Source organism: Neolamprologus multifasciatus, chromosome 7 (genome assembly GCF_963576455.1).
Source record: "Neolamprologus multifasciatus chromosome 7, fNeoMul1.2, whole genome shotgun sequence".
Lineage (NCBI taxonomy): Eukaryota > Metazoa > Chordata > Actinopteri > Cichliformes > Cichlidae > Neolamprologus > Neolamprologus multifasciatus.
Window position 1 is genome coordinate 30,010,141 of NC_140445.1, and position 144,179 is coordinate 30,154,319.

Sequence of the window (144,179 nt, forward strand, 5' to 3'; positions counted from 1 at the left end):
ACACACTTTAAAGAACGTCTGCTGCAACAATGAATGATGTGGGACTCAAGTGGGACTGCCGCTAAAATGCTCCAAAATGTGCAAATTTATTCTAAAGGCAAAATGTTTCAGTTTTTCTTAAAACTTGCCATGAGTACACAACAAACATGCTTCACGTTTTACTGGAATACAACCGAGCCAAAATAAATAAATAAATAAATAACAAAAATTTAAAGATTTTTTTTTAAGTTGATAAACAGGAAATGTCAAACACGGCTATCCATGCATATGTAAAGTCAGCTTTAACCAAATTTCATAAACCAAATATAAAGATGAAAAAGATATAGAAATACATATTATGCTTCAAAACGGTGAATTATCTGTGATATGAGTGAGTGGTTTCACAGTCAGACATGGCACTCCATGTCATATCCAATTTTCTGAAACGAAAACAGCAACAGTGTGAATGCTCAACCTTAGACTTCAGAAATCAGTGGGTGATGACACAGTAGCTACTTCTATACTGTGGATGTTGTACAATTGTTAAATCATGATTTAATGACCTCTTGATGAGAATCTGTTTAACTTTTTAGCAAAACTAAAGCTCAGTGTCCCAAACGCCAAATAGTTCAAGGAATCAATCACACTCAGGTCATAAAAAGTTGATCCTGTTCATCTGGATGTAACATTTCATCATTTCACCCCCAACCTTATAAACAGCACATTTGCATAATGACTGAAATTAGCACCACTGACTGACAATGATCAATAATATGCAAACTGATCACTGGCCAACTGATCAGTTGTAAATGGCCATTGATCAATGATGTTCAATGATGATCAATGATGAAGGGAGTTTTTCCTTCCCACTGTCACCAAAGTGCTTGCTCATAGGGGGTCATATGATTGTTGGGTTTTTCTCTGTATGTATTATTGTAGAGTCTACCTTACAAGCACCTTGAGGTGACTGTTGTTGTGATTTGGTGCTAAATAAATAAAATTGAATTGAAATGAATTGATGTCCAGATGAAAAGAATAAACTTTTAGGGATTTCCTTACCTGGATGATTGAGCAACACCAAGATAAATCACTCTCAGGCTGAGTAAGATTTTAGGGTGCATATTAAGAACTGAAGGACTTTTTTCATGCATAATATTAATAACCTACTGCAATGCATGGGGTAATTTCAGGTGCTGTTTTGATTAAGCTTTACTATGTTTTCAGTATCTTATTCTAGATTATCTGTATTGAGAACAATTTACCCCTCATCCTACATCTTACCTGTGTGTCTATATTACTCAAATACTGGCACTATATCTAGTGACACAGTGGCAGATCATTATGTAAATGTGACAAATCTTCACTAATCATCTATATGCCACACGTATTTAGGTCCAGGTTTATAGAAGCGTGGAATACTTCAGGCCAGGTGCCAGATTAGCTCACAGGGTGAAGAAGCAGCCAAATGCCCAAAGGCTGAAATGCAGCAGCCTGAGTTTGAGTCAAACCCAAGGCCCCTTCCTCTTTCCCCACTCTCTCACCCTCCTGTCAGTTTCCACTATCTAATAAAGGTGAAGACCCAATAATAATTAAAAATTTGAAATCAGTCAGTAGCTGGCATCTTAATCTAACTTACTACTAACTTCTAATTTTGCACAACCTTGCAAATCCTCTATCATCATCGTCTGGACACTTCTCTTTATTATAATGCCTTGTAGAACAACCACATTGATCATTTTACTGGTGCTGATTGAATCTGGGTAGTTTTAAACTGTCAGCTGTGCCTCTGCATTTTTGCTTTGGGGAATTGAAAGGGAACTTTGGATGTGGAAATGGCTATGACATCAGACTTAACAATCAGATAACAACATGTTCTCATCCCAGTATGACTAACACTCTTGTTTTATAAGAAGCCACTGCTGCCATCATAGTAATATGCACCAGGCGTCCTTTGGGTTTGGTGCCTTAGTACACTGATGGCAACAAGACTGGATGCAGAATTTTAAAATGTATGCATAGCAGTGGCATGAATCAAATGTTTGTCTACTAAAAGACTTTGCTGCTTGGATGCCTTCACGGGTCTCCAATTTTAATTGCTGATTTTCTTTCTTTATTTTCAAGTTTAAACTACCAAGTTACAATTGGGATCAAAAACCTCATATACAGCATACAGCACTATACACTGATTAACTCCCCCAAACCTAATCAAAACTTTTGTAAGTCTTGTACTTATGTGACAATAATGAACTACATATGAATGACCCTTAGTAGGTGACAAGTATAGCTGTTTTTATTATCTTCTCTCTGTATAACATCTGTCGGTAGGTATTGAAATATCCTAAAGATTATATCAGTGTTTGGGGCAAAATAATCCATCAAAAATAGAGGTGGAAAAACATCTTGTTGGACCTCATGTTTGGCACTGTGTTTTGGGGGATACTTAAGTCAATGAGCATATCCTGTGGTGTGTGTGTGTGTGTGTGTGTGTGTGTGCGTGTGTGTGTGTGTGTGTGTGTGTGTGTGTGTGTGTGTGTGTGTGTGTGTGTAAATGTGCACATGTGGCACATGAGCTTGTTTGGATGTCATCATCGAAAACAACAAAGGCTTATGTTTCTGTCATCATTAACGCCCTTAACTCTGTCAGATCACTGCCATGCGTCCCTAATGTCTCTCAGTTAATCCCTCAGTTCACACAATGTTGTACAAGGGTATTAGTGCATCGATGGTACGAGATCAGGCACAATAATAATAACAATAATAGCAAGAAAAACTGTTTTTGATGCTGAGCTTTAATATTGGGGGATCAGGACATCACAAACAATACAGATGTAAAATTGATCCATATGTGGCACTCTTGATCTCATTTAGGGGGGAGAGAAGAAGTTGTTGGTCTGTCATTAAAAAAAATGTTTTGATCGAGCCATTAAATTTTGTCATTTTTAGTGTAGTTGCATATTAGCTATATCATTAGTTGTGCTGAAATCGTCACATTGTTTTACTTTAAATACATTTTCCATTTTTACATTTTTGAAACTAAATTTTGGGACAAGTTAATTAGAAAGTTACCAAAAAGTTATTAAAATATTTGAGCCTGAATAATTTACTTTGTAATAAAGAAAGAGTTTTCAGGAAATAACAGGCTGTACATGTTATTTCTTATCTTTAAAACCCGCTGTGTGAGTTTTAATCTCTGGCTGCATGTGTACGTACAGTACGTGTGTCACATTGCCCGCCTATCTGTGTCCTGCATATGCGATTCAACTTAAGCCAACCTCTTTCACACACACACATACAGAGTGAGAGAGAGGGAGAAAGGCAGCTAATATTCATTGTTATTTAAACACCAGAGCAGATAAGCAGCTGAACAATAATTATTTTCTGGAACAATAATTATTACCATTTAATTCTGTTGTTTACCATTTTGCCCAGTGGCCCATCTTTAAAAGCCAGCCTCTATCTATAATGACAAGCCCTTGAGCAGAACTACATTTAACACAAATATCAAATAATTAAAAATCAAATAATTGAAAAGTAAAGGTGTGGCTTTTTTTTAAACATTAATTGTCTAAGAATTTGCAGGCTGGTTCTTCTCAGTAGACTGCTTTTCTTCTTGTTTGTTTTTCCATAATTTGCAGCGCAGTGAGTGCGATGAGCATTGCTGGAATCGCTTTGTGTGAACTCATATTTGTGTTTTGTCAAAAAGTGTATTGTTTTAAAAAAAAATCCATAGAAGTTGGATTGTTATTTTAGTAGATGTTTAAGTAACAGGGCTTCTAGTTATTAAAATGACTTGTATCTGCTCCAAAGTTAGTTGACTGGTTTATATTTTATCTAAGACTTATGTCACTTGATCCATAAGTGCAGACTGATTTATATTATTAAATTTATTGAGACTTGCTGCCTTATGGCCAATTACAAAAAGCTCGTTCTAGCGCATGACTTGACAAAAAAGCAGCAAAACAACATAAATAAAACTATTATAAATAATAATGTTTGTGATCATGGCTGATTTTGATTTTACTGCCTCAGTTTCAGTCCTCATATTGTGCATTCTGCCTCATTGTCACACTGCTTACTGTGGAGTAGCAAACAAAGCTGAAGCCGTCATTAAAGTATATTTCAAATCCAAAAGAGATGCAGGTAAAACAGCTTGTCGAAAGGAATAAACATTTGTATTTGTGAAGGATTGCTGTATTTGTGCTTTGAGGCCTATCCTGTTTACTTTCGCTTTTTTTTTTTCAATAAAAGCAAGAGCAAAATTTGTTGTTTCCACTTTAATCTGTGATGTGAAGTTGTGTTTGTGAGTGCCTATGGATATGATCACCCCTGTACTGTATGTTTGAAAGGATTACAAGCCGGATCAGAGGATTACACAATTAAAGCTTGCCTGGGGTGAGGGAGGCACACGAATGTGATATTATGACAAGACGAACTGAGGTAAACTCACACAAACACATTGGCTTAGAATTATGCATTTGTTTCAAGTCATGCAAACACATGCCATTCCCCAAAAACATACAGTATAGGTGTGTGGAAACGATAAGTGTCATAAAGACACTGTTAAATGTACCATTTGTAAGTGCCATGTAAAGCTAAAAAATATATATCTTTTTTCTTTATGTTTACTATTTGAATGTGTCCCTGACATGCCTGTCCTAACAACATCTTTATCTGATGCACTTTGAACTTTGCCCATCTATTGCATGGGACCTTAGTAAGTGCAGCGCAGAGTTTCTTGGTATTTAAAAGTCGTTTCTTTGTGACCTGTTTTCACAAGCTTGGCTGCTGCCATACTTTGTGTGTAGTTTGTCTTTGTTTAAACTCGGGCATGTATCTGTATGTGAGGAGTTAGGAGTGACACCAGGATTGAATGGCACTGTTGAAGCACATATTTGATTTCATTTGACATGCAGTGAGGCAGCTCAGCAAAGGGCAGTATATTCAAGTATATGCAATATTAAGCTAAATGAATTTTGTATTGAATAGCGTTCAAAACAATTATGCAAAGCATGTGAAAAGAAAGTGGGTCATAAGCTGGGCCAGAGTAAGCTCCGTTTATTCAGCAAAACCAAATTGTCAAGGTGTGGCTGTGTGGCAAGCAGAGGTTGGACCCAAATGCAGGACTCCAGAGGCGAAACATGAACTTAAACAGCTTTATTGCTGAGAACCACAAACTCAATCACAAAACAATAAACTTCTGGCGTGGTAACTAAGCCGCAAAACATGAAGCACACAGCACAGGGGGGAAACATGGCGGAAGGACATGAAGACTGACTACACAGCATAACGAGAGGATGGGCAACAGGTGGAAACACAGCAGGAACAAATCTGACTAACTAAACAGGGGAAGCAAAACAACATAACACACTAAGGAGTGTGCTATAGACAGAACACAGAGACAATGAATGTGAAATGACAACAAGACTGACAAACACAGGAAACACTGAGGGAGCTAAACCAGCACCAATAGGGATAAACAAGAAAAACGAATACATATAAGAAATACTAAACTAGGAAATATGAGTCTAGAAACATTAGTCAAGAAATCCATAAACACAAAGCAATTGATTAATGACCCAGAACCATGACAGCTTTTAAAATTAGTTTTCCTTGTGTTTTTCCATGTGGTATTTTTTTCTCATAAGGAGCTATTTCAAGGAGGATCAAATGTTTACATTTCTTTCAAAATGACTCTTAATGTATGAAAAAGTCCACTACACCACAATGGGATGATTTGATCTTTTACTTACAGAGATGATTAAATATTTGTGGGCAAATGCATGCTGATCGAGAACAACGCTGATCGAGGTCAATGATGGCTGTTTCCCTTTATTTTTTCTTTATTTCACTTACTCTGTTTGATTTCCTTCTTTCTTTTCTCGTCTTTTATTTATTCCCTCCATCCTCGTATCCCTCTCTATGTTGTCTGGTGATTAAGAGGTAGTTTAACCTCTAGTCCTCATTAATTATAGATGAATAGAAAAAGCCTGGGTTGTTCCACTTCCTGTCTGTAGCACTAATAGAGCCCTTAACATTCACATTAACACAGCTCTTGTTTACTCAGGGAGATGGACAGACAAGTCAGAAACATGGCCGAGTGGAAAGATGAGACACACAAATGCACCATGTCAATAGCGTAATGCATGCAAACTGCATGAACAAGCCTATGTGGGCACCTGAGTATTACACCCACATGTGTGCGATAACGCATTTAAAAATGCTCCTTAAAGCAGCCTCCACTCCTCTTCACTTCTGGGATACTGGATGTGACCATGGGCAGACTCCTAATTGTTATCTGTAAGTTGCAGCATATGAGCTAAAAGGAATGTGTAAACACACCCGCCCACACACACACAAGGCAAAGATAATCATGATGTTAATCGTGCCTTTTATTTTTAAATGCACTCATATCATTTTGGAATTAAGCTCTTGTACAAGGTTAAATGAGCAATCTCAATCTAAAAAAAAAATCTCCCTCTCTCTGTGTCTTTCTTTCTCAAACACACGCACACACACACCCACACCTCTTGCTCTCATGCACGCACAGCAAGAAAATACTGTTTGCAGGCCTTATGGGACGACATTTGTGGTAATTCATTCAGAATCCATTTTAACACATTGTGCAGACCTAAGTGCCAATCTTCCTTTTTGGTGAGTTTCCATGATTTTATGTCCCATATAAAACGATGCAGTTTGCTGCACAATGGCCTATTTAAGTTACATTACCGCCGAATATCCCCCAGTAAAGAAAATTAAGCCGTGATACTGAGAGATCATCTTGGTTAGTTATCTTCTCCCCGCCGAGATGTGTCGCTTTGACACCCCACAGAGAGAGCTGAATGATTCTCTTGGACGAGAGATAATAGTCTTGTAGTGCGTTACTTGCCTAAGACCTCTCTTTCTCTTTCCCTCCCTCTCTCTCTCTGCTTCTTTTCGACCTTTTAACAAACCTAATCCAAAAGACTTTTATAATTTAAGTTGCATAATGCTGTTATAGTAATTATCTAACACATCTATGGGTTACACAAGACAAACAATATCGCAACTTTACATAGTAACCTCTAAGAATCATTAAAAAAAATTGTCAGGAGTGTGAAAAAAACATGATAATGAAGCTGGGTGAAGTCACTGTTACTTCCTTTTGTCTTTTCTTTTTGTTTTTCCACTGCTTAACATCATGAAAAAATCCCCCAAATGCTCCAGTGTAAAAAAAAAAAAAAAACACTCAGGAAGGGTGTTTCTAAATCCTGTTTCTGGATTATATTCGTAAACACACACAAACAATCTAAATGTACCATTAGTTCTACTGACTTGCTACTGCTTCAAAAGCAGCCTGCATCGCATCAATCTGAGCCATATTCAGAAGATAAAACATTTAAAGAACAATACCGGTGGTTTTACATGTTTTAGCTCGTTAACCACAAAACGTATTATGAGCACTGCGTTACTGCAGACAGCTTTCTATAGCATAAGTTTTTAATAGATTTCCCAGCTTAGAATGGTATCCACGCTTCCCATGAGGGCGAAAGACTTTTATCAAAACTGTCCCACTTCTCCAGTCCATTATGATGCGATGATAATGCAGCTTTGACCACAAAAATAAAACCAGCTAAACGGCCAATAAAATACATTTCCCATGTCAACAAGCTCTTAAAGTCATCCTTTTGGTGGAAAGTGCACGTACCATTGTGCTCTAGCTTGTGCACAAATGTGTCAAACAAACCGAGAAAACGATAACATCAAGCCTGCAAAGATGGACACACACACACACCAACACACACTCACACACACAAGCACCCATGCACACACAGCCCAGCCCCTTCTGACCTTGCAGGCTCTCTGCTTGGCTTTAAAGCGCACTGTAGCGCCCAGCAGTCTGCCTGCACTGCAGAGCTAATTGGCTTCAGCTCAGTGTTCACTGTTAACGTCTCATTACTCATTCCACTTAAAATAACTTACACGAGTTTGCTTGTGTTCAGGGGTCATTAAAAGTCAAGCAAGCCTTTAATTATGGATCTGAGTCATTCAGTAAATAAAACTGTATCTTCCTACAGCTCCAAATTGTACAGTATCCTTTTTTTTAGTCCTTCCTAACATACCTGTTCACACAGTGAATGCTCTGAAGGACCAAACATCGGTGAAACTTGAGATGATCATGGAAAAACTGATAAGTCTGATAAGTTGATAAAATATTAAATGAAGTAACTCCAGGTGGGACTTCCACAAACATACTTCAAAACTTAGGTCACACTCGCAGATGAGTAAAAGCTAACAAAGAGCAGCCTAACAAATTAACAGCAGAAGTGGTCAACTTCTTCTCATAAAACAACCTCTTTTTAAATAAACATACATTCATATGGAGACTCAAATCAGCAAGAATTATATTGTGAAAGATTATAGAGAGTATATTTGAACACACTCTGCTGTCTCAGAGGAAGGTATGTCTGTACTTCCTTAATTAATTAAATTAACAGTGCAAGGGTTGTTTTGTTACAAGCTGTACTTGAACACAATGAGGGCCTCTGCACATATCTGAAGCAAGTAAAACATAGCATTGGTTATACTTACACCTGCATTTGGCTGAAATGAATCTGCAACTTGAAGGACCAGGTAATTATGCAGATTCATGTCAGGAATAATATTTATAGGACTTAGAAAGCTACAGTATAGACACACTAAATTAAATTGTGTTTTGGGACTTTCTTTACTTAAACATTTGCACTAAATTTAACACCTTTTTGGGACTACGTTTTATTGCTATGTCAAAGCAACGTTCACACACACAAATCTCTGCAGAGCAGGCACGCACACAAAATCTGATCATCAGATGAATGAGTATAAGGTTAGCCTGGAAAAGAAGGTGGTGAATGTCTAAAAGGTGAAAACAAACCAGCGAGAACGTACATGCGCTTATTTACAAACGATTTAAAAGAGCGATGTGCCTTTTTGCTTGATTAAAAATTATTTTCTGTGAACATTGAGTCACGTGGATTTGGCACAATTATCATTTCTCAATAATTCACTGGCTAATGTTCCAGTTCTCCGATGAAATATGGGAACCTTTAGTTGTTGGTCTGTTCTGCTAATTGGTACAAGCGCCTCGGGCAAGCTCACATCTAACAAACTGAGGACAGCATCACTCACAGGGCTGAGTCTTGATACGGGAGCAGTTTAAAAATAGAACCATGACAAATAAAATCTAAATTAGAACAGATGGCACCTGGAGTTGATGATTTACAACCACATATGAGAGCACTTGAAACATTAAGATTCCCACAGAAAAGAGAAAAAAAAAATCGTGTAATACGTAAAAAGAAAAACTGTTTTTGGCCCACGGCTTTAAATAGGCGTTAAGATTCGGTGTAATAATCTAACCTAATAGGCTGTGACAGGGCAGCACTAATGCTGTAAATAGACCAGCACTGTTTCGGTATTCTTTCATTCTAGTCATTTATTTAAACTGGCAAAAAAAATAAAAAAAGTTAAAAAAGTTAAACAAATTAAAAAAAATATATATATATAGAAAAAAGCCAATATAATATTAAACTTAATTAATTTTTCGTATTTATTTAACATGTGTGTTAATTGTAATGCACTGTAAATCTTCACTGCAGAACTCAGTCGAAGGATTCAGTAGAAGACGCGAGGCATTAAGTGAGGATTTAAACTGGGGAGTGCAGGACGAGTGTGCGCCATATTGTAGCCTACATCTGCCTCTAAATCCGCAATAAATTAATATAAGCTCTGGTGAGTTGTTATAGAACCAACGTGAATATGTTTTGTGGTTAAATATCAGTTTTGTCTTAGATGCTGTCTCGTTTAAAAACATAAATAAATACAATATTCGAACAGCTTGAAGTAGGATGGATCTGAATGGCAGTTTTAAAATTTATAAAATACATTTTGTTCTGAGAATGAGGGTTACTAATAAAATAATGAAAATCAAATCGATGCTGTGGGGTACTTCAGTCTTGATCCAGTGCCTTTTGAAAAAAGGAGGTGATGCATCTCAGTATGGTAATCACTCACCCGGGGCATGTTTCACTTATTGACAGATTTGATGTTAAATGTCTCAAGATCACTTAGTGCTGTAGCTCTTAATTTATTATGTTTTTGGACGTGCAGCACTCGCTCTCCTTTTTTTTCATCCAGCTTTGACCCTCCGAGGTCACACAAGCATTTTTTTTTCCTTTAACCGCAAGATTAATTTCTCAGTAGGGCGACCGACTAATGCATTACGAAAAAAAAGTGAAATGTATTCCAACGGGACTAATAGCTCTATTGTATTCCAATACGTCTTTTCCTGCTTCACATGGTTTAGTCATGCTCGGATTTTGATAACATTTCAGAGACATCTCTGTCCTGGAGAAGGAAAGTTAACCCAACAAACGAGTAGCCATTCATTTACTTCAATGCTGTTTATCTGCGCATTATTAGTGAGACCAATAGAAAACAAATACATCCACACATAAAAGTTATTTCAAATTCTACATTATTTCACATTCTGCAGCAAATTGCCACATATTTATTTTAAATATCTGGTAACCACGTGGTAAACATAGATAATATAATCATATCTAAATTTTTATTATTTTAAATAGGCCACTTCTGGATAGGGTGTTACGTAAGTGTTTGCCAAAACGCATTTCTGAAGCAAGATTGAGTATCAGCTCTTGAAGGTAGGCCTACTTTACCTGGTTTTTACACTCTTTTATTCCCCTCGCCCTCTATTGTGGCGTCACCAAGCACCATAACTGCGGCCAGTGCGTGACTCCGCTCTTTGCCCCCCTTTCCTACCAGCCCCAACCCACCTCTTGTCCCATTGCAGAGTGTTCCCGTGGCGTCCGTCCGCGAGACAAAAGCACGCGCAGTGACATCCTAAATTGGTTTGAAAAGGAGCAGATGGGGCTCTCGCTCTCCTCTGTGTCGCACACACACACACACTGGCGCGCACCGATTTAAAGCAGAGCCTAAAAGCGATTCTGTCATGTTTATCAAGATGCTATTGAGAAAAGATTGGGCGAGAATAAATTACAGGCAATCTCAGTATCCGGCAGCCTTTTAACCAGACTGACAGTTGCTCAGACAGATGAATGCGTAATTTGAAATTCGCAAGGAAGAAGTTGGATTAAAAGCGGGCTTTCCAAAACTTTCAGTGTTGATGACTTTTATGAATTATCTGATGGTGTGCAAGGAAATTAATGGGTGACATGAAAGTAAAAATCTGGGGACTGGATGTCTCTCGACTATGTTAAGATATGTCGAACGTTACAACATTTTATGTGTAATTTAGACAAAATAAAATATTAGTCCGCACTGCAGCTTTTATTTATTCAGGCAATTCGGAGCAAATAAAGATCCCTGCGTGTTTTGCCCCCGTGGTAATTATTTATTTCACCTTCCGACAACTAAGATAATAATAAAAGTGGGGATAAAATGCATAATTTATTCCAACCTTCGTGTCTTTTCAAAAACATTCTGCTAAAAAGTTCCTTAGAAGTTGAGATACCTCAGTTATAATTTGCAGTTCAGAGACAAACACACCTGTGTTGATGTTTAACATGTGTGCAGTTTGCTTTCTGAGACTGGTCTCTTTCTTATTTCCTACATAAAGTTTCCATCCTGCCCCATGACGAGCCACAGAAGAATCTGTCCTGAGAGCAACTTTGTTATCAACGTGTCTTAATTAACAAGGACGATCAGTATTTGGAACTAGGACTTCCCCATGAGTGCACTCGCATGAAGAGTTAAACGAGATCGTTTTGCGGATAACTTCAGATAAATGTGAGGCCGCTAGTATCTGGGTTATGAACTTCATATTTAGGTCTTCGCTTCACATGTGTAATTTGCCTGCATATTTTTAGTGGAAGGAGTAATTCAGCTGTTGCAAAAACACCTGCTTCGGAGCTTGGAGTAAGAGTTTGGTAACAAATGCTCTGAACCCCTCCCCCGGGAACACTTATCCGATCCCTCTGCTGAAATTTTTTAAGGGCCCTTATCAGGTGAATTGCACCTTTTATAGCATCGTGTGTTAGCTGGGTGCTTCGCTGAGCCTCGGTTACAACATATGATATAGTTTGCAGTGTGCTTCCTGCTGCCGTTTAAAAGTCCTGGAAACGACCTGCACCTGATAGATATTATTCTGATCCTCAGACTGTCTGCCGGCCTGTCTGTTTGCTGTCTCAGCTTTTATTTTTCCTTTCTTCGGCCCCCACGGCCAAGCTAGTGTTTTACTCCACACCATGTCTGTGTTTAAAAGCCATATTTCCAATTCAAGTCTCTTCGGCTGACCGTGTGTGCTGCCAGCAGTCTCTTTTAACATCAGTTTGGTGTTAATTAATTTGCAACTCGGGGTGTGCGTCCCGCGGACTAACAGCAGACAACCATCTGATGGCAACAGCTTGTAGCGTAGTTATGGTTGGTTCTGTGCGGAAATAACCACTTAAGCTGAAATTAATATTCATTAGGCTGATGATATGGTAAGTAAAATAGCTAAAATTGCGCCCCTCCTAAATCCTGGGTTTGTCTTTTTTTAGTGTAGGTGGCTGTTTAAAGTTTGAAGGCGCACGCTCTGGACGCATTCCGGTGTCGTGCGTATGTTACCCTGGACCTCTGTGGCGTTAATTTGAGTTTTCCAGCGTTTCGCTGACAGTTAGGGAGACGTCATTTTAGCTGTTCTCTTGGACAGAGCGGCGCAGTGAGGGAAGGCGGGAGGTGGGAGGTCTGTGTGCGCGCGTGAAGGTGTGCGGGTGTCTGTCCCGGATGGTGGGCTGAGCTCGCGCCACACGCCAATCAAACTCGAGGCAGGTGTGCTGCCGGGTGAGAGAGAGAGAGCGCGCGAGGGAGAGAGAGAGAGAGGGAGAGAGAGGAGGGGGGATTAGGACTGCGCGAAGTGTCTCAGAAAAGGGAATAAAGCCGGCGCGAGCGCCGCAGTTTACTCACATCATGAGCAGGCTCTCTCCACAGTTAAAAAGTAAATAAATAAAAAAATAGCCGGTGCCGCTCCCACGTGTTTCGCGGATACAAGGTTTCTCGTTTGTTTGTTTTTTTACGTGATAAAATGAGTCTTTTAAAGCTGGGCAGGATAAATCGATTTCTCTCGTGACGGGGATATTTTTGACGCGTTTTGGGATTTTCCCCAGAAGTCGAAGGTAAGGACTGCTGATCATTCCCGAGCTTACTCTGGTTAAAGTGTTGTAAAAGTGTAGACTGTTATCGATTTGTGTTACATGAACAGTGGGGACAGAGAACAAGCTTGTAAAAATGATTCGAAAATGCGATGCATGTATAACTCACAGTCCTCTAGATTTCTTTTGAATATAATGTTATTATTATTGCTTTTGTTGTTGTTGTTATTATTTTGTTGTTGTTGTTATTGTTGTTGTTTTAATTTTGTTCTACCGAAGTTAAACGTGAAACCCACTTGTGAAAACTTTAATGGAAGCATATGTGTTTTCGGCGAAAAAACAAACAAAAAACAAACAGCATAAAAAAAAGAAAAGAAAAGAAATATGTAGAGAAAAATTTTAATATAGTAAAAATTAAAGACGGACTGAATTCTTGAGTTAAAGTTCTGATATGCGGAGTCCTGCGTGTCGTCTTTATGCTGCACCTATGAGTAGTTAAATCAAACAGAAGAAGAAGAAAAACACCGCAGTTGTTTTACATTCTTAGACCCAGCGTCCTTTTTCTGTAATACGCAATGTAATTATTAAATTTCTTAGAATGTATAAATGTATTGTAATTTCTTAGCAACGATCTCTTTGATTTAAAATTTTGTGAAATGTTCGTAAAATATTATACCGGTTTAAAAATTTTAAAATTTTTTTAAAATATATCAAAATATAACTGTGTATGAATGCAGAACCAATATAAGACAGATGCGCTTTAAGTGAATTATGGAAATTTCTGACATGCAAATTTTCTGTGTCTAAAACAAGTAAAAACAATATATTTATAATACATTTAGAAAAAATAACTTTTATTCTCAAGAAGCTCATATAAATCTCTTATTTTACACTATTCGTTATATTCAGTAATTATCATTATCATACTTAAAATATATACAAAAATATAAGGTATATTAAAATAAACACAATAAATAAACACAATAAAAAGTATATGAAGTAACGCACGAATGGGATATCTGAAGTGCCACAGTTCTATTAAAGGCAATAAGATTGGCATCATATAAGCAAAGCCTTGTGAATGGTACAGAAATAATAATAATAACTATATGCAACCTTATTAAAATACCGTATGTGCTATTGGTGGTATTTACATTATTTTATTTTAAATTATTTTTAAATGATTCTTTTTTTAAAGTACACTTCACAGCAGTGCTTATGAAAGAGTGTTTCCTCATCCTCCTGAATCATTTTTCCCATTTGATAATTCAAAAATTCACAGGAGCCACATCAAGATATACCTCCTAAGCATTAAAAAAATATATTTGCTGTCATCAAAACAAGTAACAGCAATAATATTCCATCTGCACAATTCAGCTTCGATTTCTGTGCCCTTTATGAAATTGCAAGAATAGTCAGAAATTAAAATACATTAAAAATATTAAAATAAGCATTTGTGATGTCAAAATATTTCTAAATTAATTGTTAACTTTCTTAAAAAACAGACTTTGAAAGGGTAATCAGATACATTTAATTGTTACATTTCACTGGATTTTTTATTTATTCTCTTTGCTCTCCCTTATCCACTTCTCTGTTATTTATTATTTTGAGGTATATTTATTTGGTCAAAGTGTATATTAAGTAATAAGAAACTCATTTCATATGGCTGATAATACAGGTAGAGAAGCGCTCGTAAACTGTTTTAAAAGGTTATTTATGAATTAATAAATGTTGAACTTTCTTTCTTTCTTTCTTTCTTTCTTTCTTTCTTTCTTTCTTTCCAGGTTTTTTTTAACTTTTTTCCGAGCATGGACAAGACTCATCTTTCAAGCCCTACTGATATCATAATGACAAGCTCAACAGGCCCCTACCAACAGGAACCCCTGACTCCACCCAGGCCCACCCATCACCACTCTTCATCCTCTTCCTTATCGTCACCCTCTCCTTCTTCTTCCTCCTCACCACTCAAACCCAACCAGGTTGGCCAGGTCTTCCTTTATGGCGTTCCCATTGTATCACTGGTCATAGATAACACAGAGAGACTTTGCTTGGCGCAGATTTCCAACACACTCCTCAAGAATTACAGTTATAATGAGATTCACAATCGTCGGGTGGCACTGGGCATCACCTGTGTTCAGTGCACGCCGGTTCAGCTGGAGATACTCCGAAGGGCCGGCGCCATGCCCATCTCGTCACGACGCTGTGGCATGATCACCAAGCGTGAAGCTGAGCGTCTGTGCAAGTCCTTTCTCGGAGAGAACACGCCACCGAAACTGCCCGACAACTTTGCCTTCGATGTAACGCATGAGTGCGCCTGGGGTTGCCGTGGTAACTTCATTCCTGCACGCTACAATAGTTCAAGGGCCAAATGCATCAAGTGTTCGTTCTGCAACATGTACTTCTCCCCAAATAAGTTTATTTTCCATTCCCACCGTTCAACACCAGAAACCAAATATACCCAGCCTGATGCTGCCAACTTTAATTCCTGGCGACGACACCTCAAACTAACCGACAAACATCCACCAGAGGAGTTAATTTATGCGTGGGAAGATGTCAAAGCTATGTTCAATGGAGGCAGCCGAAAGAGAGCCTTGCCCTCGTCTTCCCATTGTTCTGCTATGGGTTCCATGAAGAGTCTGTCAGGTTCAGTGGTGCCTCACGTAATGGGACCTGAGCTGGGTGCTCAGAAAAGAACCCGCTTTGAAGATGAGGATGATCTGGATGGAGGGAGTCTTTCTCCTCGTAAGACACCACGTAGTTACCCTGTCATTCCTGTCCCAAGCAAAGGTTTCGGCATGCTGCAGAAGTTCCCTCCTACATCACTCTTCCCCTCCCCTTATCCCTTTCCAGCATTTGGCCTCTGCCAGCAGAAAAAAGAGGACAGTGATGTGCCAGCTGGACAGAAAGGGGCAGGGTTGTCTGGTCTTTTATGGCCCGGTCGAAAAGACTCTTTTTATCCTCCTTTCTGCATGTTTTGGCCACCAAGAGCAGCAGGAGGAATCCCTGTCCCCACTTACATCCATCCTCAGCCCAGCACCCTCTCCTCCCTGACAGACAACCCCTCACTGAGGCAGGCCTTTCTGGATCTCTCAGACCCCAGTGAATCTGGAGCTGTGAGTGGAAATGGAAGTGGGATCAATGCAACTATGACTCCCAGTGGCGGGTCCACCACACCCAAATCTGGGCTATTTGACACAGAGTGTACAACAGTTACCACCGACCCTCGCCCTGTCACCTCAGAGGGCTGGCTCAAACTACTGGAGAACCCAACTCTCCAGTCAAGGAAGTCAAGCTATGGCTCTGCGTTCCGACCTGTCATCAAAGATGCAGAAAGCATTGCCAAGCTCCACAGCAATGGCGGAGGGGTCACTGGAGCAACGGATGAGGACTTTGTAGTCACCAGATCAGACCAACACCCGCGGCTATCACCAACTAGCAGTTGCAGCTATGGAAGTGAAAGTGGAGGTGATGGGGAACCGGAGGGAGCAGAAAGCGAGGAGGAGGGGGAAGTGGATGTGGAGTCATCAAAGCAAGATGATGAAGAGGAGGGGAGCTTTACAAACAGACCACCACAGACTCAAACCAACCTGTACCTCTCTGCGCTGAGTGACAATGCTGGAGAGGATAGGGGGAAAGACAGAGGGAGTGGTGCAATGTATCCCGGTACGTCCCCTCGATCCTCCTCAGATCCGATCCAGCAGGAGTCTCCCAGCCTGCCCACCTCCCCTCCTGCCAGCTTACCTCTCTCAAGCTCCACCCCACCTCACCGGGAGGACACAGCTTACAAAAACGTAAATATCCCCACAGGCCACTTTAGCTAATTATTATTTAAATGGTGCCGCAGTCAGGCAGTGGTGTGATCTGCATAAGCAGATTGATAGGCTGGTTTCTCCCCGTAGACATGAAAACATTCACCTCACTCTGATACTAGCTAATAGGCCCAGGTGTGGCTTGTTTAATGGCCACGTTGTGTTCGTTCTCCCTCTGTCACCCCAGCTTGTTAGGGCAACTCTAATCTTTAACCTGTCGACTCCCATGTTAACCAGACCTCCAAGAGGAGGAAGTAGAGGTTCGATTTTGATGATGGTTTTCTTTGGGGGGGTTAAACTATCATCTAGCAACATACTGCAGATTTATCTCAGTATTCCTTTTGAGGAATAAAAGTCTCCAGTATATTGCAGATTATATTATTAGTAGTATTAGTATTATCAGTAATCAGAATCAGACTGCCCTGCCTCAGTGCATGTTCCAGTTTTTTAAATTTATTGTCTTATGCAACATGTAAATTAAATATTTATCAACTATATTTGATTTCCAGGTTCACAAAAACAGAGATGAAGGACTTCCTGCATATGCAACCAAAGACAATTCCAGCATTTCCGGTAAGCGCAAACGTTTTAATCTTTTGGAACAGTTTTTCATTTTAAAGTCTCCACAACACAGAACGCGGCATTGCAGAAATCTAATTAAATGCATTAGTTTTGAAACTGAAAAATAGTTGTTGACACAAAAGTTAAAAAGCACATTAAACATCATCCTTTTTTTTCTCCATCAAATTTGCAACAGCAAATAATATTTCATATATAATCTCCAGAAATCACTATATTGGTTGCATGGTTTGTTGGACGCTACATCTTCCACCCTGCAGTTGTTTTACGATGTCTCAGTTTCATCAAATGTTTTTTACACTGTTTCATCAAATAGCATTACACAATCTATTTCAGCAAACTGTTACTATTTGCTTCATCAGATGTCCGAGTATGTTGTATTATAGCATCTTTGTTTCATTTATTGTCTGAGTGAGTGGTTTTATAGTGTCCCTGTGTTCCTGTGAGGCTCATATTCCTGTGACGTTTCATTTGCTCCTCTCATCTCCCACTCTGACCCTTTTCCCGGAGAAAATGTCTTCCCCGTGTTTTCTCGCAGTGCGTTGACAAACACACATGCGTACGCTCGACCATAGCTCCCAAATGCATACACACAAAGGAGACGCACACATCATGCGTACACTTAGTTATCTCCATGTGTCCGGATAACCAGCTCAGCCAATGGCCCTTACTGAATCTCTCTTCCTGTCTGTCTTCCTGTCTTTCGCTCTCATCTTTTCTCAGATGAAACAAAAGAACAGAATAGTTTCTTTGTACCAGAGACTGAGACGTCGGCCCCGGACTACTGGAGGGAGAACTCAGGTATAAAAACTCACGTTTTTGTATTTATTCTTTTTTTATAAGTGGTTGCAAAACAGCTACATTCAGATAGACACAGAAAATAAACTAAAGGCAAAAGTTGAAACTGGCAAATCAGACACTGAAAGTATAATTATTGGGATGGAATGGGTACCGTCTGCTTATATTTGGTGTTTGATGACACTGATTATTATTTATATTAGAAAATAAACCTACTTGTGATTAAAATGCTGATTAAAAACTGACACTTTATGACTTTATTTGCAAAATGACACTGATTTCTTACACAAATGACATTCAGAACAGTTCAGTCAGTGAGGGAAAGCCTTTGACTCTTAAGCTTTATCCATCTCCATCTCCATGTCCTCTCAGATGGCAAGTTAAGGGATTCATATAAATACACACAGAGATGAAACAGCAGTGCAAAGCTGCCCCTTTTGCAGCTCTGCCACGGCTCCTCTCTTTAGTGGCATTGTCGCTAGGGCTGTTACTCTTAGGGGGGCCGTTATAGTTCAACAAGAAAACATCAGCTCAGAGATAAGCAGCCGCGCTGGCAATCTCCATCCCAGACCCATATCGCCCCCGACATAATTGCCTTTTTTCCCCTTTCTCAGCGCAAAAAAACCTTTCCCGTTTGAAAAAGATCACAGCTTATTACCTTTTTATATCTGTCAGGAAGACATTAAAAGTGCTTTATGACATCTGTGCCAACATTTATATCTACCCCCCCATTCCCTCAACCCCTACACGCACACACATCGTAATGATCCCTGTGCATAATGTATAATGTATTTCGAAAAATTACACGAAACAAATTAAATGAGACCACCTTTCCCCTGATTGCCAAACGTCTCCCTGGGCGGTGGGAAGCTCTACGTGATTAGAAGGCCTGATTCCTCCGAGTCCCTCCACCCCCCTCCACTGTCTTTAAACTCTCCCTCTGTTTCTAGGGAGAAAAAATAATCTAATTTTCCATTTATGTAATGCAAACCGCCTTGGCTTTGACTATTCACGGTTAATTGACTGTCAAACGAGGTTGTTATCCTCGGGCACTGTCTGCAAATTTGCTTGTCAAATGAGACAGAGAGAGGAGAGGAAAGGAGAGAGGAGAGGAGGAGAGAGGAGAGCTCTCTCTGTTCTAAATGAGAGAGAGAGAGAAGCATAGGGAGGCTTAAGGAGCCAGGACATGAAATGACTGGAGGAGGATACACATATCGAGGGTGCTCACTTGCTTCATTAAGGCGTTCAATGCCTCATTGTCACAATTCAGACATTAGCTCAAACACACACATGCATGCTTACCATGACAGACACTGGGAATCTGAAGGAAAAACACAGCATGTAATGGAGATTGTTCTGAGGATGGCAGACCTTTAAAGCAACAAGTAGATTTATCCTCCAGGAGTTAAAAACAAAAGACAAAACAGACAAAACATATATTTTATAAAACATTCACACTATTAACTGTGAGGATGTTTTTTTTAACCATATTTATGGCTTTTAAATCCTGCTTTAGTTTGCAGGAACTACTTGTATTGGTCAAAAAACCTTAACTTTTGTTGTAAAATCAAAACTTTCCACATCTCCGCCCTTCTTCAGCCTTAACAGCCACCAGATGATTGACTCAAATCTCTCTGACTAGATTGGACGAAGCATGATATTACAATAAGAGGCGAGAACAGTAAAGCTCGTCATAGTCTCCGGTCATCACAAGTAGTTTCCATGAACTTGTACTGACACCTAGAGGCCAGAACATGAATTGCAATGCTTCACTTACAGCTGACGGGAGAAAATTCACAACTTAAGACGTGATGCATACAAGAGAGGAGGAAACTAAATTAGTCCATGACAAAATAAAACCAAGTAGTTCTGTCCAAATAATGGAGACTGCAGTTAAGCTGTTTTCCTGATCTAACAAACAGACCTAACCTCCTTTGGGCGATCAAATGATGCCTGATGCTTTCACTTAACTTTACTTACATTTGTAGCTTTTCCCGTTGCTTTTGAATAACTGATTTCAAGATCATTTATAGTTTATGAGCATGGCCTTAAATTCATTATTTTTATTTGTTTGTTTTGTACTCATTTCCTGTTCATGGATCAAATCCCAGTTTAGTTAACAATTCATTTCAAATGTATGTAATTTCAAGTTTGAAATTAAGTCTCTTCATGTTTTCAGGCGATCAAAGCCAGGGTGCTGCTTCTCCTGTGCAGCTGAAAAAGGATGTTGAGAGCATGGAGAAAGGTAAGGCCTGTTTGAGCACATCTCAGCTGCACTGACCATAGAAAACTAGTAATCTATACTAGATGGACATTAGTGGACATTTGTGAGATTGTGAGAGAATATTTTAATGCAACCACTCTCATATTTTCCTTCTGCTTTCTTCTGTCCTTGTGTAGAAGAGCTCCAGAAGGTTCTGCTGGAACAGATCGACTTCAGGAGGAGACTGGAGCAAGAGTTTCACGCTTTGAAGGGCACCTCACCATTTCCTGTCTTCCGTAAGTCAGTTTTTTTTCCCCCTTACCCTGATTTCCTTTTAGTTTCCATACTCTGAAGGGCAACTTCTCCTTTTCTGTCTTTCTTGCGGTCTCTTACATCTTTACCTTTATCCCCATTTTTACCTTTCAGTTTTTTATTTTCCCAGATTTTTTTGCTCAACCCTTTTCTGTCATCGGCTGTCTTTATCACTCCAATTTTCCAAAATGACAATACACGCGCCACCTAATCAAGGTTTGTTTTTATTGTACGCTAATTTCAGACAATTTTCAAGATCAGATGAAACGAGAGCTCGCCTACAGAGAGGAGATGGTCCAACAGTTACAGATGGTAAGACTACTAACGTTAGTGCTTAACACTGATGGAAATATGCTTTTAAACGACAAATTAAACACCCTTTTTTAGATAAACAAATTAAAAGAAAATCTTCATGATTGCCTTAAAAAATGTCTGCAAGGATTTTGAGAAAAAATATAATTATGCAGTACTTACTAAAATACAGTGACATCACATCAACCGAAACAAAAAAAAAAAAATCAAAAACCGATGAGGAAATGTGCCAGTCAATTCTCTGACTACTGCTAGAGATTGTATGCATACTTGGGAAATCCTTTCCATGGGTTAAAACAAAAACAAAAATTAAATGCTGAATAAATGAAGCCATCACTAGGACTTGACCGGACACATGCGTTTGCTTATTTGTCCATCAAAAGACAGAGCCAATCATCTAGTTTGTCTTTCACGGGTGAGAAGTTCCTTTGCAGCCATCTGAGTGTTTCTGTCGACATCAATCACTGGAGCAGCTGGCAGACAGGCTGACAGACGCTGTTTGTCTTTGTTTTCTGACACATGCCACCACTGTACACGCTTGTGTGCACACAGTGGCAAGGCGTGCCCCAAAACGCACACAAGAACATGCTGCATTCATGTAATCACAAAGGCAGGCAATTATGAATATGGGTTCAAGCTAATTTATAAGCCTGTATGTGCACACCAAATGCACATACTCACGTAAACAATTGACAAATGTGTCTAGAACCAGCAGATGGATCTGTCTGAGAGTAATGACACATTAATTTCACACAGACATGCAAATGAACTCCAAAAAATGTTTAATTTGTGTTGACAGACTTTTACTTTCACCAGCTTGGCTAGAGTTTTGGATTTTCATATTTCCACCAATGATAAAATCATAATAGTAAAGTTTACTTTAGAGAACCTTTTTCAGTGTTAAATGTATTTCTTTAGGAAGATTGTAACGTTTTATGTCTTGTTTTTGCCTTTCAGATTCCCTACGCAAACATCATCAGAAAAGAAAAGATCAGCTCCCATCTCAACAAGTAGCAAAGAGGTGAATATTTTTCGGTAAATTTAAAATGAAGCTTGAAGAAATGTAAAAATAAATAGTTATCACATAAAAAGCTTTGGACAAGCTACACATTATTAAGCCTCATATTTACATCATAATAGAGATAATGGCAAGACAGTGAAATATACTTAATTTTCATTTGATTGATAATAAACTGTCTTATAGCATTAACACATTTGGCATTACTGGCTAAATTTTATTATAATTTTCTGGAGTGATTCTAAACAATCAGTTAAGTCAGTATGGAAAAACTCTTACCCTGAATGTAAAACTAATGTAATTTCCCTTTTTTTTTTAGGATTAGCACACAGAAAACTGACAAAGACCATCACCGACAGAGAGGATGTGAAACTATATCATACATTATATTACTTTTCGCGGGACAGCAATTATTCTGCTGCTTCTTCGATATCACCTCTGTTAGTTGCTCTCTACACACTGCCTGCTAAGAACTCATGTGAGGCTGTGGGACATCATACTGGTAAAAGATTTCTAAAGTTTTTCCTCTTCTTCCCTGGTTCAAGTTCCCTAACTGAACTTAATTGACTGAAACCTGTGACACTGCGAATGTGTTGGCAGTCACGTTCAAAGCATTAACCAACCGGGACCAAAGCAACCTCGGCCTTTGAGCACCACCAGGAAGGCAGTTGTAGATGTCAGAAAACTAATTTCCAGGCATAAAAAAAAGTAAATAAAGATTGGATGTTTTTATCTGCCCGTGGGCTCAGCTGTACATTGGCCAAACTCTGGATGAAAAAGGACTAAGATAGGTTGTATTTGTATCACCAAGTGATGGCCCTGAAGAGAAACAAGCACGACAACATTTATTTATTATCAACATTTGATCCCAAAGGGACTTCATCATGTTCAACTCTAATCCTTCCCTGTAAACACGAGCCACCACCACCAGTTTGTCAGTGGCTGGACACACACAACCTTGGTTTAGTATGTCAGATGAATTAAAATAAATAAATAAAGCACTTGAATTTACAATGGTACTATTACAACATGGCACCACAAAAAAAAGTCCACACACATATATATATATATATATATATATATATATATATATATATATATATTCATAAATTTAGCAGTTTACAACTCTATTAACAGCATTTCAAAACCACAGTTTTTACCTTGTCCTTAATTAATGTCACATCTGATTATATTTAATACTTTATTTATAAAGTCAGAGTTACCTGAAATGATGTTCTGTGTCACATTAACTGCAGACTGTGTACCATATGGAACCGAGCAGCTGTAAGACACAGTGAAGGTATGGTTCATTCTCCCGACAGACGTTTTCCTGTTGTAACATCTTATTATTATCACTAAATAAATATTGCTGCCATCAGCTGCAGAATCTGCCTCGTTGTTTTGGAAATGAAAAACTCTGGACACGTGCTTTCTCTCCAGAAAGAGCATCCGAGAGCAAAGGCCTGAAGTTCGTCAGTGTTGTATATTTATATGTAAATTATTTCACCTTATTGTATAAAATGTCATACATGTGAATACTGATCTTCACAGTCATTCTACCTATCTCTTTGTGTGTGTGTGCGTTTTGTTTTTGGTTTTTTTGCCTTTTTTTTGTTTATTTATTTGAGTATCAACTCCTGAGACCCCAATTGTAATAATACTATTTATTATAATGTGAAATGAAAAAGAAAGAGACACAGGGGTGGTGGCGATGATGGTGATGTTTGAGCAAACTCAAAAAGAGCAAAAGTGACAACCCACTCATCTTGTTTATAAAATAAATGGACAAAGTTGTCATTTACTGAGAAAATGTTATCATTAGAAGCTGTTATTGCAGATGTATTTCAGAATGTTCTTGTAGTTTCTCTACTATTTATGTGTAAATTAAAAGTCTATATGAAAAACTGAATGTGGTGGACTAGTTCATGTTTGCGTGGATGGAGTCCCTTTACCCAGAGCATATTTTCATGAAGTTATTTCTGAAACTAAAAGCAGGCTGTTAAGAAGATCCCGGTTATTATATCTTCTGTGGTTCAGAAGATGAAATGGGCTGTTGACTAGTCAGAAGTAAGTGTTTTTCTATATGTCAAACTGTCCTTCAGCAAGATACTGAATGCTCAGTGCATCCATCAGAGTGTGAGTGTGGAACTGTTAAGTTAAACTTGCTTAGCCATAGAAAAAGGTGCTTGTGTAAATGTATGTGTGAATGAGTGAATCAAGTTTGCAATAAACAAGCACTTAGGGATCTGCATGCATGCTTGTGTTGCCTCTTAAAGATGCTGTCAAAAAAAACTTTAAAAAAAGGTAAGAGTGAAGTCAAACTGATTTATAAGACCAATTCAAAACAACACCCGAACACCTAAAATTACATAAAACAACAGGGCAGGTAAATCAAATGAAAATAGGATGGAAAAACACCAATAAAACAGTATAAGAAAAGAATAATTGAGTGATGTGGTCACTTAATATTAATTGCGTGTGTGTGTGTTTTAAAAATATAATTTGGTGTTCAAAAAGAGAAAAGAAAATCAAAGTTTATAGAAAAAGAGAATTTAAAAGGTACCTTGTTATCTTGCTGTTATTCTTTTCAGGATTTTAGTATTGAATGAATGGAACTAAAAGTCCCCTTTTTGATTTACGAGACAAAAAAAAATCTGGCTACCTCTGTTGCACGACGTCGGCATGCCTGTTTACGGCAGCAGCATCTCTGGGAGTGGCGGTAGAAGAAGGAGGAGGAGAAGAAGAAGTTGCCAGCATGGCGTTTACTCTTTACTCTCTCATCCAGACCGCTATTCTGTGTACCAATGCAATCGCTGTGTTGCATGAGGAGAGATTTCTCAGCAAGAGTAAGTGTTTAAGTGTATTTTATATCACGTACAGTGACACGTTATGTCACGTATAGTGAAATAACTGGTTAAAAGCAGCTAGCTACGCGTATACACTTAGCAGGCTGCCTCTTGGTTAATGGAGAGGCTCCTGTTTGGGATTTATAAGGAAGAATTAAGAGTTGAGCATTACAGAGAAAAAAAAATGCAAAGTTTTGAATAACATTAAAGCTGCTGGTCTTTTTTTTAAACTGGAAAATAAACACGTATACATGCATCTGCTATCTCATTTACTGGTGTTTCTCATCTTTCTTCCCATCTGTCTCCTGTACTTTCTCTTCTCCTTTCTCCGTGTGTCTGCAGTTGGTTTCGGTGTTGACCAGGGAGTTGGAGGTTTTGGAGATGATCCAGGAATCAAAGCCCAGATTCTCAATCTCATCCGCTCAGTCCGGACTGTCATGAGAGGTCGGTAGGCTGTATTGTTCATAAATCCTTAGCAGATCTTAAAAATAGGTACACGTACTCTCATATTAACTGTAACTGTGAAGCTACAACAGAGTAGAGGTAGTGAAGGCTTGAGGTTAAAAACCTGGGGCAGTGCACAAGAGAGGTAAAGAAGAGAGGAGAGACGGGGTGGAGATAAGTGTTAAGAGTGATTTATGGCAGGAAGAGTGAAGGGGAATGTTTAAAAGACAGTAGTGAGACCTGCTGTTTTATATGGTTTAGAGATAGCGGTGGCACAGTTGAAGCTGAGATTTTCATTGGGAGTGACCAGAGTAGTCAGGATTTATGAGTTTCATGTAGTGAAAGAGGACATTCAGAGGGTTGGTGTGTCAGAGGAGGATGTCACGGATAGGGTGCATGACTTGCTATGGACAGACAAGACCAAAGTGGAGATTTGGGGTTGTTTTGCACCCACCGGACCTGGTCACGGCCAAAATTGGGTCAATCAGGATGACAATGATCCCAATCCCAGCAGCAAATCTACTACAGAATGGCTGAAAAAGGATAAGAATTCAAATGCTTCAGTGGCCCAGTCGAAGTCCAAAACTCAACTCCAATGAAATGCTGTGGCAGGACCTTAAGAGAACTCTGTGCACATGAAGGACCACAAATATCAATGAACTGAAGCAACCCTGAAAAGAAGAGTGGGCCGATCCACAATCACGTTAGAGACTGATGAAAGGTGATTTTACAAGTTAGTGAATTGGATGCAATTAGTTTTTCACACACTGCTTCTGCATTTTGGCTTAGCTTTCATTAAATAACTAATGACACACTGTAATATGTCATATGTAATTATTCATTTGCAGTTGCATTTGCCTATTTTTAAGATCTGCTAAGGATTTTTTGTTTAATACACAAAATCTTAAAAATGAAAGAGGGTGGACTTTAAGTTTATCATGACTGTCAACAAACATTGTTTTCTGATGTTAACAAAATCAAATAACTTTTTCCTAAATAACTCAGTATTAAATGAGCTAAATTGCTGGTGTGCTCTTCAATTTTAAATTCACTCTGTAACAGATGTATTTGAGTCAAGAATTAGCAGCTGTAATATTTCTGAGGTTGCTGATGGAATCAGTTTGATTTATTTGTGTTTTGTACTCTTTTGTTTTGACAGTGCCTTTGATAATAGTGAATTCTGCCTGCATCGTCCTGTTGCTGCTGTTTGGTTGATCTTCGCCTACCAAACTTAGGTGGAGGACCACAAACATGCCAATGAAAAGCCACTCGCACAAAATCCTGAACTCTTTGCCATTTAGAGACTTCTGCCACTGTCAGTTATTGGGAGGGCGGAAATGTTTTTCAACTGACCGGCGCTGAAATAGAAGATCAACTGCAGATTTTTAAATGCAAAGAGTAGAAGAACCGAAAATTAGCTGGTGCAGACTTCCTGTTGTGTTTCATCACCACTAAAAGGACAAAATTGATATAATTTTGACGAAGTCATGACCACACAGGATGATGGTTTCATCTTGATCCCCGATATCATATCATTTGCAAATGTTTTTTTAAAATCAGTATTTAAATAAACTGTTGGTACAGACAGATTTGTTGACACTTCTTACTGTAAAATGGGCCTTCAAAGTTTTTTTTTTTTTTCCAAACATTTATGGGGAAACTCACAGCAGGTTCAAAAAGGAACACAATTCACAAATCTCTTCATATATATGTGTTGAATTGATTTGTAATTGGCCCATCTCTGAGAACTAAAAAGGCTAAATGGTGTAGATGTAAATTTTAAGCAATGCTGCCAAACGCAGCTCCGACCAATGTATTTTGAACTGTTTACACTTCAGTGCCACAAAAATTGAGATACTGTCTTGAAATAAATGTATGACTCAGTGTTGTGGAATTCCTTAAATTATGTTGCTTTTTGTGTGTGACAGCAGACAAACTTAAACAAATGACATTTCGATAAAACTTCCGGCTGTTTTGTTGATGAATGAAATATTAGATGTGTAGGTAGTAATGAAGATAAATGTTGCCTGTCCACTCTGTCAGGTTGGTACCGATTTACACATTCACATACAGTACTGTGCAGAAGTCTTGAGACACTTCTTGTTTTGTTTTGGGGGTTTTTTGCTGTTGTTTATTTTTATGTTTCTAAAGTGATCTTGAACTAAAGTTATTTGGGAATTCTGAAGGTCTTTAAGTAGCCTGGAGCCTATTGGCTGTTTTTGCACTCATTTCAGTGCATTCCTTACCCTTTATTTTTTTATTTTCAGAAAAATGGTTGTGTTTGTTAAGCCCATCATAAGAAACGCGCCTAACTCAAGCTCTAAACCAGTGTTATATCTACGTATAACAACTTAGCGAAGAACCCATTTTAAACTGTATCTTTAAGGCACTTTGTTACTAGCAGCCTGTCAAAAAACACACAATTTGTTCCCATTTTTAGTTGAATATAAGAAAAATGCCAGAGATTCGAGTGTTCTGAAATAGTACTTGTACCAACAAGGTGATTCCCAAAGAGCAATTAGCCAAAACCTTGGCAAAGAATATTCTGGCACAGCATGCAATGTGTCCTTAAAAGTACTGAGGAAACTGGACAAGGTGGAGGACCTAAGACAGATAAACCGTATCTGAAAGTCATGTCCTTAAGGAACAGGAAAAATATCATCAGAAATTGTCTCAGTGGAAGGGTGGCTGTCAAGAAGCAGTGTTAAGCAAGGAAAACGGTGAGAAAGGACTGAGATATACCAAATTGCACAAGAACTGAACCAAAAAACAGCAGCAATGGGTCTCATGGAGTCCTCAGTATGTAAGGAGGAGGTCAGGAAAGAGGTGAAATGGTGAGTGTTTACAGTCATCAGTAGAACAAATGGAGGTTGGGGGGCTTCATTTCAGTCACTGGTTTTGGGGATCTCATCAAAATGGAATTATGAATGCAGAAAATCTTATTTTATGATTTCCCTTCACACAACTAATTAAACTTAACTCTATTTATTATTTTCTGTGCTCACAGTGGATATTTGTTAGTTAGTTGTTTACTTAGTTGTGTGAAGGGAACTCACAAAGTAAGAATTTCATTGCAGCGTAACCATTTGTGTTTTGCAGTGTACATGAAAATAAACTTCTTGAATCTTGAAAAGTACCATTGGATTTTGACTCTCCTTGCAACACCATCTGAAAAGCTGAACAGTAGCAGATGTATTTTTCAGTTTTTTCAATGATTCCATGCACTGCCAGTGCAGTAAAAGCATACCTAGAATTAAAATAAATAAATAAATCACTCAGTCGTGGATTGCCCTTCCCAGAGCCCAGGCATCTGTATTATTGAAGCAGCCAACATCCGAAGAAGAGCTTTGAATGTCCTGCATGATGCCTGGAGAAGTATTCCTGAAGACTATAGAAAAATTAAAAGAAAGCTACAGTATTACATACACATAATAAGGAATTTAAAATTTTGAGTATTTGTATATATCTTAGCTGGATACACTTAATAAATAGCAACTTTGTGTTTGGATTTACTGGGGAACAAAGGTCACATGCATCACTCTTTATTAAAAGTATTTTTAACAAACTTCCCTTTTTAAAGATTTTACTCTCACTCACAAAAGCGAGCACTTGTACCTGGATAAAGGATATCACTGTGTAAATATTGACATACACTATTTCTCTCAACTTCCTTTTTCTCTGTCTGTCCAGCTCCACATCATTAATAATCTCCATATGCAGTGAATTATCACCATTCTCTATCCAGCTAAGCTCCCCTTTTATTAACATTAGATGGAGGAGGGTGCGAGGGCAAAAGGGGATCTGCTGGAATTACAAGCATATGTTTATCAGAGAGATTTGTGCTGTAAAGCCACTTTGACATGTGATTCATTTAGCTTGGAGGTCAGGAAAAAAAACTATAAGCAAGCACGCAATTATATCTGAATATGTGTCCGCAATTCACAGGTCAGGATGTGTGGTGTTTTGATCTGTGGGCGCTTAATAATAAATCACAAAAATATTTTTTGAGAGAATTGTGGTGAGTCATTGTGCTTACTTTAGAGTTTAATTTGAAAAGTATTCATATTGAATATAATTTACTGTAGCTATAATGGAAAAATACCCATTCTGTGAAACAATACAAAATATATACAACAGAGTTTAAAGAAAAACAAAATACAACACAGATCAAATCACTGATTACAGTTGTTAAAATACATATTAGATGGAAAAAAGTGCAGGGAAGATAGAAGGCTACAGGTGTGGTGAAATTATAATTTAATAACAACAGAGCAATAGCAAGAGCCAGAGGAAGTGTAAAAAGAAAGAGCTGCTGAAAATAAACCAGAATTAAAATCAGAAACAGATCAACACGTTAAAGTTGTGTTTTTGTAGGAAGGGCCTTAAGACATTGTACTGAATTAATACATTTACATTGTGAGTTTAGCTTATGTTTTCATGTTTTCCACATCTATCATGTGCACTTCAAAATATTTATGCAAAAAATAAAACCAGAAAGCTAAAAAAACAACAGTTGTTATTCACTATGTGGAGGTAACATGCAAAGAGGATTTGATCAGCGGCCTCTGGCATCCTGTAGAGAGAAGGTCTTTATCGCTGCGTTAATACCTCCCACCATATTAAATCTATCCGAATGCACTGAGCGACCCACTAATGCGATACATCTGTTACTTGTTAGTGTGATGGGACACATATGTTTTTTATTATTCTAATGAGTGATTAAGTGGTTAAGGATAACCCTCTTAACTGATTACAAATATAGAAATTGAAAAAATATAAGTTATAATAACACGACAAAAAGAGATTGATGTTGACAAGAGAGAGTGATATTAAACATATGGTACTAAGATTTTTTTTTTCTCCACAAAAATGTAGAACAAGTTTTTTTCTGTTTTGAAAATATAATCCTGTACTTCATTTGAGCTGCAGGGGTCAGCAGTGACCACATAACAAACCCGTTTTAAATCTACGAGGAAGAAAACGTCAACAGGAAGTAGGAGGGTTGCTGCTGATGCTGTTGAAGGTTAGTTGTACTGGCTCTTTACGCTCCCAGTAGTCAGTTTTTAGCGCTTTTGGGGCTTTTATATAAATGGAAACTTTTATTATTAATTCTCTCATTTGGGAATTAATAATAAAGGTTTTTTTTAATTATTGTGCCATGTATATGATTCCGAAAACATTCGAACCATTTTCTGTCTCATCACAATGAGTTTGAAAATAATTCATGCACAAAATACTAAAGCTTACTTATTGTTATTGTGTACACTACACCGCTCCTGATACAGCATGTAAGCCCGGTTTTTGAAAGAGTGGTTCAGAAATATTATTTAAAATACTAAATAGCTTTCGAAAAAAATCCTTCCCCCCTTATGTTTTTGTCTATCTTCCAATTTTTTGACAACTAAAGTGGTCAAAAGAAGAAGAAGAAAACCTGCTCCTTACTGTTCACGATTTTTAATTTCTCAAAGCAGAGAAATTTGGTCCAAAGTTTTAGGACCAAACCTGTTTTTGCTTCAAAGTTTTGTCATGAGATGTTTTAATGAGAATTCTATTCAAAGATGTATTAACAGTTTTATGTATGTTTTATTCGATTCAATTATCACACGGATAGTACACATTAATGTTGTCAAACAGACAACACATCAGTTTATACACCTTTTCTCAAAAACCAGCCATTACAATGTTTAGTACAATTATGCACGCATCGTAAGTGCTGAAAGCTTTAAATGTGGAACGACAAATGTGTACGAGATACGAATATGTGTTAGATTTTTATTCTTTTCCTGCCTGTTTCCCACTTCACTGTACGCACGCTACAAGTGTGCCAGATATTAAATAAACATACAAAGTGAAGTAATGTTGTACAATACATCAGGCCTGAATGTAAGAGACTTGTCAAGCCTGTTAAGTTACATCTTTAGGTTATGATTTAGTACCTTTACCACACACATAAACCAGGTTTATTATTTTTATCCTAGCACTTTCTTGATAGTTCAGTATTTTTTCTGTTGTCTGTAGAGATGACTGCAGATGTTAGATACGTAGCCCCTACACGCTCTGCGTTTGTGTGTGTGGTTTTAGGTGGGTATTAAGAGCATTAATTGTACCCTTGCACTGATAACTACACGACAGAAATCCAAGTATGTCTAAATAATAGGGACTCATAGCCTGAAATCAAATACCCACAGATCCATAAATCTGTATTCTCGGCAGAAACCCATAACAGAAACTGGTGAGTAATCCTCTCAGTTTGGCCGGTAATCTGACAGATTCTACCACCACCACTGTGAATTATGATTATAAAGATATAATCTCCAAAATAATACATTGTTATCAAAGAACAAGCTTTTTTAAAAAAAAAACAACTAAAGCTCCATTTACAGTGGACGATGGTCATATGTAGCGGTTTAGAAATCGTAATCAGATACTGCGTTCCAAACAGGTCTTATCTAATGTGTTATCTAAAATGTTAAGAACATCCTGTATTTGTGCTCTTTCAGATTAGTTCACAACAAGTGAAAACAGTGTAAAGAGGATTTTGATCATTAGTTTAAGCAACAACAAAAAGGAAATGTCCCAAATTCCCCAGTTCTGACTTTGTAAATACTACAATTTTTTTCTGTAAATCTGAATAAATGTAGATAAATTAGATTACAGAATATCATTCACCTTATATTGCAATTTTTAGTGTTTCCTTACGAAAATAACAGATTAATTTATTAAGAAAATGACTGCTTGTGACATCATTGCCTTTCTTTCCTGTGCAGGCCTCCAGGATGGCAGGCAGACGAGCGGTGAAGGCTGTGCTCATTGACCTGAGTGGAACTCTGCATATAGAAGACACAGCAGTGCCCGGGGCGCAGGATGCCCTTAACAGGTAGATGGCAGGAGGGAAAAAATCAGACATAAAATGGCGCATTGAGAGTCAGGATGTTACTCTATGAATGAAAAGAAAGACTGAAAATTATTTTTTTATATTACTTGAACACTACTCAAAAACCTTTTTCTGTCTTGTGCTTGCTGCATATCTTTATCTTGGATCAGTTCTTTTCCTACGATAGAGTGCTGTGAATTGTAAACATGGTTTGAATTACTAGATGTTTTCTTTTGTGTTTTTGTGCATTATCAGGTTACGGCAGGCGTCTGTAGCTGTCAAGTTTGTGACCAACACAACCAAGGAGAGTAAGAGGATCTTATTTGAAAGGCTGCAACGCCTCAGTTTTAACCTCCAGGTGAAATAACCACACCCTTTCTTATAGCAGAAACTTTTACTGCAGTACCAAAAGAAATCAAAATTACCTTTAGAAGGGGAACCGCTGTGATCTTGTTTTGTAATGTCTGTTTTTACCCAAAAGTAAAGTGATGAAAAAAATGTTAGTGCAGAGGTCAAAATTAGGCGAAGAAAAGCAAAACTGGTGATTTACTTAATAAATCAACAAACTGAAAGGACTGTAATGCCATTTTGACCTCGAGAGTGCTGCCTTATGTGATCTTGAAAAATGACCTTTACTGTACAGGAAAATGAGATCTTCACTTCTCTGAGTGCAGCAAGGAGTTTGTTAGAGCAGAAACAACACAGACCCCTGCTGCTGGTGGAAGACAGCGCCCTGGAAGATTTCACTGGTACGAAGTTGAGAGTGCGTGGTGGTGTGTGTGTGTGAGTGACAGAGAGGTAGACCTTATTTATGTTGTTTTACTTATCATTTGTTTCAGTAACCAAATAGGATAAACTATTTATGTTTAAGACATTATAGCTTTATAAAAAATTCTAATTGTCTACGAGCATTTTGTTAAAAATGAAGCACAAAGAATTCATAAATCTCTTTATCTCTTCTTTTTATTTATTTATTTATTTGATCTTTTTATCTCTTTAGCAGTTACTATAAAATTATATAGATGAATAATAATTTATTGAAAAACCTCCAGTTTTATTTATTTTTTCTTCCTTTTGCAGGGATTGAGACATCAGAGCCGAATGCTGTCGTCATTGGACTTGCTCCTGATCACTTCAACTACTCCACACTCAACAAGGCTTTCAGGTGTTAAATTGGTCATAAGTTTAGCAGCTGACATATATATCAGACAAAATCTTCAGTGTGTCTGATATTTTTACTCAAAAATATCAGATACTTTGTATTATTTATTTATTTTTTTGATATACAGTAGTAGCAAAGCAAGCATTTTATTTGGGCATATTTGTGCAGTTATGTCTTATTTCTTGAAAAATGAGACCATATAATAAACTTGGTGTTTGTGATTTTGCTTTCTAAACCGTCATTGTTTTAAATGTGTATTTCTTTCAAGAATGATTCTGGATGGAGCTCCTCTCATCGCCATCCATAAGGCTCGCTACTACAAACGTAAGGATGGTTTGGCCCTCGGACCCGGGCCTTTCGTGACGGGACTGGAGTATGCCACCGACTGTAAAGCTACTGTAGTTGGAAAGCCTGAAAAGACATTTTTTACACAGGTGTGGAATTTATTTTGATTTTATTTTTCCTCATGTAATAAGATGATTGTTGATTTTATAACAGACACGTTAGATACTTACTTGACATTATAGCATCTATACAATCTTTTTGTGTTTAGTATTTGATTTTTTTAATGCTTTTTGGTACTAACAACCATTGAAGACTCTTCTCATTTCTTCAAATAGGCTCTGTCTGATTTAGGATGTAGCCCCAGTGAAGCTGTCATGATAGGCGATGTAAGTATATTATCATTTTTGACAGAAAGTGAGTTTTTGGCATTCTCTTGTATACAGTATAACCATTATTTGTAATGTTATTGTTGCTGTTGACAGTTTTAGTGCCTCTTACAAGATATACTAATTTTAAAAAATCTTTTTTTTCTTCCTAGTGGTAACATTAAAATAAAATGGTGATCTTTACACTGAGTGGCCCTGTGATATATATTTCTTCACCAGCCTGTGACTGATTAACACCCTCACAATTTACTAAAAGTAGGTCTGCTTTTTTTGTTTGTTTGTTTTCTCCAAAGGACGCCAGAGATGATGTAGGCGGGGCTCAAAATTCAGGAATGTTGGGTATTCTTGTCAGAACTGGTGAGATGAGAAACAGTCAGCTTTTCATTTCATCTTCAGCTGATCCCTCCAGCTTTCTCTTCCACTGTGGTGTCTTTATTAGAAGCTACATTTCTAGCAACTTCATCTGTCATAATTTTTTTTCTTGTTGCTAACCATCTTCTCTCCTGTTATGTTTTAGGTAAATACAGAGAAGGCGATGAGAATAAAATAAGCCCAGCTCCCCACCTGACATGTGACAGTTTTCCAGATGCTGTTGAACACATCCTGCAGAATCTGCTTTGAGCGCCAAGTAAAAATAAACTTCCAGTTTCATTTGCACAAGTAACACTGCTAGTGTTTCAACAGTGGAGAGACTTAAGATTTGAAATTATTCTACGCAGAACATCCTGATAAATCGAAAACAGTCATGCTATAGTAGTTTGACTCAAAGTACCAGTCACCATAACAAAAGTTTTGTTGTATTAGGTTGTATATTTTTCTTCAGATAATAAAAAAAGAAAACAAATTTTTTTTTTTTTTTAAATTGTGCTGTTCTAGTGTCAGACAGATTGGTACTCTCTCTCCCAGGCTGTGTATCTGTCTATCAGGTTTCGTGCTGAGTGTTTGGTGTGTTCAATCACATTCAGGAAATCAGCCGTTGTTACAGTTTCCAGTTGGATGGCGGGCATGTCTGTGTCGTCTGTAAAAGAGAATCAAAGTAAGACAGAGAAGATGGCTGTTGTAGGGGTCAATCTTGACATTCAGAATCAGAGAAACTTTATTAATCCCAGAGGGAAATTGAGTTGTCATAGCAGCAAATATACAACAAACAACAAGCACTCATATAAAATGAGCGTAGAAACAGAGATACTGGTAGATAAATATTGAGATATAAGTATAAAAGGACAAGTATGTTTGCAAATATGTGTCGTGGTGTACCAAAGTGACAGGGTGCACTGAGGTGTGATTAATTCTGTTCCACATTTGTGGACCTGACCCAAGTGGATGAATTAAAGAGCCTGATTGCAGCGGGAAGGAACGACCTCCTGTAACTTTCCCTCAGACAGCGAGGTTGAAGGAACCTGTTGCTGAAACTGCTCTTCAGATTGTCCAGTGTGTTATGGAGGGGGTGGGAGTCATTGTCCATGATTGCCAGCAGTCTTGCCAGCATTCTGACACTGATCACCTCCTCCAGGGTGGCAAGCTTCATGCCAGCAGCAGACTCGGCCTTCCTGATGAATTTCTTCAGTCTGTTTGCATCCTTTTCTTTGATGCCTGCACCCCAGCATGCTACAGCAAAAAAGATGGTGCTCGCGACAAAAGACTGATAAAACATATAGAGCAGCCTGTTGCATACGTTGAAGGATCTGAGGCTTCGTAGAAAGTAAAGCCAGCTCAGACCCCTTTTGTAGGAAGCATCCTTGCTGGCAGACCACTCCAGCTTGTGATCCAGTTGAACTCCCAGATACTTATAGGATGTGACTATTTCGACATCAGTCCCACCAATGCAGACAGGGGAGGGTTGGGATCTGTTTCTACCACCAGCTCATTTGTTATAGCTACATTCAGCTGCAGGTTGTGTGTGTGTGTGTGTGTGTTGTCCTACCATCCTGATGTGACTCCAGAGCATCAAAGATTTTTCCAACTGGTCTCATGGCAGCTTCCTTACATGCCATCTTATATCTGAACCAGAGTAGCCCTCCAACTCCTGGAAATAAAACACAGAAGCACGTGAATGAACACATTTCCTTCTAGATAACATATGTAATTTCATGAAATCAAATGGTAATTAAAAAATGTGAAGCATAATGATTAAACGCCTTTGCCAATGCTTCGTACTCCAGTACAGTGCATAGCTCAACGCCTCCTGTGCAGCTAAGAGGAGGCAGCCAGTGAGACATCATGGCTTGGCGAGCTGGTGAAGAGGTAAGACTCATCCATCTGAACCAGTAACTCGATCTTTATCCTGCGACTCCCCTTGTGCTCGCCTCTGAAAGCAGTGAACAGAGTTTTTGTGGACAGCAGCAGTGGCACATCACCATTTTACTGCACTTAGTGGTTAAGGTCACCCCATGCTGCTCTCTGGCCCATCACTGACTCAAGCTCATCCAGGAAGATGGTAGATGGAGCGTGGTACCTGGCCAGCTCAAATAGAACCTGCAGACACATGTATTAAATAATTTACACTACATACACGGTCAACATATTTGTACAAAAGTCATGTTACTGAAATAAAATGAGTCATTCTTATCAGATTTTATGTACTCAAAACAAATATGACAGTCAAAATGCAAAATTGGCTCTAGTTTATTTGTAATCTGCAATATTTATTGTTTACATCACGGAATGTATGCCATGTAACCACTATGAAAGCTGTGTTGTACATGTAGCATAGCATATATGCGGGGCCCAAGGCTTGTCCTGATCACCAATCTTGCATCCGAAGTAAAGACGATATGCCTTCTTCATTTGAGAAGTGATACTTTCTTCTGGTTGGCAAATGTCATTTCCCCACAAATATAGCAAAAACTGTCCACAGTATTAACACACTTTTGAGGCATTAATGTTCTGTATTGTAACTAAATTGATAGAATGACAGTTTTATGTAACAGTAGCTCAAACTGTATCCCATGAAGTCTGAAATATTTCTCAAATTTTCCAAGAAGGCTTTGTATAGTACACTGCTGATGTCAGCTTACTTCAGCAGCTGCCTGGCAGTAGTACTGCATTGTTTCAGGAAATAATGGAATAAACTCTGGATGATGTGTACATGATGGTATTATCCAATGTGATGCAATATTACATCGTTCTATGCTTATTTAGGATGTTGTTACAGTTCTGCTGGAAAAATGTACAGAGTGAAACATAGAAAAAAAACTATGTGAAATATCTTCCAAACGAGAGCAAATACAATATTTTCATGCTCATATTTGTGTTCAGCACACCAAGACACTACAGATTAGGACCTTTTTAGGTCAGTAACAATTTCAGTGTTGACCAGTGTAATCAGACCTAAAAAAAAATGAAACACAAAGTATAGTATACAAACATGTTTTTGTAAAATTCTTCCTATAGCTGACAACCTACCCTGACCAGTTTCTCAGAGTCTCCCCTCCACTTGCTGACAATGCTGGAAGCTGAGATGTTGAAGAAGGTTGTTTTACACTCTGTAGCTACGGCCTTGGCCAGCAACGTCTTACCTGTACCTGCGAGTTGGGGATACTGAGGAGGAGAAACTGAGTCAAAGAATGAGGGGTAAACATGAACAAAACAGTATAGATCAACTTGAGTAAATCACATCCTAGCTCAGTATGAGAACACATTGTATTTCCATTTTCAGCACACCAATAGTAAACTGAGCTCTGTGCAAAGAAACCTGATAAGTCTGATTTATAGCTGATCAGTGCTGCAAATACCACACACAACAAATTAGTTTAAATTTTAGGTGGCAAACACAGGCTGGCTGAAATGACCAAACTGACCTATAGCTCAGAGAATGAATAATAATGGAAGCAAAAGTTTAGGATTGTGGGAAGGCAGAGAGACGATGTTCAATAAAACAGGCCAGCAGAATATATACAAGGAGATGGACACATCAGTCCTCATCTTCGTCTATAAATGTCAAGAGGATGCAGACAACCTGATTTGTTGTCATCATATCCATGAGAAAGGTCTGGGCAATGATGACAAAAGTGTGTGCATCTATTTCTGTTTGTGTGCGGGTTTTTATCTATTTGCAGAAGCACAAATTGTGTGATTGTGGCTGTGTATAATAAATTCTACATGGCATGCCACATGTGTCTTTCTATCCATCTCTGTATCTGTGTTACCATAATATCCCAGGTATAGATTTAATGTCACTCTAATAGACTGGCCTGACCCCACTGCCCAACCTCTCTTTAAGCCCTTTAAAAGAGATGTATTCAGAATCGAAGATGGGCGACCGGAGCTGAAATACCAGCATGCTCGGGTAGCGGCCGCACCTTAATGGGATAAACGACGGCCTCTTTGACTAATCGCTTGGCATCCTCCAGACCGATGATGTCCTCCCATCGCACATTGGGGCTGTGCAAATAGATGTCCTTTGGAAAAACATACACACAGACACAACAGAGAATGAGTGATGCAAGTGGAAGACATAAGCCAGAAATTGGCCCCCGCACACATCCCGGTTGCGTAAATAGGTGTCTTTTAGAATGAAACATCGGATAAGGGAAATGGATACAGCCTGGGCCTTCATTAATACAAAAGATCAATTCATTCAAAACAAAGCCCTCTGTTGCTCAGTAGTGGACACATTTAGCAAGAGTCATATAAAGGATTTTCACATTTTTACATTATATTCCAAAGAACAAATTAAGATACAATCAGCTTCTCCCCAGGCTTGTTTATTAATGTGTGTGTGTGTGTGTGTGTGTGTACATCAACCAGTGGAGGGTGTCTCTAGGTAACTAGTGGATGCCGCCACTTAAATGTGGCTATGAGTGCATGCAGAACTTAGCTTATTAGGTCAACGGCTAACTACCACACTTGTGAAAGCAACAGTATAGAAATCCCATTACATGTGTAAAATAAAACTACTGAATAGAGGCTGTCAGGTGTTGCTTGCAACACTCGCAATGTGATGAAGCACAGAAACAGGAGTGACTGACTTAGTACACAAAATAGTACATTTCCGAGTACTCTGCTTCCTCAGTCTCAAAGTAAAGTTTAGAGGAAAGGCAATGTGCACAAAGACAAAAACGCTGCATAGAAGGAAAAAAGAAGGTGAGAAAAGAGTCGAAAGACATGCGTGCCAATGAAAATAAGGTGAGAGAATGAAAACAAAAGGAGGAAAGAATAGAATAAATGACACAGAGTTACCCAAAGGAACAATGAGAGCCTTCTACACTGCAATAAGCATTTAATTTCATTGCATACACACTGCTAATGCAGTTTTTTGGGAGAATAGGACCAAACAAAGGAAGATGCAGTTAAAACATAATAGAGAGACAATGAAGAGGACGTTACTATGAATTATTATGAATAAACTGAAAATAATCTGAAGAAGAAGAAGTCAAACAGGCCTAGACAGTGCTTGCAATCACTGGTTGCTAGGAGGAAATTATTATTCTCCGTCTGGTTGCAAGTGGTTGCTGGCAGTCACTGTGAATCCGATTCCTAAACCAGCAGCGGAAAATCTGATAGACTAGCATTCCCATCCTGTTTCCCAATAATAATAATTCCCTACTGCAACTTCATCTGTCATATTTTTTTTTCTTGTTGCTAACCATCTTCTCTCCTGTTATGTTTTAGGTAAATACAGAGAAGGCGATGAGAATAAAATAAGCCCAGCTCCCCACCTGATATGTGACAGTTTCCCAGATGCTGTTGAACACATCCTGCAGAATCTGCTTTGAGCGTCAAGTAAAAATAACCTTCCGGTTTCATTTGCACAAGTAACACTACTAGTGTTTCAACAGTGGAGAGACTTAAGATTTGAAATTATTCTACGCAGAACATCCTGATAAATCGAAAATAGTCATGCTATAATAGTTTGACTCAAAGTACCAGTCACCAAAGTTTTATGGTTTTAGGTTGTATACTTTTTGTTTTCAAATAATAAAAAAGAAAACAAATGATCAATGAACAAATATTTTCTCCATGTCAAAAAGAGTTTTTCAAAGCTCCACAGTTATTAAAATGTACACTGTTCCAACCTGCAGTAGCTTGTCACAAATATCCAAAGTATAGGAAACATTTTACGCTAATATATAGTCATTAGTGTAAATTATTAGTATAGTGCAGGATATAAATTTGTAATAGTAAAAACAAGTTATCATCACTTTTAGTGGCGTTAGTATGAAAGTCTTTACATTCATGTTATGTGTACTAGTGTCAGACAGATTGGTACTCTCTCTCCCAGGCTGTGTATCTGTCTATCAGGTTTCGCGCTGAGGGTTTGGTGTGTTCAATCACATTCAGGAAATCAGCTGTTGTTACAGTTTCCAGTTGGATGGCGGGCATGTCTGTGTCATCTGTAAAAGAGAATCAAAGTAAGACAGAGAAGATGGCTGTTGTAGGGGTCAATCTTGACATTGTGTGTGTGTGTTGTCCTACCATCCTGATGTGACTCCAGAGCATCAAAGATCTTTCGAACTGGTCTCATGGCAGCTTCCTTACATGCCAATCTTATATCTGAGCCAGAGTAGCCCTCCATCTCCTGGAAATAAAAAACACACAAATGTACAGATGCACATGAGTGAACACATTTCCTTCCAGATAACATATATGATTTATGAAATTATATTAATTACAGAAAAATTGTTAAGCATAACGATTAAACACTTGACAAACTCCATACACACTTTTGCCAGTGCTTCGTAGTCTAGCACAGTGCGTAGCTCCACCCCTCCTGTGCAGCTGAGAGGAGGCAGCCAATGAGAAATCATGGCTTGGCGAGCTGGTGAAGAGGGAAGACTCACTAGAATCCGCTTCTCTAACCTCCTCAGCATTGCGTGGTCCAGTTCCCTGAGAGAAGATTTATTAGAAACAAACAAAGGCAGATTTAACTGTCAGAATTTTATAGCTGTCTTAGTAGTCATCTTTTTTTATTTATACAGCTGTGACTTTGACATCATAACATCATAATCTTGTGTTTGTCAAGAAAATGAAGGGTCTCTTTTCAAATGCATTCAATGCAAGAAAAATGAATGAATGTTAAAATCAGGCTGAGATGATGCTGGCAATAAATGTATGAGGAGGGTTGAAACAGCAAAAATAGTGAGTTGCATTTTTCTGTCTTCCTATTCATTTGTAAATGCAACAGAAGGCCAGTAAGTCCAAATGTGCATGTGATTAATCTACCAAGGTAGGTTGGAGGCAGCAAGTACAAAAACAAGATCATCTGATCTGGCTAGTCCATCCATCTGAACCAGTAACTCGGTCTTCATCCTGCGACTCCCCTCGTGCTCGCCCCTGAAAGCAGTAAACAGAGGTTTTGTGGACAGCAGCAGTGGCATATCTATATTTTACGGCACTTAGTGGTTGAGCTCACCCCATGCTGCTTCCTCTCTGGCCCATCACTGACTCAAGCTCATCCAGGAAGATGGTAGATGGAGCGTGGTATCTGGCCAGCTCAAATAGAACCTGCAGACACATGTATTAAATCATTTACACTAATTAGCCCCCCCCCCCCCCTCAGAGAATAGTATTCAAAAATGTTTTGAATGACAACCTACCCTGACCAGTTTCTCAGAGTCTCCCCTCCACTTGCTGACAATGCTGGAAGCTGAGATGTTGAAGAAGGTTGTTTTACACTCTGTAGCTACGGCCTTGGCCAGCAACGTCTTACCTGTACCTGCATGTGTGAGGCAGTGTAAGGTACGTTTTCATAGTGAGCCCCTGACATTTTTTAATATCCTGCACTTGAGTCCTTACCTGGGGGACCATAGAGCAGTAAACCCTTCCATGGAGACAGGATGCCTGTAAAGAGTTGGGGATACTGAGGAGGAGAGACTGAGTCAAAGAATGAGGGGGAAACATGAACAAAACAGTATAGATACAACTTGAGTAAATCACATCCTAGCTCAGTATGAGAACACATTGTATTTCCATTTTCAGCACACCAATAGTAAACTGAGCTCTGTGCAAAGAAACTTGATAAGTCTGATGATGCAGTGTTTATCTATTTGCAGAAGCACAAATTGTGTGATTGTAGCTGTGTATAATAAATTCTACATGGCATGCCACATGTGTCTTTCTATCCATCTCTGTATCTGTGTTACAATAATATCCCAGGTATAGATTTAATGTTATTTTAATAGACTGGCCTGACCCCACTGCCCAACCTCTCTTTAAGCCCTTTAAAAGAGATGTATTCAGAATCGAAGATGGGCGACCGGAGCTGAAATACCAGCATGCTCGGGTAGCGGCCGCACCTTAATGGGATAAACGACGGCCTCCTTGACTAATCGCTTGGCATCCTCCAGACCGATGATGTCCTCCCATCGCACATTGGGGCTGTGCAAATAGATGTCCTTTGGAAAAACATACACACAGACACAACAGAGAATGAGTGATGCAAGTGGAAGACATAAGCCAGAAATTTGCCCCCCACACACGTCCTGGTTGTGTAAATAGGTGTCTTTTAGAATGAAACATCAGATATGGGAAGTGGATAGAGCCTGGGCCTTCATTAGTACAAAAGATCAATTCATTTAAAACAAAGCCCTCTGTTGCTCAGTAGTGGACACATTCAGCAAGAGTCATATGGAGGATTTTCATATTTTTACATCATATTCCAAGTAACAAATTAAGATAAAATCAGCTTCTCCCCAGGCTTGTTTATTAAGGTGTGTGTGTGTGTGTGTGTGTGTGTGTGTGTTTACCCTGCTGATGATCATAGCTAGTTCCCTCATCTCACCACTCATTCCAGAAAAGCCACTCAGTGGCTTCAGTAGGCGTTCCTGCAACATAGACTTTTTATTATTATCAGTAGACATTTTGTACTTTTTGTAGCCTTCAAATAGTTTTTATTTTGGACAATTCAGACTGTTACTAAAATATATTTTTACACGTTTCACAGTTGTTTGAAGCTTGTCTGAATATTATGACCTTTTTTATAACTCGGTTTAGCTCAAGGGCTCCAGCATAATTACCATATGGTCTGAATCAATCCCAGCTCCTCTGACAGCATCCTGGATTGCACCTTTGGCATCAGTCATCTGCCCCCAAGATACACAAGAGAACATAATAGGAACAAAAGTGACAGCGGTAATTTTGTTTTAAAAAGGGTGAGGACTTCTTTTTTATGTTTTTGCATTTGGCACGGTCAAATCAACCCCAGATCATAAAGGTGCTGGTTTATGTTGTAATGAATTGAACATAAACAATTTTGTTAGCATCCTGCTGCAGCATCATCGTAAAATGAAAACTGTCTCATAAATGTCATACTAGAAAAAAATGTGATTAACTTCAGTTGGGATGATGAGGTTTGCTTCTATTCTCAGAGTATTCACTTCTCCAGTACCTTCCTGTTTGTGGCACACTCTCCAGCTGGTCCATTTTTGATGGAGGATACGCTGAGACCAAAGTCCGATGACTGTGGAGCAAGATAGGTGCCATTCTCCTAGGAAATTAACATAAATGTCAGAATAATTGCTAGCTAGAGTACAGAGTTGTTTTGATTTGACTTCATTTTTCCACATTTGCTCGTACACTAGTGGCTGGCTTCTTTGCTCCAGTTCCTGTGTTTGTGTTCCGGGAAGGGTTGATTTCTGGGAGGGGTTTCACAGCTGAACGGGGACTCCTGGGAACAAATAAAAAACAAAACACATGTATTTTTTTTTTTTTTAACTGTCATGCATGGACTAGCAGCATGGCAGAGTCACTTATTGTTATATATTCAAGTGGGAATCACCAGACACACCCATAATACAATATTATCACAATACTTCACTCATAATTATTATTGTGATTTTTAACATTTTGTGACATGCTGAGTTTTGCAATAACATATTTGCAATTTATCACCCATTTCAACTACAAATTATCTCCTCAAAGTTCAACTTGTCAATATCTGTTTTATGCAATAAGTTTTTTGTTTTGCTGCCCTAAATATCGCCATAAGACAGTGTCTGTGTTGCTTTATCAATACAATATTGCCACAGAAAATACTGAGATTTGATGTTGTATCGATTTTTCCCCACCTCTACTGTGAGCATGTATGCACAGCATACTTGGCCCGTGACTGACTCACCTCTTAGTTGCACTACATGTTGGATATTTTCTTTCACCTGGACAGAAAAAAATATCAGAAAAAAACATGCTAAGACTATAAGTTAGTTTTTAATCATTTTACAGAACATGAGATATAATTTTCATTGCTTCTCAGTGTTTCAGCAGAGTTCTTGTACCTGCTTCTGCTATTCTTCTGATAAGTTTGGGATACTTCTGGAATTTGACGTAGTGGTAGCTCTCATACTCCATCAACACCATCTCCAGATCAATGTTATCGCTAACCTCGAACCTCCTCACACCTCCATTTGTCTCTTGGTCCAAGGCCACTGCTGCAGCTACATAGCTGGTGGACAGACACATTAAAGGAACAGATTTTTGATGTGCTTGTTTTAATGAATTGCACTTCACTTTTTCTATACAGACATACAAATATGACCTTTTGTTTGGTTTGTTACCACTTATCCAATAATAAACCAGCAATGCCATTTTGCATCATCCCATTCTGTTCTGAAGTAACAAAGAGTGAATTTATGTATTCTACCTGCTCTGATCAAAGAAACTCAGCCACTTGTTTTAAAAGTCCGTATCTAAACCTGATGCTAAAAATGTACTTAAAAGAAAAGTTCATCTTTTTGATCACCACTTGATGCATCCACACACACACAATTTTATACTGACCCTTGCCCCAGCAGGTGGTGATAGATGAGGATGAGGAGACTTTTCTTCCTCATCTCAGTCCTCTGCTCATCCTGTTGGACAGCAACAAGAACAGCAGCAACAAGAGGGCAAAAGGGGAATTTAAATGGGGCTGTTATATGAGAAATAACTACCAAATAATATTGTTCAATTTGTCACAGGTATCATGAAGAACAGATATGGTCTAATAAAGACCAATACAGTCCCCCCAAAAGCAACATATTTTAGAAGAATATTCAGATTTTTTTAACAGAAGGATATGAAGTGTCACAACTTATGGATAAACAAAACTTTAAAGTGAATCACTGAAATGCAAAGAAATTAGCCACTCCATATACAGGTTATAGCAAGATATAACATTTTACAGTATTATTTTAGGCCATGATGCTATGCATAATAGCAAAAGCATTACACAAGCGAGCCACAGCACTCAACAAATACTGGCTGGAACTCCATTCATTCATCCTTTTACTTCGCCTTATCCAATTCAGGGTCACCATTAGGCTGGAGTCTGTACCAGCTGTCATATAGCAAGAGGCATGGTACACCGTGGACATGCTGCCAACCTAACGCAGGGCTAACACATTCCTATCTTATGATCAAGTTAAGAGTCATTGATTAAACTAATGTCCATGTGTTTGAATTGTGGGAGGAAGCCAGAGTAGCTGAAGAGAACCCACACAGACATGAGGAGAACATCCAAACTCCACACAGAGACACTCCAGCTGGCCTGTGGATAGACCTCTTTGGGAGGCAAAACTCTTTACCACTGTGCTACCCACGGGTTTAAACTTATGCCTAATTTCAGTAAATATGGAAGTCTCAAAAACTGTACTTCTTTAAGCTTGTGAAAAATCCCACTATTGGCTAAATGCCTTGCACCCTCCACCTATTGTTTTTAGAACTTAAGAAACCTCTCGGGTGAAAGATGAAAAACATCATCAAACTCAAAGAAGTCCAACTGCTTTTTTTTTTTTTTCTTTTTTTTTTACAAGTTCTTAAAGACTGCCATGACCTGGATGACTAAGAACCTGCACAGACAATAAAGATGGAAATGACACTCCCTAAAGTATTTATTTATGTCTGTGGTCTAACTAAAAGTAGCCACTAATTATCAACTAACGAGTTAGCCTGTGCTCGTTAATGCTTCAGTTCTCTTCTCTTCCCTGGTTCAAACATGTGGAGGAGGAATATTTTATATTGGGCTGGAAATACAGGGAAAACACAGTTGCCAGCAGAGGGGGCCAGCCAACCACAAACAACAACCAGTTGACGCTGTCTCTAAGCAACCAGTGGACGCAGCCGCTTTATTGTCGCAGAGTGCATGCAGAACTTAACGATTAGCTCGACGGCTAACTACCACGCTCGTGAAAGCGACAATATAGAAATCCCATCACATGTGTAAAATAAATCGACCAACACCTGGATACATATGCCTTTAGCTTAACACTGCTTACAGTACCAGACAGTTCAGTGCCCATCTGTTCACTGCCACTGCTAGTTAGATAGCCACAAGCTGATATCTGAAAACAGTTGTGCTTCAAATTTGCGTAAAACAACAAGAAACAAAAGCCCGTGTTCACTCACCGCCTCTCGGGCCTGGTGGGCGACTTTCATTGACTGATAATTGAACTCCATTACTGTTGTAAAAATTTCGTAAAGTCGGTATTATTCGTTAGGTGATGGTGAAGTTGGTCCACCGCGTAGTTCTGTCGGGTCTTACGTTCCCCTCGGGGCTACCGTACTTAAGAGTATGCCTCTTCTGTGAAGCAGCAACGGTGGTAAAGAAAAGCATCACCTATGCTTACTTTGAGAATTTAGAAAAATCTCAATGACAAAATATTTCATTGACTTAAAGTTTTGCAAAAATGAGATGTTAAATTTAATAGCTTTAAAAGCTAGAATGCTAAAGGGTTTTTTTTGTTTTATTTTATTATTGTTAGGTTTCATTAAACCGCAATATCTTAACTGCCTATATTGCACTTTTGTACTCAACCACAAATGTTTTCCAAGTTTGACATGTAGCCTACTACATTTTACTCTGATGTTATTATCTTTTGAAAGCCTCGTGTAGAGCTCACATCTGATTTCTTTTCAGGTTGAAACTGATCAGTTGATGTATGTCATCCTGATTATCTCCACTAGAGAGCAGAAGAGATCTATATAACAAGCAAGTCACAGCGGTACTATCAAAGGACACCATTTTAAGCTACTTAAATTTATCAGAATGTGTGTGAGTGTTTTGTAAATGTGAATATGGGTGATGAATAGATCCGTTTTGGCTGTCTGTTTTTTGAGGGCATGTTTGTGTCCATCCTTAGTAACTATTGTGCTCTAACTCTTTGTGTGCATGTGTGTCTCCAGGTGCAGACATACACACAGAGACATCTATTTGCACAACTCCAGCTACCAGTGGGAGGACATAAACACCCTCGAATAAGCCAAACAATTAGTCAAAGAGAGTGTTGTCTATCTCATTAGGTGCAGCTCCTGCTCAATCATGCTGGTATTTCAGCACTGGTTGCCCAGCTTCGATTCTGAATAAATCTCCCCCAAAGAGCTTAAAGAGCAAAACGGTAATGAGGTCAAGCCAGTCTGTTAGGCTGACATTAAACCTATATTTAAGATAACATGGTAACACACACACAATAGACTAGCAGGAATAAGGGAATATTAAAGTATATGCATTTGTTGAAAACTTTAATAGGTACACCTGTTCAGTTGATTGGCAGTGCAATTATCTAATCAGACAATGACATGTCAGCAGCTCATGGCATCTAGGCATGTAGATGCCATCAAGATGACATGTCAAGGTCACGAGCAGATGGTAGTCAGAATTTGCAATAAACAACATGAAAGGGTGCTGGTGGTGTAAAGTTGTGTGGGATATTTTCTTGGCACAATTTGGACACTTCAGTACCAACTGAGCGTTGTTGATGCCCATGTCCATCCCTTTGTGAGTACAGTGTACCCATCTTCTAATGGCTGCTTCCAACAGGATAGCACACCATGTCACAAAGCAGCTCAGATAAAAAATTTTCTTGAACATAACAATCAGTTCACTTTATTAAAATGGACTCTACAGTCACACGTCTCAATCCAGTAGAGCACCTTTTGGGATATGCTGTGATGGGAGGTTTGTGTCACAGATGTGCACGTAATACATTTGAAGCAACTGTGTGATGCTCTAATGCCAATATTGACCAAAATCACTGAGGAATACTTCAGAAGGGAAAAGGGTTCAATTCAGTACTAGCAAGAAGTACCTAATTATCTAATGAGTGTATAATATATACAGTATATATAAATAGGGGAACAAGCAACAGCAAGGATATTCTACAGCTTTAAGCAAATGTACAACACAAATGTCTATCACATGTGGTCGCAAATTTTGAAGCCATCCTGATAACCTTCTCCCACCAACGATGTGGAGATCCAACCTCTTTTAGATCCAATTAAAATCAAGACACTCAAAAAGATGCTCTGGAAAAGAGTAGAATTCTTGGAACAGAGTTTAATACACTGAATCATATGAACAGCAGGAAAAATACATACAGACACTTAGCAAGAGAATTACAAAGCAGAAAACAAGCAAAGCAAAACCCCAGGGTGTACAGCCTTAAGCACAGACAGCAGAGCAACACAGAGGCAGACAGAGAGAAAGAGCAGAGGGGAAAAGTGCTGGGGTGTTCTCTGGTCCCCTGATATATAGGGACCAGTATCCCCGCCCCCTGCTGCTGGGTAACTTTCCCACCCGTCTAAACACAGCTGCAGGGTTCAGGTAGCGGCCAAGGTCTTGGCCAGAGGCCAGTCAGGACTCCAGCTACCCTTTGGCTTTGGCTTATCACAATAGGTCATGACACGGTCAAACATCACACATTAATCCGAATTATTAAATCTTACACCGCAAGTGGAAAAAACACTTCAGTGTAGGTTCATAGTGTGTGTATGTGTGTGTGGGATTATATCGTATGATGTTTTAATTGTGATGTGTTCAGGATCTCAGTTACAATGTTACTCTTTTGGTTGTGCTGCATGAAAGACTTTGAGTGTGTATTAGGGAAGGTTAGTTACCGGAGCTGGAGAGTGAGTTATTCAGGCAAACTCTCAATAGCATTAACTGCCCTGTTACTGTAAAACCTTAATAAACCTCGGTGAAGCAAAATGTCTTGTGCTTAAGACTCTACATGAAAGTTAAAATATGTATGTTCAGTGCACATAGATATATAGTGTATATAGTTACCTAGTTATACATATCACACAAAAATCCACCACACACCTCTGTGTATATGAAACACAATCAGGTTGCCTGAGACGTTTACAGACAGAGATGAGGACTGATATGTTTGTCTTCTCATCTGATGACCAGATTTATTAAATACCATCTGACCATAGAGTATTTATAATAAAGGATTTGGAGTGTCAAGCTTGAGATTTCACTCATCTTGTGTAAATGTCCTTTCACAATTCTATTATGAATAAGGCAGCCAAGATTGACAGCTACTGTTTATATTCCAGTCGTCCTCTCATTGCCTTGATTAAATACACAGTATAGACAGAAATAAGCAAAAACACACTTCTATTAAGTTCAAAGACATTTATTTCTTTTGGCACCGTCAGTTTCATTCTTAACCCCGAGTAAATTGCACATCTGGTACAGTATTACAATTCATCTGAGAATGCACTGCTACTGATGCTGCTTCTAATTAACATCAGTTAGGGTAGTAACAGCACATTTTCACTAGACTAGAAACCCTACATAGCTCTTAGTAAGTTCACCCATTAGCCTGAAAATAAGGCTGTTTTACATGAAAAGATACAAACTGAGAACACAATCAGCAGCAGTGTAAAACACCACAATTACATTTATCCACAGTGCTACAATAGGATGTAGATATTTAGCCCTCCCAGTGGGCCAGTGCAAAATTCAAGACCAGGAACGGAAGTTGCAGATACTGAAGCCAAGTAGCTTGGTCAGAGTCCAGTATTATTCAAGTTAATTTATAGGCTATTTGAGCTCAGAACGTTTTTGACAAAAAAAAGTAATCAAGTTTACATAATTAAACCATTCTGTAAAATTAGAAAATGACAGAATTACAGGCAAACCTAGCAGACGTCTGTAGTATGATACAACAGTGTTTTCCCATTTTCTTACCTTACATGACTTGCACAAACATTTTAAAGAGTTTCTCCAAATAACATCATTGGGTGTCCTACCACAGTATGTACAATATGTGATGTAAATGTTTTGCTTTATAGTTTGAAAGGATTTCAGTTTTCTACCTTAATCTCCACAGTTCTGAGATAAAAAAAAATGTCAAAACCACACACATCTAGTCAGAAAATTTGGTGGTTGCCACAATGCTGTAGCTCTGAAGATGAGCTCCAGCAGAGACAGGTTAACAGAAAAATAAAACCACCAAGGTTCACACAGCTGACAAGATGAGAGCTTTCATTAGCATATCCTCCCAGGTTTTCACCTTCAAAAGACACACGGTACACAAAAGGTGAGCTTTGAATCGGTAAATGGTGGCCAATGCCAAGAGAAGCTTTAAAAGCAAAGAACAGAATTTCTCTTTTTTGCATCTTCTCACCGAGAGTAGCTTAGAGAGCCTGAATCCTAATGCAGCTACATTTACAATAGATCTCATCTGCAGAGAATCTGCACAAAGCGGAAATTGGCATCTAATAAGAAAATAGTGACTTTAGCTGTGCATTATATACATTACTGTAGGTTTTACAATCCAGATTAAGCATTGCATATTTGTTTTGAAAGATTTTCCTTGGCCTGCAAAAAAACACTTTGAATTATCAGTATTTATTTGTAAAAATCATTGGTTATGAAGAAGTAAACACAACCAAACCTGGTTGCATATATTGCCTTATTTTTTATCAGAATAATGATAGCTTGTGCAAAAGGAACTTTAAGGCTTTTATCTTTAAATTGGATCCTAATAATATGGATTTCTTTCCTTTTATTAGTCATTCTGACTCTGGAGGCAGTCTGAGCTCTCAGTGGAATGTTTAATGACCTGATGCTTAGTTTCACTGTTAAAATTGAGGTAAAGTAAGGAAGGCTGCCATTCAGAATGAAATGTTTGTTTGGGTGATTTGGCTCAGTTTGAAATCTCATGCCAAATGTTAAGGTGAAATGGAGTAAGACATTTTCTTTTGCATAGCCTTTATGAGGGTCAAGAGCGTCAATGAAGATGATCAACACTACCAATGTAAATTTGGATTGTCTACAATTTCATATAAAAATATTAAATGTCAGCACTCTGAATTATCAGCAAGTCTCTCTTCTACCAGATTTTAGTGGTTGGGAAGAAAATGTCACAGGACAAGTTTTGATAGTAATGTCCATGTGCAATCATCTAGGACTCTATTTTACCTTAGAAAACTCCAGCTTCTGTAAGTAGTGTACCAGCCTCAAGTAGCAAACCCTTCATGTAGGCATTAAAAGTGTAGTACATTGTGAGGAAGTCCTGGGTGCTGAAAAAAGTGTCTGCTAAAGCAAAGCCCAGCGTGGAAGGGATGAATCCTCTGCCATACTCCACCATCCAAGTCCCGGCACTCCACTGGACTGACGTAGCCTCTCCTACAGCATGCACAATAGTGTCACCTGTGGGTAAAGAATATGAAAGAACAGGAATTTTTTACTACTACTACTACTACTACTGCCACCCAATAATACTACAGGAGTTTAGCTAATAACATACTGTGCTGTGAAAACTTATTTACCAACATCCTGATTTTTTTCTCTTTTGCATATTTGTTACACTTACATGTTTCAGATAATCAAATTTTAACATTAGACAAAGATAATTAGTAAATTAAAATGTGGTTTAAATTATTTTATTTAAAATGGGAAGCTATCCAGAGCTACCTGGCCCAATGTGACAAAAATAAATGCCTCCTCTTGTTAAATCATAAGAGGGTAATTAACCAGTTTAATTTCAGTAGTCACACGCAGGCCTGATTTCTGCCAGACCGGATGAATCAAGAAATCACTTAAACAGAATCTGTTTCACAAAGTGAAGTCCTCTAAAAGACCTCAAAAAGCAACATATCATGCCACAATCTAAAGAAATTCAAGAACAGATGAGAAACAAAGTCACTGACATCTATTAGTGTGGAAAGGGTACAAAGCCGTTTTTAAGACTTTGGAACTCCAAAGAACGAGCCATTATCCATGAATGGAGAAAACTTGAAATCTGAATCTTCCCAAGAGTAGGCAGGTTACCAAAATTACTCGTGCCTCAATGACTATTCCTGGAGGTCACAAAAGAACCCAGAGCAACATTTGGCAAAAACATCTTGATCCTCAAGCCTTTTGGGAAAATATTTTAGTTAAGTTTTGAAGAAGTTTAACATTTTGGAGGGTTTACGTCCCATGACATCTGTTTAAAAAAATAAAATAACATACTATTTCATAAAAAGAACAACAGTCAAACATGGTGGTGGTACTGTGATGGTCTGGGGCTGCTTTAGGAACTGAACAACTTGCCATAATTAAAATCATCATTGCTGCTCTCTATCAAAAAATCTTGAAAGAAAATGTCCAGCCAATTTGTGCAAAAACAAAAAAAAACAAACAAACACAAAAAAAAACCTATAATAGTTATTGAGATACATTAAAGTTTCCATTGTGTATAAATGCAAAATTGAATATTGTAATGAGTTAATGTATTACCAGGATAGTATATTTCACTCTTGGTTGTCCCCTCTTTCCACTGTCTGAAGGTTCCAGAAATGATGGTATCAGAAATCTCAGCCCAATAACGACCTGAGAGAAACAGCAAGATGCAAAGAGTCAAAATGATACAATTCAGAGTATTTATAGTTTTCTAAACATACAATTCCAATAGTCTTCTGTAAATCATCTCACAAATCAAATATTATTGTTGGGACCAAGAATGGGACTATATATCAGCATTTCCTAGATTGCAAGAATCAAATTGTAGCCCATTGTGCAACATTATAAGGACTTGGACTGGAATGGGGGTGCTTCAGACGGACTTCACTTTAGATCATAAGAGGGGCAATTCATTCCTTCATATCTGACACCATACTGTAAATAACTCCAGCAGATTTGAACTTTGAGATCAGAGTATCCTGATCTAGAGTAACTTGTTCCCCAAAACCATTATGTCTGCAGATGTTTACTTCAACTTACACAAAAAAAACTTTTTTTGGAGCTGATCTATCTATGTATCTCTCTTTAACTGCTCTCCTTCCTCACCTGAGTGTCCTCCAGTGTCCACCGCAGTGCCAAACAGTATCAAGTACTCTGTGAGAGAGGCATGGAGGACACACATGGAGCCCATCCAGCCTCCAGCATTCACAAACACCCACTGCAAGTCCTCATCAGGGAGGATGTGTCCAGGATACCTAGTTCAAATATACTTTGTTAGCCATTTATTTAACGTTAAAAAACTGATTAATAATCTGAATACCAAGTGAGAGTTTTCAGTGCAAATTTACCAGTTTTGAGTTTTAGTAGGAAAATCGGAGGGAAGTACCTCAAGGTCAAAGAAATCATTATGGACAACTTTCACTTTGGCTTTATTTTAGACTACACCAATTTTTCATACAGTATTAAAAAATGAAAGTGAATAAGACATCCATACCATACCAAGAAAGAATGAAGTGAAATGAGCACATGCTGAAGAGATAAGTTGCACCATTTTGCAGCTAATAAGTAGCTTAAAAAACCTAATAGTGATGGAAATTGTACAGAAGCAACCACAAGCTGCCTGATACATGCAAGCCTGCATGTAACGGTATCGTTACCTTTTTCTCAGCTCCACTACCACTTTGGAGAAAGCCTGCTCATGGTCCTGTCCTGAGAACAGACACATTTAAAATGCACAGGGCATGCAGATATGGCAGTTCAGGCAACCAAAATTAGCTTCGCTTTAAATATAAACAAAATGAAGTGAAGCGGCAACTTTTTTTCACATGCAAACCCAAACTCACCTGCATACTGTTTGGCCAATTTGGCGACGTCTTCTCTGTTGAACACATACTGCTTGCTGGCCAACCAATACCGCAACAACAGCACGGTCAGGACGGTGACTCCGGCGAACACCAGAAGTCTTGAAATGATTTTGAGCAGGGACATGGCTGAAACAAAACCCACAGACAGGTTTGGCTACATGCATATAGGGAGGCGGACTGGCGTGGTGCTCCGCTCACAGCCTCTTCCTGGTCAGGTGAGGGAGGGAACTTTACGCTTAGCCAATCATCGGCCGAGTCAGCAGCGTAGGCAGCGCGCGACTCCAGGGTTGCCAGTACAATGCAAAACCGTCTTTTTCTAGTTTGCATTAAAATATCATATTAAAAAAAAGTTGACCAAAGCTAAACATTTCAGGCTGCTGCATTGGGTGGTAACAGTATAATGACCAATTATCCTTAATTTGACGTTTTCAGTCTTATTTACTTACTTATTTGTTTAGATTTTTAGAAGTGTGCCATTGCATACCGGCATGTGCACAATAGCAACCTTTCGCTTGTCAACAAAACAGGAAGTAGTCCAAGGTTTGTTGCGGACCGTGTTGATTTAGCGTCATACACTAAAGTCCAGAGAAAGCTCATGGTTCAAAAAAAGAACACCGGGGAGGAGACAGCTGTGAAACATCAGTGAGTTACCGACATGAGCGGGAAGCAAGACATCAGTTTTGACCCAAAAGGTACGCATTTTTTTGTGAATTTACAAACGTTAAAAAGCTAATTTCAATCACTCACTATATCCAATGACAGACACTGGATAATGAGTAGGACTTCTTAAATTTGTCAGTTTGCCTTAATGTTTAAGCGTCAAAATGACTTCTGTAATTTCCCGAGTTCTTCATTACTGTTTACCAAAAAGGTACTGCACTGTTAACAGTTAAAGCTAAAATGCATTCAGTCATGTTTCGGGGCTTGTTTACTACTCGAATTCACTGGTAGGTTATAGGTTACACAAAGTCTTTAGTTATGTTGTACCCTGCACTTTTTCCCCTGTCGGCCTGACAGACATGCTGACTCTGCCAGCTGTCTTGTGACTGTAGTTCCTGTAGTTCCTGTTGTAGCTACAAAACCTGCTCCTGAATGCTTTTTGAGGTGTTTCTTATAAGTAATAGTAAATGTTTAAATCGGGGATGTCAAACTCATTTTACATCGTGGGTAAGATACACCCAACTTTGATCTGTCACTGTAAAAAAGTTTGATACACAAATTAAACCTTGAGATATTTTAATATAAGAAAAAAGTTTCAAATTCAAATTCAAATTCTATTTGTCACACACACAACCATACACAGTATGACATGAGGTGAAATGCTTGTAGCTGTGCAATGCAATGCCATTACATGACAGTGGTTTTACAGTATTTACAATTTACAGGTTATTACAAAATTTACAGATTTAACTTAGAAATTTACAGTAAAAAATGTGCAAGTAGCAGAAAGAGATTATAAATTATAGGAAGTGTGCATGAAGAAAAACCAGAGTGCGTGTGGTGATGTGATGTGTGTGAGAGTCCAGTCTTATAGTGATGTGATGTGTGTGGGAGAGTCCAGTCCTACACCTGGTTCAGGGCCCGAATAGCCTGGTGGAAGAAGCTCCTCCTCATTCTCTCTGTTTTGGCCTTAAGGGAGCGGAAGCGCTTCCCAGACCTCAACAGTGAGAAGAGTCCATTGTTTGGGATGGGAGAGGTCCATCATAATCTTCCTAGCTTTGGTCTTGCACTGCTTGGTGTGGATGGACAGCAGGTCAGGGAGCTCTGATTCAATGATGCGTTCGGCTGAGCACACCACTCTTTGCAGATCTCGTCTGTCCTGCTTGGTGCTGTTCCCAAACCAGGTGCAGATGTTTCCCGTCAGGATGCTCTCGATGGTGCAGGAGTAAAAGTTCTTGAGCATCTTTAGTGGCAGATGGAAGTCTCTAAGTCTTCTGAGGAAGAAGAGACGCTGACGGGCTTTCTTAACCAGGGTGTTGATGTGACAGGACCATAACAGATCCTGAGTGATGTGGACACCCAGGTATCGGAAACTGTCCACTCTTGTAATTCCTCGCCTGCTTTGTAGTGAAGTCCACGATCAGCTCCTTAGTCTTGCTGACGTTTAGGAGGAGGTTATTCTCCTGGCAAAGGAAAATCACAGTTTTTTCTACATGGTAAATAACTTTTTTCTGTAGTGAATTAAAGAAATTGTAAGAAATAAATGTGTAAAATTACAGAAAAAGTATAAAACACAAAGTTTTTTGTTTTGTTTTTTACGGAAAATGTCCTTTTTTGTGTACCTACTGTAAAAAAATACCCAGACATTTCTATTGAACAAAAAGGAACTTCCTGTTGTTTAATTTAATTTTCTATCTGTTACCTAATTCCTTTGGTGTAGCATGGCCCATAGGGGAGGTTTTTTGTTATTAAAGCTGTGAAAACGTAAAATAAAGTTAAAAGTCCAAGATTATGCCTTCCTTCACACTTTCCAAAGCTGTCCTAGTGGGGCCAGATTGGAGTCTTTGCCAGGCCAATTTTTGCCCCCGGGACTTATGTTTGAAGCCTGTGGTTTCAATAATGTGTGTGTGTTATTACATTGTCTTGTTACATTTTATCACTTGTCTTGTGTAACTTTAGAGCACCAAGCACTTGCGTTACAACCCTCTTCGGGACAGCTGGGTTCTTGTGTCCGCCCACCGCCATGAAGAGACCTTGGGCAGGTTCAAGTTGAAAGACCACCTGAGGAGCACATACCAAGATATGACCCAAATAACCCACTCTGTCCTGGGAACAAAAGGGCAAATGGAGAGGTGAGAAGAGGCATTGAACAGCATTCTTTGGTTCTGATCACAACAAATAGTAAATCCACAAACAAGGCATCCATTGGAAAACAATATTGATAATGTCATGGATAGTTCATCTATTCTTCTCTCCATATTATTATTGATGTTGTGGACATTAACAATCATACATAATGCTAAATTGCACTGTAACATTGCCAGCAGTTCCAAATAAGAGGTTTCTTCACTCCTCATTCTGCTTGGGTTTTGAAAGCAAAATGTTTTCTGTCTGCTGTTTTCTAATATCTCTCCAACTGTCTGTTTTTCTCCAGGGGAATCCAGATTATGACAGTACCTTTGTGTTTGAGAATGACTTCCCCGCTCTTCAGCCTGACGCTCCAGACCCTGGTGAGTTCTAGTGCAGCCTAAATACTGTAAGGAAAAGGAGAAGTAACTGCAGTACCTTTTTAATAAAATATTTAAGCAAGTAACTGCAATTCTTTCTTTCTTGCAAACTCGACTTTCGTGTAGCTATTTGGTTATAATACTCAAATATGATAAAGTATATATTGTTGTTTTGTTCTTCAGGTTCAAACCAAGATCCATTATTTCAGTCTAAAGCTGCAAGAGGTGTCTGGTAAGAACAAATCTTAATATCTCAATCTATATGTGTATGAAATGCAGTGCTCATAATGAAATGTATAATACATAGTATAAATTAATATGCAGTTGGTAAGTTGTAATTTAATCTAGGACACGATGCATCTTAATCAGTTTTCCTTTTCAAAATTATGATGCATTCAAATGTATGACTAATTAAATCTAAGCTGATGACTGCAATCAGAGCAGTCATGCTGAGGCAACTCTTAATTCGTTGTTGTCATCATCTTCATCATAATCAGCTATTAGATGACGCTAATTTTGTTCATCAACGCACTGCATGCTTCCTGTTTTCAGGACATCTTGAACTTGAGCAAAACAAAATCACCAAGCCACCGTACATACATTAGAAAGTGATGTTATTTTGTGCAACCAGCAGATGGAGATGTTTTATCAGTACTCTAATTTGTAGCTCCTTGGTGCATGAGTGATATTTTCCTAAATCCATCCACATTGATAAATAACATGTCCTTTGGTAGCTCAAAATGCCTATTCCTGGGTGTATCTTGTATTCTACAAAGTTCAACTTAAGAACGTTTTATAACAGGAGTCAGCTCAATAAACACTGGCTGCTGGATTTATACATCTCCAGAGAAGCTTAAAAAAGACCTAAGTCCTTTGTTAGTGCACACTTCTATAATACAATACACAGCATTTTCTATTTCAAAAATTCACAGATTACATTTTTCCGTCTCTGGGTACTGGGTAAGTAAAACTCAACCAATAAGAGTGGACAGATGTAAGAGCCCAGAAATCAACAAAATCACCAAAAATTCACCAAAGTCAATTCAAATCAGACAAAAAAGACCACACAGATAATATAAAAACATCTTTAAAGGCAAATTAAGTCTATAAGAACAAAGTAAATTTTTTCTTAAAAAATGCAATTTTACTACCTTTGTTATAAACTTTATTTGCCTTCGAAGGTTAAATCCTAACCGTGCCACAAGAAAAAAGGGATTTAAATTTTATATGAATAGAGAGTGCTTTGGAGTTTTTTGATATTTTTGCATAAATAATTTTCAGTCTGTTGGTAACATTCCCGAACAATCCTGTGCTCTGGGAATTCTTGCTTGATTCTGTCTGACAGCAGAGTTGCATAACTACTGAATAATAGATTTAATCAAAGAATATTGTGCTGGTTGAAAACTGAAGACTGTTTGGTTTCACGTGGCCGTCAGGTGTTGCTTGCCACACTCGCAATGTGATGAAGCACAGAAACAGCAGTGACTGACTTAAAAAATATAGTACATTTTAGGGTACTTTTCTTCCTCTGTCTCACTTTAGGTGAGAGTGTGTGATTTTGCTCGCAGTGTGAGGTTGTATTCATATTTGTTCACACATCCAGCATGCTGCTGCTTTTCCTTTTAGTGTATCTGTGATCAGTATATGCTTTTGTGGCCATATTAACAGAATAATAAACTTGAAAAATAAACTAGATCTTTGTACCCTGCAGCAAAGTTCAGTGCCAATTGGAGGGGAGTGCAGAATTGGAAATGCAATTTAGGGGATCTGGGTCACGGAAGACAATAGAAAGTTGTAGTGCAACAAAGGAAATGAGAACATTTTTAACACTTTATCATAGTACCCCTCTCAGCACTGTGGTGACAAAAAATTGGTCTCACTTTATTTTACAGATCTGACAGTGTCTTGTTTTCCTTTCTAGGAAAACTAAGCATAGCTGCTCAGGAATTTTTCTAAGAAGGACTTTGAATTTTGCTAAAACTTTTAGTAAAAGCAATGTCAGTTGACACCTTATAATAATTATAGTTATTTAATGGTGTAATTTACTGTCAGTACAGGTGTCTTTTTGTCTTAAATTTAACTTCAAGCAAAAGGAAGATTCGAAAGATAATTAGGTGTTTTGGTTTTGTTGCTTAAGGTAACTTAAGCTTATATTTCTTGAAAAAAATGTCTCTGGAAATCAACAATTTCCATCTAATTACTCATTTACTTTAAAGCTAGCTTGTGTATACAGTAATAAAACAAAAAAAAAAAAAAACATCAATTTTTTTTATGCACAGCTCTGTTAAAGTCATGCTACAGCATTTCATTTGGGTTTGTATTTGACTGGACCATTACAACCACCTTGAGTCTTTGCTAATGTCCTGTTATGTGACCCCAAGCTTTGGATGTCCGACACATGCCCTCAGATTGGACTCTAGATTGCTCTGATATACAGAGGAGTTCAAGGTTAGCTCAGTGACTGCCATGTACCCAGGTCCTGTGGCTGGAAAGCAAACCGTGCTTGACAGTTGTTGTGTTGATTGTTGGTTTTTACACTTCTATATATTCCTGCTATACTGCTATATTTTTTAAAGAGAAGAGGCTTTCTCATAGCAACCCTTTCTAACAAGCCAGACTTGTTCAATCTTTTTGTAATTCTGCTGTAATGAACATTTAACATGTAGAGTAGTCTGATAAGTACCCCTTGGGTTTTTTTTGCAATTTGTCTCAACATTGCACGGTCTGACCTTAGGGTGAACTTGCTGGAACATCCACTGCTGGGAACATTATTGCATTGTGTTAACAAACACCTGAATGCTTCAGGCCAGCAATCTGCCCAAACATCTGCTTTTATAGAGGTGATTACATTTGCTGAAGATCAATTAATCAAGTGCGTTTTATTAGCAGCACCTGGCTGTTATTCACCCCCTTAATTCCTATAGAAGCAATACAGATGTATTTAATTTTTCACAGGACCTCATGCATTAAAAAAGTATTTTTGACATTTTACAACAGAGCCCAAAGTAAATTGTTTTAAAAGAGAAAGCTCACAGTTGCTTGATGTTGTCTTAGCTGCGCTACATGGTTTGGTGAGCTGATCAAACTGGTGCACAGTAAAAACTGCTGTTGGAAATATAAATAAAATTTTTGCTCTTCTCAGAGCAAGTGCTGATATCTTTAGTGATCCTCTGACTTTTTGCTTTCTATCAGCTTCATTGTGTCAGATGTTTAATTTGTGCTGTTTGTTTACAAAAGTTGGTTAAAATGCCTAAACAACCCCCCACCAACAACCCTGGAAAGGATAAGCAGAAGAGGATGGATGGATGGTTTTGTATGGCGATCTAAAAGCAACCACATGCCATACCACATTAATGTAAAATTAAACTAGTCTTAACCCCAACTACTATTTTCTTAAACTTAACTATACACTTTAAAGATGTTTTGACCTCAAACTTGAATCATTCAGTTTTAGGGTTATCTGCCCTCATATATCTGTGTAAATATGACTCATGTTGGAAACACCCAGCTCCCATCTCCTCTATTAGCCTTCTCATGAACAATGTATAAACCAACATTCAGTTTTGCTCAGAGCGTAAACACCAAAGTCGTGTTCAATTATTGATCACACACTAGCTGCTTGGGCCCAAGAAGAGCCTGCCTGTTGATAGAAATTTCATTATTCTCACTCTGACAGTCAAGTTGATTTTCCTTGCCACTATAGATAAGCCTGAAAGCAAACACATGGAGAGGTCTTCTTGAAGTCGTGAAGACGTAGGGATTTGAGTTACCACTACTACATATGCGGACCCACACACACACACATAGAAGTAACATGTGTGCAAAGTTGATAAAGCATTGTTAACCAAGCTCATGCTTTTTGTCTTTTTTTCTTTTTTTTTCTTAGCTGAATAAACCTTTATTATCGTTAGGAGTCTGGCTCATTAAATGTAACATACGATGTTATAGTTGTGACAACTATTTTGGTTGCTTAAAAAAGTTGTTTTGCTTGGTTGCTCAAAGAAAGACTCTAAAAATAAGGCAAATAGTTGTTAACAGCTGTCATAGAATACACACACACACACACACACACACACACACACACACACACACACACACACACACATACATCTATATATCTATATATCATATCTATATATCTATATATATATATATATATATATATATATATTGCTGTCATTCGGAACCGCTACATCGATCACTACAGCCGTCTTCTTCTGTTTGTCTACCACCACTATGTCCGGTTGGTTAGCCACCACCATTTTGTCCGTCTGTATCTGGAAGTCCCACAGGATCTTAGCTCGGTCATTCTCCACCACCCTTGGGGGCATTTCCCATTTTGACCTCGGGACTTCCAGGTTATACTCGGCACAGATGTTCCTGTACACTATGCCGGCCACTTGGTTATGGCATTCCATGTATGCCTTGCCTGCTAGCATCTTGCACCCTGCTGTTATGTGCTGGATTGTCTCTGGGGCATCTTTACACAGCCTGCACCTGGGGTCTTGCCTGGTGTGACCCCAGCCTCTATGGATCTTGTACTCAGAGCTTGTTCTTGTGCTGCCATGATTAGTGCTTCTGTGCTATCTTTCAGTCCAGCTTTGTCCAGCCACTGGTAGGATTTCTGGATATCAGCCACCTCCTCTATCTGCTGGTGGTACATACCGTGCAGGGGCCTGTCCTTCCATGATGGTTCCTCGTCTCCCTCCTCTTTCTTGGGTTTCTGCTGCCTGAGGTATTCACTGAGCACGCTGTCAGTTGGGGCCATCTTCGTGATGTATTCTTGGATGTTCGTTGTCTCATCCTGGACTGTGGTGCTGACACTCACCAGTCCCTGGCCTCCTTCCTTCCGCTTAGCGTACAGCCTCAGGGTGCTGGACTTGGGGTGAAACCCTCCATGCATGGTAAGGAGCTTTCTTGTCTTTATGTCAGTGGCTTCTATCTCCTCCTTTGGCCAGCCTATTACCCCAGCAGGGTACCTGATCACGGGCAGGGCGTACGTGTTGATGGCCCGGATCTTGTTCTTACCGTTCAACTGACTCCTCAGGACTTACCTGACCCTCTGCAGGTACTTGGTGGTTGCAGCTTTCCTAGCGGTCTCTTCATGGTTCCCATTCGCCTGCGGGATCCCCAGGTACTTGTAACTGTCCTCTATGTCTGCAATGTTGCCTTCTGGTAGTTCAATCCCTTCAGTTCTGACTACCTTCCCTCTCTTTGTTACCATCCAACTACACTTCTCCAGCCCGAATGACATTCCAATGTCATTGCTGTATAGCCTGGTAGTGTGGATCAGTGAATCGATGTCTCATTCACTCTTGGCATACAGCTTGATGTCATCCATGTACAGGAGGTGGCTGACAACTGCTCCGTTCCGTAGTCGGTATCCGTAGCCAGTATCCGTAGCCAGTCTTGTTAATGATCTCACTGAGGGGGTTCAGGCCTATGCAGAACAGCAGTGGGGACAGAGCATCTCCTTGGTAGATCCCGCACTTGATGGTGACTTGTGCTATGGGCTTGGAGTTGGCCTCTAGTGTTGTACACCACATCCCCATTGAGTTCCTGATGAAGGCTCTTAGGGTCCCATTGATCTTGTACAATTCTAGGCATTCCAGTATCCAGCTGTGGGGCATTGAGTCATAGGCCTTCTTGTAATCAATCCAGGCAGTGCACAGGTTGGTCAGTCTGGTCTTGCAGTCTCGGCTGACTGTTCTGTCTACCAGTAGCTGGTGTTTTGCACCTCTGGTATTCTTGCCAATTCCTTTCTGTGTCCTGCTCATGTATTGACCCATGTGCCTGTTCATCTTAGCCGATATGATGCCTGACAGGAGCTTCCATGTAGTACTGAGGCAGGTTATTGGTCGGTAGTTGGAGGGGACTGGTCCCTTCTTGGGGTCCTTGGGGATCAGGACCGTCCGACCTTCGGTTAGCCATTCCGGGTGTCCCTCGTTAACTAGCAGCTGGTTCATTTGTGCTGCCAGACGCTCGTGGAGTGCAGTCAGCTTCTTTAGCCAGTAGGCGTGAACCATGTCGGGCTGTCCAACTCTTCATACTGGAGACCCTTTCTTGGATATCTGCCACTGTGATGGTTACTGGACCCTGTTCAGGGAGGTCGCTATGGTCTGCCCTCAGATCCACTAGCCACTGAGCATTGCCGTTATGGGTTGCGTCCTTCTCCCATATGCTCTTCCAGTATTGCTCCGTCTCCAGCCTTGGTGGTGCTGTTCTCTTATTATTGTTTCCTTGCCACTGAGAGTACACCTTTGCTGGTTCTGTGGAGAACAGCTGGTTTATTCTCCTGCCTTCTATCTCTCTGGTGTACCTCCTCAAACGGCTGGCCAAGGCTGTGAGTCTTTGCTTGGCAGTTTCCAAGGCCTCAGGTATGGACAGCTTGCTGTATTTCTTATGCACCTTCTTTGTCGCACCTTTCTGCAACTCCGTTAGTTGGCTAACCTCCCTCCGTGCTACTTTGATCTTGCCCTCTAGCCTCCTTCTCCATGGAGGGTACTGCCCCGTGTGGCTGTTCAACTTGTAGCCAAGCATCTCACTGATCACTGCTGCCGTATTGTAGATCTTGTTAGTGTTAGTGTCGGTAGTTAGTTTGTTAGTGTCGGTAATCGTGGTTGTAGGTATTGTCCGTAGTGCTGCATTAACATCCTCTAGCAGACCTTCTGAGGGTACTTCACGTAATCTTGGTAACCGGCTTCGGGGGATCCAGGTTTCAAGCTTGGCCATGATCCTATATTTCAGGTCAGTTCCTCTCGCACTCAACAATCCTTCTCCTACCGCACTTGGGGCTTTGTACCCAATCTCAGGTGGGGGGCGTCCTGACTCCTCCTTGCCGTAGCATTTATGTTGTACCTCGTCAATCTCTAGCTGTGAAAGCAGTCCCTTCTTTCGAATGTTGGAACACTGAGCTGTTTCGCCGTCATTGTGGATGTTGGGTATCGAAGAATCCATAGGTCCCTCATCCTATTCATGTAGCCCCTTCCGCCGGGGTTACTTGCGTAGTAGATATATATATATATATATATATACACACACACACACACACACACACACACACACACACACACACACACACACACACACACACACACATACATACATACATACATACATACATACACATATATATATATATATATATATATATATTTAACCGTAGTTTAAATCTAGACTTTAGACTTTATTGCCAGGTGAGGTAGTTTAACTTATATAATGGACATGAAGAATACACAATTCATTAATGGCACCTTCACTTTCTCACATATCCATCAGCATTTGTTTCCATTCTCTTTTTTCCTGCAGACATGTTTTAGGGTTATTACTCTGTGTTCAGTTGTTTGGCTCTGTTTTTCATAGACCAATTCCATTCTGTTTCCCCCTGATTGTGTTTCCACTGACTATTTGATTTCACTTTTTATAATATTACCTCTTAAAAACAAGATTGAACTCAAGCAGTAGTTGTAATCCATGTCTGTTTGTGACATTCATCCAAATCTAAAGGGAGCAAAATGTCAACTTTGCTTTTATGTGCAGTAATTTTTCAACTGAACCCCAGAGCACTGCCAATGTGAGAGTCAACAGAAAATCAAAAGCAAAGGCTGTGTAGCTGTATTTGACAGACAGTTTATGGGAAGTGCATAGCAATGACTTTTACCTTCCCCCAGATTATCACTTTGTTTTAATTAACCAGGGAATTCAAAAACAGAGCAAGGGTCTGTTTTATATTAAAACAAAGACAACTGTATCAGTCAATTCTTATTATTCACAAAAAGAGCAACAGCAACAATGTAATGTGTCTTAAATGAACCTCTAACAACGAAAGGAACACATCACCCCAAATCCCTGCAAAACTAGCAAGGTTATTATCGTTAACGAAAACTAACGAAATAACGAAAACGAGAAGTGAAAAAACATTTTCGTTAACGGAAATAAAAATAAAAACAAAAACAAAAAAAGGAAAACTAACTAAAACTGGAATGAGTGTTCACAAAACTAACTAAAATTAACTGAATTTATAGCAAAAATGTGTTTAGTTTTCGTTGATGTGTGCGTGTCATACAAGAGTCAAGGGTGAAAATGAAGTTTAGTTTCCAGATTTTTTTCTTGCCGTGTCTCATTATGCCAGCAGGTGGCAGTACGTTAGTCGAGTCGTCTGTGTTGCTGCTCCATCCACGCGCAGAATCATGTCAGGAAAAGTCAGGAGAAAGCGCCAGAGTCCAATTTGGGATTACTTTGAATATGACTGTGTTTTGGATAAAGCAAGTGTCTTGTAGTGGAAAGAGACAAATTATGAGGGACATTTCTAAAGGGAAAAAAATCCCACAAACCTTAAAGTGCACTTGAAAAGCTCACACAAGAAGGCTAACCTAGCTTACCTTGAGAAGGTAAGGGAGCACACTCAACCCTCATCCCCAGAAAACAGAAGCTAACCCCAGGCAAGGCAGCGTCATACATCCCGAGACAACAGGACTGGGATATCTACATAACTGTGTGAGTCAATTACCTTCAAAAAGTTTATCAATTCACTTGAACCACAATTACGAACACCCGGTGCTGCGAGAGTTAATAGTCTCATTGGGGCCAAGATATACGTTTTATAGTTGCCTGGTATCAATGGTTGTTCATCTGCCTTTATTTATTTATTTAAAGAACCCATAGGTGGGAATGTGAGTTGTCTGTCTCTGCATGTTAGCCCTGCGACAGACAGGCGACCTGTCCAGGGTGCAGTATGGTAGCTGGAATAGCAACATACCCAAGGATAAGCAGAAGAGAATGACTGATATGATGAAACTGGGATTTTTGTTACACTTAATTATTGCGAACACAACTAAAACTATAACTGAAACTAATCAAAACTAAACTGAAACTAAGGATTTTCAAAAAATAAAAACTAAACTAAACTAGCAAACAATTGGTAAAAACTAATTAAAACTGATATAAAATTGAAAATCTGAAGTCAAACCTAAATAAAAATAAAAACTAATGAAAATTGCAAAACTATTAAATCCCTGCAAAACTAGTGACATTTTCACTGTCTTATCTGCATTTAATGCTACTGTAAGTGCGTAGACTGTTGCCTGGATAGAAGATGGATTAAGCCACTATGACATTACCCTCTGGTGTGCAGGCTAAAATTTCTGAAGACTCAAATTTGCTGTTATTATAGGCATCGTAATAGGTTTTCTTGTTTGTTTGTTTTTCTTCTTTTTGGTAGTGCAGTGTTAAGTTATTAATGTTAATTAATCATAGCTGATCCTGGTTAATTAATTCAGCAAGTGTTAGATTCTGTTTCAGTCTTTTAACACCAATAAACACCTTTCCTTCCTCCTTTTCTCTTTTTTTTTTCATTTTTAAATGCCTTCTTCAGTAAGGTCATGTGTTTCCATCCCTGGTCGGACGTCACACTCCCTCTCATGAAAAAAGAAGAGGTTGTAAAGGTGATAGACAAGTGGGCGGAGCTTGTTGAGGAACTAGGCACTATTTACCCATGGGTTCAGGTATGCAATATTCTCACTTTCTCTGACACGCACGCACACGCAAACACACTCAGTCACATTATTGATTTTGTTTTTCCCAGGGCTGGATACATCTAAAATTGTAACTGCTAACCTTTTTACCCTGTCACAGATCCTTCAGTTTTCTGCCGTCTCTAGTTTTTCAGGTTAATATGTCTTTTATTGGATCACATAAAACTTTAATGATGCCTCCGGTCAAATTCACAAATTCAAACAGCTGTTTCAAAGAAAGCAGGACATGGGCAAGATGTCTAACTTCACATGTGCCACATGCCAAATATTAAATAATATTTTTGGAAGCTTTTTTTGTTCATTTGTAGGATGTACACTTATTTGGACCCAGCTAAAAAAATACACCTTTTGTTTCAGTTCAGAATTTTGTCATAATTCCTTAGATATGGATATTCATATAACACCTAATACTCAGATACTCATACTTGGTGTCAACCAATCCAGCCCAGAAAATGCATGCTGTTTAGATAAGAACAGCTATCTAAATCCTGTGTTAACTTCTGCTGCTGTGTTGTTGTTGTTGCTGCTGTTGTTTTTAGATCTTCGAGAATAAGGGTGCTATGATGGGTTGTTCAAATCCACATCCTCACTGCCAGGTAAGTGATGCACACATTACCTGATTTGCACTGCAGTCATGGTGATGCTTGTTAGAATGCAAATGTCATAATGAGTTAAATCGACCATTAAACTGTCTTTAACCTGCCAGCTTCCTAGCAGAAAGTCTGTGTGATGTCTGATTGTGGTGAGAATAGTCTGTCCTTCCTTCTGCATGCTCTGCGTTGGCAGCGACCTCACATTTCAGTAGTAATCTCCTCTTGTGTGCGACATGTGAGAAAGGGCAAATTAAAACAATGCTTGGATCTAATTTCCCACAAACTTTTCATCTTCATTGATAAATGAAATGTCCTCACAGTGAGAATAAGTGCAAGAATATATACATACACTCATTCCAGCTACTTTCATGTTGTAGCATCAAAACCTTAAATTCTCTTATCACACATTTGCAATACAAATCTGTCTCGTTGGTCCAATTTGCACATCTGAGCGACCAGTTTATGACAATGAAGATGAGAAGTGATTTAAAAAACAACAACAGCAAAGCTTTCATATAAAAGTTTTTGAGCCAGACAAGCCTCAGCACAGAAGCTGTTAATTGGCTTTTCATCCAGAAATCATCAACAATTCTGTATTTGTGTGTCTGCCATTTCTTCCTTTATTACTTTTTCTAAAGACAAATCACACCTTACAGCTTTGCTATTTTCTTGTGCTCATATTTTCCTGCCTTTTAATAAGGCAGAACTAAAACTTGAAATAGGGAGGCATTTCCTGCCAAACTGTCACCTCACTGTGTGATGTTGAACAAACAACAGAGACAAAATCATAGAGATGTTTTAGCTCTGATAAACACCGCTGGGCTGATTTTCTTATGTTTTGTTAAAAGCGTAGTTAAAATAATGTGTTGAAAACAAAGCTGATGTCACCCTCTTAACTCTTAAGCTTTATTAAAAGGATTTCTATTGGCTTAGTTGATTAGTTTCTTCCCTTTTGGCAATCAATGAAAAATAATAAATAAAATCAATATTATGCTCATCACTACACAGAAGCAAAACCATAATAGAATCTGAATCAGCTGAAATATAGAAATGAAATGACCAACAGATGGCAGTACGCAACCTCAAAATAACAGGGTTGTAATAGAAATAATCCAAGTTTGTTGAAGATACGTATACTTTCTATACACCAAATTTCTATAATACACTTCCATTACTGTAAATAGATAAAAGGACACATATGTATTTGGTTTTTCATGTCTGTTATAAAGATCAAGAATCAAACCTGGATCCAGTCTTTGGTGGGGCTTTTTGAAAATGTTTATTATTTATTTATTTAGGATTTTCCTGCAGACTAGATTTCCCTTGCTTTAGACATCAAAGTCCAAGAAAAGAGTGGTTTAAACGTGTGTTCGTCTATGTGTACAGCCAGGCAACCCCTCCAGGCCAACACATACGAAGGATAGATCTAAGACTTTGAAGAATAATCAACAGAAAATGTTAATCATGTTCTGGAGGCAGCATTGCTTCTGATAACTTTGGTCTCAAAGGAAAAGAGCTTTATGTATTTTTATGTAAGTGGAGGAAGGAAAACATATGCTTCTGGAATAGTAATATTATTTTTTTTATGTAAGATGTCTAAAGAATATAGAAAATTAATTTTGCAAAGTGCTACGAATAGACTTAGAAAACAATTGACCATGAGGACCAGATATTCATTGAGTTAATATTTATTTCCAGAGTATATATTTTATTTCAAATTTTATACTTGGTAGCTGAAGTAAAAGCCATGATGATGTTGTTATTTGCAGTAAAAGATAATACCTTTTTTTCAGAAGTTTTATCTTGCCAGAGTAATTACATTCTTTGTTTTTCTTGTCTGTGTTCTCTTTAATTTTCTCTCTTTGAGAATTAGCAGTCTCCTGTTGGCCATTAATTAATGTACACAAAACACAGGTGTACAAATAGACCCAAAACTGCAGATGTTGGCAGGCATGTATGTACTACACGTACCGGGAAGTATGAAGATAAACAGAATGTGCACGTTTAATAAAAACACAACAAAGTCTGTTTCTTTCTGCCTTCCCAGGGTCATGCTTGAAAAAGCATGGTGCAGCCTTTAGCCAAAAGCCATTAATATGAACATAAATCTAGTTTCTACAACAGTGATTGTGGAAAGGGTCTTATCGCAGCTTGAGGCAACATGCCAGGAAACATTAATAACTTCCAGCTGCTTAAAAGTATTACTTTATTGCATTTGTTTTATTACATGCTAAGTATTATTCATAAATCCAAACCCATGTTAATATGACAACTATTGGGCAAGGCAAGCAGAACTGACTGAAAGGGAAGAAGAAAATCTTGATTATCATCCATCTATTTCCTTCCACATACCCAATTCAGAGTTGTGAGGGCTATGGAGCCTATCCCAGGATCCTATCCTGGATAGATCGCCAGTCTGTTGCAGGTCTAACACAGAGAGACAGACAAGCATTTGTGCTCACATTCATCCCTACAGTTAATTTAAATCACCAGTTAACCTAACATGCATGTCTTTGAACTGTGGGAGGAAGCTGGAATACTCAGAGAGAAGCCACGTAGGCACCGTGAGAACATGAAAGCTCCAGCCTGCACTCAGTAGGAACTTGCAGTTCCACCTAAAATTTCTGTATTAAAAGCAGAAAAGGTTGACAGGTTCAAATATGTCACTGTGTTATCCCTGGACTACATTATGGGTAAAAAAAGAAAAAAGTCTGAAATCAGAATGTAATCTCCAACACAGTGTAAAGCGGTGGTGTTTAAAGCATCAGAGGATGCCTCTGGTTATTACTCTGTTCATCATATAGTGGAATGATTTAACTGGAAAATCTACTCCTGATGCCTGAAGCAAATATGCTATTTTCAATTTCAGAACACTATGGAAGACCTAAAAGATTCCAATAATATTGACAAATATTAAAAAAGACATCCCACTAGAAAGCAAGCTCACCGTAGTAGAAAGAAATACCTTAAAAGAACAGACGCATGCACACAAAGCAGCCACATACCTAATCAATATTCTGGTGACGTTTTCAGTCTTTAGAGGATGAATATACAATGCATTGTCTACTCTGCATCCACACTAATGAGCACAAGTATATGTAGGGAGGCAGTGATGTTCTTAACAAACCCCAAATTAAATACAGTGCCTCATTCAAAACCTCAGTAACAGTTGTCTTAGGCAATCATTTAACGTGCACTGTCAAGTTGAGTTATTTGGCACTGCTTTTACAGCCATTAAAATCCTATATTTTGCATGGGTAATGCAAATGTCTGGTCTGATGCTCACTATTATCCATATAAAGCTTCCCACAATGCAGCTGAACTATAGTGTGTAACCAAAAAAATACTTTTGTTTCATAAATCTGCATGAATATGTTGCAGCATCATTTTCTCCAGGGATGCTCACTTTCTCAATCAGATATAATACCATTGTTTCATTTACAGTAAACATAGCCTGATGGGGAATGCCAGTTGGTGGTTGATGAGAGCAAAGTTTGAACAATTTGTTTGTCTCTGTTAACGATCAAGACAGTTGTCTTATTTTATTTTTTCTTGCCGGGTGCAATTATCACAAGAATTTAATTTTGTGTGTACAAAGCAAAAAAAAGTTTTCACATGACTGTGAAACCTTACTGCAAGTACACCCTTACTGCTTCCATAGGAATTAACAGGGTTATCAGCCACCAAGTACAGATAATCAAATACTCTTGATTAATTGATCATCAGCAACTGTGATCATGTCTATAAAATTAAATTATTATATTCAGTATTATTTATGTAGCACCAAATCACAATAACAGTCAGCTCATTGTGCTTTGTATTGCAAGGTAAACACCCCACAAAAATAGAGAGAAACCCCAACAATCAAATGATCTTCTAGGAGCAAGCACTTGGAAACATTGGGAAGGAAAACTCCCTTTGAATAGGAAGACACCACTGGGAGAACCAGTATTGGGTTTGGCTGGTCTGGAACATTAAAACAGTGCCTCAATTTTCCCAGGAATGGATGTCAGATGTCAGACCGTGCAGTGCCCAGTGAAACTGCCAAAACATTTTTTTAAAATTAAAAGCTACATTTCAAACTCATCTACAGGCTTCAGTTAGCATGTTAAATATTAAAATTCCCAAGGGCACAAATAGAAAAGTACCAAACAAGCACGGCTTATTTGGAAGACAAACAAGCCATGCTTGTTCTTAAAATAACATGACAGCACATCTTAGATTTGCATTTGTACAAACCACAAAACTTTAGATTTTTCAGTCATTGAGTTGACCACGAACTCTTCTGTATTCCAAAATATTCAAGAGTCAAATGTGAGGCTGTCTGAGAGCTAAGGCTTGCCCAAAACTGGGTAATGTAACAGGGCAGTGATCCCAAGCACAGTAGAGTAGACAAAAAAAAAGTAGGTGTCACAATGACAGATTATTAAATTATTTTCCTGGAGTATTTTCACTATGCGTTTCCTTATAATTTACTTTCTTATTTACTTCCTTACTCACTAGAGAGTTTATTCACATACGTCTTAAACCTTAGAGCTCCAATTTTTGATTTGTAGTTGTCGACAAATTAAGCAAAAAGCCCAACAAATGTCAATAGATTAGAATTAGCTTATTTGCAAAAATCTGGCACAGAAGCATTTGCCACCATATTTGGAACACAGCCTTGGTCAATTTGATTAGTTGCGTGTGATGAGCTTCGACAGTAGCAGAACAGCAGATTTCTAATGTGTAACAACTGTTTCAACTTCAGTAGATAATTCTGAGCCCATGTGCAATAGGATCTTATGACTTGCACGTAATTATTTTCCAACAGAAACTTTCTGGACCCACTGAGTTCCTCAGATGAAGACCCAGGTGTCGGCCAGATTTCATTAAGAATAGACAAGAACTTTATTGGAGGCAGAAGGAAGGGTGTCACAATAGTCCAAATCTATTTTTGTGAACCAAACCGGGCAGGTTCTGACTGGGGAGCACATCGAGAAAATACATTCTCAGGGCCAGTCAGTGCTTTTCACATTGATAAAGTACCTGTCTTAATTAAGTTTTAGTGTCGGGGAACTGATTTTTACTTTGTATTGAAATAAATGAAAGCCTGTGGCTGCAGGGGAAAACCCATTTATCAATATGAGAAGTCTGAAAGAAAAGAAAGTGTTTCAAAAGCTTGAATTCTGCATCTGTAAAACATTTATTGATTGAGTGATATTGATAAATCACCCTATTAAATAGCAAATGTAATGTGGTCATTTGGAATCAGGGCAGTGGGTTAAAAGTGGGTAGATTCACTTAATAACCCTTCGATTATCTAAACAGACTGTAGTGCATGCACACACACACACAAACATATATATTAAGTTATTCTAGATTCTATGTTTTTCCATCTGTCATCACCACCACCATCATCATGATCATAATCAGCTTTCTGCTTTCATATAGGTGTGGGCCAGCAACTTTCTTCCTAATGAGCCGGCCCTGTCAGACCGCTGTCAGAGAGCATACTATCAGAAACACAGAGAGCCATTGCTGCTGCAATATGCCAAACGGGAGGCTGAGAAAAAGGTACGGCTCACATATAAACACATTGTTTTGGTAACCTTTAAAACATGTGAACATTTTTGAAATAGTAATTTGTAATCTGTAATTTAATACATTTTAATTCACAAAATAAACAAACAAAATATATAATTAATAATGTTTCTGAATGATTAGTTACGCCATCAGTTGTTTATTCAATAATTACATTTGGGTAATTTAAAATAATTATATTATTAATTGTATATGGAATTATAACAGCAAGACTTTCTTTTGCCGTGTGTCTAAAACTGTTGGACACAGAGATGGGTGAAGGTGTACTGTGGTATCTGTGCCATGGCAGGACCCTGTTTTAATATAGTATGCACCCTTTAAGCAAAATTTTCCATTGTCCAGTTTTAAGGTTGTGGATGAGTAGATTTTAAGCATGGTTTGTTAAATCCTACACTGTAGTTTTGGTGCATAAACCAAACTCATTCCATTGTGTAATTTTGTAATTATCTTTTAAGAAAAGTTTATGTCTGTGAAGGTTCTCAGTCATCCAGGTCATCGTAGTCAAAGGAGCTTGCAAAGAAAAGCATCTGGACTTCGAACGCCCTCTCACATCCTGGGCCATCTGACCTCAGGAATTCGCATGATAAGGTGGGGCCAGGTTTCACAATGAGCTCACCCGAAACTCTGGCTGATTGTGACCCACACCCGCTTTCACACCTTGGCTCAGGCGATTAGAGGATCATCAGGGGGTCCTTTTGTCCCTCTGTGGGGGGAAACTCCCACTAGGTTTAAATCTGGGACTCCCCACCATTTGACCTTAGAACTGAAGAAGCTTCTCGGATGAGAGGTGAAATGTCTTCAAGCAACTTAAAGAAGTCCAGACGCTTTTCTTTGCAAGCTCCTTTGACTAAGAGAAGTTTAATTACCTGTCAAGTTGCTATTTAATAACAGTGGCTATTATAAGGTGTTCCCAAAGCTTGTATTTTACTCTTCCTGTGAGGTCAGGTTATTATCAGATTCAAAATTTCTAAAGCCATGAATTATGGAAAGTGTATCCAGTGTATTATCCAGAAATTGATGTCTAATGTGTGCTCCACAAGGAGATGTTCTGCCATCCATTTCAGATAAAGCATTCCAAATTTGGCATAATAATGGTTTGAAGTTTTTTTACAATTTATTTTCAGGAGAAACTCTTAACACCTTTGACGCTCTGATGAGAGATTACAATATACCAACCTCACATATGTTTAGATACCTGCAAATACGAAGTTTTGCAAAAACATTGTTTCCTTCTTCCCCCTACCTACCTCCTAAAAATCAAGTGGATACCATTTTGGAAATAGATCCTTTTGGCAAAAGGAGAATCTCCGTCATATACAAACTGATACAGAGCTTAAGGCCTATTACTTGGGAAAAAACTAAAAATAATTGGAAAAAAGACATTGGGGTGGATTTATCTGATGATGAGTGGAGATCTTGTTTAAATCGTATACATACTTCCTCCCTTTGCATTCGCCATGGTTTAATTCAGTTTAAAATTCTTCATTGTCTTCATTATACAAGAGAGAGGCTTTCAAATTTTTTCCCAGAAGCCGATCCTGCCTGTCCCAGGTGTGGACATAATCCAGTAAATGAGGGTCACATGATGTGGTCTTATCCGAACCTGGATAATTACTGGGGAAATATATTTAAAGTATTATCTCATATCAGTGCGCAGAACTTAGTGCTTGATTTCCGCATTGGCATTTTTGGAGTTATGCCATCTCAATACAAAATGAGTAAATCTCAGGAAAATGCCATAGCATTTGCTACATTGCTTGCCCGTAGACTTATTCTATTCCACTGGAAGTCTGATAGGGCTCCTTCATACATACAATGGTTAAAGGAGGTGCTTTTCTTTTTACCACTGGAAAAACTTAGATACAGAGTTCTCCCATCACAACAAAAATTCTCTGCGACTTGGAACCCATTTATTGACTATATAAAAACGTATTTTCCAGATGTGTGACATACATTTTTTGTTTGTTTTGTTTTGTTTCTCTTTATATGAGCCTCGGGTGGGGAGGGAGGGGGGGTTTCTTTTTTGTTTGTTCTGTTTTGTTTTTTGTGTATAATGGCAACGTTTCCATTATGTATTGTGACCATGATTTGTGAAAAAAAATAAATTTAAATAGAAGTTTAAAAAAAAAAAAAAAGAAAAGAAAAGAAAAGGAGATGTACAAGAGATGCGGTCTCCCAGGTCAAATATGCAACTCAAACCATAATACATGATTCCGAAGGCCTGTTTAATCAAATAATTTGCTTAATATATTACTTCAGTTATTTTTTTGATATAATGTTAATGGAAATTCCTCAAAATGCAGGATGCCTGCAAATCTCTGCCGTAGTGTTTTTCTCACCATGACTGCCCTCTTTATCCGTCTACTTTACTACACTTTTCTGCCATGCTGCTCTTTTCCTCTCTCTTACTTATACCTCACCATTCTCTTTTGATTTCCCATCCACATCCTCTGCCTGTCTCTTGGTCAGTGAAGCGTGTGATTGGACAGCAGAGATGCTCATTAGCATAATGCTGCAGCATCAATCTTCAACCTGCCAGAAGATCAGGAAAACTCAGTGTGGGTGTATTTGAGTGATCTTTCAGTCATGTGTACAGCATCAGCAGCAGTAACCACTAAAGACAGCACTGAGTACATTTAGCAGGTTGGCAAATGTCTTATTAGTGAGCATACACTTAGCAGAAACCCAGAACGAACTGGGAGTGAATTTTTACATCTCTATCTGAAACCATGGAGAACTGGCTTACTTATGCCACTTTAATATACTTAACCTCAGGTTATATTCACAGCTAAAACCCTTTTTTTTGGAAACCTGCTTCACTTTTGTTTATCCACCCATAAGCTACCCAAATACCGTATTTTTTAGACCATAAGGCACACCGGATTATAAGGCGCATTAAACGAAAAAAAAAAAAAGCAGATCAAATTTTACTCAACTCATTCTTCTTGCTTCCTCCACTTCCATACCATTGATTAATCAATGTTGAATTCCCTCGCAGCTCCTCCATTCCTGTGTTGTTGCAGTATATTAATGACTAACCTTGTATTGTGGATTAATTATCTCAGTTCTCCTGACTGAAGTTTGGTCTGTTTACAGCATTGGGAACTTTTATCGAGTGGAAAAAAGCGTTCACCCTCCAGCTTCACTGTGTTTATGTTATGCTAACATAGCTGTGTCGCTAGCAATCACGTAGCACATTATTATATACCAGCTAGCCGAACTTCAGTAACCCTACAAACGTCACTGCTGTTTACTTTCCTGTCTACATTTATGTTGGAAGTGACAGCAGAGCTGTACGTTTTAATTTTTTCAGAAATCTCTCAGTCAGAACATGGTATATAATGTTTAGGTGGAAGCTAGTGAGCTAACTTCCTGCTAACTTCTAACTCTGTTAAATTTAATAAATTCTATTTTCATGGATGCCTGGATGTTAAATTTAATTGTTACACCTGGTAAAGCAGCAACGCTGATCATTTTATTAAAGATGAAAGAATTTAGACAGTGTTTAACTCTCAGTGATGCCGCAGTGTTCCTTTGGGACCTAAAGATGATGGAGTTTTGGACCCAGATTACTCCACGAGGCTCCTGACTACGGTAGCCATAATGCTCCAACAATCCATCAAGCAGTGCAGCTTCGTAGCTTACCAAAGTCATACTAAAACATTTCTTGACAGATTTTTGAGCGCCGTGTACCACATAAAATCGGTTCGAGGTCAGTAAGCACAACCAGAATTCATACATAAGGCGCACCGGATTATAAGGCGCACTGTTGATTTTTAACAAAATTAAGGGATTTTAAGTGTGCCTTATAGTGCAGAAAATACAGTATGCTACCAGTTGATCTTGTTGTAATGAGATTACCTAGCTGTGCCTTCAGTTTTAGACTTCCACCTGTAAGATGTTCTTGTAGTTTGATGTAAATTTACTGGGGCAACTATTCCCAATTAAAGTAATGATATCACATTACTAATATCACAAACTATATTTTCTACCAAGATGACAAGAATGACTACACTCTCATGTCTATATTAAACCTGATATTAAAACCTGCAGACAATAAAGTCAGAATTCTGACTTTTTTCATAATTCTGAGAAAGAAGACAGAAAATCAGGACTTTCTAAATAAATGTCTTTCGTTTGTTAATTCCTGCCTGCATCCTGTGTAAGGATCTTGGGCCCTCTTCATCACATTTCTCACACTATGTGTAACCTACACACCGTGACAGTTAATTGCCTTGACTTCACTTTTTTCTATATATTATAAAGGGGAAGTGCACAACAATAAATATACAACATTATTAAATAGTGATGATCATGGTAGTTAGTTTTTGTTTTTGTTTTTTTTTACCAGAGTAGCCAGAGTAGCTCTTCCTTTTAATCAGCAGTGTTTGCATACTTAATGCACAGGCCTTGAAAGACTGATACCAATCATTTTATATAAGTATTTGCATTTCATTTCATTTTTTATCCATAATGTTGAACTTTTTTATTTTACTTTTTAGTTAGGATGATTCATCAGTTAACATTTATGAACACACACATACACACGTGCACATGCACACATAGACTCAAATAAGCCTTTTAAATATAAAAAGACCCTTAACTTCTTTTCTGTTAGTTGCTAAAGTTTCACTTTTGGTTTGTAAACTGTTCATTTTCCTGCTCATTTACCGTAAATTGTGGTCATTATTATTTTGATTAGATATTAAAAATGCAGCTGAAAATCACATACAAGTAGACAGTGATAGTTTTCTACTTGTAGCCTACTCTTGAATTGAAAGCGTTTTTGTTTTTTTTGTAGTTGTTTTTTTTTTAATGCCAAAAAAGTATTTCAAGTTTAAGAATGGGTGAAGAGCGTGTCAGATTAACTGCAAGGAGTAAAGTAAGATGGAGGCAGAGAAGCAAGTAGATGGAACGAGAGACAGAAAGAACAAAAGAAGCCTGCAGGAGTCGAGTGGAGAGAGAGAGAGGAGTGAAGGCACAAATAGAGATGCAAAGTCACAAAGAGAGAAAGACGTGCAGGTGAGAGGAAAAAAGAGAAAATCAGACAGCCTCTGATTCATTCAGGGAATGAGCTGACCTGTTCTACTGGGAGTGTGTGTCTGTGTGTGAGGGAGATAGAGAGGATAGCATTAAGGCTTTGAGAAGAGCAGAGTAGACACTTGAATCTCCTAGACAGGTACTCATGGGGACTGACCTTTATAAAATCAGTGTGAAAGTAGAAGTGTGTGTGCAAAAAAGCCTTGTCGTCTTCTAACGTCTCTCTCCTTCTCTCCCTCTCGCTGGCTCCTTGCTCCTGTCTCTCTGACCTCGTGGTTAGGACCTTAAATTGGCACACTGCCGTGTTTAGAGGAGTCTGAATTGGTCTTCGGCTCCCAGGTGACACTCTTGACTTTGAAACAAAAACTTTCTAAGCTAATTGAATAAAACTCCTTGGGATTTGCTGTCCGTGAAGTGTCTGTTTTACGCCACCCTTCGCTTCCTCTCTGTCATTTAATAGCACCTCCTCTTCAATCTTTCCTCACCATTCTGGCTCTCAGTTTTCCATCTTCATTGTGTTTCTCTGTAATTCTGTTGAAAGCACTGAAGACAAAAGAACTTGAGTAGGCTTGAGGATAAAGAATAAAAAAAATGAGTGTTAATAGAACAAAAATAGAAGAAACTACGTAGATATATGTAGCGTAAGTGCTTTTAGGTTAAAAAAATGTAATGGTTAAAAGCATAAAATGTGAGTCATGCTGATTTGATTAAATAATTTGCATTATAAAATATTATACTGTTTTCTTTACAGTGTTGCTCTACATCATCCCTTTTAAAAGATAAATAAATAAAGTGTATGTGGTGAAACAGAAGCCATGGTCTCTGTGGTATTACTCCAGGCACTAAGTAGAATTCTATACAGCAAATTCACTTGATTAGGAGAACTGAACATTTTGTGATTCTGTTAGATTACTTTGTGTTTTCCCCCCACAGTTATTTAACAGCACATTATTCCCTGTAGATCCATTAATTATGCGCTAATGCCTTTCTGGGCAAGCTTGTTCAAACCTGTGGAAGAATTATAGCTCCGACTCTTATCTGGCTAGAAGTGTGATTACTGATAATTAGGTTTATAGTAGTATTGCACAACAACTCTAGTTCTGGGGTTAGAAACACAGTGATGGGAAATGACAGAATGAGTCACAATACATTATTTTCTGCTGGTGTGGGGGATGTCTTGAATACCTGGAGGAAATCCAGGGTCCAAAACTCAGCAATCACCGCACAGAAGGTGCAACAAGGGTGAACAACATGCTGGTAGAAACATGTTCAGTATTTAAACCTTTGAACTATTGTTAATTTTTTTCTGTTAGTCTAACTCCCTTTGCTCAGGTTGGATTGTAGGTATGTTGCTAGACTCTGATAAGTTATGATTTCTGATGTGCAAATGGTTGCAAATAAAAGGAGTGAGGGAAATCAAAAATCAGGCAAACTAGGTGTACACTGAATAAATAAAGCACCTTTCAAAAACAGAATTTGCAAAGTGCTTTCAGAGGCAAGTACAAGTAGAAATTTGAAAAGAAAGCCAGAGGTTATGGCCAGAAATAAAACTGTAAAATTAAACTGAGGATAAGAGACAGAAAAACACTGCGTACAAAATACACAAGACAGTCAAAAAAGATAGACAAATAACAACAAAATAAAGAACAAGAAAGAGAGCGCAAACATCACATAAAAGCAAGTTTATGAAAATGTGTTTTTTGGAATTAATTTGAGACAAGTCACAGATTTTCCAAGACTTATATACTCAGGTGAGTTATTCAAAAGGATATTCTAAGCCTTGACTTTGGAAACACCAGGAGGGCAGCACTTGAGGATCTAAGGCTGTAAGATGGCTGATATCGGGGTAACACATCTGCTATGTAGCCTGGAGCCAGATCAAAACATGCTTTAAAAGTGATAAGTAAAATTTAAAAACAATCTCAAAATTACAAGAAGCCAGTATAGAGAAGGTAGGTGTATTTATTTCCTTTGACAATGCATTGTGTTGAGTTGTTGATCTGTGTATTATTTTATTATTGTCTCTTACAAACCTTATGATTATACACAGCACACTATAAAATCATTTTAGTACCATTTTGAGAGATGTGATTCACTGAGTGCTCCATTCAGCATTATCAATTTAACACAAACTTTACTTTTGCAGTTAGAAGAAAGGATTTACCAGAGCCTATCAGTGATCCTTGGATTGTTTCTGCTCGTTGACTTGAATTCAACTTATTCTTATTTGAGACTTTCCAAATGTACTGCTGCTACGTCTTTTTAGGCAAGCGAAATCACACATCATACAAGCCTGTGTGCAGTGTGTCAATTAGGTGCTATGGATGATGGAAACCAAGAAGTGCAGTTGTACAGCTCATGATTTTGGCTTTCTGCCACAGTTCTTTTCAGTCTCATACACTCACAGATCAGATTTCAGATTTCCAGCTCTTATAAATTCACTCTTCACCTGGTAGTACTAAGCAACAGACAGGCATCTTAGCTTCATATCTTTGGTTAAAGAACCCTTTGAGGTGTTAATTTATTAGGTCTGTGCTTTGATAACACTAAGCAGTGAGTTCTGTTAGGAAATACATGCAAACAAACAGAACCTGGAAGTAAAATGCAAAGAGGAAAAAAAGATTGCATGTATTCTGTTGGGATTACTATGAAGCCAAGATGCATCAGATTCATGCTAGTGATTTAACACACACACAAGCATGCGCACACACTTATCTATTTTTGATGGATTGTAATAGCAAGGTCAGGGCTTGTTTGTGCCCATTCATCAGCTTGTTAATTCTTGGCTTCAGACACATTTTGCATATAAACAATTTATGATAATTAGGCTACTTGCTGCGAACAGCCAAACTTGACTGACCCATTATATTACCATTTTGAACCCACTTTGTTAAAACATGCTCTTTTCTTTTTTTTTTTTTTTCTTTTTTTTTTTTAAACTCTGGCTCCTTTTTCTAGTGTAATAAGCTAAAGGGATCAAATTACTACTTTCAACATGTGTAGGACAATTTTAGTTTAGCAAACATAAGTGTGAATGTTTTTGTGTAGCATCGGGTATATCTTTATGTATCATGGAAATTTTCTTTTCTCTTTTTTTTCTGTTTGCATAATATAAGACAGCAAAACCCTATACAGATATACAGTATCTGTATGACACATACCATAAAAGGTATAATTACAGTATACAATAATGTGGAAGGTTTTTTTTGTTAGGAAAATGGGAAATGGGTGTGGTGCAAAACATGAAACAAATGGAGATGCACAATATAAGGCAAAAACTAAGTTTGTACAATTTAATGGGCTTGAAAAATCAACATTTGGTATGATCCCCTTTTATTATCCAACATAGCATGAACTGTCTTCATAGCTTCTTGAAGGGCTAGTGCCTGAAATGCAGCCCTAAACCATGACAGAGCCTCTATTGTATTTTACAGTCAGCTGCAGACTTTTACTGTTTACCTTTCTCAAATTTCAAATTTGGATTTATCACTCCATAAGACCTGTTGCCACTGATCTTTCTCGTCAGTTCTTGTGTAGTTTGGCAAACCTCAATTTTTGTCTCCTTGTTTTTCTTGCTTACGAATAGCTTCTTGACAACCAATCTTTCACTGAGACCATTTCTGATGAGGTATCAGTAGATGGGTCAGATGCACCTCTCAGGTCCTGTGTCAGGTCTTTGCTGCACTTTTTCCTATTTCTTAAGGAAATAACTTTCAGATACTGTTTATCTGTTGTAGGTCAATTTTGTAGCCCTGTTCCTTTTTTTGTCGTCTAGTTGTTTGATTTCCTCAAAATTCTTAAGGACACACTTAACATCCTGGTGAGATATCCCAAGCTTTTTGATAACAGCTCTTTGGGAATCACCTTGTTGATATGAAAATACTATTTTATGCCTGTCAAAGTGTTATCTTTGGCTTTTTCATAAATTCAAGGAAAGCACGTGACCAAAAATACCTAAAGATACAATTAAATGTTGCTTCTTTGCTTTGTTGTCTGTTAAGGGTACATGGGACACTGTTGAGTCATGGAGTCACTGGAGTGAAAATGAATGTAAATCAGTCAATGTACAAAGAAAAGCTTTGGAAGTTATTCAGAAAGGCTGAAGAAACTATTACTAAGGCAACTTTAAAAATATAAAAAAGTTTGGCTTATTGGAACTGAGATTTAAATAAAACCTTGGAGGCTAAAGACTTTTGCACAGCAGAAGTAATTTTGGTTTGTAAAAATGGTAATGTGATGACCTCATGAAGTATCTGGGAAGCCACTTTAGCTTTGTATCAGCAATTTAGGCTTCATATTATTGATATTTAATACATAATTCTGCTTCTTTGCACACTTTAAAACATGTTAATCTGTATCCTCTTAGGAACGTGTTGTGGTGGAGAGTTCTGATTGGCTGGCAGTGGTTCCATATTGGGCAACTTGGCCCTATCAGACATTGTTGTTACCAAGACGACATGTCCTCCGATTCAGTGACTTGACAACAGTGGAAAGAGAGGGTAAGTGTGTGTGTGTTTTAAGACTGTCTGTGTGTAAGGATTCTTACAGAGTTAGTGACTGAGAGAGTGATACAGCAATTTAGAGTTCTCTGAGGTGAAACTGTGATTGAGTGAAGAACCTGCAGCTTTGATTTCTGATGTGTATCAACTTCAAAGTAGAAAAAGTATATAATTTTAGACCCTTTTACACACTTTAAGTTCAAAAAGTGTTGTCTAAGCTGTTTAAGTACTATGTAACTACAGAAGAGTATTGCCTTTTAATACATTTGTCAAATTCTCCACTATGTGAAATTGTTGTAACTGATTACTTATTCATTTGTTATTGTTAGGCAATTTCTTTTTATAAAATAATGATTAACTTTATCTTTCGGTTTTCGTGTTAACACTATTCCAAGTAATTAATCACTGTTAAAGTATGGTTTAATGGCTTACATGCATTTAAGGTTAAATACATTATAGACATTATATACTTGATTAAAATTGCAAATACATCACCTTTTCTCCAACATATAGGCCAATGACAGAATGTTTTTGAACTGTGTGTTACAAATATTTTAGCTCTCAAAGATAAAGATAGATAAAGATAAAATTAAAGAAGAGATCATATTTTAGATATTAGAAGTTTACTGTTTACAGTTTACTTTGAATAGTTTTTTTTAATTTATCTGTCGTGTTTGTTTGTGTGTGTGTGTGTGTGTGTGTGTGTGTGTGTGTGTGTGTGTGTGTGTGTGTGTGTGTGTGTTTGTAATTGTTTGTATACTAATAATTATGGACTTTTTTCTGAGTTTTATATTCCAGTTTCCCTCCAAAATACAAATTTTTATTTTTTCATTTTTCAGTTCAAAGCTTTTTTGCTTGCACATTTGTTTCATTTGCGCACAGGTATATAAGTATATGTAAATGTATTTATGCTCCCTATTTTCCACACTATTTGCCTTTAGTCATTATATCTATTTCTGTGTTACTGTTTGTCAGGTCTGGCTGCCATTATGAAGCGACTACTGACCAAATATGACAATCTGTTCGAAGTCTCTTTTCCATACTCCATGGGCTGGCATGGTAAGACAAAAAGTGGGATGGTCAGGGGGGAATTAAAAAGAAACAGCTCTGGCATAAATATTTTTATGATATTTTAAGAGAGTGAAAGAAATGTGAGAGACAGATGGCAGAAAACTTTCAAGATACTTTTAGTTTAAATAAATAGATGGATGTATCACATGTAGACTACTACAAAATATTGTATATATTGTATATATCCATATAATAATATTTGGAAAATGACACAGATTGTATATCTTTGCCTCTGTGAACTGTCACAATGGATTTTAAATTAGTCAATCAAGGTGTGATTGAAGTGCAGACTCTCAGCTTTAAATCAAGGGGTTTACTAAACGTATTGCCTTAACTGTTCAGCAATTATAGCCATTTTTATACAGTGCCCCATTTTCAAAATTAACTGAACAAACTAACAATTTTAAATATTAGGAGGTTTTCACTACTTTGCAGTCAGTTACTGCCTGACATCTAGAACCCACGGGCATCACCAAATGATGCATTTTCTCCTTTGAGATGCTTTGCTAGGCCTTTACTGGCCTATCTCTTGTTCTTTGGTTTTGTCTTTAGCAACCGAAGCGCATGCTCTATTGGTTGAGATCAGGTGAGTGACTTGGCCGTTAAAGGATGTCCAATTCCTTTTCCTTGAGAACCTCTTTGTTCGCTTTTGCACTGTGCTTTGGGTCATTATCAATTTATACTGTAAAGTTCCATCTAATCAATTTTGCATGATTTGACTGAATCTGAGTGATCAGCTAGTGCAGTTATTATAGAATAATCTATAAAAATGTGTGTTTTCAAGTGTTTTCATAGTCAGTATTTAAATGATTTCTCATACCACACCAAATTGGCACCAATGAGAAGTCATATGGAAGGAGGGTGATTAAAATTCTGTCACACCTTATGTTTTTGACAGCCCTGCAGATTTTTAATACTGAAAATCCACCCCACTTTGACCTCATATGCTTTATATTTTCTGCAACACAAGATTAAAGATGCCACTTCTTGCCTTTTTCCTTACATCCTTCTCTCCCATATGGTTTTTCTTTGAGCTTTCAATTGCTTTTCTCCACCTCTTGTTATATTTAATTATTTGTGCCACCCTTTCTCCATTAAGTCAACGTTCACCCTGTGACATGCTTTTTAATAATGGCAGATCGGCATAATTAACATGCAGAGGACTTCTCATCCCCAGTCTTCCACCTATCTCCTTGATCGGTCTTTTCTCCTCAACATAATTTTGCAAAGGCACTTCATCATACACCAACACAAAATGAACATATGAATATTGATCAGCTCGTCCAATGTCACCGGAAAGATATATGTTCGTTAAGGTGCAACACACGTTTTCTGATGTTTAGATAGCTCTTGCTGCAATTGCATCATCTCTGCTGTAATAAATTAGTTGATAAAGTCTCAGCTTTGACATCAGCCACTTACTGTGTTACCACTTTAGTGTGCACTCAGACACATTGAAATATTTACATTTTTAAAACTTCTACAAAAGATACAACCTTTTTGTCTCTTATGTAAAACAGGAGATCTTAGGCTATGTTCACACTGCAGGTCTTAATGCTCAATTCCGATTTTTTGATCAAATCCAATTTTTTTGTCTGCTCGTTCACACTACAAATAAAATGTGACAGCAAACGTGCTCTAGTGTGAACGCTCAAAGCGGCCCGCATGCGCAAAAGAAGACGTCACACACAACGCGCTCTGTTTAGACCCAGACCAAACAGTATTGTTCAGACTTTACGTTTCCCAATTTTGCCTCAAGTTATAAAGTTATTTTGTTATTTACATATGGCCTAATAATGATCCTTATTGCTGTTTTAGAGAGGAGCCGTGCTTCAAAGGATGCAGATTTCTGTCAGAATCTGCAGATTATACAGTACAAATAAAATGTTCATCTACACTGGATTGCTAGGAAGCGTTCACGATGTCTTCTCGGGCGCTGATAATTGGCGTCTGTCTTGTGACATGACCATTCAAACAGCAGACGCTTTCTAAAACATCAGATATGTATCGGATTCAGTACCACATAATATAGTGACCCAGATCGGATTTGAAAATATCGGATTTGTGCTGTTCACACTGTCATACCATGATCGGATATGGGTCGCATAGGGTCAAAAAAGTCGGATTTGATGCGCTTTCGCCTGCAGTGTGAACGTAGCCTTACAGATAAAGAGGACTCACACATGGTGTAATTTATACTCATTCAGTCTGGCATATGTTAAATGATGAAGCTTTTTAAATTTATTTTTTTAATAAAGGCATACTGACTGAATGTTATCATATACAACATTTAGTTTTGAATTGAGATTCTACTTAAACATATTTGATTGTTTTCTAATTGCCTTTTTGGCCAGGTAGGGTAGGAATAAGATGTAATCACCTCAGAATCTTAGTTTCCTTGCAATCAGTGTTTTCCATATTTACTCTTTTTAGCTCTGTTTTGGTTCCCTTTGGAAAAATATCAGCATGCTTTGCAGTTAACTTTGTCTGTTTACCATTTTATGCAGGGATGAAAGTGTTGAGACGCACCTCTTAATCATGCTTTATTCTGTTTCTTGCCACGGGTGTATAAAGTCATGCTCAGCCTCCCAGACTGTCTTTACAAACAATTATGAAAGAATGGTTTGTTCTTAAGAGGTCACTGAGCACGGTACTGCAATAGGATGCCACCACTGGAGCAAGTCGTTACTGCAGCAAGTCGTTCTGTGTAATTCCATTCCTTATATATATTCATTGAAATGACCAAATTCCACCAAAATAAGGCTTGGCGACCTCCATGTTACCCACCATGTTATTCTCAACCATTTGGTGCCTAAAATTGTACTCATTTAAATTGACCATTGAATACTTTTTTTTCTACTTTGAATACAAAAAATCAGACTGAACTGAAATGTTTTATTTTAACTATTTTTTAACCAGTGGTTGCACACAGAGATATTTCACAAATGACTATACTGTTACCGCATTTTTTTGACATCCTCCTTGTGAAATCCAAACGACATCGAGTCTCATTCCCTTGCTTGTTTGAAACTCCCACTGTCGCCACATTTTCCCCTATAGTAGTATATAAAAACACATGCTAGGTAGAAAGTGTTCCAGTTGGGAAGGGGAATTAATGATGCATTCGCAGTGTGTGGGAGAAAACGCCCCCACAGTGAATTACACGCAGACTGGCTTAATTTTATTATTATTAATATGCAGTTTATACTCCGTGGTTACAATATAGCCTTTTGAACCATCGTATGTGGAAAAACTTGCGATACATAGAGTATATTTGATATATCGCCCACCCCTACACCAAAATGGACCACCTCCATACACCCCCTGCCACCTGCTCTTGGATCAAAGATTTCCTCAAAAACCAGCCTCAATCAATCCAACTCAACCCCCACCCCTCGTCCCCGCTGTCACTCAGCACCAGATACCCTGTACACATATGACTGCACACCTACCCACCTAACCAACCTAATCGTCAAGTATGCCAAAGACACCACTGTGGTTGGGCTCATCTCTGACAGAGATAAGACAGCGTATATGGCAGAAGTACAGAAGTTCAGAAAATAACCCAAAGCTGAACATCCTTAAAACAAAAAAACTCATAACGGACAGATAGGTCTACTCTCCTCTCATTATAATTGGAGAATGGGTGAAATCTGTCTCCACCTTCAGGTTTCTGGTCACCCACCAGTGGCTGCACTTCCTCTGTGTCCTGAGGAAGAATAACCTGGACCAGATGCTGCTGTCCTTCTACTGCTCCTCAGTAGAGATCGTGCTCTCCTACTGCCTGGGTGTTTTTACGCAGGGACTACAACTGAGAACAGGAAGGCTGCACAGAGGGTAATTAACACTACCGCCACAAAAAATCATTGGCTGCCTTCCGCTACCCCTGGAGACCATTTCTGGATTCTCCTGTCTCATGAAAACCAGGGCCATCACAGGTGACCCCTTCACCCCGCCCACCAACTGTTTGACCCGCTGCCCTCTGGTTGGTGCCTCAGGTCAATCAGGTCCCACACCTCCAGACTCACAAATAGCTTCTTCCCGTGGGCCATTTGGATTGTCAACAAACACTATCTTCCCACACCCTACCCCTCGCCCACCAGCATTGCCTTATCAATCTGAGCTATGGTCTAAGTAACCTTAACCACTCAGGCCACTCACACGCAGTCTCTTTTCAGACCAAGTCTTTTCTTTGCACTGCCTTCAAGCACTTTGCAACTATTTTGTTCTCCAATGTGTGCCTTTCTCTTATTTTTGTATATATCCCTCTTGATTGTATATATTTCTCCTGTTTGCTATTTATTCCTACTGTCTACTATTTATATTTTATTCTGGCACAGTTGGTGTTAAGCACCTACAATTTTGTTGTACATGTACAATAACAAATAAAGGACTATTCTATTCTACTCTATTCTATGCTATGCTATGCTATTGTGAAGTGGACATGTTTAGGAACTGCAATAATTTAGTCAAGACCATGTACAGATACAGAATAGGGTCGCTGAGTGCTGATAGCATTGTGCATAACAGCCACCAATGTTATGGTGTTACAACAATTGCAGAGTTGCAAACCTCCTTTGGCATTAACATTATGGCTAGACCTTCATGACATGGGTTTCCATGGCCAAGCAGCTGGATGAAAGCATTACATTATGGAGTGGTTTAATGCACTCCATCCACCATTGGACCATTGAGCAATGGAAGTGTTCTCTTTGGATTAATTGTGCATCTAGGGCTGCAGTTTTAATCTTAATCATGATTTTGGCTTCTTACAATTAAATGACGATGATCGAGTGATGTTTAAATTGCCTACTCCACCAACAGAACACGAAGCAAAAGCCAATAAAGTGTCCCCTAAATATTCACTGCCTGAATATTTCCCTGAGTATACCAGCCAGTTTTTTTTCCTGTGCCATGCAGCTTGAAGTTTCCTGCACCAGTCTAGAAAAGTAACAATACATTAAAAAGAAAAAGATGTACAACAAAGTTCAAATGTCTGCCACAGCAGAAGTTTAAGAACTTTCCCTTGAAGTGGATCAACATCCATTATTTATAATTGCTTTGGATTGAGCAAAAGTGATGTTAACCAAGAACGAATCGTATGCAAAGAGTTCACTGCAAAGTTACACAACTGCCTGGAAACACAAATGACAAAACTACAGTATAACTAATGCTTGAAGGCCAAGAAAGCAATGCAGCTGCTGCTAATATAAACTGTCCAGCATTAACAATCCATCCAAATCAAAAAGATCCATTGAAGATGTGAAAATAGTGTTCTGTTTACAGATGCAATGAACAAATTCTGTCAGTAAAATCAATGAATAGTCATGACAAATAATCATGATCTCAATATTGATCAAAAATAATCACGACAATCCTTTTGACCATGACTAAGCAACCCCTGTGTCAGCTATAACGTTTGGCAGAGGAGGGATGCTATTTTGTTTTGTTGTTTTTTTTTTTTGTTCTGGGTTGGGCTGTGGTCTTAAACTCCAGTGAAGGTAAATCTCAAAGCTTTAGTTTACAATTTTAGACAATTCTGTGCAAATTAGGATGAAACATGGCTGAATGTCTTTGGTGAGAAAGAACTTTGCTGGCTTACAAAGAGCCCTGACCTTAACCACACAGAACACCTTTGGGATAAATTGGAACAGAGATTGTTGTTGGACGGTAGGCTCTCGCTTGCAGTGACTGACCTCATCAGTTGTTTTCTTGGATGAATGGGCAAAGATTCCCATAAACATACTCTAAAATATTGTGTAATTCCTTCCCAAAATAGTGGAAGCAGTCAAATCAATAGACTTAGAATGAGATATCATAAAAGCCCCTTTAGGTGTAGGAGGCCCATTACTTATTTATTTATTTTTTCATTCATGTAATGTCTTTATAGCATGTTTTGCTAAAAAAGAAAAAAGAAAAAGAAAAAAAAAGTGTGAAGTCAGAAAAGGTATTTGAATTTACATTTCAGGTTGAACCGATCAAGTCATATCCTCTGAGGAAAGCTGAATTTGTTGTTGAGTTACAAGTCATTGCGAATTGAATACATGACAGTGGTTTGGCATGGAACTGAAGACACTTTTTGCCTTTGATGAAATAAATTTACATATTTATAAAATGCTGCAGGTGGCTCTTCTAAATGTTTTGCTGCTCTTTTATATTTTCAGTTTAACAAATGTTTATTTGCCGTCATGTATTTCAATGCTGCACCCATTTTTCTTGTACCTCCCCGTAATTTATAACTCATAAGGGAAATGAAAGAGCAGCAAAGTGAAAAAGCAAATAAACTTGTGGGAACTGTAGAAAAATATCACTTTTGCAATTCATATTGGATATCAAATATCAGCCCAAAATAAGTTTTCTGAGGTGAAGAAGCAACTTGTACACAAAAACAAGATTTCAAACTTTATCTAGAAAGTTCTCTGCTTTTTACGGAGGTGCTTCGTGAATGTACTGGCTGATATGTGCTCCTGTGCTTTAGAAAGTAAAGGAAATACATTACATACTGTGAGTATGCCACAGAAATGTCCTTGCATCGTGTTCAAGCTAGGGCAGAGGTTAGCAGAGTGCAGTGATGCGATGAGGTGATGAATGGCAGAAAAGACTATAGTGCTATCATGGCTGAGTGGACAGAGTGATCCTTGTATAAGCTAAAGGTTGCCGGTTCAATCCTTGCAGCACCTGTGTCCTGTGAGTTGTTTTACTGAAAGGAAATCTCACTGCTCACTGACTGTATGTAAGAAGGCAAAATCAATATTTTATTAATGATGACCAAAACTACTGTATTCCCATCAGTCTCATCTGGTCTTTGCATTTAGTAAGTAACTAAGTAACACATTAAATTAATACTGAGATACAGTACCTGTCAGACATCAGTTTTCCTTTCTCAATACATGAAATTATAAAGTTAGCATTGTCCTTGTGAGCATATCAGTATGCTAAATTTAGCATTTAGCTTAAAGGTCAACTCTACTGCTATTTGGTCTGTTGTAATTCCCCATTTTTTAATTTTTGTTGTGACTTGTGTCTTCTTCCATTAGCATCCTCAGACCAGGGAAGGGTTTGATAGCAATCTGACTGGAAATAATAAACACAAGGTTAAAATGTATTATTTTGATTAGTCAAGAAAGAATTCAGAAATCTGTTATGTTCCAGAGAGCCAGTTTTTGGTCCATAAATATCTCTTGACAGATCAGTTTCAGAAAATGAAATCCTGTATTTTTAAGACCTACCACCTGAGTTGTCATGCTATCATTTTTTCTAAAGGAGGTCACTAGGAACAAGGCAGCCCACATGAAAGATAGTTTTAAAAGGCGAGATGAAACACTCCCACCCAAACTGCAGTGTGGTGAAAAGGACAGAGGGCACCCGAGGACACAGTCATCGAATCACTTTCTTCTTTTTATTTTATTTGATATCAAATCTTTGAAGCACTCTAAAGTTGCCTATGGTGAAAGATCCCACAGATCTTGTGTTAAGTTTTGACTTTAATCTTCTAGTCTGTTTCATTTCTTAGAGTCTAAAAGACTCAGGTCAAGTTAAAGCAATGTGTTGAAGGTTGTAAGCAGGGACTCAGAAGCTGCACCTTTATTTTTTAGCAAACAGAAGGACTTTGATACATTGGAGAATTGTCTCAGTTTAACAATTAAGACACAGTATTTCAAAATTAGTCCTTTAAATATTAGAATATTAAGCTAATACATATTTTGTTCGGTTTTGTAGTGTGCACTTAGCCAAAAACCTATAGCCAGGTTTTTATTGACACATTCTGTACTTGCAGACAATTAAGGGATTAAATGCCTGCCTGTTTCCTGCTATGTTTTGTATCTCTTGAAAGATTTCAGAGAGTTATGAATGCTTTGTCAACATGGTGCGTTGTACTTTTTTCCACATGCCATTCACATCAGCATACTTTCAACTTTTGTTCTATGCAAAATTGCTTCAGTTTAAACATATTTAAAATAGACAGCTCATTTCAGATCAATGACATTTTAATGGAATTTAAACCTGGACTTTTCCCCCCCTTACCCTGAATTGTTTATGTTTGTGCAGTTCTTTGGTGGATTATTTTAAGCATTATATGATTTAAAACACTGACCCCAAGCTTTCTAGTCCCATAGGCAACAAATTTACTTTAAACAAGGGCTGCTCAATTATGGCAAAAAGAAAAATCATGATTATTTTCACTAAAATTGAGATCTCGATTATTTGACGATATTTATTTAACCCTTTAAGACCTACCATAGAACCAAGTCCGCCAGAGCTTATATTATTTTTTTACATGTTGTAGTGCCATTTGTGGGAGCATTTCAAGTTGCTATACATCAATACAACTGTTATAGCCCATATTTTAATAATATGTATGCATTAAGTCCATAGTAACTACATTAATTGCAAAAAAGTGCAATAAACTACAAAAAAATTGAAAATTGTTTTTTTTACATATATTTCTACTTGGAGAAATTTAAGAGGTTTATCCCTCAAAACTTTAAATACAAAAAAGTTGCAAAAAATAGTTTACAACAACAGGAAATTTATTGTCTTCATAGTTTTATTTTGGAGATACAGCAATTTTTATATACTGCAGGAAAAACAAAAAAACAATCCTATGATGCAAATTTGCAAAGAAAACAGCATGTGCATCAAAATAAACTATTTCCAGCAGTGCAATTCGAGTTCTAAGCATCCCAGAAACTATTCAGAAAAGTATAGAGTCAAACATGACTTATAAAAACACCAGTATAGGCTTTTAAGGCCTACAAGTAAAAAAAACTACATTTTCCGCGAAGTGATGTCACTTCCGGTTTTGGGCAGGAATAGGCAGACATGCGATAGTTTGCGTTGACGTCTTTTTCAATGTGGGAAGTGTTACGAACAGCTGATCGGATCGACAAAGCGTGTTTCTGGAATATTATGTTTTTGTTCCTGCAAGCGCTTTTTATGCAATTTTTGCAAAGCTATATGTGGAAGGAAACCGTGACCTAGGACAAGCTGATGGCATAAGATGTAAGTACAACTCCTCCGGTTTCATATGCAAAAAAAAATATTGTGCTAGCTTACGCAGTTCCGGTTCTACAGGGATTTAAAAATAGTTACGCAAAACAGAGCGTGCAGCTCTGACCGGCTTTAAAGGGTTAACAATAACAATGTATTGAATAATGACTTGAATAATGTTTGCAATATAAGAAATAAATGAAAATGTAAACATCTATGTTTAGTGAACTTTGCAGCACTAAGGAGTGCTGAATGCTTCAATAACACAGACTATTAGAGTTGCAGGTGTGTAGCATCGCTAACTAGCTAGCAACAAGCCTCCAACACAGTGCGTATGCTAGCGGCTAATCTAGCAAACGAATTAACAACAGAGTGATTTTAGAACTATAAGATGATAAGCTGTGTGTCTTTTTTATAACAGTGACATGGTTGTATTTACCTTAATTAAACGAGTCGTCAGTAAACCAGCAAAAAAACTCGAGCAGCCGGGCTACGTAAAAAGTGTAGGGGGGCGTGTTTGCGGTCACGTCCAGCGGGTGTGTGGGCGGGAGCGTTACACAGTCGCTCCACCTCAAGTCGCTACTCCAAATTTGCAAGATGGCAGCCTCCATCTGAGACTGAGACCTGACATTTTTTCGTGTGAGACTGATACCTGACATTTTTTCGTGTGAGACTGAGACCTGACATTTTTTCGTGTGAGACTGAGACCTGACATTTTTTCCTGTGAGACTGAGACCTGACATTTTTTCATGTGAGTCTGAGACCTGACATTTTTTTCATGTGAGTCTGAGACCTGACACTTTTTCATGTGAGTCTGAGACCTGACATTTTTTCATGTGAGACTGATACCTGACATTTTTTCATGTGAGACTGTGACCTGACATTTTTTCATGTGAGACTGATACCTGACATTTTTTCATGTGAGTCTGAGACCTGACATTTTTTCATGTGAGACTGATACCTGACATTTTTTCATGTGAGTCTGAGACCTGACATTTTTTCATGTGAGACTGAGACCTGACATTTTTTCATGTGAGACTGAGACCTGACATTTTTTCGTGTGAGACTGAGACCTGACATTTTTTCGTGTGAGACTGAGACCTGACATTTTTTCATGTGAGTCTGAGACCTGACATTTTTTCATGTGAGTCTGATACCTGACATTTTTTCATGTGAGTCTGATACCTGACATTTTTTCGTGTGAGACTGATACCTGACAACTTTTTTCCTGAGACCTGACGATGTCCTAAAATGTACACCGTACTCGGGTCCTCTTAATTGTTGTGACGCGTGCTCGAAACATTGACTGTAGAAAACATGGACGACGCGACCCCGCCTCCTACCATTGTGCAAAAATGAAGCCAAAATACCCCGCTTGTGGAGGCTGCCATCTTGCAAATTTGGAACCAGAGTCTGCGCAGTAGTGACTTGAGGTGGAGCGACTGTGTAACGCTCCTGCCCACACACCCGCTGGACGTGACCGCAAACACGCCCCCCTACACTTTTTACGTAGCCCGGCTGCTCGAGTTTTTTTGCTGGTTTACCGCAACTGACGACTCGTTTAATTTCAGGTAAATACAACCATGTCACTGTTATAAAAAAGACACACAGCTTATCATCTTATAGTTCTAAAATCACTCTGTTGTTAATTCGTTAGTTAGATTAGCCGCTAGCATACGCACTGTGTTGGAGGCTTGTTGCTAGCTAGTTAGCGATGCTACACACCTGCTACTCTTAATAGTCTTCAACACTTATGTTTTTTTTATCCATTTTTAGACAGCGATGAGATCAGCTGCACACTCCACAGAGGCCCAGAGTTACTGTTAATATCAAAAATATAATGCTGTCCTTTGAGATTTTAACATAAGACTGTGAGTGTAATGGATCTTGTTGTATGTTCACCAGTATGATAATGATGAAGCAGTAAACTCAGTTAACGTGGTTTTATTAACCAGCAGAGCAGCAGAGAACTTACATGCTCGGATTCAATAACGGAATGCCGCTTATACCACTCAAAACATACACACGCCTACACGGAGGTACGGCAAGCAGATTAGGACAAAATACCAAACTAACAGCAGGTTATCTACATCCCCCTTCTTTAGTACATCCCCAACCGGATATAAAGTTTAATGCATGCTAAATAATAATAATCACAGCATTAATGGTGACATACGCTGATCCTTAGGAACATTTAAATTTGCAAGCAGATGGAAGAAATAAACATGACAAAAATATCATTTTGCTGTATAAAGTTAAATATGATTACTACTGAAAATCACCTCAAACAGAATTTAACTTGAAGCGTGGACATCAGTTACTGTTGGATCAAACATCAAACCTGAAAATGTTCTGTGTTTTAACTAGTACCCAATTAATCCCTATATCTTGGATTTGGTTTGCACACACGACCAAAGCGTGTCCTGTAAACACCATCACTCTTGGAAGGTCTTGGAGAATGCAAAACATCAGAAGAGCTCTCAACATGAGTGCTGTCTTTAAACTGTTCTTCATCATTGTTTTCACCCACAACCTGCAGTCCATCATAATGATGATGATCAGTGTCTTTCTGAACAGTAACAGGCTCAGACACAGGCAATATGTGTTTGCGATTTCTCCTGTAAGTGTTTCCATCTGACTGTACCAGGTAGGATCTAGGTTCTTTACAAAGTTCCTTCACCACACCTGTGCGGTCATAACCCTGTGGGGTCTGTAACCTCACTACTTGTCCTTCGTTGAGAGGTGGAAGTGGTCGGCTGGATCTGTCATAACAGACCTTCTGAGTCAGTCTCTTGTTGAGTAGTTGGGCTTTCACTCTCTCAGATTCACGGTGTTGTGGTTCAAGCAGTTTGGTTGTGATTGGGAGCGTAGTTCGAGTCTGTCTGGATAGAAGTCGTTCTGCAGAGGAACCCAGGTTCACATCACGTGGAACATTCCTGAGATTCAGCAGGTTGAGAAATACATCAGTGCCATCTCTGTGTGACTTCTCCATCAGCTGTTTAGCACTGCGCACTGCTCTCTCAGCAAGCCCATTGGATTGAGGATACTCTGGACTGCTGGTGACATGTTGAAAGTCCCACTGTGAAGCAAAGTCTTTGAAACGCTGGCTTGTAAACTGCCTTCCATTGTCTGAGATCAGAGTGTGTGGAGCACCATGAACTGAGAAGTGTCTTTTCAGCTTCTTGATGGCTGTTGCTGATGTCAAATCCTTTAGCAGGTCAATCTCAAACCAGCCTGAGTATGAGTCGACTACTACTAAATAGTGCTTACAGTGCCACTCAAAGATATCTGTAGCCACAGTTGACCAAGGAAGATCTGGAACTTCATGCAGATGAAGCGGCTCTTTTTGTTGGTGAGGTTTAGTGCTGTTACACACCGAGCAGGAAGTAACTGTTTGTTCAATATCTCTTGACATGAACGGCCAGAAGACGATCCCCCGTGCTCTCCGCTTGGTAGCTTCTACGCCGGGATGTCCTCTGTGCATGATGGTGATGTAGTCTCCTTGCAGTGATTTTGGGATCACGGCTTTGGAACCTTTAAGAATGATGCCATCATCCACAGTCAGCTCATCTCTGAAAGGGAAATATGGATGAACCGCCGTGGGAAGGTTGTGGAGTCGTTGTGGCCAACCATGTTTGATGAACGAGCTGAGCTCTTGCAGTGTCTCATCCTCAGCTGTGTGTCCTTTAAGTTCCTCCAGGCGTGAAGAAGAGATGCAGCTCACCGTCATGACATCAAAGTTGTCCTCTTCTTCAGACTGCTGGAAAGTGGAGCTGTTGGGAGCACGAGACAGTGTGTCAGCCAGATACATGTGTTTTCCACATTTATATGTGAGGGTGATGTCGTATTTTTGGAGCCTTAACAACATCCTCTGTAATCTGGCTGGTGCAGCGTGAATAGGTTTCTTTAGTATGGTGACCAGTGGCTGATGGTCTGTTTCTACGACCACAGGCTTGCCATAAATGTAGTCATGAAACTTTGTACATGCGAAAACAACAGCCAGCAGCTCCTTTTCTATCTGAGCATACCTGGTTTCAGTGTCTGTCAGAGTACGCGAAGCATATGCCACAGGCTGCCCTTCCTGTAAGCAAGCTGCACCAAGACCATACTGTGATGCATCGCACGTTAGTGTCACAGGTTTGCTGACATCATAATATGACAGAACAGGTGGATTAGACATGTGCTCTTTAAGTGCTTCGAACGCAGTCTGATGCTGTGCGTCCCACATCCACTCGCTGTCCTTGTGTGTGAGCTGTCGCAGAGGAGCTGACAGATGGCTGAAGTTTGGAATGAATTTTCCAAGATAATTGACCATCCCCAGGAACCTCTGCAGGGCTTGGACATCTGTTGGAACTGGCATCTCTTTAATTGCGGCTGTTTTGGAAGGGTCTGCTTTAAGCCCCTCGCTTGTGAAAATGTGTCCGACATAACTGACCTGATTCAGCGGGAATTTGCACTTTAATGGGTTTAGTCGCAGGTTCACTTCTCTGGCACGATCAAGGACTTTTCTCAGGTTGTCGTCATGTTCTTTCATGGTTCTTCCGCCGATGAGTGTATCATCAACAATGATGGCACATGGATACCCAGCAAATATCTGCTCCATGGCTCGCTGAAACACCTCGCTGGCAGCGTTAAGACCAAAGGGCATTCTGAGGAACCTGTAACGACCAAAACAAGTGCTGAAGGTGGTTAGCATGGATGATTTCTGATCCAATGACACCTGCCAAAAAGAGTTCTTAGCATCCAAAACAGAGAACACAGTAGCATTTGACATTAATGCAGCCACTTCTTCTACTGTGCGCATGGGATGGTGTGGTCTTTTCAGAGCGGTGTTTAAATCTCGAGGATTTATGCATATCCTGATTTCATCTTTGCCCTTCTTGTTGGTGGCTACCATAGAAGACACCCAGTCTGTCGGCTCTGAGACGGGAGTAATGACGCCTAATTTCTCCATCCTGACCAGCTCTGCCTTGACTCTGTCTTTCATGGCCAAAGGGATGCGATGTGCTGGGCGAACAACTGGTTTCACACCTGGGTTCAGTGTCATGCGATAGGTGACTGGCAACCTTCCAAGCTCATCAGAAAATAAGTCGCTGTATTCTGTGATAAGCTGTTGTGACAGGTCATCTGCAGACGTGCTCAATTGGTGGACGTCATTGCTGAATGATACAAGTCCCATTTCTCTGCATGCACATAGTCCAAGTATTGGCTGAACATCTTCATTAATAACAAAGAATGATAGCACATGTGACTGTCCATGCAGAAAACACTGCAGCTTAATTACACCTGAGGTTTGAATCTTGCTGCCTCCAAATGCTACGAGGTTAATGGACTTGGGGTGTGCTTTCATTTGTTTATCTGCTCTTATAATGTCAACAGTTTTCTTGGGAAGCACATTACATTTAGCACCTGTGTCCACTTTCATCTCAACAGGAATCCCATTAATCTGCACAGTGACAAAAATTTCCTCTTTGTGTTCCACATGCACATCAGTCGCATGGATTGCATATTGCAGGTTTACTCCATCAACGTAGAATGTGTCATCTCCGCTGTCATCAGCTTGGTCTGGTTCCACATGATGAACTGACTTTCTGTGCCTTGCTACGTTTTGGGTAGGCTGAATAGCTCTGCACCGTTTCTTGAAATGATTCCACTTTTTGCATGCATGACACTGCTGCCCAAAAGCTGGACATTTACTCTTTTTTGCAGCATGAGCACCCCCACAGTTAGTACAGTTAGTGACATGCTGAGTTTCAGACCTGTCTCCTTGTATTTTCATTTTGTCTCCTCTGTGCTTTCTTGTAAATTTGGGCTGGAGCACATCAACATTTGATGCAGATTGTTGAGGAAAAGCAAGTGTTTTATTATGCTCTTCAGTCATTTCATGAATCTGGCAGACAGATATGGCTTTTGCTAGCGTTAAATCGCTATCACGCAGTAGCACTTTCCTTAAATTGTCATTGTTGATGCCACAAACTAGTCTGTCTCTTATTAGTTCTTCACTCAGATCACCAAATCTGCAGCTTTTTGCTTTAATCCGTAAATCACTTACATAGGATTCAACAGTCTCGCCAGTCCTCTGATTCCGCGTGTTGAACTTGTGTCTTTCCATCGTGACGTTGGTTTGTGGGCTGCACATTTCTCTGAATTTCCTTTTGAGGCACTCAGGATCCTCCTTCGATTCTGCAGGAATGAGGACTCGTCCTCCATCGCCGGGCTCTTTCACTTCTGGCGCGTAAACAAAAGACCGCTCCTGTTCTATAGCTTCGGGACCTGCTAAGTTGAGCAATATGTAGGCTTGTGTGCGCGCTGGCTTGTCAGAGTGTGCCGCCGCTATAAAAATGTCATACTCTTGCTCAAAAATGCGCCAATTTTCAGCAACATTACCATCGAAAACAAGTGGGTCGGGCCTCCTGAATCCTTCCGCCATGTCGGCTGCAGTCCGGATACAAAAAAAATGCACCCACAAAATAGACTTGAGACGGGGAAAAAATACCGTCAACTACGAAGTACGTGTTCCGTCGCTTCTGACACCATGTTGTATGTTCACCAGTATGATAATGATGAAGCAGTAAACTCAGTTAACGTGGTTTTATTAACCAGCAGAGCAGCAGAGAACTTACATGCTCGGATTCAATAACGGAATGCCGCTTATACCACTCAAAACATACACACGCCTACACAGAGGTACGGCAAGCAGATTAGGACAAAATACCAAACTAACAGCAGGTTATCTACAGATCTAAAACTGTTTAAATCTTCAGAGCCCTCTACATCCTGGTAACATGGAGACTTTAAAAACATCAGCAGAACGTTTCAGTAGTGTAGTCTAATTTGTTCTTTTAATTTAATAATAGAGTCCATATTATATCAACAGCTACATTCACCCTGGAGAGAAACTAGTGAGGGAGACCATCAGGACCAAGCTGGGTTTCCTGGGTCCAGAGGTTTGGAGAAACTTCTTCCCTTTCTTTCATCACAGCTGTCCTGTGCCATAAGTTCTGTTGACCCGCTGTAAGAGGCATCATTTAAGAAACACCAGGAACACTGAAGCTCATGGCATTGATCAAGCAGGACTCATGATCTTCACCAGCAGCTCCCTCACAGGGAAATCTTCAGCACTCCTCTGTAGGCCCGCCCCAGGAGATGGATAAACCCAGCATTTCATCAACACTGTGATGAGACCTTTGGTTTGTGTAATGTAATAAATACTCAGATACTCCCCAGAGGCTCCGGACTTTCACATAAAGATATTCAGTCTACATTTAAAAATATATGATCCTCTCTGGTTGCTCTGGTATGAATAACTCTGAATCACTTCATGGTAAATAACACACTATGTGTAAAAAAAACTGTGAAAAAATTCCAGATGACTATTCATACTGTAAAGGATACATGAATGATGGTGGGACAGAGGAATGATGGATGGCACTTGAAGGGCTGTTCACACTGACAGGGCACGTGCTCCATTGCTGGACCGTTGGCTGGCCTAGTTTTTCATATGTGTAGACACGCCGGGGCTGTCTCATTCTCTTTGGCTTGTGCCTCCATGTCTCAGCATCACTCTGCTCACTCTCGGGTCCAACAGCTGGAGCTTCAAAATCCTCCTCCAAACTGCGTCTCTCCTCCACCTGTTCCTCTTCAGGATGCCCCTCTGCTCTGAAAGCAGGCTCAGACTTCTCTCCGAGTGCTTCACTCTGGGGGCAGAAATCCTCTGCTTCTGGGTTGAGGGGTGGATCAGCATATCTGAGTGCTGTCCACATGTGACAGTCGTCTTCACTAGAACTGCCTGTGTCTGTTTGGTCAGTATCGGGCTTGGTCTGATGATGTCTTCTTGCTGACTGTCTCTGTTTGTTTCCATGGCTTTTCTCTTTCAGGCTGCTTTCGCACACCCCAGACTCGTCAACCAGGTAAGGACACGGCAACAGTAGGTTACGGTGTAACACTCGTCTTCTTCCTGTCCCCTGCAATGGCTCAACCACATACACTGGACTATCAGGACCTTTCCTTTCGGTGATGACATGAATCATATCCTCCCAATAGCTGCACAGTTTCCCAGGACCTCCTCTGGGTGTGAGATTTCTCACCAAGACATGGTCACCTGGCTGAAGCACAGAGCTCCATGCACGTTTATTGTAGTTTTTCTGTCCCCTTCTTGCACTCTTTCTCATGTTCTGCCTTGCAATTGCATAGGCCTCTTGCATAACTCCTCTCCATTTCTCTGCATAGCCACTGTGTGACTGACTCTTCTCTTCTTCTCTTTTTGGGAAGAGCAGGTCGATAGGCAGGGTTGGTTCACGGCCAAAGAGAAGGAAGAATGGAGAAAATCCTGTTGCTTCGTGCACAGTCGAGTTGTAGGCATGAACTACTTTGTTCAAATGGTCTTTCCATCTTGACTTCTGAGATTCATCAAGTGTCCGGAGCATACCTAGGAGTGTCCTATTGAAGCGCTCTGCAGGATTGGCCTGTGGGTGGTACGGGGAGGTACGAGAATGGCTGATACCGCAGTAGCCTTGAAGCTTGCGGAAAAGATTGTTCTCAAATTCTTTCCCCTGGTCATGGTGTATTTTGGATGGGAAACCGAAGCGCATGATAAAGTCATCAAAGAGCTTTCTTGCCGCAGTCTTCCCAGACTTGTCCCTTGTCGCATATGCCTGGGCATATTTGGTGAAATGATCCACAACTACGAGTATGTATTCTTCACCTCCTGTGCACTTGTCCAAATGCAGATAGTCAATGGATATCATCTCAAATGGTGCAGAGGTTTCAATGCTCTGAATTGGTGTTCTGGTTATTCTGTTAGGCTTCTTCTTCTTTATACAGCGACACACCTGAGTGACATAGTGCTCCATTTCCTGCCTCATTTTAGGCCAGAAGAAGCGCTCCCTGGCGAGAGCGACCATCCTGTCTGCTCCTAAATGTCCCATCTCCTCATGTAGATGTTTATAGACCATGGGCTTTAATGAGTCAGGAACAACTAACTGTTTTCTCCTGGTGGTCTCACGCGTCAGAATGCCATCTCCATCAATCTGCAAATGGGGCCACTGCCGAAGAAGGTACCTAACTGCCTCACTCTCCGCCATCTTTTCTTTATGCTTCAGGTAGGTGTGTGTTCTTTTCAGGGACAAAACTCGGTTTATGGCTATGTCTGCATCCTGGGCGTCTCTGATGTCGTCAACTGCAAACGGCTGAATTGGTTCTGAGACGATGCATCCCTCTGGCAGCGCGTTGACATTACAGGTGACAGCTGAGATCCAGTTCATTTCTCCTGTTTTCTCTCTCTCTAGGGCTTTCCCAATACATTCAATGGCATCTTGCTGACATTCCTCTGTGCATTCCTGCATGATGTCTTCAATGGGCTTTCCTCTTCTTGATAAGAAATCTGCATCTCGATTCGCTGCCCCTGGCCTGTACTTAAGAGTGAACCGATAATCTGCCAACTCCGCCACCCAGCGGTGTCCAGCTGCATTAAGTTTCGCTGACTTCATGACGTATGTCAGCGGGTTATTGTCACTGTACACAGTAAAATGAGGCGCATGAAACAGATAATCACGAAAGCGTTCTGTTATGGCCCATTTCAGTGCCAGGAATTCCAGCTTGCCTGAATGTAGCTTGTAGTTTTTTTCTGCAGCTGTCAATGTCCGTGATCCATAGCCTATGACTCTCAGGGCAGTCCCTTGACGCTGGTACAAGACTGCACCCAACCCATCTTCAGAGGCATCTACATGAAGAACAAATGGTTTCTCTAGATCTGGATATGCCATGATTGGTGGGTTTGTCAGCTGATTCACTATTTTGTCCAATGTCTCTTGGTGAACTGTCATCCACTGGATTGGATGGGATGGTGGCAGCTGGGCAGATTTGCGGTGGCACTCCCTACTCTTTCCACGCTGCTTGTGTTCAGACTTAGGCTTTGCTAAGAGTTCATAGAGGGGTTTGGCTGTCCTTGAGAAGTCCTGTATGTAGGGTCTGTAGTAGCTAAGGAAACCCATCAACTTTCTCACCTCTCTCACGGTCGATGGTTTCTCTTGTTTCAGTGCTTGCACTGCTTCAACTTCTTTGGGGTTCATCTTGTATCCCTCTGCTGAAACCACTCGCCCCACATAGCAGACTTCACGTTTGAAAAAGTCACACTTCTGTGGCCTTAATTTGATACCACATTCTCTTTGTCGCTGTAGCACTCTCTTCACATTATGGATGTGTTGTTCGAAGCTTGAGCTAAAGACGAGTACATCATCCAAATATGGGACACACATTTCATCCCTGAGGTCTCCCAGGCATCCCTCCATGTAGCGCTGGAATGCTGCTGGGGCATTAGTAAGGCCGAATGGGACCCTCACCCACTCATAGAGTCCCCATGGTGTTATAAATGCGGTACAGGGTCTGCTGTTCTCACTCATGAAACCCTGGTGATAAGCCTTTCCCTGGTCCAATACTGTGAACCAGGAGTTGCCCCCAAGGTTTTCCAGGATCTCCTGTATTCTTGGGATGGGATGTCTGTCGGGCAGTGTCTTTGCATTCAGGAGCCTATAGTCTACACACAAGCGAAGGCCACCATCTTTCTTCCTGACGCATACCACAGGCGAAGAATATGAAGAACAAGATTTTTGGATCCAGCCCCGATTGAGTAAGTCTTGTATGTGTGCTTTTACCTCCTGATAAAGGTGTCTGGGGATTGCATTATATGTCTTTTGCACAGGCACTTTGTCTTTTAGCTGTATCTCCAGCTCTAGATCTTTAATGCATCCCGTGTCCCAGTCATCTTTTGCAAAAACATTGCATTCCTCCCTCAGCATCTGTTTTACCTGCTGCTGTTGGTCACTTGTCAGATGGCTCAAATCCACTGGTGGCTCCCAGGGCTCAGTTTGTGCTGTCTGACTGGACTGCACTGTGGGTAAGGAAGTACTTCCGTCTGATGTCTTAGAAAGCTCACCCTCCATACATTTTACCTGTGGCATGTAGATAGCATCAACATTGTGCAGCCACCCCAGTGTAGTGCGACCACAGAGGGTGATATCATGGTCAGTCATATTTTCCACAGTCACTGCAACTTTAGCATCACCTTCTGAGGGGAGCTGAATTAGCTGTTCTCTAATAACTAGGCCTGCTGGCCATGGTGTCTCACAGTTCGGCTCCAACACTGCATGTGACCCACTCAACACACTCTTATTTAGCCAACCACATTGCACTGTCATCATGTTACGCTTCGGGATGGTCACAGGTCGCCTTCCTACTCGGGCTATGTGGGGATGGCTGTCAGGCGTTTGTTTCTTTAGGACAGACAGGACAGCTCTTGCAGTTTTGCGCCCCACCTCGAATGCTGAGCACAATCTGTCCAGCATATGCTCTGGGGAGATACAGTCTTTGCTGGTGTCATTTCTCAAAGCTAATTCTTCTATCACATTAAAGCCGATGATGGGGCATTCAATGTCACCACTGGCGACTAGGATTGGAACTTGGACGGGCCTGTTGGTCATCCCAGCCACAGCATTTTTGGACAGGCTGAACTCAGTCTCTATCCATCCTTCATATGGAATACTGGTCCCATTAGCAGCCGAGAGCTCTAAAGCTCCCTCTTCGAGCAGCTCTTCCACCGACTTCATTTCAGCATCAGGCAGGTGTTTCTTTCTCCAGTTCGTCCCCACTATCGATACTTGTGAGCCGGTGTCCCACAATATTGTGGTGTCCACACCTCCTAAGAAGCCACGGACCTGGCATCTTTTGCCTACCAGCTTCGCCATTTGTTGTTGTTTACCAGTGAGGGGTGCTTTGAGGCTGAATGGGTCGGTTTGGTGCTTCTCCCGTTCAGGGTTAAGTATGATTTCGATCTTACTTGAATTAGCTGAGCACTTTTTCCTACGACAACCTGCTGCCCAGTGTTCCGTACTGCCACATTTGTAACAGTGGTCACATTTGTTTCCTGTATTGGATGATTGACACTGCTGGCACTGTCTAACGTTTGTGCTCCTAGGCTGTGATTGGTATTTCCGGTCAGGTGGTTCGGCCATTCTCATGTGCTGAGGCTTAACGGTCTGCTGGAGGCTGGCAATGTGAGTGGTGAGGTTCTGCAGAGCCTCACATATAGCCTTGTTGCCTTGATCAACTTTATCCATTAATGTGTCTCGTTTGATGGTTCCACCTTGCTTGTTCTTACTGTCTGATGTGGGCATACTGCTTTCTTTTTCCACCTCTTGATCTTCCCCACTTACTGCTGCAACTTTGATCATCTTTGTTCTTGATGCAGCTGACAGCTTATTCTTTCTTTCCATTTCCAGACTGTATGCCGCAGTCATTTTTTCCAGAAGAACCTCATCTGTGATTTTAGGATTTTGCAGGTATAGCTTCACATCAGCTCGGATGGTGTCATCATGGAGGCCAGTGAGTACTGTCTGGAGAAACTGATTTTGGATGAGCTCCGAACTGTACTTTAAACCAGACTGAACTCTCTCTGAAGCAAGAACAAGTTGTTGTCTCAAATCCATTGCTCGCACCAAAAACTGGATTGGAGTTTCTTTTGGCTCCTGTACAGCACGTGTGAGCGAGTGATACAACTCTGTGGCATCTTTCTCAATGTAATGAGTCCGTAATATTTGCCTGAGAGCTTGCAAAGTCAAATCTACTCTACTCTCAAGATAGCTTTTCAGTTTTGTTCCTGGGGTTATAGCTTGAATGATGGCTTCAACAATGTCTCCTTCATCATATCCCTTCTTCAATGCCCTCTGGATTTGTCTTTCCAAGCTAGTGTATGTTAATTTATCCTTTTGGTTTGGTTCTCCAATTTGTCCCATTATTTTCAGATCCCGTCGGTACAGTGGGTGTACAAAAGGGACACTTTGGGTGGCGACAGGGGTGACCCGTATAGCATTCAGATGAGAAACACTTTCTCTCTGCTCGTCTGAATTACTGGGTGCTATCACATTTTCAGCCACAGGGTGGTGCTCTTGTACCACTTGTTGAGACAACGGGGCATTAATTTCGCATCTCTTTTGCTTCACTTCATTAATTTTGTCATCTAATTCCAACAACAGAGACATTCCTTCATCTTCTCGTGCAGTAACATCCTCTCCCTCTAAGTACTGGAGAATACGCCGCCTCAGTTTACGAGGTAAGTCTTTTTCACTTTCATCCACGGCTAAACTGAGGGCAGCACAAATCTCATTCAAATCCGGTGCTAGCAGTGTAAGTAACTTTTCCTCTATCTCCTCAAGAAGTTGCTCCCAATCAGGAGACATCTGCTGTACTTTAGACATGACGAAAAACTTTTACCTTCACCGCCTTTTCTCGGAGGGATGGCGCTGCTGTACGAGTTCAGGAGGGGGGTAGTGAGCGAGGCTAGTCACCTGTAGCTCGTCCTTCTTTGCGGTATCAACTCCAAACCGGGCGGAAACACCAAGATTATGTTGCACCCTCAGAGAGACATGACTCCATTCTCCTTTTTCTTGCAACTTTATTCTCCTCAGTTCAGTTTGGAGTTTACAGGCAGCATAGCGTATCATCAGCAAAACATCGCTTCCTCAGGTCTCAGACACTGTTTTTTTTCTGCGCTTACTGATGACATCACACGTCTGAACTCTGACCTCCTGGAGCCAGTAAACTACAAAAATTAACTAGAAATGTGTCCAAAAACAAAACACTATTTAATAAGAGTAGTCTTTAAAGATTTTCCCAACAATTCAGAAAAATATAAGTTTTATAACTACTTTCAGAGCGCAACACCAGCAGCTTGTAACTAACTACTGAACTCCATCAGGCTGTTACCAATCAATCACAAGCCAACTGGAAAAAGCCATAAGATAAGGTTCACAAAAACAACCTCACTGAGTCAGATGTAGGAAAATTGAAGCATTACAGTAGCTAAGTAGTTTAAGTCACCGTATGTTGTTCATAACTGATCATGATCTTCATCTGGCTCATTCTTTAAGCCTATTTATGGTCTCACCAAAATGCCAGAGGCTGAGAACAACATGCATAAAGAGAGAATTTGCTAAGATTTCAAACTGTAAAGCATTGTTACTTGGGAAAGTTTGCATATAGGGCTGTTCGATATAACAATATATATCGGATGACGATATAAAAAACATCTTCCGTTTCATTTTACGCTATCGTTTGTTTCGTGGTGTCGCAAAATAAACGTTTCCGGTAATATTTTTTCATTGTTTTAATGGTCACTGTAGTGGCTATATTCATTTCATTCAAGTTCTCTCTTTCTCTTATATTTAATATAACCACACTACAGACTAGGGTTGCCAACCGTCCCTTAAAAAACGGAATCGTCCCGTATTTAGAAACAAAAGTACACGTCCCGTATTGAGCTGAAAAGGGACGCACTTTGTCCCGTAATACAGTGAGAATCAAAAGTAGTCTATAAGTTTTAATGTAATTAACGCTTTGTTTGAAAACATAATTCCCAGCTCCGCTCCTGCTTTGTGACCAATGAGCTGACAGCACACTTATGACAATTCGAGTATGACAATTCAGATTACCGCTCATCTCATTGGTTGAGGAAAGGTCGCTTGCGGAGAAAATACCGGAAGACAACAGATGACCACAACAAAAAGCATGGCCAACAGGGAAACAAACGCCGACACTGCGGTGCAAGTCTCAGACGACAGTACACCTGAAGCTGGGCAAACACTGTGCGATTTTCAAACTGCACGATTGGCTCGCAGGGGTTACGGTGTGTTCACACCGAACGCGATGGACGCGAACAAAAACGCCCCAAACGCCCCTAATTTGACGCGTGCACATTCGCGTCTCAACGCGTGTCCAAGAAAAATCCATCGCGCTTCAAAATATGATATTTTGACGCGCGTGAACCGGAAATGTGGGAGGGATGTGGGAGGAAGTTGTGCCAGACCGGTATCTTTGCAAGATGGCAGCTGTCGAGTTAGCGCTTGAAGAGAGAGTCTCCCTTCTCTATATACTGTGGAGAGCAGAGCAGCGGCGTAAAAGACGCCCTCGCCGTACCTGGGTCCATCAGGTCCTCCAGAGGCGTGAGCAGTTTGGTGTGTTTCACCATTTGCTCCAGGAGCTGCGCCTGGATGACGGCCGATTTCAGCGATATCACCGTCTTTCACTCGGCCAGTTTGAGGACCTGCTTTCCCGGGTCGGTCCCAGAATCGCCCGCCTAGACACCAACTACAGGCGCTCAATCCCACCTGCAGAGCGCCTGTCCATCTGCCTGAGGTTAGTAAAAGTATTTAATACGGTAGTCCTTTATTGATACCTGTGCTAATATATGCTAAACTATCCATTTATACACTGCTAACGTGGATGTGCTATGCTAACAGTGAATGCTCGGTTTTTACTGAAAGCAAACTGTGGTACGGAGACGACTGTTTATAATATTTCTAGTGATACTCAGAAGGTCTCATCAAGTCCCGATTTAATTCGATTTATGCTGTTATCAGTGTTTGCAATGATAGCATGGCTGTGGTGTCATATCAATGTATGCGCTCGGTGTTTGCTGATATCAAACTGTAGCATTAGGACCACTGAGTTAACCTTTGTAGTGATACTCACTCCTTTTTATTTAGACCTGGTTTAATTCTGGGATAGTTGAATATTTGTATATAATCACCGCAGACTGTTTTAGATTATATCTAATATATATCATGTAATTATCCTTATAATTACAAAAGGTTTTATGTAAGATTTATGTTTTGCAATTTGTAATTTTGGAATTTCAATAATGTATTTTGTAACTGCAGTACACATAATACTCATTTTAAACAATTTTGTCCAGGTTCCTTGCCAGCAAACAACTCCTCCAGAGAGGCTGTCCTGGTGAGGGAGAAATTCATGGCTCACTTCTCAGCGGAGGGAGCTGTGTCTTGGCAACCAAAGGAGTAGCCTGTTTGAAGTCCGAGTGACTTCCCCACAACGGCTCTTTTAAGAGCCACCCACAAACCTCTAAAGAGTGTTCCTGTCCTTTTAATTTTTTCTTAATAAATGGAGCTCTACTCCAAAATAAACTAACCTCTTTTTACTCTCTTAAGTAACTTGTCTTCACTATGTTCCTATATACAGTGTGGTGCAAAAGTTTGGGCAACCTTATTAATAGTCATTATTTTCCTGTATGAATCACTGTTACAATGAAAAATGTCAGTTAAATATATCATATAGGAGACACACACATTCATATACACTAAATATTTATTTCATTTCTCTTTTTTTGTGTCGCCAATTTATGCACCTGCTTGATTTAAACACTTATTGCACACTTTCTGTAAACTGCATTTCACTTCTCAAATATCACTGTGTGTGTCTCCTATATGATATATTTAACTGACTATTTTTATTGTGACAACCAGTGATTTGTACAAGAAAATAATTACTTTTCACAATGTTGCCCAAACTTTTGCATCCCACTGTATTAGTATGTTTTGTCATTAGTATAATATGAAATAAATTCTACTTGTGTCAAGTCGGGTGCCAATATTTGCTGTGTAGTAGAACAGAGACATTTTGTCATTATAAATGTTTATTTGAAAAAATATAAATTCATTAACAAAAACATTTATCATAAATATATGAAATGTAACTATTTACAGAGAGACAGGAATAAAAAGGACCCAGCTTGGAGTGGAAGAGCCTCAGGGAGAAGGAGGAGAAAAATAAGAACGTTGTTTCTGCCCTGGAGAGCTGCTGCCTCATCAGAAAACTACTGATCATTAGGGTCCAATGTTTCCAAATTTAACACAGCTGTGCTGTTTTGAAAAACTAATTTATAAATTTGAAATTTCACGAATTCTCGTGTCTGAGGCGGCATGCTCTCCAGAGCAGGAACAAGGCCGAGGAGGAAATGTTCAGTTGGAGACGGGCGTGGCCTCTTTAGGGACTCCAGGATGGCCAGCTCCACCGCCGATGGACCGTCCTGGGACCCGTCCCTCGCCCGCCTTCGAGCTGTCCTCCTCTGTGGGCCTGTAAAACACAGCACAAAACAACACAAAGTAATGAGAAGGCTGCTACTAGATTTTCATTTTCAAAATTGAAAAAAAAAAAACCAGGATATAAACTGATTGGTTGTAGATATTTAGTAAAGGTGATCACAAGGGAATTCAAGCAAGTAAAAAGCTGTCAGTGCTTGATGTTCATACCTGTGGGTGCAGCAGCAGGAGCTGAGGGACCAGGGACTGGGGAGCCAGGAGAAGAGACAGCTGAGGACTCTGCTGCATGATTACTTGACTCTATCAAGACAATATTAGATGTTAACAGGTTGAAGACAATAGTCATAGAGAATATTATATTATTATATACTTATATACTTATTATTATATACAGTGGTCTCTCATTTATTGCAGCACATGAACAGTAGTCACAGTTCTCACAAGTTGATTCTCAAAGTGCAAACCTTTGTCGATTTTAAAACGTAAAAGTATTATGCCGCGCTTTTTCTCCGTCTGCGGCGCCACTTTTGTGCGCCTTTTTTGCTCCCGGTGCAGGTGTCTATTTCCGAATGAGGGTCATAGTTATGAGTGTTTTTGTGCTGTTTTTTTCTATTGGACGTGATGGTTATCAAAACCAAACATGATAAGTTTGGCAAGCGCAGGAGACACGACATGGAGGAGATTTGTCATTTGGGCTGCAGAATGCAATGCGCATTGTTGAAAGCTGTACGGTGCAATAAAAAAAATCAGCGAAAAGGCGAGGCAGTGACGGATGAACAGCGGGACTACTGTATACTGTTTATTAATAAACAAAATATGTTCCTGTATGACAACACGCATAAATTAACTGCCTACATTAACTCAATGTAAACATACCTTCTGACTGACACTCCCCTGCTGCCTCTTCGGGCTGTCCCTGGTCCTCGGGGGAGAAGTTCTCCACGGTCCGCACCATATTGCCGCTTGTCTCCCGCGGGGTGAGGAAGGGGTCCAGAAACCCCATGACCGCGAAGAACTTCCATCTTCTCCCCGATCCTGCTGCAGACCCACTCCTCTTCTCCTTCTCTGCCTTCTTCTCCTCATTATATGTGTCCCTGAGGCTCTTCCACTTTCTCCTGCAGATGTCCTCTGAATAAACGCATTATCTTGTTAGCGGAAAGGTATTTGTACATCAGTGGGAAAATAGCGGGACAGTAGGCGGGCTTGCTAGCTTTTGCGCGGGTTCATCGGGTCAGTCTGAAAATTAAAAAGAAGGAATGAACTTACCAGGTTGCCCGATCTCCTCACTTATGTGTCTCCAAGCTAGGTCCTTTTTATTCCTGTCTCGGTAAAAGTAGTAGCTAGCATCGTACAGCTCCGGGTGATTAGCCACGGCACTGATTAGCTTTTCCTCCATACTGAATGAAGAATGAAGGGCTTTGGCTGGATCTGCCCCTTTGACCTAGGTCAGAGCCACGTCACCAGGCTCCTGATTGGTTGTCGCGGCGCGATTTGACGCTGGAGTTCAGATTTTTCCAACTCGAGCGGTAGACGCGAAACGCGCGTATGCACAAAATGCAACACAAAAACTCACGCGCGTGGTTTTATTCGCGAGTCAAACGCGCCAGACGCGCTACACTGACGCGCGTTTCACGAGTTTTGGCGTTTTCGCGACGCAAATCTGCTTCCGAATTTTCGCGGGACCCGCAATCGCGCGTCATCGCGCTTTTCCATTGACTTTACATGTAAACCTGACGCTCTATTCGCGTCCATCGCGTTCGGTGTGAACACACCGTTAGAGCCTACGCTCTATCTGCTATTCGCGAACAGAGATACGCAAGTTTCTCTGTGACTGCAGCTGTCAGTCAAAGCTCTTATGATGACGTTTCACCCCAATTTAACATCACCGCGGCAGGAATTAGAATCAAACTTATGGGAAAGGAGACCCCTTGAACATCAATCAGCGTGATGAGAACTATTGATTTACTATTTACTATTGAAAACAAAAGAAAGAATCTTTGGAAAAAAAAATAATCTAAGGAGAATTAATTTAAATTAAATCAATTAGTCTGACCCCAGTCCCATCCTCTAACATGGAGGAGGCGGGGTTTATGATATATACTGCAGCCAGACACCAGGGGGCGATAGAGACATTTTGGCTTCATTTTTGGGGAGCTGTCGCGTCGTCCATGTTTTCTCGCTCGATTTGCCACACGGAGCAGCGCGAGAGTAAAGCACGAGGGAGGGGCTAATAATCGACTCAGTCATTTTTAATGATCGTTGAAAGCCCAGATTGTAATCGTGATAAAAATTCGATTAATTGAGCAGCCCTACTTTAAACACACTGACCTCTGACTCTCTATATGCAACACATAGCTTACATATCAGTTTCTAGCTGTTTCTTTATTTTAGTTAAATTGGCAGAAGCCAGCTCTTATTATTTAGTGCTGGGCTTATTAGTGTCAGAGTGGTGACACAGAAAGATGGAGGACTGGGTGGATTCTGTTTGATTCACCTGGGAAATAATACATTATATTGAACTACCTTTCTGTTCCTTCAGGAGGCTTGCAGAGAGATGTGCAGCGCATCACAGACAATATTACCAGGCTGAGTAAAGGACTTGAACACAGATTGAGGCAGACACAGTATGCAGGGTAACAGTGATGTATGGTAGTCGTAAAACATCTGTCAGATATATAGTGTTATTGCTTGTCTTTGAAAATTACACCGCTAACTGTTCTGATTTGTGGCCCCATATCCAGGAATATCTGTAACTTTGTTAACTGTGAAATAATGCACCCAGTAATATACTGAAACGCATGCCAGCAGAGCAAACACACCCAAAGACGATTTAAAACTAGGTAATTGTCTTCTAATAGGAACATCTGTCTCTATTCATTCTTTATCTGACTGCTTCAGGCTTTTCTTTGTTCCTCCTTTTTTTTCTCCCCCATCCATTAGTTTTCTTTATGTTGCCCTCCTGTCATCTGTATCTGTGTCTGATCAGACCCCGTTGTCAGGAAACTCACTCAAAAGGAGAAGCTTTCCTTGCGAATACAATGTCCCAAGGGATATTTCATACTTCTTTTGCAAAGATATGTGCCACTGCATTTTTTTTCTTCCCTGATCACTTAATTAGCTTGCAGTAAGATACAAAAAATTATTTAAATGCTTCACTCATAAATCAGTGAGTATGTATTGTTGGTCTTGGCACTTGGGGGATTTAGAGACTCAATGTAATAACACAAATGTTTTTTGGAATTTTCTGCAAGTTTTATGAATTTACATATGCAGATGGTAGCAAATTAAAGGCAAAAGGCAGAATTAAATGGCAGACAAACATGATGAGTGCAAATGATTGAATGATGATGAAAGTTATGGTAATTAAAGGCTATTGCTTTTGTGAGTCACCAGATCTCAAGCCAGCTGAACAGCAACAGGAGGCACATTTGCACACTTTTTTCTTTAAATCAGAAAGCATGTCCTCACAAAAGCCCAAGTTGGAGGGAAGTTTTTGTTTCTGTTACACTACATCATGGGTTATTCTTTAATTTACCATGTTAGTTAACTGATTGTTAAGCTTGTTGTGAGCTGGCTGTGCATATTTTTACCTTTTAGTGTTCTTGATTCTGCTCTCATCAATGTGTGAGTGTGCTTGTGTATTTATTTGTTTCGTAGTTTCACAGGCACACTGAGGAAATTAATAATAAGATACTTTGCTAGGTACACATGATCCACTGGTGGAATGTTTCAGAAACTCATGATCTCCTGGGATTTTTCCACACAACCATCTCTAGAGTCAAAGGAGCTTGCAAAGAAAAGCGTCTGGACTTCTTTAAGTTACTTGAAGACGTTTCACCTCTCATCCGAGAGGCTTCTTCAGTTCTAAGGTCAAATGGTGTTTTACCAGCGGATAAGGGAAGATGCACTGTGGTCCTAAACACTACAGATTACCATACAAAGATCACTACTCTCCTCAGTGACAACAATACCTACGAAGCCTTAAAGCGAGACCCCACAAGCAGCTACAAAAAGAAAGTTATAGCTTGCCTTCAAGACTTGGAAAAGGACAAAATCATTGACCGCCTTACTTATCACCGCCTTTACCCAGGGGATGCCATACCCTGCATTTACGGACTTCCAAAAATCCACAAGGAAGCTGTCCCACTCAGACCCATAGTCAGTAGCATAAACTCAGCCACTTATAACATTGCAAAACACCTTGCTACCATCCTTGCTCCTCTCGTGGGGAACACCCCACACCACATCAAGAACTCCACCGACTTCACTGACAAGGTCCAGAAACTTACCCTGGATCCAGATGAAACCATAGTGTCCTTTGATGTAGTCTCTCTCTTCACGTGCATACCCACCACGGAGGCAGTGGAGACTGTCAGAAAGCGACTACAAGAAGACAACTCCTTGGAGGACAGGACCAACTTCACACCCGATCAGATTTGCACACTGTTAGACCTCTGCCTCACCACTACATATTTCAAATACAACGAAGGCTATTACAGACAAAAACATGGCTGTGCCATGGGCTCCCCCGTGTCACCTATTGTAGCCAACCTTTACATGGAGGAAGTGGAAAGGAAGGCTTTTGGCTCTTTCAAAGGAAGAGTACCCAGCCACTGGTACAGATATGTAGACGACACCTGGGTCAAAATCAAGACACAAGAAGTGGAATCCTTCACTGCGCACATTAACGCTGTGGATAAAAACATCAAGTTCACCAGGGAAGACACAAAGGACGACTGTTTGCCTTTCCTGGACTGCGCTGTGCACATTGAAGAGAATGGCAACCTCAACATCGAAGTTTACCGGAAGCCCACACACACGGACCAGTACCTCCTGTTTGACTCCCATCACCCTCTGGAACACAAACTTGGAGTAATTAGGACCCTACACCACTGGGCAGAACATGTTCCCTCTAAGCCTGAAGGGAAAAAGAAGGAACACACACATGTAAAGGAAGCACTCAAAACGTGCGGCTATCCTAAATGGGCGTTCTTAAAGTCAGCAAAGAGGCACAGAAAAGAAGATCAGACACCAGCGAGGGAGGATAAGAAGGACAGACGCAACAACATTGTCATCCCCTATGTAGCCGGTGTATCAGAGAAACTCAGGAGGGTTTTCTCCAAGCATGACATCCCGGTGTACTTCAGACCCAGCAACACACTCAGACAAAAACTGGTTCACCCGAAAGACAAAACGCCAAAACACAGACTTAACAATGTGGTGTATGCTGTACAGTGCAGCGAGGAATGCCCAGACCTCTACATTGGAGAGACCAAACAGCCACTTCACAAGCGCATGGCACAACACAGAAGAGCCACCTCCACAGGACAAGATTCAGCTGTCCATCTGCATCTTAAGGATAAAGGACACTCTTTCGAGGATGCCAATGTTCACATTTTGGACAGAGAGGACAGATGGTTTGAAAGAGGAGTGAAAGAAGCCATCTATGTCCACTGTGAGCGACCATCTTTGAACAGAGGCGGTGGTTTACGACACCAACTCTCTGCCATCTATAATCCAGTTTTGAGATCCCTTCCCAGACGCCTTAACGCCCACTCACACCCTGGGCCATCTGACCTCAGGAATTCGCATGATAAGGTGGGGCCAGGTTTCACAATGAACTCACCCGAAACTCTGGCTGATTGGGACCCACACCCAGTTCCACACCTTGGCTCAGGCGATTAGAGGATCATCAGGGGGTCCTTTTGTCCCTCTGTGGGGGGACACTCCCACCAGGTTTATATCTGGGGCTCTCCACCATTTGACCTTAGAACTGAAGAAGCCTCTCGGATGAGAGGTGAAACGTCTTCAAGTAACTTAAAGAAGTCCAGACGCTTTTCTTTGCAAGCTCCTTTGACTACGATGACCTGGATGACTGAGAACCTTCACAGACATATAACCATCTCTAGAGGTTACAGAGAATGGTATGAAAAAGAGAAAATATCTAAACAAAAACGCCAAATGAAATGACCAAACTGGCTGCTCATCCTGTTGGCTAAGAATAGGACACTAATGCTACATTTTGCACAGGCTCATTAAATTTGATGGTGGGAGATTGGAAAAATGGTCACTGGTCAAATGAGTCTCGATTTTTGCTGCAGCATTTGTATATTAGGGTGTTAGGAATTTGGTATGAACAACATGAAAGCATAGATCCACCCATCTTGTATCAATTGTTCAGGCTGTTGGTGTTGATGGACTGCTTTCAATAACACATCATGTCACAAAGCTCATCGTTGCTGTTTTTTTATGACAACAACAATGAGTTCAGTGTACTCACATGGCCTCCACAGTCACCAAATCTGAAACCAATGCAGTACTTTTGATACGTGCTGGACTCAGACATTCACATCACGGACCAAAATATTTGAGGATCTTGTGGAATCAGTGCCACAGAGGCAGTTCCGAAGGGAGGGGGTCCAACCCCTACTAACAAGTTGTACATGACAAAGAGGCCAGTAAGTATATTTTAACATGCAGTGTCATACTGTCCTTCGAAAATTACAGTTCTTAGACTTGAAACATGGTGTCTTAACATGAAAATATGAAGGAGCAGGCATTCATGACTCTTCCACCAAGCCCTTGATGTGATATGTCAGATATATTTTTCATGGCTGCTTAGCATAGGCATCCTTTTTGTCCTTTGATTTGCCTTCTTGATTTTCCATGTCACTGCTAGACCAGACTGGCTCTCACAGAAACAAGCATAAACAATTTCACCACAACAGACCAACAGTTTAACATGATATTGTCACTGAAAACTCAGCTCCCATTTATGGCTTTCATTCTTATTCTTCAGATTGATCCTACACAAGGTTCTTCAGGATCTGTGGACCTATCAATATGAACGCATCAGTATGCATATATAGAAAGTCTCAGGTCTCTAGGGTTGTGGAAAAAGTTGAACATTGGCAACCTTAATCTTTCTGAATAATCTGTAGTCTCAATCTGTACCAGGGGTGTGGTCTCTGGCTCCGCTGCTGTGGAGGGGTGGTGCAGTGGGCTCGAGGGTCAGTGCTGCCACTCAGTAATCAGTTTCTCCCTATTTCAGTGACGCACGGGCTCGAGAGGGGAGCTGAGTCTGGAGTGGAGAAGCAGCTGAAAAGCTGAGCTCCCACCTGAGGCTGCGCGGGGTCCATTCATTTCACACAATCCAACTCAAGATTCTCTTCTGTCTTCTCTTTTTCCAGGAGCACCTACTGGCCAATATTTAAAAGAAGATAACTCCCACTGGCAGCTTCATGCTCACTACTACCCACCTCTGCTGCGTTCAGCAACAGTTAAGAAGTTTATGGTGGGTTATGAGATGCTCGCCCAGGAGCAAAGAGATCTCACCCCTGAACAGGTAATACATTTATGCACATGCATTTATACCGAGCAGAGAACATGAACTTTTGATTTTTCTCATCTCCATTGAGCCTATCCAGACTATAGTCAAATGTCATAGTAACTATTTTTTACTCAAAGCTTCCTATAGTGAGTAACTACTGCAAGGAGAAGCTCAGCATCATAAACTGAATAATATTCAATTAAAAGTCAAAGTTGTGACTGTTAATATGGGACTGATACCTTAATTTTTGATTTACAAATGTTTACAAATATTAATTTTGGAGATAAAAAGCTAATGTCTTTAAATCAAAAAAAGAAAAAACACGAGTACAGGATTCCACTGATTCATGCTGTTGCTTTGAAAATGCATAGAAGTCCATTAAATTGCATAAAAACTATGTCAAACTGCATAATAACTTTGTGTTTGTTGCCTTAGGCTGCCGAGAAGCTAAGAAACCTGCCAGAAGAGCACTATAAAACCAGATAGATCCATGAAAACCAGAGCAAGAAAGGCACTGAATTGTAACAAACTGTGTGAAGGTTGGAAGAGGTGTATTTAAAAGATTTGTTATTTTAAAAAAACAAAACGCATTTGCAAGAGACAAAAACCCCGTCTCAGAGTTACATGTTTAAGTGCCATTTCCGACACAGGGCCAAAAGCTTTTTCTACATGCACCGATCAAAGGGATATATGAATATTTTCTATTTTCAGTACACATGTACAAAATTTGGTACTGGATTTCTGACTGTACTAAAGGACTTTAAATAAAATGTGTGTGAAACCTCTCCTTTATACTTCAAAGAAGATAAATAGCAAACAGTATTCTCCCCTTCCTCACATCCCTTCTGTTAAATACTTACAAACATTTGTTTGATTATATTGGAAAGTGTTCAGCCACAAAGGCATTTCCTCAACAAAAACACAGTGTTTTGTTAGTAGTATTGAAAAACTGGGCTAGGTCTAAGACTGTGCTACTCTTATTTTCATTATTATTATTATTTTTTTTAAATCATAACGTCTTAACATTCAACACTGAAAAGTTATCCTTTTTTCTGATACTAAATCTGTGTGATGTGTCAGTGTGATGTGGGACAAATTTCCATTGAGCTATTAGAGGACTCGTGAAATAAAATGTTCTACCTGCTACTGAATGAAACACAACAGTAAGTACTGTACTCTTCACATGTTAAATGAAGTGTGCTCTCACTATGATAACAGTAGATGGTACTGTTGTTTAAAAAGTAAGGGGGGTGATTTGGTTTAGGCTGAGACTTTGACAAGGCTTTAGTTAAAAACCATAACCTTCCCAGTCTCTTTTTCTGTTTTTGATGTAGCCAAAACCTTTACAGTAGTGAACATTGCCATTCTCCTTAGAGAATTTATCAACAGTGAGTATGACTTTGCTAAAGTCCTTCTTTGATCCCATTTTATTATTAATGATTGATTGAAAATGGGGGCTGTAGGTCTTTTTCAGTTGTGGAGAAGAACGAATGGCACAGTGTGTAGCTACAGAACATTAGAGCAGGGTATTTGTATTCATACCATAGTGCTGCACACGATAATTCTCATTGCAGACATTCATTATTCACCTTCTTAAAAAATTACTGCAGTGTCACAACGGGACTTGCTCATCTTTACTTCCTAAACACGTTTCTTTTTATTGGGATAATCAGCGTTGCCTTAAAACAGAGCCAAATAGCTGATAATTAGCAGAAAACCACACCAATTGCCACATGCTGTGTTCTGGGGAAAGTGTTGTTTCATGATCATGCAGCGTTCCCCCTTCATTATGCAGTAAGCAAGCGGAGTTTGTCTGTGCCTGCAAATCCACAAGAGGATGAACCCAACAGTGTCAGAAAGCATTGCTGGTACTCATAGGAGTTAAAATAATTGTTTTTCCCTAGTAAATGTAAATCTTTTTAGGTGTTATCTGGTGCTTAGAACTGATTAGATATTAAACTAGTGCGGTGGAAAATCAGTATATTTTAATTAAGATTTTTATCATCATAGATAAAACTATTCTTTATCTGTTTAAAGTCACTTTAGCAAATGTATCAGTTTCACTAAAACTTAGCATGCAATCATGTTGTATTCCTCGACAGCAACTATGAAAATCCAACAGTATGAAACTGTAACAGCATGAAAATCCAAGCAAAATATGGTTTGACAGAATGAATCTTTCAAAGCAAGACAAAAGGGGTCATACTTGCTTAACAAGTTGCACAAACATTTAAAACCTGCAGAAGCACAGCAAACTGCAACACATGGTGGATCACTGTTTTCCTTTGTTTTTTAAGCTCCTCAAACTCATTTACTTTAATTAGAATGTAGCATGTACCTAGGTGAGCACACGTTGTACTAAACCCATAGGGGAACATTAGCCAAGAGTTCTCAAAGCCTGCTGGAATCCAAATTTGGCTACAGAAGCACAAACATACACTTTAAAGCATCAACACAGCAGTAAATAAACTTGCTTCAAAACAGTTTTCCTTCCTTCCCCCACTTGTCAGCAGTCAACAAGTGACTTCCTGTCACTTGCTGCTAAGAAAAACTGATGATGTGCAACCGTTTTCATCATGGCTGAGTTAAGCAAAAGCAAATATCATCACACATTACCAGTGGTACCTTTAAGGACATCATAACCTGTTAATGTTATGTTAATGAGTTACTTATCTCCTTTTCCACACACTGTGCAGCATTTTTGTCTGTAGGCTGGCATCTGGAATATGCTGTTGCATTTAAGAGGAAACATCAAACATGAATCCAGCAATGTCAGTGTCAATTAGATAAAATAAAATCATCTTTCCATCAGCTTTTCTTTCCATCAATAGAGCAGCTACTTCCCCCTCAGTCAAGCATAGAAGTGGATTTCAGGCATGCACAAAAACATTGGCTATATTTGCACACGCAATGTCAAATAAGCAATATCAGCTACAGACACACATCACTTTCATTATTTGTACTGCTTCCACTCAACCTCTGCTTCTGTTTTTCTATAAATATTAATGTCGATATCAGGTTTTCTTAAATTTTATGGTTGAGCAGTAGAGATGTAGGTGTAGTTTATAAACAGAGAGGTTCTTTGGAGTCATGGTTGCTGGTGAGCTTGTGTGTGAGTGTATAACCCTTTTTATGTACTGTGACAGACCTCATTCATTCAGGTCAATATTTATCCAGTCCTCCAGGCTCACCATGGATCCCCTTCTCATCTCTTTCATCACTCCTTTGAGACTCTCTGAGTGTGTGTGTGTGTGTGTGTGTGTGTGTGTGTTTGTTGACAATATATATTTTCTATCTCCACACACAAAGAGGAGTCTGTGTTTGTGTCTTACCCTTGTGAATCTCCTTACTGGCAGAGGAAAGAGGATAGGTTGGCTTCTGTGCCAAATTGTTGTCGCTTGTCTTTTGCAGGCGTTCTGGTAGAGAATTGTTCTCCCAGTGCTAGCTATTGATGCCAAACGAAATCTGGTTACTAGGCTGTAATTTGCATGGCCCTGTTGTATCAACATTTTTGTGTGTTTTTAAAAAATTAAGCAGTTGGCAAAATAATTATTGATTAAAAGACTGGATGTGATATCAGGAAGATGTGCATGACTTCCCAGTAGAATACAGTGAAACGGCATTCATAGTTTACACAGAACTGTGTTGATTTGGTTTAATGTTCAAGGTTTGAGGTTCTTTATTTGTCACATGCATGTTAAGTTTGTGATGCTTGCAGTCAATCGGGTGCATGTCTTTACCAGATTTTTTGGAAAATTACAAAAATGTCAAGCCGTTAGCACTAAAGGGGTCACCAAATCAACAAAATTCATCTCATGGAAATAAAAAATGTGTGTGCAACTGGTCACAGGTTGATAGTCCAACAGAAAGAGCTCGTGAACAGATCCAGCTATCATATTTGGCATTCTAATGTGATCCCGCTTTCCTTTGGCTAAAGCACCAGTCAATTTAGGATGCAAATTCAGGTTGGCAAAAGAGTTTATTTCAAAAGATTTTATTGAAGAATTTGGAACCCACTCCCCACTCATCTGCTGGCTGACCAGAAAGAGTGAAATAAATCCAGGCATCGCTAACAGCTCAGCAGACTCCAATTAGAGGGCAGCGTGAGCAGGTCTCTCACCTGCTAATCTGTCACCTCACTGGGTGCTGTAGATCCTCAGATGAAACAGAAGAAGGGGATGCAGGGGGATAGAAAGGTAAGGAGGAGAGCACACACACACAAAAAAACCCTAAGAAGGATGAGGAGGAGGTTGTGGCAACAGTTTCTGAGGACACCGCAGAGTTACTTAATTAGATTTTGAAAAAAAAAAATAAAACAAAAAATTCACTTCCCACAGGCTGCAGCCTAAAAAAAATATCACAATTTCAATTTATTGTTACATAAGGTTGTTCATTTTTATTGGCTATTGAATTTGATTTTGTTATATTGCAGGATGTTCCTGCAATTTGTTCCATTTTATAGTCTGAGTCCCTTTTTTTTCTTTTATGGGGCTCTGACATGTCACCCTCCCACTCATCTGTGCCTGACCACATCAGCTGTGTTTCCTTTGCACTTAGCTCAGCACAGCTCTGACATATTATTGCCTTATAAATGTGCTTTCATTATAACAAACAGTTTCCTGCATGACCAGCAAACACTGGGATTCATTTGGAGTCATGTTTCTGCAAGTAGTTTCTACGTTGCTGTGGGATGTTTGTTGCTAACATGGTCTCAGCTGGGTTGTGGAGATCAAGGAGTACAATGTAAAGGTTATTAAACCAAAATGATAGTATTACAGTATGTATCACCACTGGGGGGAGGGGAGGGGGTCTACACTGTTTTTTGATTTACTGGTAATTGTATGTGTTGAACTTAAGTCATGTGGAAATTATTTGTTGATGCCTTTGCACAGCTTTTTAGTCCCACAGCTTGTGGCAGCAGCAGCAGCTTGTGGTGTTTCTGACTGACCATGCAAATTAATTTTGAGAATTAACACCAGTGACACTTGTTAGTTATCCTTTTTTAAAGCTCCTGCAGTGCCGGAGGAGACAAATGATAAAACGTGGTAGTCTTTTGTGCCCATAAACTACAAGAATAAAAGATAAATCTCTCAAAGACAAAATGGACTTTGGTTTTAGCAGTTTTGACAAAGCTGGGAAAGTGGTCAAACTTGGGCACCTTGGATAAATATGGATCCTCTTTTTCATGCCTTTCATCACTTTGTTGAGTCTTTTGTTGTGCATATTTTTGTATTACTTATGTATTAAAAGGTCGCCCTTACTGCACTACCGAGAAGCTTTTGTTTTAGATAAAGGAAAGTCAAGACATAAGGGATATGTCTGTTAACTGAAAAGGAATTTCTTATAATTACACTTTTCATTGTGTTTTCACCTTTATTTATTTATTTATTGTTCCTTAGAGCTTAATTTTAAATCAGGTCAACAACAAAGCTGAGAACTTTCACGGTTCCTAAACCCATGCAGTTCTTGTTTTTTTATTGCCTAAGATTTGCAGTGTTAAAAAAATGCTATTTGAATAAATATGATGAAAAGAAACATGGGAAAGATCACAACAGAAAGACTGTTGTGTGTCCATCTCATTTAAGTTTCTTAATAATAATTCTGAATTAATAATTCTGAATTAATAATTCTAGCTAATTCTGCTCTGTCAAAGTTTTTCAAACATACAGTGACTTATCTCTGCCTTAGAGGTCTTAAACATACAGAAATGAATAAATAAATAAACGATTAACTAAATGAAATAAATATATAGATCAGACCAGCAAAAGAATTCGGACAGAGCTGAAAACTTTCACAGTTGGGTCCCGGAGCCATGCAGAGCTGCCATAATGAAAATGAACAAAGAGTGAGCATACAGGGAGTTTTTAGTGTGACAATGAAAACACTGCTTTGAAAAGATGCAGCAGAATCAGTGTACAAAAGTACATAAATAAATAAAATAAACAAACAAGAGAGACGGGAGTTGTGACAGAGAAGCCAATCAGCTGATTGTTGATCAGTTTTATGATTGAAGTAGCAACAGGAGAGGAAGGGAGAGAGAAGAAGCAGTCGCTCCATATATCGGTTGTTAAGCTTAACATGAAAATGCTTTACGAGCATTCAGAGATGAACTTACACACTTGCTTTACTTCTCTGGGATAGCTTTCTCCGAGATAAAATGCTGGTTTGGAAGTGAGGCTCCAAATGCTCAACCAGACCACCGACAGGTCTTGCACGACACAGCTGCTCTATCACGAGAGGCACACTGCTCCTATGTGCTAAGGTCATGAGCTGGGTTACGCTGTGTCACTAGTTTGTGAGGCGCTTTTGTGATATTTAATGGATCGGATTACACTTTTTATTTCTTATCCGATATCCGTTCCAGTAATTTAGGTCAGTATCGGACCGATACCGATACGTAATATCATTTCGGTCCATCTCTAGTTTTTACATCTAATTGTCTACTCTTTATATAGATGAACTGTTAATGAACAACAGGGGGCAGTAAGAGATTTTAAAACAATGTTGGTAAACCACATGACAGACTAAGATTATAAACAAAAATTCTGGGTAATACTCATCTGAAATAAATTGCCAATATATGCGGCTATGAGTGGAGAGTCAGGGAGATCACAGCTGCTTATCTCAGATTAGATCTGAGACTTTTTGAATGGAAAAATGTTGTTATAACTCTGGATGATACCCAGTGTGGTCTTCTGCTGCTGTAGCCCAACCTCAGGAAATCACATGATAGGGTGGGGCCTTGGCTGATTGTGACCTACACCCATTTTAACACCTTGGCTCGTCTGATTAGGTAGAGGATCATTAGGGGGTCCATGGCCCTCTTGGGGGGGGGGGGGGGGGGGGGGGGGCACTCCACCATTTGACCCTAGAACTGAAGAAGCTTCTCAGATGAAAATAAAAATAAAAATAAATAAATAATAAATAAAAATAAAACTAGTACCGGTACAGAAAAAAAAAAGATTTATTCATAACACACGTGAAAAGACAGAGGAAAACCGAGTTAACGATAAAAACGATAACAAAATAACGCTAAAAACCAATAAAAACCCTGAAAACCATACATTTCACACCTGGTACCGGTCCGTGGCCCGGGGGTTGGAGACCGCTGCCTTAGACTACCTGGATGACTGAGAACCTTCACAGACTGCAGCCCATCTGCTTAAAGGTTTGATATGTTGTGCACTCAGAGATGCTCTTCCACATTCTTGCTTGTAACAAGAGGTTATTTAAGTTGCTGTAGCCTTCCTGTCCATTCTCCTCTGACCTCAAAAAGGTGTTATTTTCCCCAGAAAACTGACTCTGACTGACTGTGTAGGAAAATCCCAAATGATCAACAGTGTCTGAAGTACTCAGACAAACCACCTTAACAACCATGCCACATTCAAAAGGACTTTCCATTGCACAAAGTAATTTTGGGCAGTCCAAATTGTATAGACATTGTATAGATATACAGAATTGGTCGTGGACCAGCGGACCCAACGATCTGATCTGCACGTTTATCCGACATCCAGTGTTTAGTGGGTTACATCACCTTTCTTGTTTGGTTTAAACTTTAGCTTTCCCCTGTCTATATGCCTAAATATGGCCATTTGGCTGATTATATATATGAATTAACAAGCACTTGAACAATTGGACCTAATAAAGTAACCAGTGAGTGCACTTGCACTTTATTTTTTAGCTTTATTGGACAGTGGAGAGAAGATAGGAAAACAGGGAAGAAGAAGATACAACAAGAGGCCTTGGAGAAGATTCCAATTCCAGGCTCTGCATTAGCTTTTTTGGCATTTGGTGAGCTACCTGCACCCAGTTACTTTGCATTTTATGCTACAAACTGATGATGATTCAGCTTTTGGTTGCATTCACAATACTAAACTACTGGAAAACACCATTAATTACTTTTTAAGCTGAATCTAAAGGTGTTCCATAACGTTTTAATTTTTATTTTACTTATTTATTTATTGATTTTTTTTTTTATATATGACCACAATATGGGGTAACATTAGCACTGTTGCCTCATAGGAAGAAAGTCCAGAGTCCACTCTTGAGCACTTCTGTCTGGAGTTTGCATGTTCACGTCGCATCTGCATGGTTCTCTCTGGGTGCTCCAGCTTCCTTCCACAGTGTTAGCTTTGTAATAGACTGGTGGCCTGTTCAGTTCAGTTAAGTTTAATTTATATAGCACCAAATAATCACAATAACAGTTGCGTCAAGGATCTAGGAGTGCCTCTCGCCCACTGGCAGCTGGGATAGGCTCTAGTACCCCACTGGACCCTGAATTTGATAAGTGAAACAAAATGGATGGATGTCAACAATATACTATACCCTTATTATTAAAGGTTATTGTGGGTGGTGTTATAAAAATCACAAGTCTCATTTGTTCTCTTTCCAGTTAATTTTGCTTTTTCTTCCCTAACTTTAGACTTTTCACTTTCTTTCTTTCATTTTCCTTGATCATCACCTTCATCCTTTTATCCTCCTTTTCCTTATACTTGCCTTTGTCCTTTCCTCCCACACACATAGATAATTTATCTGTATGAGAGCTGACTAAGAAGCTGTTTGTGTTATTGTTGGGTTTTTTATTTTAACATTGACAAGAGAAACAGATACGATCAATAGCCCCACTTGGCTCTGGAGGAGTTTCATAGCTGCCATGAGAATTAACAAGCAGATAGATTTCAGAAACTGAATATTAGCTGCTGCAGCTCAGCACAGACCCAGTCTCCCCTAACTCCACTTCATAAAGCCATAGAGATGGGCGTTGGATTATAAAGTTCATTTGTGTGTGCAAGATTAACTGGATTAATCCATTACTATATTCCTAAATCTTTACACTCACTTTAGTCCTTATTCTAGCCACATATTTCATGTACACAGACTTTCTGGCCATCTCTAGGGACCCCAAAACATGAAGCAGAAAAAACAATGTGGCATTATTAAGAACAAATTGATAGACAAAGTGATAAATAAAACTGGAACGATAGATAAAACAAAACAAAACAAACACCTGTGAGATATGGCAAAAACATATACCACTAGGGGGGTAGGAGGTGGGCAATGGAGGGTTGGTTAGATCTAAAGAGGAGGCAGATATGTCTCCTCCAACATCAGGTCCTACAAAAAGGTTACTTTAATAGATAATGAAACACAAACACACTGAGAGGTGCAAGTAATAACCTGAGCTCTAGTTAAATCAAGATAGGAAATATTGAACGCTGTATGACTTCTTGTATCAACCTCTGTGCCTTTGGGCTACAAGAAAACAAAACAAACTAAGTATTTTATCCTGGTGTTCCAAGCACTGTTAAACAAATACTTGTTGACCTGTGTTGCCCACTGCTGCTACAGTTTGTGGATGTTATCTCACTGGCCACTCCATGTTGTTTATTGTCTCGTTTATTGTCTTGTAGAGTTTGTTTTATTACCAAAGCGAGTTACTGAAATCTAATTTAAGCCTCTCTAGGGGGCTGATTTACTTCCTAAATATAAATCAGTTCTCACTATCAGCTCTGGAAAGTTTGTGAAAGGATCTGACCTTCTTACATTGTAGGAGGATGGGCTGTCCTGTGTCTCTATGTTGCTCACACTTTAATCTTTGAAGTGTAGTGAAGCATATTTCCACTTAACATCTAGCCTTCACTATGTGAAATCACTGGGATATTAGGCAAACATTTGACCTGCTGAATAATGTCAACACAGTATTTTCACACAGCCACAGATGGTGTTAGAGACAAAAACACATCTGTGCACATGGTGATCTTCACCTTGATACCTTCCTAATGTTATTATTTTTCATAATTTATCAGAGATGTACAAGATAGAGAGATGAAGTATGATGGTCTTGTGAAGTGAAAAAGTGAAGAAGATTCACCCTGAAACAATTTAACACCCCTGTTTATTGCCGGTATTTTGATATTCCAGTGATCCCAGTCAAATTCAGAATGTGTGACATTATGTCGCCAATTACTGCTTTTAATAGAACTACGTATTTCTGCTTTATACAACAGCTGTAAATGTCAAATTCTCGTGTGACTTGCATTAAAATGACACTAATTGGAGGAGAGGCAAGTATATTTCATCTAAAAGCTTTACAGGACTAATTCTGATTGTTTTTTGAGTGTATTTAAGAAAAAAAATAACGAAAGTAATGCAATAACTGATCTACCTGCAGTTATGAAGGACATTTATTTAAAATGTAAGAGATTTATATATCTTAATATATAGTAAATATTATACTTATTATAGTATAATGTATGTAGCATAGTATGAAGAAGAAACAGATACAGCTCTGTGTACTTTATTTAGAGGCTGTTTGAAAGAAGGTCCATATGTGAGGCCACCCCCCCCCCCCCAAACAGAGAAAACAGAGGAGGCAATTACAACAAGGTGAAGCTTTATATGCCAGAGAATGTGGAGGAGAACAGACAGAAGAACAAAGGGATGGAAACTAGAAAGAAAATTAGGAGAACAGAGAAGGAAGAGCAGGAAGAAGGACAGAAAGGGAACTACAGCAACAAAGAGGGTGAATAGACATCAGTGATTAGTACAGGACAGAGTGGCAGACCTTGGGGACTGTGTATGCCTGTGCATTCGCCTCTGAACAAAGCATCAACACAGCTGCAGCATTAGAAACATCCAATGCTGCCACAAAGATGCACGCACACACACTTTTACAATAACATTTTACCATTGTTGTAAATTGCCAGTTCTTTTTATGCTTTCAGCTATTTTTCTTCCTTCAGCTTCTACATTTAGGGGTCGCCACAGTGGATCATCTGCCTCCATCTCACCCTGTGTCTTGCATCCTTTTCTGTTACACCAACCTTCTGCATGCCAGCAGATAATTATTTAAGCTAAATTCTGACACTAATAATGTATAATAGTTAACATTTTCACATCTTAATAGTATTTGAAAACATTTCCATTTGCTGAAAATAAAGCAAAGCTGAGTCTGATTAAAATGTGATTAGGTTTGTTTTGACCAGACGATGGCTCTGTGACACATCAAGGAAAAAATGACTGCCAAATGATTTTTAGCATCATCTGCCTCAGCATTGACCAGGCCCTTCTTTTTCAAGCACATTTCATATGCAAACTGTTGTTGGAATCCAGATCCACAGCATCTTCATCTGCTCGCTTCATATCACTGACTACTGGCAGACTTTGAGTGTGTACTTGCCTTAAAACCAAAAGACTACTCTGAGTATGCAAGTTATCCTTAGCCAAATTGTGATTTCACTTCACAGAAGAGAAACTAAGTTGCCTGACAGAGTGAAGCTGCAGCTTCCAGTGATTCAGCCAGGTGCTGCTCTAGTTGCTGTGGATGCTGCTGCTACTTTAGGTGGCTCAAGTCCAATCTCTCTGCCCCAGCACTCTTCTGTTTGTTTTCTGGTGTCATTGTCATTGCCCATTGGATGGATATTATCACAAATATACTGAAAACTGAAGTAACCATGTCCTCTACTCTGCAGTAATTACAACAGACAGACTGTGGTCAATAGATACAGTTAATGTTAACATTTCCAACATCTGAAGTCTGGATTGGACTTCTTTATGTTAATGTTTCTGGCTTATCAAACATTAACATCAGCACTGCAACAGCTACTTTATTGACACAAATGCACAGCAGCTCATTCAGAATATGATTTGCTGAATTATTTATTAAAAATACTGTGTTTACTGTGTGGGTTACCATGGGAAATTAATGGAGATATTTAGTAAACATCTACAGGATAATTTAGAGTGTCCTCATCAATCCTGTAGTAAAAGTTATTATAATGTTGCCTTCATGTCTGCAGTTTATCTCTACTATTATTTTGCTGCTTCTCATCAAATGTAACTTAATACTATGACACCTGAATGTAATAATTTTTTTTGTTAAAAATGAGCCTTGAGTGAACATAGTTTCTATAGTTTGTACTGACACAATCCCAACAAGTTAGTGTGCAGAGGTGGCCATGAAACAACTTATTTTACAGGGTCTGACTCTGACTTTTGCACAACCAGTACAATCCCTCAACAGAAGAACAAGCCAATCAAGCAAGTCTGCGTCCACAGCAGCCTGGCAACAGCAGGTAACTAGCCACATAGTCAGACAGTAGCTGATGGCTGCACAGAGAGTCAGCCAACAGCCAGTTAGCAGCCTCCATACATTTTACCTGTGGCATGTAGATAGCATCAACATTGTGCAGCCACCCCAGTGTAGTGCGACCACAGAGGGTGATATCATGGTCAGTCATATTTTCCACAGTCACTGCAACTTTAGCATCACCTTCTGAGGGGAGCTGAATTAGCTGTTCTCTAATAACTAGGCCTGCTGGCCATGGTGTCTCACAGTTCGGCTCCAACACTGCATGTGACCCACTCAACACACTCTTATTTAGCCAACCACATTGCACTGTCATCATGTTACGCTTCGGGATGGTCACAGGTCGCCTTCCTACTCGGGCTATGTGGGGATGGCTGTCAGGCGTTTGTTTCTTTAGGACAGACAGGACAGCTCTTGCAGTTTTGCGCCCCACCTCGAATGCTGAGCACAATCTGTCCAGCATATGCTCTGGGGAGATACAGTCTTTGCTGGTGTCATTTCTCAAAGCTAATTCTTCTATCACATTAAAGCCGATGATGGGGCATTCAATGTCACCACTGGCGACTAGGATTGGAACTTGGACGGGCCTGTTGGTCATCCCAGCCACAGCATTTTTGGACAGGCTGAACTCAGTCTCTATCCATCCTTCATATGGAATACTGGTCCCATTAGCAGCCGAGAGCTCTAAAGCTCCCTCTTCGAGCAGCTCTTCCACCGACTTCATTTCAGCATCAGGCAGGTGTTTCTTTCTCCAGTTCGTCCCCACTATCGATACTTGTGAGCCGGTGTCCCACAATATTGTGGTGTCCACACCTCCTAAGAAGCCACGGACCTGGCATCTTTTGCCTACCAGCTTCGCCATTTGTTGTTGTTTACCAGTGAGGGGTGCTTTGAGGCTGAATGGGTCGGTTTGGTGCTTCTCCCGTTCAGGGTTAAGTATGATTTCGATCTTACTTGAATTAGCTGAGCACTTTTTCCTACGACAACCTGCTGCCCAGTGTTCCGTACTGCCACATTTGTAACAGTGGTCACATTTGTTTCCTGTATTGGATGATTGACACTGCTGGCACTGTCTAACGTTTGTGCTCCTAGGCTGTGATTGGTATTTCCGGTCAGGTGGTTCGGCCATTCTCATGTGCTGAGGCTTAACGGTCTGCTGGAGGCTGGCAATGTGAGTGGTGAGGTTCTGCAGAGCCTCACATATAGCCTTGTTGCCTTGATCAACTTTATCCATTAATGTGTCTCGTTTGATGGTTCCACCTTGCTTGTTCTTACTGTCTGATGTGGGCATACTGCTTTCTTTTTCCACCTCTTGATCTTCCCCACTTACTGCTGCAACTTTGATCATCTTTGTTCTTGATGCAGCTGACAGCTTATTCTTTCTTTCCATTTCCAGACTGTATGCCGCAGTCATTTTTTCCAGAAGAACCTCATCTGTGATTTTAGGATTTTGCAGGTATAGCTTCACATCAGCTCGGATGGTGTCATCATGGAGGCCAGTGAGTACTGTCTGGAGAAACTGATTTTGGATGAGCTCCGAACTGTACTTTAAACCAGACTGAACTCTCTCTGAAGCAAGAACAAGTTGTTGTCTCAAATCCATTGCTCGCACCAAAAACTGGATTGGAGTTTCTTTTGGCTCCTGTACAGCACGTGTGAGCGAGTGATACAACTCTGTGGCATCTTTCTCAATGTAATGAGTCCGTAATATTTGCCTGAGAGCTTGCAAAGTCAAATCTACTCTACTCTCAAGATAGCTTTTCAGTTTTGTTCCTGGGGTTATAGCTTGAATGATGGCTTCAACAATGTCTCCTTCATCATATCCCTTCTTCAATGCCCTCTGGATTTGTCTTTCCAAGCTAGTGTATGTTAATTTATCCTTTTGGTTTGGTTCTCCAATTTGTCCCATTATTTTCAGATCCCGTCGGTACAGTGGGTGTACAAAAGGGACACTTTGGGTGGCGACAGGGGTGACCCGTATAGCATTCAGATGAGAAACACTTTCTCTCTGCTCGTCTGAATTACTGGGTGCTATCACATTTTCAGCCACAGGGTGGTGCTCTTGTACCACTTGTTGAGACAACGGGGCATTAATTTCGCATCTCTTTTGCTTCACTTCATTAATTTTGTCATCTAATTCCAACAACAGAGACATTCCTTCATCTTCTCGTGCAGTAACATCCTCTCCCTCTAAGTACTGGAGAATACGCCGCCTCAGTTTACGAGGTAAGTCTTTTTCACTTTCATCCACGGCTAAACTGAGGGCAGCACAAATCTCATTCAAATCCGGTGCTAGCAGTGTAAGTAACTTTTCCTCTATCTCCTCAAGAAGTTGCTCCCAATCAGGAGACATCTGCTGTACTTTAGACATGACGAAAAACTTTTACCTTCACCGCCTTTTCTCGGAGGGATGGCGCTGCTGTACGAGTTCAGGAGGGGGGTAGTGAGCGAGGCTAGTCACCTGTAGCTCGTCCTTCTTTGCGGTATCAACTCCAAACCGGGCGGAAACACCAAGATTATGTTGCACCCTCAGAGAGACATGACTCCATTCTCCTTTTTCTTGCAACTTTATTCTCCTCAGTTCAGTTTGGAGTTTACAGGCAGCATAGCGTATCATCAGCAAAACATCGCTTCCTCAGGTCTCAGACACTGGGCCTTTCTCAATATGCGTACTTGTGCGTACTTGCGTTCTCGTGTACTCGTGATACGTCATCAGTCGGAGACCAAGTACTGTTCCAATTCGAAGTACGCATCAAGCCGAGAACGCGAAAAAGTCCCGGATGTGTTCTCGCTCCGCCCGTTTTATCGAGCATGCATCTGTGGTGACTTGTGTGGACTTGGTACAGCTAAATATCCCAGAATGCATTTCGCAAGACCTCTGTGAAAATGGCCGAGGAGAAGACGCATAATTGTAAGTTAAATACTACTATTGTTGTAATATGCAGTGCATTTTCAATGCATTTTTATGCGAGAATATAGTTATTTAAACTTCGAATATTTAGTCAATTTAACAGTACAGACCCTAATTAAAAATTAACTATGCTGTTTTCGGAGGGGCCTTGCCCGCCAAATAGCGAGCACAAGAGGTTCGGCATTTTTTTTTAAATTTCCGCTATCTCTAAAGACTCTGATTTAAATCACTTTGGCAATTTTAATAGCCAGTCGTTCACACAAATCTTGTACTATCCTGTATAATGTTTAAAAACCTTAAGTTATTTTTAGGTTTGTATCAACAGTAAGTTTTAATAAAGCACCTGATTGTTTTGCTGTCATTCTTCCCTACTTTTATTTGCTTGGATTGTTAATATATTAACCTCTTAAGCCCCAACGCCCCCTGATACGGGGGCAAAAAGCAGGAGATCAGGTAGGCTTTGGGCTTAAGAGGTTAATGCAATATTTTATATTTTATATTTTAATCAAGGGACAAGTGAGGAAACACGGGCTCTCATTGAGTGGCGGGCAGAAAATGAGAGCCTTTTTACAGGAAAGCGAAATTCCTGCAAGACTGGATGGGAGTAAGTACTGACTGCTTTTGCTGCTCCCTGTTTTCTAGGGAAGGATTAGAGAAGCACATCTTATGATAACTAGCTATCGAAGTGACAGTCCAACATTCTTTTCCCTCAGGGACTTTGTTAGCTCTTCAGGCCTGGCCATAACTGTCAAGCAAGCACAGAAGAAATGGAACAATCTGAAGGCCAAATACAAGGTAATGTACCTGTTCCTATCTGATTTCTTAGACAGGTTTAAAAAAAATACCTGTTTACCATTCCTGAAATGTAAGGCCCTGTTTTTTTGTAGAGTAATTGTATCTGTGATAATATAGCAATTAATACATATTTTCAGGAGCTTAGGGACCCACCCACAGGCAAGGGAGTAGAGGAAGGTAGCCCAACTGCCGCCACCTGGCAGTGGTACAAAATGATGGATGCTGTGCTCCAGGGGCAGCACTCAATAAGTCCACCCCTGGTAGTTGCAGCAAACCTCACATCCACTGCAGGTGGTGCAGTCAGCACTCCAGCCTCGTCCCCTTCTACCGAAGTGTCGAGGAAGAGCCAGAGGAAGAGGCCCAGGGACAGCCAGGCTGTACTTCAATTTCTAAAAGAGCAGGCAGAAAGAGAGGAAGAGAGAGAGAGACAGGCGCTGGCTAGGGAGGAAGAAAGGGAGAGAGCAGCTACTGAAAGGGCAGACCGATATCTATCGTTGTTTGAAAAACTTGTCGAAAAATTTTAAATAAAGCAATTTAAATCTTAATAATGAAGTGAGGTTTTTGCTGCATGTGTAACAGAGAATCTGTTTAGTCAAAGTAAAACATCATTTAAACAAGTGTAACAGTTACAATAACTTTTAACATTGAATTCAACCTATACAACCGTGAGCACACAATCAAATATACAAAAAAGAACACTAATGTACACTATTTACAAGCAGAACAAATAAAGATGTATTTCAACTAATTAACTTAACTAACTAACGCTAATTTGGAAAAAAAATGATTTGAATTTACTTTTTTTTTAACCAACAGGAGGCTTTTTCTTTTGGCCTTAGCTGCCTACATATCTGTTTGAGCATGACTACATCTTGCAATGAAACCTTTACCTAGATGTAGTCATGTTCAAACAGACATGCAGGCAGCTGTTCAGGAGCAGACAGTCGTGCAGCAAGCCTGGCTCGGATACAAGCTCCAGAAAGCTCCCTGTCCACACCTGTGCCTTCTGTTTCGGCTTCTGGTCCTGCTTGTGCCGCCGCCTCCTCGTCTCCTTCTTCTTGGCAGACGTCATCTGTTGCCACACAGATGTTGTGGAGGATGCAGCAAGCTCCCACAACTTTGGGAGCAAACAGAGGCCGGATCTCAAGGGCTCGTAAGAAAATGGAGCGCCAGCGTGTTTTGAGGATGCCAAAGGTACGCTCTATGATGTTTCTGCCTTGGCGTGGTGCCGATTGAACCTTTCTTCAACTTGAGCTTTAAAAGAAAGACAGTACACACTTTTATTCAGTTCTTAGTAAACTTTCAATTAGTATAATAGGTAGAATTATAATATTGCATTTGTTTTCTTAAAGCTCTGCATGCTTCACAGTAACAGATGTAGCACTACTCGTGTTTGTAGGTGTAAAGAAAGGGGAATTATTTTCTTACTTGACACAGGCTGGCGATATGGGGTCATTATTGCCACTGGGTGCTTAAGGCAAGGGTATCCTCCATCTCCCAAGAGGAAGTAGCCTGCTGATGGATACAGGGCCTGTTTGTATATTGGGGATCTTCGCAATACTAGTGCATCATGCACAGATCCGCAATTACCAATGTACACATCTAGGAACGCGCCTCTGGAGTCACAGATGCCCTGCATCACGATAGAGGGAAACAGTTTCCTATTGATGTATGACCTCTTATGTGGTTCCCCAGGTGGAAGAATGCGGATGTGGCATCCATCAATTGCACCAGCTGTGCAACGGAATGCCTCATTGCCAGCAAGGTGTGCAAAGCCTGCCCCAACCTCCTGCATCTCTTCTGCCTTTGGGAAATGAATGACGCGATGCAGAATTTTCATCATTTCCTCTATGACATTGTGGACAATCCTGCACACTGTTGCTACCAGGCATGCTAAAGATGTCTGCTGTCACTCGGTATGAGGCTCCACAGGCCAGCCAGTAAATGGTCACTAGCACCTCAATTTCATGGTTCCATCCGTGTTGTTTTTCCCGGGGGAGCATTTGCAACACCATGTTAATGCTTGCTCTTGACAGTCTGAAGGCTGGTTTTAGGTCAGCTCCAGTAAAGAAGATTGAAAGGATGGGATACTGTAATTAATTTGTGTATATATTTTTGCTGGGCCTTCCCCTGTTTTAAAAAAGAAAAAAAGATACTTACAGTATTTAAACAGATATGATTCAGGGTTTTTATATATTTATTGAACAGGTACTGAAATATTTATTGTTATTTTTAGTATACGTTATGTCATGTTTACTTAAATTTGTGATTAAAACACAATATGAACTTCTATGGCTTTCTTAAGTGTGTATTTCTGACCATTTGCATGATATACAAATGTCCTGTTTGTGTTGTTAAGTTACTTGACAATTCACTTGTCTTTGGAGAGTAAAGCTTGTTTCAGTACTCCACAGTGATATTTTTGTTAAACTGTATAGGCTTTATGTAGTATTGATCTACCACCATATGATATTATACACAGCAAATGCGACATTTTCTCTAGATTTGGGAGAACATGCATAGACACACCAGGCTATTTTTTTTTTTTTTTTTTTATGTACCAGAGTCAAGAAGGCACGCCATCAAGGTACGTCTCCTCTCCCTCATCTTCATCCTGGCTCTTCTCTCCCGGATCCGTCTTCTCAGTTGCGCTGCTTCGGTTTCAGCCTGAAGGTACAGGATGCCGGCAACAACTGCGACAACCACCCGATCCATTTTTCCTTTTTTCTCTTTTCCTTTCCTTCTCTTTTTACTGACCAGATCAACCACTGATACCACAAACTATTCGCGCGATTATTTCCCGCCGGTGGCTCTTTATATAGGGGCACATCTCGCTATAGTGCAGGTAAAGTAGTTAATAAAAATATTTTTCATGTATTATTTTTTCAAGGAAAACACACAGAGTAACGTTTATATGTAATTTTATTTCATTCTTTATTGATAGTGGAGCAGCCGATCCAGCCTGGTGATGTTAGCCTGACCTGTGACATCATCAAGTACGCTGGTGTTCCAATTGTACAAATCGCGAGTCCGTACTCGCATTCTCGGCGAGTCCGTACTCCCGTGCGTGCTCGGCGAGTACGTACTCACCGAGCACGCGAGTACGTACTCGCGTACTTGAGAATTGAGAAAGGGCTACTGTTTTTTTTCTGCGCTTACTGATGACATCACACGTCTGAACTCTGACCTCCTGGAGCCAGTAAACTACAAAAATTAACTAGAAATGTGTCCAAAAACAAAACACTATTTAATAAGAGTAGTCTTTAAAGATTTTCCCAACAATTCAGAAAAATATAAGTTTTATAACTACTTCAGAGCGCAACACCCTCCCCCACAAAAGAAAAATGTTGCCACACATTTCTTTCTAATCTTTGACAATTTACCAAAAATAGAACATTTAACCAAAGATGAGTGAGCAACAAGTATTTCACACATATTACACATTACTGGGTGAGAGGCTACCATCTCTTAGTATCTCAGGACAAGTCTCTCATGGTCACGATACAAAAACTAAATGTTCATAGTCCTTTTGTACTGAAGGGTGGGTTATCCCTCGAAGTATTGGTGGGCCCGCCGAATCTTCGCAGTGGGACAAGGAAAATACCATTTACACCCCAACATCATGTGATTACACATTTCAAAAACCATGAGTTCATTAAACCCATATTGTACCCACTACTGTCTTAACTCTTTGACACTAGAATGATAAACCTTCCCTCTATTTATTATAGTCATAATGCTTAGAGTACCTGTTTTTCTTTTAACTGTAACATGTGTCAATACCACATCAACATGAACTGCAACTGTAATGTTACACTTAGATTAAACTCTCTTGTGAAGTTGACTGTGTTTTTCTGTTATATCTATTCATACTGTAAAGGATACATGAATGATGGTGGGACAGAGGAATGATGGATGGCACTTGAAGGGCTGTTCACACTGACAGGGCACGTGCTCCATTGCTGGACCGTTGGCTGGCCTAGTTTTTCATATGTGTAGACACGCCGGGGCTGTCTCATTCTCTTTGGCTTGTGCCTCCATGTCTCAGCATCACTCTGCTCACTCTCGGGTCCAACAGCTGGAGCTTCAAAATCCTCCTCCAAACTGCGTCTCTCCTCCACCTGTTCCTCTTCAGGATGCCCCTCTGCTCTGAAAGCAGGCTCAGACTTCTCTCCGAGTGCTTCACTCTGGGGGCAGAAATCCTCTGCTTCTGGGTTGAGGGGTGGATCAGCATATCTGAGTGCTGTCCACATGTGACAGTCGTCTTCACTAGAACTGCCTGTGTCTGTTTGGTCAGTATCGGGCTTGGTCTGATGATGTCTTCTTGCTGACTGTCTCTGTTTGTTTCCATGGCTTTTCTCTTTCAGGCTGCTTTCGCACACCCCAGACTCGTCAACCAGGTAAGGACACGGCAACAGTAGGTTACGGTGTAACACTCGTCTTCTTCCTGTCCCCTGCAATGGCTCAACCACATACACTGGACTATCAGGACCTTTCCTTTCGGTGATGACATGAATCATATCCTCCCAATAGCTGCGCAGTTTCCCAGGACCTCCTCTGGGTGTGAGATTTCTCACCAAGACATGGTCACCTGGCTGAAGCACAGAGCTCCATGCACGTTTATTGTAGTTTTTCTGTCCCCTTCTTGCACTCTTTCTCATGTTCTGCCTTGCAATTGCATAGGCCTCTTGCATAACTCCTCTCCATTTCTCTGCATAGCCACTGTGTGACTGACTCTTCTCTTCTTCTCTTTTTGGGAAGAGCAGGTCGATAGGCAGGGTTGGTTCACGGCCAAAGAGAAGGAAGAATGGAGAAAATCCTGTTGCTTCGTGCACAGTCGAGTTGTAGGCATGAACTACTTTGTTCAAATGGTCTTTCCATCTTGACTTCTGAGATTCATCAAGTGTCCGGAGCATACCTAGGAGTGTCCTATTGAAGCGCTCTGCAGGATTGGCCTGTGGGTGGTACGGGGAGGTACGAGAATGGCTGATACCGCAGTAGCCTTGAAGCTTGCGGAAAAGATTGTTCTCAAATTCTTTCCCCTGGTCATGGTGTATTTTGGATGGGAAACCGAAGCGCATGATAAAGTCATCAAAGAGCTTTCTTGCCGCAGTCTTCCCAGACTTGTCCCTTGTCGCATATGCCTGGGCATATTTGGTGAAATGATCCACAACTACGAGTATGTATTCTTCACCTCCTGTGCACTTGTCCAAATGCAGATAGTCAATGGATATCATCTCAAACGGCGCAGAGGTTTCAATGCTCTGAATTGGTGTTCTGGTTATTCTGTTAGGCTTCTTCTTCTTTATACAGCGACACACCTGAGTGACATAGTGCTCCATTTCCTGCCTCATTTTAGGCCAGAAGAAGCGCTCCCTGGCGAGAGCGACCATCCTGTCTGCTCCTAAATGTCCCATCTCCTCATGTAGATGCTTATAGACCATGGGCTTTAATGAGTCAGGAACAACTAACTGTTTTCTCCTGGTGGTCTCACGCCTCAGAATGCCATCTCCATCAATCTGCAAATGGGGCCACTGCCGAAGAAGGTACCTAACTGCCTCACTCTCCGCCATCTTTTCTTTATGCTTCAGGTAGGTGTGTGTTCTTTTCAGGGACAAAACTCGGTTTATGGCTATGTCTGCATCCTGGGCGTCTCTGATGTCGTCAACTGCAAACGGGCTGAATTGGTTCTGAGACGATGCATCCCTCTGGCAGCGCGTTGACATTACAGGTGACAGCTGAGATCCAGTTCATTTCTCCTGTTTCTCTCTCTCTAGGGCTTTCCCAATACATTCAATGGCATCTTGCTGACATTCCTCTGTGCATTCCTGCATGATGTCTTCAATGGGCTTTCCTCTTCTTGATAAGAAATCTGCATCTCGATTCGCTGCCCCTGGCCTGTACTTAAGAGTGAACCGATAATCTGCCAACTCCGCCACCCAGCGGTGTCCAGCTGCATTAAGTTTCGCTGACTTCATGACGTATGTCAGCGGGTTATTGTCACTGTACACAGTAAAATGAGGCGCATGAAACAGATAATCACGAAAGCGTTCTGTTATGGCCCATTTCAGTGCCAGGAATTCCAGCTTGCCTGAATGTAGCTTGTAGTTTTTTTCTGCAGCTGTCAATGTCCGTGATCCATAGCCTATGACTCTCAGGGCAGTCCCTTGACGCTGGTACAAGACTGCACCCAACCCATCTTCAGAGGCATCTACATGAAGAACAAATGGTTTCTCTAGATCTGGATATGCCATGATTGGTGGGTTTGTCAGCTGGTTTACTATTTTGTCCAATGTCTCTTGGTGAACTGTCATCCACTGGATTGGATGGGATGGTGGCAGCTGGGCAGATTTGCGGTGGCACTCCTTACTCTTTCCACGCTGCTTGTGTTCAGACTTAGGCTTTGCTAAGAGTTCATAGAGGGGTTTGGCTGTCCTTGAGAAGTCCTGTATGTAGGGTCTGTAGTAGCTAAGGAAACCCATCAACTTTCTCACCTCTCTCACGGTCGATGGTTTCTCCTGTTTCAGTGCTTGCACTGCTTCAACTTCTTTGGGGTTCATCTTGTATCCCTCTGCTGAAACCACTCGCCCCACATAGCAGACTTCACGTTTGAAAAAGTCACACTTCTGTGGCCTTAATTTGATACCACACTCTCTTTGTCGCTGTAGCACTCTCTTCACATTTTGGATGTGTTGTTCGAAGCTTGAGCTAAAGACGAGTACATCATCCAAATATGGGACACACATTTCATCCCTGAGGTCTCCCAGGCATCCCTCCATGTAGCGCTGGAATGCTGCTGGGGCATTAGTAAGGCCGAATGGGACCCTCACCCACTCATAGAGTCCCCATGGTGTTATAAATGCGGTACAGGGTCTGCTGTTCTCACTCATGAAACCCTGGTGATAAGCCTTTCCCTGGTCCAATACTGTGAACCAGGAGTTGCCCCCAAGGTTTTCCAGGATCTCCTGTATTCTTGGGATGGGATGTCTGTCGGGCAGTGTCTTTGCATTCAGGAGCCTATAGTCTACACACAAGCGAAGGCCACCATCTTTCTTCCTGACGCATACCACAGGCGAAGAATATGAAGAACAAGATTTTTGGATCCAGCCCCGATTGAGTAAGTCTTGTATGTGTGCTTTTACCTCCTGATAAAGGTGTCTGGGGATTGCATTATATGTCTTTTGCACAGGCACTTTGTCTTTTAGCTGTATCTCCAGCTCTAGATCTTTAATGCATCCCTGTGTCCCAGTCATCTTTTGCAAAAACATTGCATTCCTCCCTCAGCATCTGTTTTACCTGCTGCTGTTGGTCACTTGTCAGATGGCTCAAATCCACTGGTGGGTCCCAGGGCTCAGTTTGTGTTGTCTGACTGGACTGCACTGTGGGTAAGGAAGTACTTCCGTCTGATGTCTTAGAAAGCTCACCCTCCATACATTTTACCTGTGGCATGTAGATAGCATCAACATTGTGCAGCCACCCCAGTGTAGTGCGACCACAGAGGGTGATATCATGGTCAGTCATATTTTCCACAGTCACTGCAACTTTAGCATCACCTTCTGAGGGGAGCTGAATTAGCTGTTCTCTAACAACTAGGCCTGCTGGCCATGGTGTCTCACAGTTCGGCTCCAACACTGCATGTGACCCACTCAACACACTCTTATTTAGCCAACCACATTGCACTGTCATCATGTTACGCTTCGGGATGGTCACAGGTCGCCTTCCTACTCGGGCTATGTGGGGATGGCTGTCAGGCGTTTGTTTCTTTAGGACAGACAGGACAGCTCTTGCAGTTTTGCACCCCACCTCGAATGCTGAGCACAATCAGTCCAGCATATGCCCTGGGGGGATACAGTCTTCACTGGTGTCATTTCTCAAAGCTAATTCTTCTATCACATTAAAGCCGATGATGGGGCATTCAATGTCACCACTGGCGACTAGGATTGGAACTTGGACAGGCCTGTTAGTCATCCCAGCCACAGCATTTTTGGACAGGCTGAACTCAGTCTCTATCCATCCTTCATATGGAATACTGGTCCCATTAGCAGCCGAGAGCTCTAAATCTCCCTCTTCGAGCAGCTCTTCCACCGACCTCATTTCAGCATCAGGCAGGTGTTTCTTTCTCCAGTTTGTCCCCACTATCGATACTTGTGAGCCGGTGTCCCACAATATTGTGGTGTCCACACCTCCTAAGAAGCCACGGACCTGGCATCTTTTGCCTACCAGCTTCGCCATTTGTTGTTGTTTACCAGTGAGGGGTGCTTTGAGGCTGAACGGGTCGGTTTGGTGTTTCTCCCCTTCAGGGTTAAGTATGATTTCGATCTTACTTGAATTAGCTGAGCACTTTTTCCTACGACAACCTGCTGCCCAGTGTTCCGTACTGCCACATTTGTAACAGTGGTCACATTTGTTTCCTGTATTGGATGATTGACACTGCTGGCACTGTCTAACGTTTGTGCTCCTAGGCTGTGATTGGTATTTCCGGTCAGGTGGTTCGGCCATTCTCATGTGCTGAGGCTTAACGGTCTGCTGGAGGCTGGCAATGTGAGTGGTGAGGTTCTGCAGAGCCTCACATATAGCCTTGTTGCCTTGATCAACTTTATCCATTAATGTGTCTCGTTTGACCGCTCCACCTTGCTTGTTCTTACTGTCTGATGTGTGCATACTGCTTTCTTTCTCCACCTCTTGGTCTTCCCCACTTACTGCTGCAACTTTGATCATCTTTGCTCTTGATGCAGCTGACAGCTTATTCTTTCTTTCCATTTCCAGACTGTATGCCGCAGTCATTTTTTCCAGAAGAACCTCATCTGTGATTTTAGGATTTTGCAGGTATAGCTTCACATCAGCTCGGATGGTGTCATCATGGAGGCCAGTGAGTACTGTCTGGAGAAACTGATTTTGGATGAGCTCCGAACTGTACTTTAAACCAGACTGAACTCTCTCTGAAGCAAGAACAAGTTGTTGTCTCAAATCCATGGCTCGCACCAAAAACTGGATTGGAGTTTCTTTTGGCTCCTGTACAGCACGTGTGAGCGAGTGATACAACTCTGTGGCATCTTTCTCAATGTAATGAGTCCGTAATATTTGCCTGAGAGCTTGCAAAGTCAAATCTACTCTACTCTCAAGATAGCTTTTCAGTTTTGTTCCTGGGGTTATAGCTTGAATGATGGCTTCAACAATGTCTCCTTCATCATATCCCCTCTTCAATGCCCTCTGGATTTGTCTTTCCAAGCTAGTGTATGTTAATTTGTCCTTTTGGTTTGGTTCTCCAATTTGTCCCATTATTTTCAGATCCCGTCGGTACAGTGGGATGTACAAAAGGGACACTTTGAGTGGCGACAGGGGTGACCCGTGTAGCATTCAGATGAGAAACACTTTCTCTCTGCTCGTCTGAATTACTGGGTGCTATCACATTTTCAGCCACAGGGTGGTGCTCTTGTACCACTTGTTGAGACAACGGGGCATTACTTTCGCATCTCTTTTGCTTCACTTCATTAATTTTGTCATCTAATTCCAACAACAGAGACATTCCTTCATCTTCTCGTGCAGTAACATCCTCTCCCTCTAAGTACTGGAGAATACGCTGCCTCAGTTTACGAGGTAAGTCTTTTTCACTTTCCACGGCTAAACTGAGGGCAGCACAAATCTCATTCAAATCCGGTGCTAGCAGTGTAAGTAACTTTTCCTCTATCTCCTCAAGAAGTTGCTCCCAATCAGGAGACATCTGCTGTACTTTAGACATGACGAAAAACTTTTACCTTCACTGCCTTTTCTCGGAGGGATGGCACTGCCGTACGAGTTCAGGTGGGGGGTAGTGAGCGAGGCTAGTCACCTGTAGCTCGTCCTTCTTTGCGGTATAAACTCCAAACCGGGCGGAAACACCAAGATTATGTTGCACCCTCAGAGAGACATGACTCCATTCTCCTTTTTCTTGCAACTTTATTCTCCTCAGTTCAGTTTGGAGTTTACAGGCAGCATAGCGTATCATCAGCAAAACATCGCTTCCTCAGGTCTCAGACACTGTTTTTTTTTCTGCGCTTACTGATGACATCACACATCTGAACTCTGACCTCCTGGAGCCAGTAAACTACAAAAATTAACTAGAAATGTGTTCAAAAACAAAACACTATTTAATAAGAGTAGTCTTTAAAGATTTTCCCAACAATTCAGAAAAATATAAGTTTTATAACTACTTTCAGAGCGCAACACCAGCAGCTTGTAACTAACTACTGAACTCCATCAGGCTGTTACCAATCAATCACAAGCCAACTGGAAAAAGCCATAAGATAAGGTTCACAAAAACAACCTCACTGAGTCAGATGTAGGAAAATTGAAGCATTACAGTAGCTAAGTAGTTTAAGTCACCGTATGTTGTTCATAACTGATCATGATCTTCATCTGGCTCATTCTTTAAGCCTATTTATGGTCTCACCAAAATGCCAGAGGCTGAGAACAACATGCATAAAGAGAGAATTTGCTAAGATTTCAAACTGTAAAGCATTGTTACTTGGGAAAGTTTGCATATAGGGCTGTTCGATATAACAATATATATCGGATGACGATATAAAAAACATCTTCCGTTTCATTTTACGCTATCGTTTGTTTCGTGGTGTGCAAAATCAAAAAACGTTTCCGGTAATATTTTTTCATTGTTTTAATGGTCACTGTAGTGGCTATATTCATTTCATTCAAGTTCTCTCTTTCTCTTATATTTAATATAACCACACTACAGACTAGGGTTGCCAACCGTCCCTTAAAAAACGGAATCGTCCCGTATTTAGAAACAAAAGTACACGTCCCGTATTGAGCTGAAAAGGGACGCACTTTGTCCCGTAATACAGTGAGAATCAAAAGTAGTCTATAAGTTTTAATGTAATTAACGCTTTGTTTGAAAACATAATTCCCAGCTCCGCTCCTGCTTTGTGACCAATGAGCTGACAGCACACTTATGACAATTCGAGTATGACAATTCAGATTACCGCTCATCTCATTGGTTGAGGAAAGGTCGCTTGCGGAGAAAATACCGGAAGACAACAGATGACCACAACAAAAAGCATGGCCAACAGGGAAACAAACGCCGACACTGCGGTGCAAGTCTCAGACGACAGTACACCTGAAGCTGGGCAAACACTGTGCGATTTTCAAACTGCACGATTGGCTCGCAGGGGTTACGGTGTGTTCACACCGAACGCGATGGACGCGAACAAAAACGCCCCAAACGCCCCTAATTTGACGCGTGCACATTCGCGTCTCAACGCGTGTCCAAGAAAAATCCATCGCGCTTCAAAATATGATATTTTGACGCGCGTGAACCGGAAATGTGGGAGGGATGTGGGAGGAAGTTGTGCCAGACCGGTATCTTTGCAAGATGGCAGCTGTCGAGTTAGCGCTTGAAGAGAGAGTCTCCCTTCTCTATATACTGTGGAGAGCAGAGCAGCGGCGTAAAAGACGCCCTCGCCGTACCTGGGTCCATCAGGTCCTCCAGAGGCGTGAGCAGTTTGGTGTGTTTCACCATTTGCTCCAGGAGCTGCGCCTGGATGACGGCCGATTTCAGCGATATCACCGTCTTTCACTCGGCCAGTTTGAGGACCTGCTTTCCCGGGTCGGTCCCAGAATCGCCCGCCTAGACACCAACTACAGGCGCTCAATCCCACCTGCAGAGCGCCTGTCCATCTGCCTGAGGTTAGTAAAAGTATTTAATACGGTAGTCCTTTATTGATACCTGTGCTAATATATGCTAAACTATCCATTTATACACTGCTAACGTGGATGTGCTATGCTAACAGTGAATGCTCGGTTTTTACTGAAAGCAAACTGTGGTACG

General features: G+C 40.0%; 7 protein-coding genes across 10 annotated transcripts; 4 read left to right on the forward strand and 3 right to left on the reverse strand.

Moving 5' to 3' along the window:
• The first annotated feature begins 12,133 nt into the window (after positions 1-12,133).
• skor2 (SKI family transcriptional corepressor 2) lies at positions 12,134-23,202 on the forward strand. The gene is made up of 9 exons (XM_085168283.1): positions 12,134-13,130; positions 14,891-16,897; positions 17,425-17,488; positions 18,218-18,295; positions 20,472-20,537; positions 20,693-20,791; positions 21,052-21,119; positions 22,077-22,140; positions 22,457-23,202. The coding sequence occupies exons 2-8, from the start codon at positions 14,915-14,917 to the stop codon at positions 22,131-22,133; spliced, it is 2,415 nt and encodes an 804-aa protein (XP_085024409.1). The 5' UTR covers positions 12,134-13,130; positions 14,891-14,914; the 3' UTR covers positions 22,134-22,140; positions 22,457-23,202.
• A 1,622-nt stretch (positions 23,203-24,824) lies between these two features.
• On the forward strand, positions 24,825-27,014 carry ier3ip1 (immediate early response 3 interacting protein 1). Its single transcript, XM_085168284.1, has 3 exons — positions 24,825-24,983; positions 25,326-25,427; positions 26,587-27,014. The coding sequence occupies exons 1-3, from the start codon at positions 24,893-24,895 to the stop codon at positions 26,640-26,642; spliced, it is 249 nt and encodes an 82-aa protein (XP_085024410.1). The 5' UTR covers positions 24,825-24,892; the 3' UTR covers positions 26,643-27,014.
• A 3,313-nt stretch (positions 27,015-30,327) lies between these two features.
• hdhd2 (haloacid dehalogenase-like hydrolase domain containing 2) lies at positions 30,328-40,135 on the forward strand. 2 transcript variants are annotated; one of them, XM_085165734.1, is made up of 9 exons: positions 30,328-30,450; positions 32,195-32,304; positions 32,557-32,659; positions 32,945-33,050; positions 33,382-33,466; positions 33,732-33,897; positions 34,084-34,134; positions 34,428-34,491; positions 39,748-40,135. In XM_085165734.1, the coding sequence occupies exons 1-9, from the start codon at positions 30,439-30,441 to the stop codon at positions 39,849-39,851; spliced, it is 801 nt and encodes a 266-aa protein (XP_085021860.1). In that variant the 5' UTR covers positions 30,328-30,438; the 3' UTR covers positions 39,852-40,135. The 2 variants fall into 2 exon arrangements, with proteins under 2 accessions (XP_085021860.1, XP_085021859.1); XM_085165733.1 differs by lacking the exon at positions 39,748-40,135 and adding an exon at positions 34,652-34,978.
• Positions 34,990-46,619, reverse strand: katnal2 (katanin p60 subunit A-like 2). Of its 3 annotated transcripts, XR_014874990.1 has the most exons (20): positions 46,456-46,619; positions 44,851-44,921; positions 44,349-44,515; positions 44,192-44,228; positions 43,651-43,741; positions 43,463-43,561; positions 43,092-43,157; positions 42,822-42,899; positions 42,372-42,470; positions 41,872-41,935; positions 41,673-41,791; positions 41,489-41,580; positions 41,299-41,409; positions 40,800-40,962; positions 40,552-40,654; positions 40,308-40,469; positions 38,436-38,534; positions 37,540-37,674; positions 36,059-36,609; positions 34,990-35,152 (listed from the first exon to the last, which is right to left on the reverse strand). XR_014874990.1 is itself a non-coding variant. In XM_085165732.1 (17 exons), exons 1-16 carry the CDS (start codon positions 46,504-46,506, stop codon positions 40,330-40,332), a joined length of 1,551 nt encoding a protein of 516 aa, XP_085021858.1. In that variant the 5' UTR covers positions 46,507-46,619; the 3' UTR covers positions 37,886-38,534; positions 40,308-40,329. The 3 variants fall into 3 exon arrangements, 2 of the variants coding, with proteins under 2 accessions (XP_085021858.1, XP_085021857.1); XM_085165732.1 differs by lacking the exons at positions 34,990-35,152; positions 36,059-36,609; positions 37,540-37,674 and having other exon boundaries at positions 37,886-38,534; XM_085165731.1 differs by lacking the exons at positions 34,990-35,152; positions 36,059-36,609; positions 37,540-37,674; positions 38,436-38,534 and having other exon boundaries at positions 39,336-40,469; positions 46,456-46,618.
• A 2,805-nt stretch (positions 46,620-49,424) lies between these two features.
• Positions 49,425-54,082, reverse strand: sigmar1 (sigma non-opioid intracellular receptor 1). The gene is made up of 5 exons (XM_085165736.1): positions 53,848-54,082; positions 53,662-53,713; positions 53,111-53,259; positions 52,562-52,654; positions 49,425-51,490 (listed from the first exon to the last, which is right to left on the reverse strand). The coding sequence occupies exons 1-5, from the start codon at positions 53,990-53,992 to the stop codon at positions 51,261-51,263; spliced, it is 669 nt and encodes a 222-aa protein (XP_085021862.1). The 5' UTR covers positions 53,993-54,082; the 3' UTR covers positions 49,425-51,260.
• galt (galactose-1-phosphate uridylyltransferase) lies at positions 53,991-119,365 on the forward strand. Its single transcript, XM_085164554.1, is given in 13 exon segments — positions 53,991-54,083; positions 56,488-56,550; positions 56,552-56,572; positions 56,574-56,660; positions 56,963-57,038; positions 57,219-57,267; positions 66,409-66,538; positions 67,108-67,164; positions 72,595-72,717; positions 82,151-82,283; positions 83,259-83,342; positions 116,425-116,579; positions 117,000-119,365. Coding segments are annotated over 13 exon segments (1,122 nt in total). The 3' UTR covers positions 117,051-119,365.
• Positions 108,904-110,630, reverse strand: LOC146514539 (uncharacterized). Its single transcript, XM_085165735.1, has 4 exons — positions 110,501-110,630; positions 110,111-110,362; positions 109,445-109,534; positions 108,904-109,268 (listed from the first exon to the last, which is right to left on the reverse strand). The coding sequence occupies exons 1-4, from the start codon at positions 110,628-110,630 to the stop codon at positions 109,009-109,011; spliced, it is 732 nt and encodes a 243-aa protein (XP_085021861.1). The 3' UTR covers positions 108,904-109,008.
• Positions 119,366-144,179: the final 24,814 nt, after the last annotated feature.

Coding starts and splice junctions, on each gene's coding strand:
- skor2 (XM_085168283.1), top strand. CDS start 14,915: ATGGACAAGACTCATCTTTCAAGCCCTACTGATATCATAATGACAAGC. Junction 16,898..17,424: donor AGGACACAGCTTACAAAAAC/GTAAATATCCCC, acceptor TTTGATTTCCAG/GTTCACAAAAACAGAGATGA. Junction 20,538..20,692: donor TGTTGAGAGCATGGAGAAAG/GTAAGGCCTGTT, acceptor GTCCTTGTGTAG/AAGAGCTCCAGAAGGTTCTG.
- ier3ip1 (XM_085168284.1), top strand. CDS start 24,893: ATGGCGTTTACTCTTTACTCTCTCATCCAGACCGCTATTCTGTGTACC. Junction 24,984..25,325: donor GGAGAGATTTCTCAGCAAGA/GTAAGTGTTTAA, acceptor GTGTGTCTGCAG/TTGGTTTCGGTGTTGACCAG. Junction 25,428..26,586: donor AGTCCGGACTGTCATGAGAG/GTCGGTAGGCTG, acceptor TTGTTTTGACAG/TGCCTTTGATAATAGTGAAT.
- sigmar1 (XM_085165736.1), bottom strand. CDS start 53,992: ATGTCCCTGCTCAAAATCATTTCAAGACTTCTGGTGTTCGCCGGAGTC. Junction 52,655..53,110: donor GGACACTGGAGGACACTCAG/GTGAGGAAGGAG, acceptor TGTTTCTCTCAG/GTCGTTATTGGGCTGAGATT. Junction 51,491..52,561: donor GAGTGAAATATACTATCCTG/GTAATACATTAA, acceptor CTTTACCCACAG/GTGACACTATTGTGCATGCT.
- katnal2 (XM_085165732.1), bottom strand. CDS start 46,506: ATGGAGTTCAATTATCAGTCAATGAAAGTCGCCCACCAGGCCCGAGAG. Junction 43,562..43,650: donor CAAAGAAGCCAGCCACTAGT/GTACGAGCAAAT, acceptor TTAATTTCCTAG/GAGAATGGCACCTATCTTGC. Junction 42,900..43,091: donor GGATTGATTCAGACCATATG/GTAATTATGCTG, acceptor TCTATGTTGCAG/GAACGCCTACTGAAGCCACT.
- LOC146514539 (XM_085165735.1), bottom strand. CDS start 110,630: ATGGAGGAAAAGCTAATCAGTGCCGTGGCTAATCACCCGGAGCTGTAC. Junction 110,363..110,500: donor TGAGGAGATCGGGCAACCTG/GTAAGTTCATTC, acceptor GCGTTTATTCAG/AGGACATCTGCAGGAGAAAG. Junction 109,535..110,110: donor AGGGGAGTGTCAGTCAGAAG/GTATGTTTACAT, acceptor TTGTCTTGATAG/AGTCAAGTAATCATGCAGCA.
- hdhd2 (XM_085165734.1), top strand. Junction 33,051..33,381: donor CGCCCTGGAAGATTTCACTG/GTACGAAGTTGA, acceptor TTCCTTTTGCAG/GGATTGAGACATCAGAGCCG. Junction 34,135..34,427: donor AAGCTGTCATGATAGGCGAT/GTAAGTATATTA, acceptor TTTTCTCCAAAG/GACGCCAGAGATGATGTAGG.